This window comes from Spinacia oleracea, chromosome 6 (assembly GCF_020520425.1).
Source record: "Spinacia oleracea cultivar Varoflay chromosome 6, BTI_SOV_V1, whole genome shotgun sequence".
NCBI lineage: Eukaryota > Viridiplantae > Streptophyta > Magnoliopsida > Caryophyllales > Amaranthaceae > Spinacia > Spinacia oleracea.
This window is the reverse complement of record NC_079492.1, coordinates 53,580,175-53,724,353: the sequence shown is the minus strand read 5'-3', so window position 1 is coordinate 53,724,353 and position 144,179 is coordinate 53,580,175. Positions and strand designations below refer to the sequence as shown.

Here is a 144,179-nt window from a genome sequence, read left to right as displayed (position 1 = left end):
GAAATGAAAGGGTGATTGAGATTCGTTATTTTATAGGAGATGCGTTGTCAAGTGGAGATTTATGTTCTCATCATCAAACCTTCCCTTTCGGGAATGGGGACAAAAGTAGGTGTCTACAGTTAGCCCCCACTTTGACCGAGTCTCGAGATGAGACGATGGTCAAAGTACTAGACGGAGTGCGTCATACAAGCCATGGTGTATGTGACCTGTTTTGCGAGGGTCTAACGAGCCCCCGAGTGATAACATTTGACTTAAGGGTCATCACTTGAAGTGTTAACACATTCCTCACGCGTCATTGGAATTTGTTAACCGATAGTATAGAAACTCCCTCACTTTGTCATTGGAAGTGTCTAAAGATGTTTTTGAAATCAAAGCTATAAAGTGTAACTAGGCCTGGCCAAGCCCAATCATGAGGTAAAATGTTTTAAAGATTCTCATTTTCAAGGTTAGCTAAACGAGAAAACCCCCTTGTTTTTATAGGACGTAAAACAAAGGAAAATCCAGCACATCGCTTTTTTTTGGAAAAGCAGAAAACCAATTTTGATTTTTGGAAAAGGGAAACCATCCTTTGATTTTTGGGAAAGGGAAACCATCCTTTGATTTTTGGAAAAGGGAAACCATCCTTTGATTTTTGGAAAAGGGAAACCATCCTTTGATTTTTGGAAAAGGGAAACCAGGAAAAGTTATCGCTGCAACGACTAAGGACCTGCGTGGTTAGTGACGCAGACCCCGCCCGCTGAAGGTGGGCGAGCCTGTCCGCTGAGGGTGGACGCCCCGTCCGATAGAAGTGGACGAATCTGTTTTGATGTTTTGAAAATAAGGACCTACGCGGTTTGTGACGTAGATCCCGCCGGCTGAAGATGGCGAGCCTGTTTTTTTGTTTTTGAAGATTTTATTTTCTTGTCATTTTCGAAAACTGAGGACCTGCGCGGTTAGTGACGCAGACCCCGCCCGTTGAAGGTGGGCGAACCCTGTCCGCTAAGGGTGGACACCCCGCCTGCTGAAGGTAAGAGAACCTGAATTCGTCTTTTCGATTTGGGACTCGCGTGGTACGTGCCGCGATCTTGCCCGATTGAGGTGGGAAAGTCCCTATTTCATTTGTTCTTGTGATTTCTTTTGAGAATTTCTTTTTTATTCATTCCTGTAAGAGTGAATTCTTTCGAGGGATGCTCGGATTTAGTTGCAACCTGAATGTGGGTTGACAACGTGCTTAGACGGACCATTGTCTCGTGGTCATCATCTTTCGTGGTTTTGAGCTAGTCTTTACGGCTCAATTTTTCCACTACCTGGGTCCTTGATTAGGGGACTATGTATAAGTATCAATGGTGACCTTTGTCTTGAGGTCGTAATCCGTTTTTATCTTTTGAGATTGTCCAAACACGGGACATCGAACAACGTAGTCTGGGAATATTGCTTTTAACTTTGCATACGTATTTTCTTTCGAGCCCCCAAGCACTCGTGCTTGACGGTTATTTCTTGTCAAAGAGGTTCCTTGGGGATACACATTTTGTAATGTCCTTGATCGCGTTTGGGATCGTGCTCGTAAGTGCGAGCGATCTTTGTAGTGGTATGCTACTTTGATGAACTCGTGGAGTGCGACTTCATTTTCGGGGCGACAAAGTTTTGCTTCATTTCAATAATTAATACGCCGAGCTTACTTCGGCCCGGATTGGCCTTTTTGACAAATAAACGCTTTTTAATTTGAGAAACCAACGACTTGATTTTTTTTGTTTTTGTGTTTCGAAGAATGACCTTGAATTTTTTTATTTTTTTCTATATTGCCTTGAAAAATGTACACATATTTTTTCCTTGAGATGAGTCTAAGTTTTGACAAGTTTTAACATTTGTTTTCATATTCGGGCTCTAAAGGTGCTTCGGGCTTGATCTTGATTACAGCAGGGCCTCGTGTCTACTAACACGGTTTTAAGTCCTTTCCTACTCCGCGTTTTGAAGGATCCTGGCCTTGGTATGTATTTCCGGTGCCCCTGGCCAGGCGTTTAAAATTTCGGCGCCCAGCCTTGGGCGCTGGAAATTCTATTTTGGCAGTTCCCGGATTTCTTAACGCGTTTCCAAATGGGATCAGGATCACTTAATGCTTTCGTGTATATATGGGGGTCAAGTACGTCTTTCTTTTTCACCATTCTCAATCTTCCTCTCTTTTGCAATTTCTTAGCTTTTATTCTTCCCTGGTCTTGCCATGTCGATTCCTCCTTTCTCCCTCCAACGAGTTGTTAGGCGCTGGATAAGAGCCATTAATCCCACAGAAAAGGCTTTGTTGAAAGGATACCACTTAGAGGCATTCTTAGGCTTACAACAAATTAATATTGATTATAATTTTCTGTATGCGTCCCTAGACTTTTGGGATTCTGATCACCATGTTTTTGTCTTTCGGGGCAATGAAGTATGCCCTTTACCAGATGAATTTGCCGCGATCCTTGGTTATCCTACCAATGCTACTCCTGCTACCCCTGGCACTGTTGAAGAGCACTACGCCAGAAAATACTTTTTATAGCGCTTATATTTGCTTTTTACAGCGCTTCTTGAAGCGTTGTTGATGGCTTCGCTATTAAAAGTAAAATGTACTTTTAATAGCGCTTTTAAAAAACACTATTAAAAGTACTTTTTAGGATAATTAAAATGTTTCTTTTATAGCACATTATAAGCGCTATTAAAAGTGTGCTATTAAAGGTTTTGCCGCCAACTTTTAAATTATTTTCTAATAGCGGATGTATGAAGTGCCATTAAAGTGTATTTTTTTTATATAATTTTGTTGGCTAAAATATATTTCCTTTTACGTCATAAAATAACTACATATTTCACAATAACGCCATAAATTGAAGAGTATAGAAAATAGTTGAATATTATACTCCAAGCCTCAATGAAATTTTTTTTGCTATTATCACCCGAATAAAAACGATTACATAGATATGTTCTAAAATAAGACCACGAACATTAAATTAGACAAAATATATTAATTAATAGAGTTGTATATTGGTTGGTTCCTTCAACGTAACCTAGCTAATATGCAATTGTTGAACAACATGGCGCACCCATTGAGTTCTTCGTCTATCTGCTTTTTGTCATAACTTGGAAACTGACAATCTGAAAAGTAATGCGAAATAACAGAGTATAAGATATTCATATATGTATATATAGAAGGAAAAAGAATAAAAACAATTAGGAAGCCAATCTCCACACATTTACCTGGGCAATAGGAAAACACCTACATCACAATAATAAAAAGAAAGTAAAAGAACTGAACGAAATGCAAACTATACTAGGGAAAATAAATGATTATCACATAAATATTACCCAAGAAAAATCAAGTTCATAAATACATTTCACTCTTGAAACTACCATAATAAATGGAAAATAAAAACTCTAAAGGTAATACAAACAACTGTACCTGGGAAAATGAGTGATTAATTAGGACAAAATACTACCCCAGAAAAATCAAATTCTTGAAACGGCTAAAGCCTGAAACAACAGAGAAGTTCTTATAGGAAAAATGATAAGTACCAAGTCTACCAATAGACCTTATTTGATGTCTTTTTTGAGACTACATGAAAATAATTAAGAAAGGTTCAGTTCCGAATTCCTCCTTGCATACGTACCTGGGTAAAGTGTGGATTTGATAGCATCCAGAATAGTAGTTCCTGCTCAATCTAATAAAAATAAAGTATGTTTGAGTAAAAGAAATTTATGCCATTTTGAGCAGATAGTCACAATTCGACACTTAGGTGTACCTCTGGTGTCAATATTACCTGTAAACCACTGCCATTTAATTGTCCATCCACCACAATGATAACCCAAATTATGAGCATGTGTACCAGTTACTAGTATCGTTACTGTTGTTTTAGGAAGGGGCAACAATGGGTCATCTCCTTTTCTATTCTTCAGCAGTATAAGAGATTTTCTCACAGTCTCTCTTGCTAAGTCTTTGTGAGCATGCGAAGTTAAATATGAAACATGAATCTGAAAGGTAATTCAGAATAAAGCATGAAAATGACAAGATTATTAGGAACTATAATATGCAGTTTAACCAATATGCCCATTACCTAGCTTCCTATCTCATTAACCAGACTAAAATCATCCATAGGGTTTTGAAGAGACCTCTAATGAACTTAACATGCAGAATCCTCTTCACAGCATCATCAACACGCACCACACGCTTCATCCTAATAGAGTTGTTCTTAACCAAGTTGGTAAGAGCGTCAATGAATTCAGTAAAGTTGAAAGGGACCATAACCGGAAAATTAACAAAACAACACATTATACAATGTCAAGACTGGCGTTGTTTATGTGCAAAAGAATGGTAAGAAAGTGCTAAATGATAATTACTTTGTACTAGAACTAAAGTTATTTACCAGACTTAAAAGAAAATATTGTGATGTTTGCTTAAAAAGTCATTAACCATGTCTAATCTAGCTTGAATTTCAGCTAAGACGGGGTATGTATAGTAAGCGTGATATGGATTAGTCATCCTATCAAGTCCTTACCAATCAGAGATACTCAGTGAGTAAATTGTGATTGCCATGCATCTCTTCTCCAGCCAAGCTAGAATAGGGGATCATAATTATCGAGACCCCTTTGCTGATATAGTCAAGATATGTATATGAATTTTATACAACTCAGTGGTGTCAAATTGTCAATAACCGAATACTCTCATCCTAGTTGCAGAACTGTCCGCATATAAAATGTTAAATAACTCTTACATACGGACTATTGTCTTACTACGACTGAAACATGTGAATCGAATAATATAATACAGAAATGAGTCCCATGATTGGTTGGGCTGACATACTGCCAAAATAATCTAAAAATTAAGCTCCTAAACTAGCTTAGATACCAAAGACTAAAGCTAAAGAAACCGGTAAAATAACTCATGAAATCATATAATTCTATTTCTAAATCATCTAAACCACTTTAATTTATTGTTTGTTAAAACATCTTAATTTTGACTAATTAATCAACAAAAATGTGAGTGAGATACTTTGCATTCGCTAATGTTTTTCTGCACCTAATAATTATTTTATATAATGGATGTGCAAAAGTACGACGACACACTTATACTGATTGTTTATAGCTCACACAATTAATGACCAAATTGGGAAATTTAGCATTGAGATTGAGAAGGGACTTGCATCTTGTGCTTATGACAGGTAACTATAGACTTTTGTAAACATACATTTAACATTACTCAACCAAGTAGAAACACCAGTAGAAAGTCCCTCACTTTGCTCTTCACTAACAGGGGTTTCTCTTTTAACCACCTCCCCGTCATCATCCATTTAAAAGTACCCCATACGAGAAGATCAGGACGACTACCAACCAAAAAGGAACAACCCAACAATGCAACATTCGAGCCTAGAAAAACGAAATATCCCCAAAAATATTAATCCGTAGCTGTTTCCATGATCAATCAAATTTAACAAATGACATGAAGTGAAACCACACAATTAAACACTTGAATTGGTGTAAAAGAAAAGAGGGATTCAAGGGCAGGTAGAAAAAGACTACACTGTACAGGGAAGAACCGAAGAAGGTAACAAGAGTACATCAAAGATAATTTGCTAAACAACTGTACGCCCAACATGCTACAGCAAAAAAGGTTGAAACTGTTTTGGAGAAAACATAGAGAATAGAATTATAGAGACAAAGGGGGAGATTTGGAATTTATTTTGGCTCACCCACTGTCAATCTTATATCAAATTTTACCCAGTAAACTCCCCCCCAATGAAACTCAAACATAAATTTCAAATTCAAATTGAACCCTCAATTTATGTCAGACTACAAAATTAGGGCATAATCAATCACTCAACGAAGAAAAAACCTTGACAACCGCGACACTCAATCGACGCTTTTCAGGAGGCTCGTCATATCAACCTAATTTCAATTAATTAGTTCAAAAAATCTATAGATATTGCTTGTGAGACAGAAAAAAGAGACAAACAATACAGCTCAAACAAAACCATGTCGAGGTGGAGACCGAAACTTCTTAGAGAGTTGCCTATAAATACTTCCCGACGAAGTCCTATTGGATCCCTAATATGCTTTGTAATCTGAAACATCCACAATTCATAGCCAATCTTTAAAGAAATTGAAAGACAACCTTTGAAATTGAGAGAAAGAGAGAGAAACCTCGGGTTGTTGGCGTTGTAGTTTGTTGAAATCGTTGCTCCGATTGTAGAGTGTTGAGAAGTTGAGAGTAGAGAAAAGGGTTTTGGACTTTTGGGGGGAGCAGAGCAAAACGGAAGAAAGAGCTGCCAGTTTTTTTTTTCTTTCTAAGTTCTAATTTAATTTTAAATTTTTAATATTTAATAGGTTTTATTTGCGGGTTTTTATGGAGCCCTATAATAAGTAGGGATATGACGACGTTTATTTTATAAGCGCTATAATATGTTCTTTTTAATATCTTCAACAGCGGAAAAGGCAAAAGCGTTATTAAAAAAACGCTATAAAATGACATTTCTGTAGTAGTGGAGGGTAAAACAACCATAAGGGCTTTCCTAGGACTAGATGCTAACACGCTCGTTGAGATCGTTGTGGGTGATAAGGTTAATTTGGCAAAGTTTGTAAAACATCACTTTAGACCTAGTAAAAATATGACCGAATAGAAATTGAATGTTCGAGCACTTGTATTCTGCTTGTTGAACCATTATTTACTGTCGAATAACAATGGCGAGTTCGGTGACATAAGGTTGATCCCCTTGATCAGCCAGATGGAGAGTTGCTATTCCATTATGCCGTTGGTTGTTGCCGAGACCTTACTGAGTGCGAAGAGTTAAAAAAGGATGCCAAGTCTGAAATTTTTAAGGGGAGCCCCCTATTGCTGTAGGTAATCGATCGTTTATTCGCGCAAAGTAATACACATACTTTTTTTCTTTTTCTTTTCTTTTTTCGTTTGCCTCAACAGCCCCCTGCCTGGAGCTGATTTTCAGCGCCCAGAGCTGGGCGTCGGAATTTCTGGCGCCTGGTCCTGGGCGTTGAAAGTGCGTCCCAGGCAGGACTATTTTTTATTATTATTTTTCTGATCGTACCCGTTTTTTGCAGATTTGGCTCATGGAACGACTTAGGCTTTTAGAAGCTCCTGTCGATCCTAAACATTATCGCCCTATAGCCTTGGGTAACCGAAAGTATTTGCACCAAGGCCAGGACGAGGCCGAGTGTGCCTCCTATTTTACTCATGGCATATGCTCTATTAAGTGGGTGGTACCGTGGTGGGGTTTGACTAATAAGACGGGGGGTTCCGAGGCATTAGTTTATGTTTCTTTGTTGGGGCTATCTCGGCCCGTTTACATCTTTCCTTACCGAGTCATGCGACAGTACGGCTTAAGGCAGACTATCCCGTTTTCCGATACGGTACCACCTAAAGTAGCGGTCTTTTCCGAAGCACGGGTTCAAGCGTGGGCTAAGTATTATGGTGGCCTCCCGCGTTGGACCGTGGCTAGAGATGGTTTTGTGGGTCTTTCCGAAAACTACAAGTTGTGGATGAGTTCCGATGATAAGGCTGTGAGAACTAAGGCTCGAAATGAAGAGCCGGCTGAGCTTTTGATACCTCGAGGTAGGGCTAAGTATGAGAGTTGTGATACTGCTAATCCTCGCGACCATGGTATTAAGACTGTAAAAGCTCGTCCTGATCGAAAGCGAAAGGAAGTTCCTCCCCGTTCCAGTTCTAGGCCTAAAAAGGTGCCTAACACGAAGGGGCCTACCGTTCACAAAAGAAATGCAAGCTCTCGCAGAGATCATCGCCGGAATAATGTATGGGTTAGGAAAGTTCAGCCCCCAGTAGATCCAGTGGCTAATCCAATTGATGTTGATAATCCTTCCCCTACCATTGTTTGTGCCCTTGAGGCTGAGCGGGCTATAGCTGTTCAAACTGAAAATATTTCTGAGGCCTTGGCATCCTTGGAAGTTAGTGTCAAGGAGCCTGTTCTTATGGTGATTGATATAGGGGCAGCGCAGGGAGGTGGACCCTGCGAACATTGCCCTCTACAAAACTTTATTTGATGATCCGGAAGAACTCGAGTAGTGTAGTTCTTGTTAGGGTGTAGGTGCCCTTTATTTATTTCAGTTGTGTTTGTTTTTCATTCCTTAGCACTTTTTGTTTTCCTTCTTATTTATTTTTAAATATTAATAAAGGCGTAATTTTATTTTTCTTGTTTTCCTTTTGCTTCTCCCTTTTTTTTATTTGCTCATTTCCAACACTTATGCACATTATATTTTCATTTGATTGGACCGAATCCATAAATAGGATTGCCTACGTATCCTTGTTAAGTAACTTTAACTTAGAATCAGGTCGCGCGTAGTTCTAGCTAGAATAAATTCTAGGATGCCGAATTCGATAAGTACGTTCTGAGATGGAAACATATTATTTGAAACGGTAGAATAAGTGAAGTTTATTATTATATTAATCTGCTGCTTTGCCGTAAGCCAAAAATTTGTTTTATATTTTTTTTGAGTACATGTATTTTTTGGTGGTATGTATATCTGAATACGTGCTGTACCCTCCCAAGTGTTCGTTATTTTTCCGTGTGTGTGCGGAAAAAATGACGAGCACTTCTGGGCAAAATTTGGCAAGCAGAGAGAATCAGCGCCCAGGCTGGGGCGTTGAAGATTTCGGCGCCTAGCTTTGGGCGTTGAAAATGATTCCTGGGGAGATTTCTTGGCGCGTTGCTTCTTTTCCTTCACATGTTCTTGCATTTATTTCTTTTTCTTTGTTTCATTTTACTTTTTATTCGCCAGAAATCAATTTTGACACTATTTCGGAAGCTTTTTGGACTGTTAGTGTTAGACGCATTTTCGTCCGGATTAATTTCTTCTATTCGTAACTCGAAACGTCTTTGAAAATGGAGTTAGGATGCAGATGTTAGGTTATGATACATATGAATAAACATAAATCATGCGGAAAAACCATAAAGCCAGGAAACATATTATTCACACATAATCATTTAGCATAATTCAGATGCATGCACTTTGTAGCGTGCCCTCCCTAGCTGCGCCCGAACCGAACAAGAACAAGTCTTTAAGTGTCGTCCCTCCGTAGATAGTCCACAGCACGTCCGGATCCGCCTTAAGCTTGACCAACTAGAATCGACCTTAAGGTTCTAGGATTTTCGGCTAATATGGGTTGCAAGTGTTTGGCTGATTTTTGCTTGAAAATCTTACCTTTTGAATACTTCAAATCTCTATGTAAATATGTGACCCTAGGCACCTATTTATAGAGTTTATAGAAAGGAATTATAATCCTATTAGGATACTAATTTATTTAATTAGAATCTTATTAAAACTCTATTAAACAAATTCTATCTTTATTAGGATTAGGATTTAATCATAGAATAAATTCTAATAGCCTTAGGATTTGTATTGCACACAACCGCACACGAGCACGAGCACGAGCATAGCCCGCGCAAGCCTCGCGGCCCACGCGAGCTGCTCTTGCTCGCAGCCCATGTCGCAGCCCACGGCTGCTCCGCGCGCGCCACAGGCCTTGGCTGGGCCTGGCATTGCGTTGGGCCTGGTCGAGGCTTGGCGTGTGGTTTGTTGCGCTTGGTTTGCTGGGCGACGGCCTGGCTTCGTGCTAGGCCTTCGTCTAGCGAGCCTTGTCCGATGCTAATTCGTACGATACGCTTCCGATTAAATTCCCGATTCCAGAATTCATTTCCGATACGAACAATATTTAATATTTCCGATTCCGGAATTAATTCCCGTTTCGAACAAATATTTAATATTTCCGTTTCCGGAATTATTTTCCGATTTCGATAATATTTTCGATTTTGACAATATTTCCGTTTCCGGCAATATTTCCGATTTCGGCAATATTTCCATTTCCAATAATATTTTCCGATACGTACCATGTTTCCGTTTCCAGCAACATCTACATCTTGGATAATATTTATATTTCCGATACGATCCATATTTCCGTTTCCGGCAATATCATCGTTTCCGGAGTGTTCATTTCTTGCCTGTGACGATCTCAGCTCCCACAGAAACCAAGATCCGTCGATTCCGAATATCCATAGATGGAGTATTGAGGATTTAGTGTCTAATAATTTTAATGAAATTTACTTATGACAGATTCTCATCTCTTACAGTAAAGTTTCATAGGTCTTGTCCGATACTAATCTTCCCAAAGTAAGTATCTATGCAAATGATTATGACATTGCCATGTCCACATAGTTCAAGAAACAGAACTACTAGTCATCTTGCATTCTAATCGTCTAACGTTTTCTATGCGTCCAATTTTATAGAAAACTCCGACTAGGGACCATCTTCAACCTTTGACATTCAAGTTCACTTGATAGACATTTCTTAGTCACAGGACTGGTCCTGACAGTCTATCTTGAATATATCGTCAAATTGAAGGGACTCATCATTTAATAAACCACTAATTAAATGGAAAAATGAATTCTTTTCATTTGTTGTGAATGATTAACCAATAATGTTTTACAAAGATTTAAACTCTAAAACTTTAAAACATTAAACAGGGACATCAAAGCCATTCTCCAATATGCTTGATTCCCATAGCTGCAGTGTGCGAGTTGTGCTTCGCCTGCGACAGAGGTTTAGTTAATGGATCTGATATGTTGTCATCAGTTCCAATCTTGTTTATCTCGACTTCTTTTCTTTCAACGAACTCTCGTAGAAGGTGAAATCTACGAAGTACATGCTTGACTCTCTGGTGGTGTCTAGGCTCCTTTGCCTGTGCAATAGCTCCGTTATTATCACAATACAGGGCTATTGGTCCTTTAATGGAGGGGACTACACCAAGTTCACCTATGAACTTCCTTAGCCATATAGCTTCCTTTGTTGCTTCATGTGCAGCAATGTACTCTGCTTCAGTTGTAGAATTCGCAATGGTGCTTTGCTTAGCACTTTTCCAGCTTACTGCACCCCCGTTGAGGCAGAAGACAAACCCAGACTGTGATCTGAAATCATCTTTGTCGGTTTGGAAACTTGCGTCCGTATAGCCTTTAACAATTAATTCATCATCTCCACCATAGACCAGGAAGTCATCTTTGTGCCTTTTCAGGTACTTCAGAATATTCTTGGCAGCAGTCCAATGCGCCTCTCCTGGGTCTGACTGGTATCTGCTCGTAGCACTGAGTGCGTACGCAACATCCGGGCGTGTACATATCATAGCATACATTATTGAACCAATCAATGATGCATATGGAATCCCATTCATTCGTCTACGCTCATCAAGTGTTTTTGGGCACTGATTCTTGCTTAGAGTCATTCCATGAGACATGGGTAGGTAGCCTCGCTTGGAGTCCGCCATCTTGAACCTATCAAGCACCTTATTGATATAAGTGCTTTGACTAAGTCCAATCATCTTTTTAGATCTATCTCTGTAAATCTTGATGCCCAATATGTACTGTGCTTCTCCTAGATCTTTCATCGAAAAACATTTCCCAAGCCAAATCTTGACAGAGTTCAACATAGGAATGTCATTTCCGATAAGTAATATGTCGTCGACATACAATACTAGGAAAGCAATTTTGCTCCCACTGACCTTCTTGTATACACAAGATTCGTCTGCGTTCTTGATGAAACCAAAGTCACTGACTGCTTCATCAAAACGTATATTCCAGCTCCTGGATGCCTGCTTCAATCCGTAGATTGACTTCTTTAGCTTGCATACCTTTTTAGCATTCTTTGGATCCTCAAAACCTTCAGGCTGTGTCATAAACACAGTTTCTGTTAAAACGCCGTTTAAGAAAGCAGTTTTGACATCCATCTGCCATATTTCGTAATCGTAATATGCAGCGATTGCTAACATTATCCGAATAGACTTTAGCATTGCAACTGGTGAAAAGGTTTCATCGTAATCCACACCGTGGACTTGCCTGCAACCTTTTGCAACCAATCTAGCTTTGAAAACTTCAAGTTTCCCATCCTTGTCCTTTTTCAGTTTGAAAACCCATTTGCTTCCAATGGCTTGGTAGCCATCTGGCAAATCGACCAAATCCCATACTTGGTTTTCAGACATGGAGTCTAATTCAGATTGCATGGCTTCTTGCCATTGCTTGGAGCTAGGGCTCGTCATAGCTTGTTTGTAAGTCGCAGGTTCATCACTTTCAAGTAATAGAACGTCATAGCTCTCGTTCGTCAAAATACCTAAGTACCTTTCCGGTTTAGATCTATATCTTTGCGATCTACTCGGGGTAACATTTCTAGATTGACCATGATTCTCACCAGATTCTTCTAAAGATCTCTGAGTTTCATCCTGAATGTCATCTTGAGCATTCTCTAGAGTTTGTTGTTCGACTCGAATTTCTTCGAGGTCTACTTTTCTCCCACTTGTCATTTTGGAAATGTGATCTTTCTCCAAAAAGACACCATCTCGAGCAACAAACACCTTGTTCTCAGATGTGTTGTAGAAGTAATACCCCTTTGTTTCCTTTGGATAGCCACAAGGATACATTTGTCAGATTTTGGATGAAGTTTGTCTGAAATTAATCGTTTGACGTATACTTCACATCCCCAAATCTTAAGAAAAGACACATTTGGAGGCTTTCTAAACCATAACTCATATGGAGTCTTTTCGACAGCTTTAGACGGAGCTCTATTTATAGTGAGTGCAGCTGTATTTAGTGCATGTCCCCAAAATTCTAATGGAAGTTTGGCCTGACCCATCATTGACCTGACCATGTCTAGCAAGGTTCCGTTCCTCTGTTCCGACACACCGTTCCATTGTGGTGTTCCAGGAGGAGTCAATTCTGATAGAATTCCACATTCTTTCAGATGGTCATCAAATTCATAGCTCAGATATTCACCGCCTCTATCAGAACGCGGTGCCTTAATCTTCTTGCCTAATTGATTCTCTACTTCACTCTGAAATTCCTTGAATTTGTCAAAGGATTCAGACTTATGCTTCATTAGGTAGACATAACCATATCTACTGAAGTCATCAGTGAAAGTGATAAAGTAGCTGAAACCACCTCTAGCATTTGTACTCATTGGTCCACATACATCTGTATGGATTAAACCCAATAGTTCATTTGCTCTTTCTCCAACTTTAGAGAAAGGTTGCTTTGTTATTTTGCCAAGTAAACATGATTCGCATTTACCATAATCCTCTAAGTCAAATGGTTCTAGAATTCCTTCCTTTTGAAGTCTTTATAAGCGTTTCAAGTTTATATGGCCTAATCGACAATGCCACAGATAGGTGAGATCTGAATCATCCTTTTTGGCCTTTTTGGTATTTATGTTATATACTTGTTTGTCGTGATCTAATAAATAAAGTCCATTGACTAATCTAGCAGATCCATAAAACATCTCTTTAAAATAAAACGAACAACTATTGTCTTTTATTAAAAAAGGAAAATCCCTTAGCATCTAAGCAAGAAACTGAAATGATGTTTTTAGTAAGACTTGGAACATGGAAACACTCTTCCAGTTCCAAAACTAGCCCGGAGGGCAACGACAAATAGTAAGTTCCTACAGCTAATGCAGCAATCCGTGCTCCATTTCCCACTCGTAGGTCGACTTCACCCTTGCTTAACTTTCTACTTCTTCTTAGTCCCTGTTGATTGGAACATAAGTGTGAGCCACAACCTGTATCTAATACCCAAGAAGTTGAATTAGCAAGTATACAGTCTATAACGAAAATACCTGAAGATGGAACGACTGTTCCTTTCTTCTGATCTTCCTTTGGCTTCAAGCAATCTCTCTTCCAATGCCCCTTCTTCTTGCAGTAGAAGCATTCGGATTCAGAAGTGGGTTGACTGACCTTCCTCTTTTCAGACTTGGCGCCAGTTTGCTTAGTTGGGCTGGCCTTGTTGCCACCTTTCTTAGCATTCCTCTTCTTTCCAGATTTCTTGAACTTGCCCCCACGCACCATAAGCACATCCTGCTTATCACTTTCGAGCGTCTTTTCAGCGGTCTTCAGCATACCGTGAAGCTCAGTGAGCGTTTTGTCCAGACTATTCATAATGTAGTTCAGTTTGAACTGATCATACCCGCTATGAAGAGAATGGAGGATGGTGTCTATAGCCATTTCCTGAGAAAATTGCTGATCCAGCCGACTCATATTCTCAATGAGTCCAATCATTTTGAGAACATGTGGACTTACGGGCTCGCCTTTCTTAAGATTGGTCTCAAGAATTTGCCTATGAGTCTCGAATCTTTCGACTCGAGCCAGATCTTGGAACATGTTCTTCAACTCACTGATGATTGTGAAAGCATCTGAGTTGATGAACGTTTTCTGTAGATCCGCACTCATGGAGGCGAGCATTAGACATTTCACATCCTTGTTGGCATCAATCCAACGATTGAGGGCTGCCTGAGTGACCCCGTCGCCTGCAGCTTCGGGCATCGCCTCTTCTAGGACATACTCCTTTTCTTCCTGCATAAGAACTATTTGCAAGTTCCTTTGCCAGTCAAGGAAGTTCTTCCCGTTCAACTTCTCCTTTTCGAGAATTGATCGAATGTTGAATGAATTGTTGTTTGCCATATTTAAAACTACAATTGAAAAGAATAAACAAATAAATAACCATTCACAGTTTCTCTTAATAAACTTAAATTCTAGCATACATGCATCATTCAATGTTTATTAAGCATTTTATTCAAGTTATGTGTTCCGGCAGGTGTGAATAAAATGATTCCAAGATCCTAAAATCATTGAAGAACTAAGCACAGTTTGTCGACTTAATCCTAAAACATCTTAGGTAAGCAAAAGCCTTTTGCTAATAGTCTAGAAACAATTCTTGGTTGATAGGTACGTCTAAGAACTTATTAGGTAAACCTATCGATTTTGCCACGACATAAAAGGACTCCTTACTTATATCGTTGAGTTTCACCAAAACTAACATGTACTCACAATTATTTGTGTACCTTGCCCCTTTAGGACCAATAAGTAACACCTCGCTGAGCGAAAACTATTACTAGATTGATGTAAAAGATATCCAAGCAAGTGTATATTTTCGCATGGCACCTTTTAACTCAATTTTTAAGTTTGGAACTTAAGGCTCTTACTATGTTGGTTAGATTTTAAGTGAACTAAAATCCTTAATCATGCAACATAATCAAGCTTTTGATCTCATGCATTTTAAGACATATTTAAAAGCAATAAATAACTTAAAACATGCATAAGATAAATGTGATCTAGTATGTCCCGACTTCATCTTGAAGCTTTAACTTCAAAGTCCGTCTTGAAAATCTCCGTGGGAGGCACCATTTTCTTCAAATAGGATAAGCTATAATTAAAACTAATTACAACTATTTGATGGTACGCAGACCATATTTGAATTGAAAAACAACTTTGGTACTTTAGACCAATTACATTCAAATTAATGGTACGCAGACCATATTTTCTATCCTATTTGGGCCATACTAGTCACTTCATAACCTGCAAAACAGTACATATACAATATATACCATTCACCCATTCATTATCATGAATGGCCCACATAGCTGGTTAGTAAAACACATTATGCATCACGTAAACATTTGCAGCAATTAATCAAGGGCACCAATAATCTACCAATTATTCAGTCCTTTTTAATTCTAATCAAGTTGTTTTAACCTTAAGGATTTGTAGACCTAATCAAGAGTTTATGACTAAAAGGGCTCCCACTTAAACCAATAAATTCACATGCTTTACTAATTTTAAACATAAAAATGTATTTCTAGTCTAACCGGAAACATACAAATTTAATTAAAATTTAAAGCTCATATAAATTTATAATTGAATCCAAAAAGTTTAATTTAATTTCAGTCGTATTTAAATTAATTCATGATTTTAATTTTAGTAAAATAATTAGAATAAATAAAATTTATTATAATTACAATATTCAAAATTAAAATGCAAGAAAATAATTTAAATTATTAATTTTAAAATTAATTAAAATTACGTAAACTGAAAATTTCAAATTAAAATTTCAAAACGATCTAATCGCAAAGCAACAACCCTACGCAACGTACGCCCATGGGCCACACGCACACAGCCATCGCTGGCCATGTGCGCGCAGCCCATGCGCTGCGTCGTATCGCTGCTGCTGCTTTCCTTCGCAAGGCCTCATGCGAGCTGGTGCTCGCTGCGCGCGCGCCAGCGCTCGATGCACGCGAGCCATTGCTCGCTGCGCTCGCTCGCCAGCGCTCGCTATGCGCGCTCGCCAGCGCTCGCTGCATGCGAGCCAACGCTCGATGCACGCGAGCCATTGCTCGCTGCGCTCGCTCGCCAGCGCTCGCTATGCGCGCTCGCCAGCGCTCGCTGCATGCGAGCCAACGCTCGCTGTGCGCGCTCGCCAGCGCTCGCTGCGCGCGCTTGCCAGCGCTCGATGCTGCGAGCCATCGCTCGCTATGCGAGGCATCGACGCTGGGCGGAGCACTCGTGGCACACGAGCTTGCGCTCGCTGCGCGCGAGGCTCCGCACGCTTTGCGCGAGGCAGTGCGCGTTGTGGCGCAGCTCGCTTGCTGCCCACACGCGACTGCCGTGCCTTGCCTTCTCCCATGCCCATTCGTCCATTGCTCATAGCCCACGACACAAGGCAAGGCTGCTGCCTTGTGCTCGTGCACCATGGCCTTGCTCATTGCATTCGTGCCGCATGGGCGACGAGCTCCCTTGCTCGTCGTCACATGCCCGCACTATACAACACCCCTTAAGGGTAACACGTAGCGTCCATTGCTTTGTGCGTGCAAGTTATATGAACGAATCGCTTAAAATTTAAAAAATTTATATTTAAAATTAATGACAAATTAATAAATAATATTAATTTTATAATTTTAGGGCGAAAAATCGAAATTTTTTTTATTCAATTGATTTCCGATTAACATGGATTCAAGTCTAGGTCATAAAAATTTAAAATTTATCATAAATTTACAATTTTTATGGTGGCTTTTAATCATAGGTATCTAATTAAATTATAATTAATTATGAAAATCAAATTAATTCTAAATTATTCTAATTTTCAACAAATTAATCATAATTACAAATTAGATTGCATAATTAGCAAGGTTAGGCATTCAAACTTGTTAAACATATACAGTAGGTCAATCAAAAATTCAAGATTTATCAACAAGAATCGCAAATATTAAATTTAACATCTTAAATTTACGAAATTTTGCATTCGAAAAACTAAAACCTTCGAAAAGTCATAGTTAGGCTTCGAATTTGAGAATTCTGGGTTCGGCCGAAAATTACTATTTTTGTCAAAATTTTAGAATGCCTTTTACATGCGGAATTGACACAAAAATCACTCGATTTGGATGAGTAACGAAGAAACTGCCGAAAAACTGCGTACGTATAATTAAATAAACGCAATTTGCAATTAATTAACAATTACGAAAATTAATCACCCCTTTTAATTCTTGCAAATTTGTAATATTTAACCATGTTCATGCAATTTAGATTATGAAAATAATAAGAGGCTCTGATACATCTGTTAGGTTATGATACATATGACAATTCATAAATCATGCGGAAAAACCATAAAGCCAGGAATACATATTATTTACACATAATCATTTAGCATAGTTTAGATGCATACTCTTTGTTGCGTGCCTTCCCTAGCTGCGCCCGAACCGAACAAGAACAAGTCTTTAGGACTCCAAGTGTCGTCCCTCCGTAGATAGTCCACAGCACGTCCGGATCCGCCTTAAGATTGACCAACTAGAATCGCCCTTAAGGTACTATTATTTTCGGCACTTTTAGGCAAATGTGTGACTGAATTTTTCTCACAAAAACTCACTTTGTATACTTGAAAACTCGTCATAAATATGTGACCCTAGGCACCTATTTATAGAGTTATGGAAAAGGATTTGGAATCCTATTAGGATACTAATTTATTTAATTATAATCCTACTAGGAATCTAATTAAATAAACTAAATCTTTTAGAATTAGATTTAATCATATGACGAATCCCGGTAGCCTTAGGATTCGAGTAACACACTTCGAGTAATACGCTAGCACCGCACACAGGCCTTGCGGCCCACGCACAGCGCCAGCCCACTCGTCGCAGCCCCGCGCGCGCGCCCAAGCTTCGGCTGGGCCTGGCTTTTGCGCTGGGCCTGGTCGCATGCTTGGCGTGTGGTTGTTGCGCTTGGCTTGCTGGGCGATGGCCCGGCTTCGTGCTGGGCCTTCGTCTGGCAGGCCTCGTCCGATGCTAATTCGTACGATGCGCTTCCGATTAAATTCTCGATTCCGGAATTCATTTCCGATACGAACAATATTTAATATTTCCGATTCCGGAATTAATTTCCGTTTCGAACAAATATTTAAAATTTCCGTTTCCGGAACTATTTTCCGATTCCGATAATATTTCCGATTCTGACAATATTTCCGTTTCCGGCAATATTTCCGATTCCGGCAATATTTCCATTTCCGATAATATTTTCCGATACATACCATGTTTCCGTTTCCGGCAACATCTACGACTTGGATAATATTTATATTTCCGATACGATCCATATTTCCGTTTCCGGCAATATCATCGTTTCCGGAGTGTTCATTTCTTGCCTGTGACGATCTCAGCTCCCACTGAAACCAAGATCCGTCGATTCCGAATATCCATAGATGGAGTATTTAATGCCATTAAATACTTGATCCGTTTACGTACTATTTGTGTGACCCTACGGGTTCAGTCAAGAGTAAGCTGTGGATTAATATCATTAATTCCACTTGAACTGAAGCGGCCTCTAGCTAGGCATTCAGCTCACTTGATCTCACTGAATTATTAACTTGTTAATTAATACTGAACCGCATTTATTAGACTTAACATTGAATGCATACTTGGACCAAGGGCACTATTTCCTTCAAATATCATCGTTTCCGGAGTATTCACGGCCGAAAAGTCATAGTTAGGCTTCGAATTTGAGAATTCTGGGTTCGGCCGAAAATAACTATTTTTGTCAAAATTTTAGAATGCCTTTTACATGCGGAATTGACACAAAAATCACTCGATTTGGATGAGTAATGAAGAAACTGCCGAAAAACTGCGTACGTATAATTAAATAAACGCAATTTGCAATTAATTAACAATTACGAAAATTAATCACCCCTTTTAATTCTTGCAAATTTGTAATATTTAACCATGTTCATGCAATTTAGATGATGAAAATAATAAGAGGCTCGTGATACCACTGTTAGGTTATGATACATATGACAATTCATAAATCATGCGGAAAAAACCATAAAGCCAGGAAAGCATATTATTTACACATAATCATTTAGCATAGTTTAGATGCATACTCTTTGTTGCGTGCCTTCCCTAGCTGCGCCCGAACCGAACAAGAACAAGTCTTTAGGACTCCAAGTGTCGTCCCTCCGTAGATAGTCCACAGCACGTCCGGATCCGCCTTAAGATTGACCAACTAGAATCGCCCTTAAGGTACTACTTATTTTCGGCTAAATGGGCAAGAGTTATGGCTGATTTTTCTGCTTAAAAATCCTAGCTTTGAATACTTGAAAAACTTGTATATAAATAATGACCCTAGGCCCTTATTTATAGAGGTATGGAAAAGGAATTGTAATCCTACTAGGATGTGGATTTGTTAATTAGAACTTTATTAGGACTCTAAATAACAAAGCAATTCTAATAAGATTAGGATTTTAATCTTCGCACGAATCCTAATAGAATTAGGATTTCCCGCACACGCATCGTACAAGTCGTGCACCCGCGCAGGCCTTGCGGCCCACGACAAGCGCACAGCCCATGTGCGGTGCTGCGTGCGCGCGCTCCCTTGGCTGAGCCTGGCCTTGCGCTGGGCCTGGTCGTGGCGTGCGTTGCTGCGTGCGGCTCGCTGGGCGATGGCCTGGCTTCGTGCTGGGCCTTCGTCTAGCGGGCCTCGTCCGATGCTAATTCGTATGATACGCTTCCGATTAAATTCCCGATTCCGGAATTCATTTCCGATACGAACAACATTTAATATTTCCGATTCCGGAATTAATTTCCGTTTCGAACAAATATTTAATATTTCCGTTTCCGGAATTATTTTCCGATTCCGATAATATTTCCGATTCTGACAATATTTCCGTTTCCGGCAATATTTCCGATTCCGGCAATATTTCCATTTCCGATAATATTTTCCGATACGTACCATGTTTCCGTTTCCGGCAACATCTACGACTTGGATAATATTTATATTTCCGATACGATCCATATTTCCGTTTCCGGCAATATCATCGTTTCCGGAGTATTCATTTCTTGCCTGTGACGATCTCAGCTCCCACTGAAACCAAGATCCGTCGATTCCGAATATCCATAGATGGAGTATTTAATGCCATTAAATACTTGATTCGTTTACGTACTATTTGTGTGACCCTACGGGTTCAGTCAAGAGTAAGCTGTGGATTAATATCATTAATTCCACTTGAACTGAAGCGGCCTCTAGCTAGGCATTCAGCTCACTTGATCTCACTGAATTTTTAACTTGTTAATTAATACTGAACCGCATTTATTAGACTTAACATAGAATGCATACTTGGACCAAGGGCATTATTTCCTTCAAATATCATCGTTTCCGGAGTATTCACTTGCTTGCCTTTGACGATCTTAGCTCCCACTGAAACCAAGATCCGTCGATTCCGAATATCCATAGATGGAGTATTTAATGCCATTAAATACTTGATCCGTTTACGTACTATTTGTGTGACCCTACGGGTTCAGTCAAGAGTAAGTTGTGGATTAATATCATTAATTCCACTTGAACTAAAGCGGCCTCTAGCTAGGCATTCAGCTCACTTGATCTCACTGAATTATTAACTTGTTAATTAATACTGAACCGCATTTATAAGACTTAACATTATATGCATACTTGGACCAAGGGCATTATTTCCTTCAGTCTCCCACTTGTTCTTAGGGACAAGTGTGCATTTCCTAATTCCTTTGTCGCTTGATGCTTGCTCTTGAACATAAGGTAAGAGTTGTCATCCTTATTATGTCCAGAGGTGTTTCTCGGTTTCAGAGTTCAACTGATCAAATAAACAGATAATCATAGCCTATGATTCATCCGAGCAAGGCCATGCATTTTACAGTTTCTAGCTCTCCAAGTGGCCTTGTACAACTTTTAAGCATCTCATCCCGATTTATGGGAGGACAATCTCAATCTTGCGATCTTGAGATTAGACTTCGTTTGATAGGTGATTACCCGAGCGTTGCCTTTATAGCCTCCTTTTACGGTGCGACGGTTGGTGAACGTCAAAGTAAGCAGTTCTCAAACAAGCAATCTCAAATCACTCAGGTATTGAGGATTTAGTGTCTAATAATTTTAATGAAATTTACTTATGACAGATTTTCATCTCTTACAATAAAGTTTCATAGGTCTGTCCGATACTAGTCTTCCCAAAGTAAGTATCTATGCAAATGATTACGACATTGCCATGTCCACATAGTTCAAGAAACAGAACTACTAGTCATCTTGCATTCTAGTCGTCTAACGTTTTCTGTGCGTCCATCTTTATAGAAAACTCTGACCAGGGACCTTTTTCAAATTTTGACATTCAAGTTCACTTGATAGACATTTCTTAGTCATAGGACTTGTCCTGACAGTCTATCTTGAATATTTTGTCAAATTTGAAGGGACTTATCATTTAATACTAAACCAAGATTAAATGGAATATGAAAATACATTTCATATATGATAAATGTTCAACCCCAATGTTTTACAACCATGGGCCTCAAACCCATTTTTAAAACAGTTCATGAAATTCAAAACTATGCTTGATTTCCAGTGCTACAATGTGAGTGTTGCCTCTCACTTGTTGCATAGGTTTAGTTATCATGCTTTGCCAATCTTAATATGCTTTTCATCGAATAATATTCGAGATATGATGATAAGATCTTTTGAGTTTGTTTACTATGTGATCTAGTCTTTCTTACTTCGATAGTGGTTCTACGCATTTTTGCAATGAATAACCATTAAGTCAACAGACATGTGATCTACCCAAGTTCAGTGAAGAACTCTTTAACATAAACAACCCTGTTTTATTGCTTCTTAGGCAATAAGTACTTTTACTTCAACTGTATAGGTTGCTAGTGATGCTTTGTTTGGATTTACTTATCCAAGCAGTTCATGGATATGTGGAAGACTTTCCAGCTGTATCTTAGAACATAGAAATTATTATTTTAATTTCCCACGCAACAACTCATGGTCTCCAATCCATGTTGCCATTTCAAAACACGATGCTCTATAGCTCGTCCTTGCCAATGGTTAACTCCAAAGGAATCTTGCTTGATCCTTTGCCAGTGTTTATGCGTATAGCATCAATATTTAGCATATATTTATTTCCTTGAATCAAGAACTGTTCCTATGTACCTTTTCAAGTACCATAGGTATTCTTGATCTCCATCTAGTTGATCTTCACTTAGATCAATAGAGATTGGTATATGTTCGTCATGCCTATAGTCATACGATACGTTTTTGGCGATCCTCATATTATATCATACATGATAAATTCTTTTGCAGAATAATTCTCAATTGAATTCTATTCATGTAACTTTAGCTCATTCTAGTTTCAGTAGATACTGAATCCAGCTAAATTTGTTGACATATAATATAGGTTTAAGAATCTTACTTGGATCCTTCGATGTTTAACTTAGTAAATGCTTATACATAGTTCAAACATTCATTACTTAGATTTATTCATATGGGTCGAATATCTCCAATGGAGTCTTTCGTGTTTGATTTAGTAAAAGCCATTACTTAATCCAAAACAATATCATAAGATCTTTGTAAATAGATCTTAATACCCAGTATGTACTAAGTTTCGCATTGGTCCATCATTGATGAATAATTTCAAACCTAAGTTATTAGCATTTGAATGTTATTTCACAATAGAGAGATATGTGTGTGATACACATAGGTCCAATTAAGTTTTTATGTACTCCCACTAAACTTCTTATATATATCTATAAGAGTCATATCATTTTATGAAACTGAAATACTTATTAATTAGCTTCACCAAAATACATTTCTAATTCCCAATTGCTTGCTTAAATCCGTACTTAGATTTCATAAGCTAGCTTTCCTTTTCAAGCATTTATTTGGATCCATAAATCGTATGACATACCATGTACATAGTTTATTCCAACATTTGATTGAGGAATTGTTTTGTCATCCAATTGCCATATGTACCAATATGCAATCATTGCTTGATTTATAGACTTGAGCATTACGATTATGCATGAGGTTTCAACACAATCCACGCCGTGAATTTGCTTGTAACCTTTAGCAACTAATCTAGCTTTGTGTGTGAACACAATTTTATGTTTGATAGTTTTTATCCTTAAAACAAACTTGCAACCAATAGGTGTGAAACTATTCTTGCAAATCAACAAAATTTCAATTTTGTCATCAAAACATTGAGTATGTTTTTATGGCATATAACCAATTAAACATTAAGTCTATATATGGCCTCTAACCATTTTAGGGAATCTAGGTTTCGTCATAGCTTTCTTACAAGTCACAAACTCATTAATCTACATGATAATAGTTTGACTGCAAGTTGTAGGTTTCTTCACTATCTAATAGAAGAATCGCATAGCTTCAGTGACCTGAACTCCATGATTCTTCACTATCTTAATAGAAGAATCTCATAGTTTCAGTGACTTGAACTCTATGCCTACTTGGGTATAGAACATCGATCAAACAATAGAATATCAACTGCCACTTGAAAGTCCTTTGAATATTCTGTTCTCCTTGAAGCACTTGTAAAGTCTTCTAAGAGATGTCTATTCTTTAAAGCCACTTCTAAAGTCCTTAAGAATAAGTGTTCGGATTTTCTGAAGAACTTCGAAAAGCCTCCGGAATGTCCGTTTATGTTTGTTGTTCGCCTCGAAGACTTTCGAGGTCTATTTTCTCCCACTTGTCATTTTGGAAACGTATCTCTAAAAGGACATTATTTAGAGCAAACAAACATTATGTTCTCAAAAATTCGTGGTAGAAACAATACCCTTGTGTCTCATTTGAATAAATCACAATGAAAAAATAACTATACTTGGGCCTTAGTTTGTTGAATAACAAACACTAAGCTCCCACTGAGTTTAGGAACTCTTTAGATATATTATGAAAAGATATTCTGAAATTACTTTTCAATATCTTTGACGAATTTGGTTTAGTTTGGTAGTTGGGGATTTTGTTTTAGAAATTATAGGAAAAGTCTATATGATTCATCATTGATCGAATCAAGTACTAATTGACTTCGATCATTCCAACGTAGATATGCCATATCTTATGGAGCTAGATTGTGAAATTACAACACACAATCATAGATGATCATATTTGGTCTTAAAGTAATCATCGTCATGATCTAACCTAGATCTTTATGATTTCTTGCCAAGTGGTGATTTTATACTTCTGAATCTTTAAACTAGCCAAACAGATTCAAACTTATATCACATTTGAGTAAATAAACCTATATTCACTCAAATCCATGTGAAATAATAAAGTCATAAAATCATTCTTTAGCTTTGAACTCTATTGTCTAGGTGTTCTAACAATAGTTCATATCTTTTGTTACTTTCAACAAGTAAGACTATCTTGTCTTGAATTGATCTAGAAATCAATCAACTTTCAAAAGTCCATCAAAATAGAGCTTTAGAACGTTAACTTGTTGATATGGTCTAAAGCAACAATGCCAAAGATTAGTGGAACTCAAATCAAGGGGTTGATTTGAACCTAGTAAAGTTTTTATTGTTAAAGAATTGTTTGTTTTAATCAAGCATATTGACTCAACCCGTAAATGACCATTTCATTCAAATAAACAAACAAACAAACATTGTTTTTGTTCTTCTAAATGTGATCTTTCTGTGTTTAAAGCAGAAATTTAGGTATGCTGATTATGGAACAAAATAGCCATTAAGTTCCATCCTTGAAAGGATTTTAAACAAACTAGATGACCCTACAACTAATGTAGCATTGCCATGCTTCATTTCCCACTTGTAGGCCATTAGTGTAGCCTAGCTTCCATTATTTGAGTTATTACCGAAGTAAGAACCTCAAGCGGTATATGATACCAGGGAAGTTTGATTGCTAGGTCACTTCTCTTTAAACATAAACTTATAGGTAGAAACAGAATTGTAAATTCCTTTCATTTGTTCCTTGTTTTCCTATTTCTTGTACCCTTTCTTATAGTCTTAAGAATTGTCTTCTTTAGTGTTGACTTTTATACTTTGTTTAGACATGTCCAATGTCAATCCAACAAAGTTCTTACCATTTTATTTATGTTGAATATTTGTTTCAACTAGATGATCTTACCAGAAGCTTCTAAAGTTCTCTAAGCATCGATCTATTCGAATGTCTAGGGATTAGACTCATTCGAGCATTAAATGGACAAAGATATTAGGTTGTTAACCATTGGTAAAGATGAGCGTTTAAACTCAATGCTTTATGATCTCAAAACTACATTGTATTTTGAATTTACAAGCACCAATCGGTTCTCCATTCGACTTTGATACTCGAAAACAACCATAAAAGTCGCTAAAAGAAACGTACATTTTAAATTGCTCATTTTCTCTCATTTCTGTGAATCGTTCTTGGATTCACTACCAATTGAGGAAATTTACTGTTACCTTTTTAAAAGGATTATTGCAGTGCAAGATATTTAATTATAAACAATAATTAAAACATACATTGAAGCATGCAAAGTCTAAACATTTATCATGAGTAATAACTTGAAAGTTAAAGCAATCATGCAATTTAAACAAGTTATTAGCATTTTATTCGAATTTATTGTTCCGGCAGGTGTGAATAAAATGATTCCAAGACCCTAAAATCATTGAAGAATTAAGCACATTATGTATTTTGACTCAATTCTAAAACATTTTAGGTAAGCAAAAGCCTTTTGCTAATAGTCTAGAAACTACTCTTGGTTGATAGGTACGTCTAAGAACTTATTAGGTAAACCTATCGATTTTGCCACGACATAAAAGGACTCCTTATTTATATCGTTGAGTTTCACCAAAACTAACATGTACTCACAATTATTTGTGTACCTTACCCCTTTAGTATCGATAAGTAACACCTCGCTATGGAGGAAAACTATTACTAAGATCGATGTAAAGGATATCCAAATAAGTGTTATTTTGGCATGACACCTTTTAACTCAATTTTTAAGTTTGAAACTTAAGGCTCTTACTATGTTGGTTAGATTTTAAGTGAACTAAAATCCTTAATCATGCAACATAATCAAGCTTCGATCTCCTGCATATTTAAGACATATTTAAAAGCAATAAATAACTTAAAGCATGCATAAGATAAATGTGATCTAGTATGGCCCGACTTCATCTTGAAGCTTCAACTTCAAAGTCCGTCTTGAAAATGGATTGGAAACTTCGTCTTGAATTTCACCGTGGGAGGCGCCATTTTTTCAAATAGGATAAGCTATAATGAAACTAATTACAACTATTTGATGGTACGCAGACCATATTTGAATTGAAAAACAAATTTGGTGCTTTAGACCAATTACATTCAAATTAATGGTACGCAGACTATATTTTCTATCCTATTTGGGCCATACTAGTCACTTCATAACCTGCAAAACAGCACATATACAATATATACCATTCATCCATTCATTATCATGAATGGCCCACATAATTGGTTAGTGAAAACACATTGTATGCATCACATAAATATTTGCAGCAATTAATTAAGGGCACCAATAATCTACCAATTATATTCAGTCCTTATTAATTCTAATCAAGTTGTTTAACCTTAAAGGATTTGTAGACCTAATCAAGAGTTTATGACTAAAATTGCTCCCACTTAAACCAATAAATTCATATGCTTTACTAATCTTAAACATAAAAATGTATTTCTAGTCTAACCGGAAACATAAAAATTTAATTAAAATTTAAAGCTCATATAAATTTATAATTGAATCCACTTATTTAATTTATTTTTCAGTTGAATTTAAATTAATTCAAGGTTTTTAATTTTAGTAAAATAATTAGAATAAATTATAATTTATAATAATTATAATATTCAAAATTAAAATCTAAGAAAACAATTTAAATTATTAATTTTAAAATTAATTAAAATTACTCGAACTGAAAATCTCAAATTAAAATTTAAAACGATTTGATCGTAACACAAGGTACGCACATCACCACGCAACGCACAGCCATAGGCCACACGCACACGCAGCCATCGTTGGCCACGATGCGCGCAGCCTCTGTGCTGTGTCGCGTCTGCTGCTGCTCACCCTCGCAAGGCACCGCTCGCTGCACGCGGGCCAGCGCTCGCTGCGCGCGGCAGTGCGCGCTGTGGCGCAGCTCGCTTGCTGCCCACACGCGACTGCTCGCTTTCCTTGCCCCTCGCCCTCGCCCATCGCATAGCACACACGGCCAGCTCCTTTGCTTCGCGCGCGCCACGCTATGTTGATCGCTGCATTCGTACCGCACGGGCGACGAGCTCCCTTGCTCGTCGTCGCGTGCCCGCACTATACAACACCCGTTAAGGGTAACACGTAGCTTCCATTGCTTTGTGCGTGCAACATTCATGAGCGTTTTCATAAAAATTTAAAATTTTTAATTTAAAATTAATGACGAATTAATAAAACATATTAATTTCATAATTTTAGGGCGAAAAATCGAAAATTTATTAATCAATTAATTTCCGATTAACATGGATTCAAATCTAGGTCATAAAAATTAAAAATTTAACATAAATTACCAATTTTTATGGTGGATTTTAATCATGGGTACCTAGCTAATTAAATTATTAATTAATTATGAAAATCAAATCAATTCTAAATTATTCGAATTTCAACAAATTAATCATAATTACAAATTAGGTTGTATAATTAACAAGTCTAGGCATTCATAATTGTTAAACATATACAGTAGGTCAATAAAAAACTCAAGATTTATCAACAAGAATCGCAAATACTTAATTTAACATCTTAAATTTACAAACTTTTGCGTTCGAAAAACTAAAACCTCCGAAAAGTAATAGTTAAGCTTCCAATTTGGGAATTCTGGGTTTTGTCAAAATTTTAGAATGCCTTTTACAATGCGGAATTGACACAAAAATTACTCGATTTGGATGAGTAACGAAGAAACTGCCGAAAAACTGCGTACATATAATTAAATAAACGCAATTTGCAATTAATTAACAATTACGAAAATTAATCACCCCTTTTAATTCTTTGCAAATTTGTAAAATTTAACCATGTTCATGCAATTTAGATTATGAAAATAATAAGAGGATCGTGATACCACTGTTAGGTTATGATACATATGAATAAACATAAATCATGCGGAAAAACCAAAAAGCCAGGAAACATATTATTTACACATAACCATTTAGCATAATTCAGATGCATGCACTTTGTAGCGTGCCCTCCCTAGCTGCGAAGAACAATGTGTCTTTAGGACTCCAAGTGTCGTCCCTCCGTAGATAGTCCACAGCACGTCCGGATCCGCCTTAAGCTTGACCAACTAGAATCGCCCTTAAGGTTCTAGGATTTTCGGCTAATATGGGTTGCAAGTGTTTGGCTGATTTTTGCTTGAAAATCTTACCTTTTGAATACTTCAAATCTCTATGTAAATATGTGACCCTAGGCACCTATTTATAGAGTTTATGGAAAGGAATTATAATCCTATTAGGATACTAATTTATTTAATTAGAATCTTATTAAAACTCTATTAAACAAATTCTATCTTTATTAGGATTAGGATTTAATCATAGAACAAATTCTAATAGCCTTAGGATTTGTAATGCACACAACCGCACACGAGCACGAGCACGAGCACAGCCCGCGCAAGCCTCGCGGCCCACGCGAGCTGCTCTTGCTCGCAGCCCATGTCGCAGCCCACGGCTGCTCCGCGCGCGCCACAGGCCTTGGCTGGGCCTGGCATTGCGCTGGGCCTGGTCGAGGCTTGGCGTGTGGTTTGTTGCGCTTGGTTTGCTGGGCGACGGCCTGGCTTCGTGCTAGGCCTTCGTCTAGCGAGCCTCGTCCGATGCTAATTCGTACGATACGCTTCCGATTAAATTCCCGATTCCGTAATTCATTTCCGATACGAACAATATTTAATATTTCCGATTCCGGAATTAATTTCCGTTTCGAACAAATATTTAATATTTCCGTTTCCGGAATTATTTTCCGATTTCGATAATATTTCCGATTCTGATATTTCCGTTTCCGACAATATTTCCGATTCCGGCAATATTTCCATTTCCAATAATATTTTCCGATACGTACCATGTTTCCGTTTCCGGCAACATCTACATCTTGGATAATATTTATATTTCCGATACGATCCATATTTCCGTTTCCGGCAATATCATCGTTTCCGGAGTATTCACTTGCTTGCCTTTGACGATCTTAGCTCCCACTGAAACCAAGATCCGTCGATTCCGAATATCCATAGATGGTGTATTTAATGCCATTAAATACTTGATCCGTTTACGTACTATTTGTGGGACCCTACGGGTTCAGTCAAGAGTAAGCTGTGGATTAATATCATTAATTCCACTTGAACTAAAGCGACCTCTAGCTAGGCATTCAGCTCACTTGATCTCACTGAATTATTAACTTGTTAATTAATACTGAACCGCATTTATAAGACTTAACATTATATGCATACTTGGACCAAGGGAATTATTTCCTTCAGCAGAAGATATGAAGATCTTTGCGTAGGTTTTTTGGGTGGGTTGAGGTGCGTGTTGTTAATGATGGGGATGATGGGTTCATGTTTTATGATTTTTTTTTTTTGAGCAACATTTGCATTGTTTGATTTTTTTTGGTTTCTTTGGGTTGCACGGGTTTAACCTTTATGTCTTGGGAATATGAAGGGGATGGTGTGGTTTATTTTGTGGATTTTCGGGAATTGGTTTCGATGTCACGATTCAAGACCGAGTGGGCCTTGCTATTGGGCCTAAAGTGGGCCGCTTCCTTACATTTTTTTATTATGTTTGCAAGTATGATTAGTGCTTATTTAGTGTTAGAATAATATTTTAGGAGAAATTTTACGCCTTTATTAATTTGGAAAGTAAGGAAAACACACTGAAATTAATCAATATTCTAAGGGTTCTTAGGACCATATCTAGAGCTTTATTCTTTCTATCATCTAAAGAACTACTAGGCGTTTGCTAAAGTGCTCTCTACGGCTCAAGCCTTGGGTTTAGTCTTGTAGAACCTTGGTCCTTCGCCTGTACTCATCTTGAACTCTATTCCCTTTGCGTTGACCCACTGACATGTCTTCACCCATCCATTCTCGGCCTCTTCTAGTGTTGATGTAGGAGTGATTAACCGAGTTGGATCGAAACCTTCATCTTGTAGAGCTAGGGTAGTTATCACAGTCTCGTCCTCCATAGGCCTCGATTCGTTAAACAATGTCCATAGAGCTTGGTTGTCCAATATTTCAGCTGTTTCAGTCTTGGTGAGGTGGGGTGCCTCATCCAAAGTTTGACAATCACGGAAAATTTCAAATCCGGGTTTTAGCAGGCCATCCTTAACGAAGGGTTCAGGGAAGTCACAGCATGGGTGTTCTTCTCCTTCCCGGACAAACATACCGTTAAGGGTTCTTTGATATGGGGGAAGAAGGGTGGTTTGTTTTGTCTTAGCTAGCTTAAGGCGTAGCCTAGACAAGTGGTCAGCAATATCTTCCTCCGTTGGCTGATAGCCTAGGCCAAAGGGAGTAGATGTGTTGGGTAGGGGATGGAACATGTAGTTCTTCTTCCTTATGCCCAATGGAGTTCCCGGGAAATAGCCTTGAGCTAGCAATATTTTAGGGATGACCCGAGATGCACGCGGATCTAGAAATGCTAAATTATAGTCCTCAATGACTTGGATGGCTTCATCGACTTGAAAACCGTAAAGGTCTTCTGCAGTTTCGGCCGTTCCAACCATAGTACAACTGACGTCGAGAGGAGGGGCGCGTATTTCCAGAATTACCCCGTTATGGTTAAGTTTAACCATTTGGTGCAAGGTAGAAGCCACACCTCCTAAGTCGTGGAGCCAAGGGCGTCCTAAGAGGAGGTTGAAAGTGGGCTTGATGTCGATTATTTGAAACTCCGTGGTACGTGCCACGGGCCCGGTTTGTATTGTGAGGTTTATTTTTCTTAACACAGGCCTTCGAGAGTTATCATAAGCTTGTACCCCTTGCGTGGAGGTTTGGAAGTCATCGCTTCCTAGCCCCAAGCAGTGGGCAGTTCGCAATGGGCAAACATTTACCGCTGAACCGTTATCTACGAGTGCTAGGGGGATGTTTTTTCCTTAGCATCCAACCACTAGATAGAGGGCCTTATTGTGGCCGCCTCCTTCTTTAGGTAAGTCTTTGTCAGTAAAAACTATTGCTTTTTCCTCAACATCTCTTGTGACGTGGTTAACCAACGAGTCAGTTGTGATATCCGTAGGGACTGAGATGAGGTCAAGTGAGCGAATAAGTTTTTCACGATGTTCCTTTGAAGTGCACATGAGATCCCAGATGGTAATCTCGGCTTTAGTTCTTTTTAGTTGCTTCAAGAGAGGATTTTTGATGACTTCTGCGACGGTGGTGTGCCGTATGTTTTCAGGAGTCTGTCTGACCGGGATGTCGTCCCCAGGAGGTGGGCGAATATCCTGTTGTTTATAAGCTGGTTCTAGGTTGTCAATGAATTTTTGGACCAATTCAGTTTCAGGAGGCCTATTGATTAGTTGGGCCGCTTGGTCTCTCCATCTAGCAAAATTGGTCGTGAAACCTTCATTTTTCTTTTGGAAGAGGACTTCCAACTCGCGCATGGTGACTTGAAAATCCATGTTTGACGAGTATTGCTTGACGAAGACATTGACAAAGTCCTCCCAAGTGGGGAAGAGCTTAGGGTCCTGATGGTAGTACCATTTGGCACAGGTTCCAAGGACAAAGGAAAGGCGGGAAAATACATGGACTTGTCCACACCTTTCAAGTTCATGGCATTCACAAAGCTCAAGAGATGATCACGGGGATTGTCCGTGGCTTTGAACTTTGGTAAGTCAGATGAACTGTACTTTTCCGGTAGTTTGCCAGGAAAAGGTTTAGGACCGAGGGAGAAATACTTGCTCCCAATGGTTTGCTGCAGAATCATTTTTTCGATCTTCTTCTCGTTATCGAGGTCATTTTTGGCTTGCGCAGCTGCTAAGGATTCGTTTTCCATTTTCAATTGATTCATAAGTTGGGTCATTTGGACCATTTAGTCTCGTAATTCTTCCATGGACGTGTTTGAGGGTGCGAATCGAGGTTGGAGAAGCGGAGATCCTTGAAAGGGGGAATGACGGATGGAGCTTGGAGTTACTAGACCTTGTGTTGGTGATGTAGCTTCGAGACGCACTAACCTTTGATTTTCAGATCGACGCCAAGTGGCAGAACCAGCCCTATGCATAAGACAAGCTAAAGTTTAGGCCCAAAGTTAAGCATTACTTAGTCTAGACTTCTGACTCTTTTTATTGGTTTTCTATTCTCGCTTTTGTTGGTACACTTTTGGCTCTTCTTTTGGTCATTCTTTGGATTTTCGAAACATTCGCCCGTGTGACATTCAAAGTTATTTTAATTAGCATGCACGGTTTTGGTGCCGAACATTGTCGTCATAAGAGGCCTAATGATGATACAAGGGATTGTTTATTTTATAAGTCGTTCTTAGAATCGAGTGCCTTTTTTCATACGTCCTCGTAGAAAATTTGTTACAATTTTTTTTTATTGCTACGTATACTTTATGCGCGGGTACCGAGGCTGTTGTGCCTGACCAAAAGGCCAGGCAGCAACTTCGGCGCCCAGGCTGGGCGTGGAAAATGATAGGCTTCTATGGGTAATATTTGCGCCGGCTTGGTACCTCTTCTATCGTCGATCCAACACATGCCCCGGTCGAGGTAGTGCATTCACGAGCGAATTTCGTCCCAACAGGCCAATCACGATGTAAGCCAAGGGGGCATGCACCAATGAGAGGGACCTAGTGGGCGAGAGATTGGGTTTGGGATAGGTGTACTACTAGCGAAAGTGACGAGTGGATAACATTCGAAGCGTATGCACCCCCCGGGTGGCGATGGGTATGCTTATTCCCAACTCCCGAGATGAAACATGCCAAGGGAGCCAAGATTCGTTATGCGGTTCTGTCCGTTCACATTAATATGCTGATTTTCAGGTCGTCCCAACTTGATAGGGAAATAAATGCGGGGTAGGATCGTTTCACCCTTCGGCTATTTTGATTACCTACGAGCACGAGTATTTCATTAACATCCCCAGTGGAGTCGCCACTGTGAGGGGGTCGAAAAAGCACGAGGCTAATGCATGACCTCGTCCCTCGTGGGCGTGACGTCGTCAGATCAAGTATAATTGGATTTCCTGTGAGTTTACAACCAATCGACTAGTCATATAGGAGTCGCCATTAAGTTTTTAACGACAATGAGAAAAACTGACAAAACCCGGTTACCGTGACATAAAGGGAGTGCAATTATGTTCGACCACGACGGCCATAGGTTCCCTTGTGATCCCTGGTGTGGGGATCGCTCAACGTACACCCGCAGGGCAGAGATTGAGAGTTCGGGGGACTGTATCTACCGAGAGGAGTGCTCATCGATAATACTCCAAAGGAAGGTTATCCTTACTAGCTCAGCATAAATAATTGAAGGGACATGCGTTAAACTATTAAACTATTCTGAATTGATTTTAGCAATATGCAACACATAATACTAAATCGATCGTGATTATCTTATTTAGATTGATTTAAGGTACCTAGCATGATAATTCAATTGTCCAAGGTATTATCTTATTAGGCGTGATAGATCAATCAAATTAATAGTTTGACAATTTTATAAAAGGGTGATGAAAGCGATTAAATCATACGAGGGACACATTACAACGCACCCTTGAGAGGTGCGTTGTGGTTCTCAGAAAACTAACCACTTGGCTTTGCTATTTCTCCTTTTATTTAACGAATCTCGGGTTTCTAAGCAATGTTCCAGTATTTAGGCTTAATTCATCAAGCTACAAGGGGCAGGACGCGCTCTGTTCGACTTTTGGGTCGATTGCGACAGAACGCCGGATCAATTTCGCATCGTGAGGCTTAGGCTTAAGGCTAGAGTCAATACTCAGGTTATGGAATTGTTTGTTCTTTTCACGTCGGTTTTAGGCTGTATTTATAGGAAAAGAGTGTGTGGAAAGATAGATGTTAAGATACGAATCCAAAAAGAATCCGGAAATAAAACGGCCCCAGGCATTTTCAGCGCCCAGGGCTGGGCGCCGAAGATTTCGGCACCCATATCCAGGCGTTGAAAATGAGATCTGGGCCGAGTTCTTTGTCAGATTTGGACTCTTAGAACACGGAGCTTTTGAGATTTATCCGAGTCTTTTAGTGCGTATTAACTTATGACGGAATGCGTCTGGGCCCATTACGAACTCTAGGTTCGTTAGGAATTTAATTAATACGTAACTCTTATTTTCGAATCATACCAGGAATGCAAATTCTATCTCTTTTAGGATTTATGTTGGAGTGCAACACCTAATTCTGACAGGTTTCTATCTTTTATGACTTTGCCACTTTTAACAACTACCTTTTACGGCAGTTACTATTCTTAGCAGGTTTCTATAAATAGTAGCCTTGGCTGAAATGAAAGGGAGATTGAGATTCGTTATTTTATAGGAGATGCGTTGCCAAGTGGAGATTTATGTTCTCATCATCGAACCTTCCCTTTCGGGAATGGGGACAAAAGTAGGTGTCTACACTTCCCCCTTCAGACGTCGCTGCATTATCTAACCGAGCAGGGAGCTGCTTATGGGGCGTCTTTGAACTTGGGCTCTGAATACAAGTTCTGCATGCCAGCCGGCATGGATTGCACCAGCTTTGGTTTGGTGGAAGGGGAGTTCGCCGTGTGTAGACGCCTACTTTTGTCCCCATTCCCGAAAGGGAAAGGTTCGATGATGAAAGCATAAATCTCCACTTGACAACGCATCTCCTATAAAATAAACGAATCTTAATTCCCCTTTTCATTTCACCTGAAACCTGATATTTATAGAACACTGCTATTTATGGAAACCTGCTAAAAATAGTAACTGCCGTAAAAGGCAGCTTCTAAAAGTGGCAAATCATAAAGGATAGAAACCTGTCAGAATTAGGTGTTGTATCCCAACATAAATCCTAAATGAGATAGAAAACTGCGAGAATCCTATTCCTAATATGATTCGGAAATAAGAGTTACGTATTAATTAAAATCCTAACGAGCCTAGAGTTCGTAACGGGCCCAGACGCATTCCGTCATGAAATTGATACGCACTAAAAGACTCGATTAAGTCTCAAACACTACGGATTTCAGGAATCCGAATCTGACTAAGAAAACAGCCCAGACCCTATTTTCAACGCCTGGCTCTGGGCGCCGAAATCTTCGGCGCCCAGGCCTGGGCGCTGAAAATACCTGGGTACGTGTTTTTTCCTAATTCTTTGTGGATTAGAACTCTGCAATTCTATCTTTCCACGAACTCTTCCCTATAAATACAGCCCCAAATTCGACGTGAAAAGAACACACAACACAACATACAATTATATTCTGAGTATTGACTCCAACCCTTAGCCTAAGCCTCACGCTACGAAACTGTTCACGCGTTCTGTCGCAATCGATCCATAAATCGAACAGAACGTATCCTGTCCTATAATTGAGATTGGTTAAATAAAAAGGAGAAATAGCAAAGTCAAAGTGGTTAGTTTTCTGAGAACCGTGACGCACCTCTCAAGGGTGCGTCGTAATGTGCCCCTTCTCGATGATTTAATTGCTTTCCTCGCCCTTTTTATGAACTGTTAAACTAACTAAATCTGATTGTTCTATCACGCCTAACAAATATAATATTTTCGGGAAATCGGATTATCATGATAGGTCCCTTAATACTATTTAAATCAGATAATCACGATCGATCTAGTATTATATGTTGCATATTGCTAAAATCAACTCAGATTAGTTTAATAGTTAACGCATGTCCCTTCAATTATTTATGCTGAGCTAGTAAGGATATCCTGCCTCTGGAGTTATCGACGAGCGAAGTACTCCTCTCGGTAGTTACAGTCCCCCGAACCCTCAATATCTACCTTGCTGGTGTATGTTGAGAGATCCCCACACCAGGGATCACAAGGGAACCTACGGCCGTCGTGGTCAAACATAATTGCACTCCCTTTATGTCACGATAACCGGGTTTTGTCAGTTTTTCTCATTGTCGTTAAAAACTGAATGGCGACTCCTATATTACTAGTCAATTGGGTGTAAACTCACAGGAAATCCAATTACACTTGATTGAATAAAAAGAATCGTCACACCCACGAGGGACGAGGTCACGCATTAGCCTCGCGCTTTTTCGACCCCCTCACAGTGGCGACTTTACTGGGGATAGTGAAGGAAATACTCGTGCTTGTAGGTAATCAAAATAGCCGAAGGGTGAAACGATCCTACCCCGCGTTTATTTCCCCATCAAGTTGGGACGACCTGAAAATCAACATATTAATGTGAACGGCAGAACCGCATAACGAATCTCGGATCCCTCGGGAGTTGGGACTAAGGATACCTTTTTCCGCCAATAGGGGGGTGCATACGCCGCGCATGTTGCCCACTCGGTACTTGTGCAGGTAGTACATCTATCCCGAACCCAATCGCTCGCTCAATAGGTCCCTCTCGCCTGCATGCCCCCTTGGCTTGCACTTGCGGGCTGGCCTCTTGGGCGAAATTCGTCTGTTGAAGACACTACCTCGACCAGGGCATGTGTTGGATCTACGATAGAAGCGGTACCAAGCCAGGCGCAAATAACTACCCATAGAAGCCTATCATAAACTACGTGACATATTTAATTTTCAAATCCATGTTGGTAATGTAGTTATGTGTAGCGAACTGTGTGACTATGTTATGATTGTGCGTACGAATAATGCTAGACAAATTATGCTAGAAAACCAACGACCTTAAAATAAATTTGCCCAAACATTCATGAACCAATTGGCCAAAGAGTTATACCGAAATAGGTGTTTCGCAAACCCGAACGATCGCCACAAAAATAAGCGACGCTCGGGATGGCCTGTAACGAATCCCACAAACGTTGCACAACGCGTAAGGACGTTATTAGGCAAGCACGCTAAATCGAAGTCGCATAAACAAAAAGTAGACGCAAACAGAAAACGAGAACCAGCCAGGGACGCATTTTCAACGCCCCTGGCTGGGCGCAAAAATTTCTCACGCCCACTGCTGGGCGCTGAAGTTGCTGCCTGGCCTTTTGGTCAGGCACAGCAGCCTCGGTGCCCGCGCATGAAATAAAATACGTAGCAAAAAAAAAACCTTTTCGTAAAAATTGCTACAAGGGCGTATGAAAAGGCACTCGACTCTAAAAGCAACTAAAAAATAATAAATAAATAACTCTTTGTGTCGTTGTTAGGCCTCCTACGACGACAATGCTCGGCACCAAAACCGAGCATGCTAATTAAACGACCTTGAATGTCACATGGGCAAAATATTCAAAAAAATGATGTTCGAATAAAGTCTTCAAGAAAAAAATAAATGTTCAAATAAATCCGAGTCTAGACTAGGCTATGCCAAAGTACAATCCAAATCCTAAGTCTTAGTTGTCTTATCCATAGAATCGGTCCTAATGCTTGGTGTCGTTCTGCAAGTTAAAAGGTTAAAGCATATTGAGTCTCCCCTCCTAACATTTAAATCAATAAGCACCCATATGTAATTGTCATCCCTTGCTAAGAGTCTACGGCCTCAATACTCTCTCTCACCAATAAAAAGGATATATTATAGTATTTGCAAAATGGAAACAGTCACATTCTGAAAATCATTCCCCCATAGTCGCACAACCCCCAAAGTGAACCTAAGGTGTCAATACCATTAGCAAAAATTAATGGCCTCAAGGCTTATGATCACATTGGGTCACGACTATCATAGTCCTCTCGAGCCACTCGCTCCTTGAAATACTCCTAAGTACGGACTAAAAGATTTTCCATGAATGCAACATGACCAACCATGAAAATACCCAAATCGGCATACCACAAAGCTACCATTGGGGTAAAGCAATACACACTAAGAGAGAAGCCGCACTAATGATTCTAGCCTTGTGAAAATGGAAATTCGATCTCCCCAATTAACTACCTTGCCAACATTAAGCAAAATGGCGCATGACAAATGAACACCCAAGGGGTTAAAATCTAAAGTGTCAACCAACGAAAGTTATGGTCCAATTAGCCTAAGTCTGAGAGTCGCTTGGTCAAGTATTATAGGCTTATGCCACGTCATTATTTTGAGTCTAGGCCACCTCCTTATATTCCTACACGGGTTATAATCAGAAAGATTAATGAAAGTTCGAGTCTAAATCACAACTTCCAATTAAATCCCAGAAACTGGAATCTGAAAAGAAGCAAAAAAAAAAAGTTATTTTCGATGCAATTCTTTCGTTAAATTTCAATAAGGTAAAAACAAAATTTTGAATCAACGCTATTTGCACATTTTAAGAAACGACTAAATACGCTTGCAAAGTAAGACGATTTAAAGGTCCACCATAGGCCTGCTAGAATTAAAGGTCCACCCTAGGCCCTACTAAAATTAAAGGTCCACTATAGGCCTACCAGACGAGGCTCACTCAGTCTCGCCTCGTGACTCAAAGACCACAACCATCCACCTTTTAGCCCAAATAAAAGGGGAGAGCGAAAAGAGCCATGAAATACTTAAAGAAAAAAAGAATTGAGCGAAAAGAGCCATGAAATACTTAAAGAGAAAGAAAAAAGGGGAGAGCGAAAAGAGCGAGCCATGAAATACTTAGCCCGTACCTCCCAAAGTGCGAAATTTACCGAAGGGAAAGAATTGAGTCAACCAATCCAAATCATGCCACAAAGCTACATAAAGTTCTACGATGTCTACCCTTTCCAGTCCTTATGTTCTTATACGCCTTCGCTCTGGGGTCCCTGTTCAGCTCATTTAACCCATCCATGTTCTCACCGCCATAACCCAAGAAACCATTACCTCAACTCTTGTTTTTGAGCTTGTTATCAACCGCAAACCACGCACGGCCATTGACACGTGCGTCATGCCCATCATTTCCAAAGTCCAAACCTGCTCTTACACCACCATTAGCATAATGACCATATAACTTATTTGGATACATCCTGTTGATATACCCTTGAGCTGTCCCTATGCTACTCATTGGCCTTGGTTGATGTAAACTCATGACACTAGCTTGAGGCTGCAAATTGTGAGTCCTAGCAGATATAATCCTCATGATTGACTAATACTTATACAAATTATCCTATCTTATCCGACCCGTCTTTCAAACCGTCTTGAGTCACGAATAAAAAAGAAGACAAAAGAAAAGTACAAAAAAAAACACGGTAAATAATAAAAAAAGAAAACTTTGCAAAGCACCTCTAAAGTTAGTCTAAAAAGAAAAAGAAGCATCTAGCGCACCAAAAAAGATCCGCCCAGAAGTCATTTTCAGCGCCCAGAGCTGGGCGCCGAAATCATTAGCGCCCCAGCCTGGGCGCTTATTCTTTCTTCTTGCCAAATCTTGTCCAGAAGTGCTCGTCATTTTATCCGCACATGCACGGAAAAATAACGAACACTTGGAGGGGTACAGCATGTATACGTACCACCAAAAAATACATGTACTCAAAAAAAAATATAAAACAAATTTTTGGCAGCAGATTTAAATAATAATAAACTTCACTTATTCTACCATTTCAAATAATATGTTTCCACCTCGGAACGTACTTGTTTAAAATCGGCATTCTAAGAAACCATTTTCTAGGCTAAGAACTACGCAAGACCTGATTCCAAATTAAATCTATTTAAGGCGGATACGTAGGCAATCCATGATTCGGTCCAACCAATTTACAAAAATATTAAAGCCTATAGAGAAACAAGAATTAAAATAGAAGTCCCTTATTGAAATTTAATTACTTGCAATCCAAGTCGAAAGAAAAATTGAAAGCACGAAGAAGAATCCAAGTCATCAAGATGCCAAAATGAGCACACATCGAAAAATAATAAGGGCACGTACCCTTGCCAGAAAGAGCACTCACACTCCTAGGCACTTAGCCAAGACTCAAAAAGACCGCTTTGCCTCAATTGAATGGGGGCTAGCGCAAGCGTCCATGACCTCTAAAGTACTCGACTTGACCCTCCCTAAAGCACACTAACTCACTTAAAGACCTTCTTTCACCACTAGACGTAGCCATTCGCTTAAAAACCTTCTTTCACCACTAGACACAGTCATGATCGCCAACGAGTAGTAAAGGCAGTAAGCTTGCAATAAAGAGGATTGTTCTACGGCATCACCCCATCGTTCCTTCGAACCCAGGGCACCCGTTCATGGTAATTCGAATGCTTGCTAATCCCCTTTTAAAAAAAAAATCAGACATTGTCAATAGGACTTGGCACTTAACCAAGGCTCACCCTACTTAGACATATGACACGGGCATCTAAAATCGAAATCTAAAAGCATCATTAATGGGAAGACATAACAGCAACTAGGGGCTAAAAATTGAAATGAAAGAGCTAGGGAAAGAACTAAGTATACCTTGACCTTTTGTACAGACATACACCAAGTAAATCTAAGTCAATTTGAAAATGGTTTATATTCCCGCAATTCTGGAAAAAATGGCCTTAAAAGCCTAAAGCATATGCCAAACGAGCACAAGTATATCTTGACGCCTGCACCATGGCTTCCAGCAAATACTTAGACAGCATTCCAAAAATCGTAACAGTATTTTGATTCACTCATATAACCCTGTACGAACCCTTCTATAAGTCAACCTACTTAGCACACCTCGGATTGTACACAGTACGATTCGGATTTTAAATAATTTTCAAATAATTTTCAAAGATTTTTTCGAACATAATAAAGTGTCGTTGGTTTAAGCTAAGTATGCATTTATCTCAATGTTGCAAGTGAGTCAAAAGATTTCCAAATATGATTATGGGTAAAGAAAGGCACCTAGCTTTTGGTCAAGGCACACTTCAACATGTGACTACCTTGACCATGGCAATGTCGCACAAAACGACATCTACAAGAGAAGTAGCAAATCACTACTCGAACATACCTCGCACTAAACGAGTCTGGTTCAAACTATTCATGATCCATGTCACCATGAATGCATAAAGACGTATGCAAAGCATTATAGCACCAAGCCAATCATGTAGCTACAATTGGGGGCTTGAGAAAAACACTCTAAAAATGCTCGAAATGACGATTTTATCGCAAATTCTCGACGCTAATGCTATACATACATCATAGGGGCACAATCCTAAGCATTAATTGTGAAAAACAAACCTTAGAATGGCTACAACCCCTCCCAAATTCTAAGCACTACTTAGAATATATAAAGTCACCCCACTAACAAGGGTAACGGAAAATCGCGAGTCACCAAAACTCCGATCAAACTACTGCACATAACGCTCGCCCTACAAGCACCCGTTACACAGTCTACCTCGTTCCAAGGCAAAAGCGAAAGAAAAAAAATCAAGGATAAGAACTGTCAAAATATACCCAGAAATCAATTTCAACGCCCAGAGCTGGGCGCCAATATCTTTAACGCCCCAGCCTGGGCGCTGAATCTTTCTGCTAGTCAAATTTTGCCCAGATATAAAAAAGAAAAAGAAACACCTATGAATCCTCGCATCGAACGAAGTAATAAGCCGTGCAAACCCACGCAGAAGGTGCTACACTTGTTCGAGTACCTGAACGAGGCGTGATGAAGTACTCCAATGCAAAAAATAATAATGATACCCTAATGCCTGGAGAAATGTTCTAATACACGCCGTTAGGCCACACAAGCCTAAGTCACGCCATAAGTTCAACCATCCCACGGTACAAGTCTAAAAAAGAGTAAGGCATATTGCACTAATGCGGGCACGACCAAAGAGCATGTGTAAAAGAGGCAAAGACTACTTATCGCCTAAATTCAAAATGCAAGCCACACGACTTCTACATTAAGGATTAAAGGTAGCAAAACATTACCTACCACGGAAGGGATAGCTCGCACCTACACGAGCGGAACCCCAAGGCATCTTTCTCAAAAGAACCTACCAAAAATCGTAAGCCAAAAGGAAGCATCCCAACATGCATACTTGGGGGCTCCAAGCTACGAAACAACCATAGCAAAATAAAAAAAAATCTCGAAGCAAATGTTCGAACAATCGAAAGGGCACGATGTTTGAGCCCACTTCATGAATGGGCCTAAACCCTATCAAGCTTCTAAGCAAACTTTTCAATATCAGTCATCGCTCAAAAAAAAAAAGAGATGATTCAAGCGAACTGATTAATGGACCGCACGCAACGACCATTTTATGAACGCTCGTTTGCACATACATATCATCATTCACGAACGCATTCAAAAGAAAAAAAAATATACAAGAGCGATCAAAGTCTTACGCCTCAAGGTATGTTTCTCGGGCCATATAGACTCGCCCAACTGTTGCGATAACTGTACGCCTTAAAGAGCAACAGTTCCTTAAAATAATCGCCCCAAAGCGACAAGCACCGTAGTCCACCAATAGGCTACGGCTTCTCAGGAAAATCATCACGTTCTAAAAATAAAAAATAAAAGAGAAGAGAATACATAGAACTTCCAAGAGAAATAAACGAATGAACAAGAGGCCAACTGTGTCATCAAAAGACCAGCCCAAACAACACTTGCAGCACCCCACCTGGGCGCGAATTATTTCAACGCCCAAGCCTGGGCGCCAAAAATGAACCCAGGCTCAAAAAAGGCCCTAACTTCTATTGGGCCCTGCCGCATCCATTTGACTCGAAAATTGCCAATTTCCTTACTGAAAGTTGCGCCTCACAACTTTGTCAAGAGTAGCACACCACTACGAAGATCGCTCGCACTTACGAGCACGATCCCAAACACAATCAAGGACATTACAAAATGCGTATCCCCAAAGAACCTCTTTGACAAGAACTGACCGCCAAGCACGAGTGCTTGGTGGCTCGAAAGAAAATATATATTTCAAAAGAAAGTGTGCAACGTTAATATTCCCAGACTACACTATACGAAGTCCCGTGTTTGGATAACCTCAAAAGATAAAACCGGATTACGACCTCAAGACAAAGGTCGCCGTTGATACTTAAACATAGTCCCCTAATCAAGGACCCAGGTAATGGAAAAATTGAGCCATAAAGACTAGCTCAAAACCATGAAAGATGATGACCACAAGACAATGGTCCGTCTAAGCACGTTGTCAGCCCACGTTCAGGTTACAACTAAATTCGAGCATCCCTCGAAAGAATTCGCTCTTGCAAGAATGAATAAAAAGAAATTCTCAAAAGAAATCACAAAGAACCAAAGAAATAGGAACTTGCCCATCTTCAGTTGGCAAGATCGCGTCACAAACCGCGCGAGTTCCCAAATCGAAAAAACGAATTCAGGGACGTCTACCCTTAGCGGATAGGGCTCACCCACCTTCAGCGGGCGGGGTCTGCGTCACTAGCCGCGAAGGTCCTCAGTTTTCGAAAAATAAAGTCTTCAAGTTCAAAATAGGCTCGCCATCTTCAGCCGGTGGGGTCTACGTCACAAACCACGTAGGTCCTTATTTTCAAAAAACACAAAAAAAAATTCAAAATAGATTCGTTCACTTCTATCGGACGGGGTGTCCACCCTTAGCGGACAGGATCGCCACCTTTAGCCGGCGGGGTCTACGTCGCAAACCGCGTAGGTCCTTATTTTCAAAATTCAAAAACAGATTCGTCCACTTCTATCGGACGGGGTGTCCACCCTTAGCGGACAGGCTCGCCATCTTTAGCCGGCGGGGTCTGCATCACTAACCGTGCAGGTCCTTAGTCGCTGCAACGATAACTTTTTCTGGTTTTCCCTTTTCCAAAAATTAAAAGGATTGGTTTTCCGTTTTTTCCCAAAAAAAGAGCGATGTGCTGGATTTTCCTTCGTTTTACGTCCCATAAAAACAAGGGGATTTTCTCGTTTAGCTAGCCCTGAAAATGAGAATCTTTAAAAACACTTTTACCTCGTGGTTGGGCTTGGCCAGGCCCAATTACACTTTACAACTTTAATTTCGAAAACATCTGTAGCTACTCCCAATGACAAAGTGAGGGAGTTTCTACGCACCTTTAGATCCTTCCAATGACAAAGTGAGGAAGTTTCTATACTATCAGTTGACAAATCCCAATGACACGTGGGGGATATGTCGACACTTCAAGTGATGACCCTTAAGTCAAATGTTATCACTCGGGGGCTCGTGAGACCCTCGCCAAACAGGTCACATACACCATGGCTTGTGTGACGCACTCCGTCTAATACTTTGACCATCGTCTTATTCCAAGACTCAATCAAAGTGGGGGCTAACTGTAGACGCCTACTTTTGTCCCCATTCCCGAAAGGGAAAGGTTCGATGATGAAAGCATAAATCTCCACTTGACAACGCATCTCCTATAAAATAAACGAATCTCAATTCCCCTTTTCATTTCACCCGAAACCTGATATTTATAGAAAACTGCTATTTATGGAAACCTGCTAAAAATAGTAACTGTCGTAAAAGGCAGCTTCTAAAAGTGGCAAATCATAAAGGATAGAAACCTGTCAGAATTAGGTGTTGTATCCCAACATAAATCCTAAATGAGATAGAAAACTGCGAGAATCCTATTCCTAATATGATTCGGAAATAAGAGTTACGTATTAATTAAAATCCTAACGAGCCTAGAGTTCGTAACGGGCCCAGACGCATTCCGTCATGAAATTGATACGCACTAAAAGACTCGATTAAGTCTCAAACACTAAGGATTTCAGGAATCCGAATCTGACTAAGAAAACAGCCCAGACCCTATTTTCAACGCCTGGCTCTGGGCGCCGAAATCTTCGGCGCCCAGGCCTGGGCGCTGAAATTACCTGGGTACGTGTTTTTTCCTAATTCTTTATGGATTAGAACTCTGCAATTCTATCTTTCCACGAACTCTTCCCTATAAATTCAGCCCCAAATTCAACGTGAAAAGAACATACAACACAACATACAATTATATTCTAAGTATTGACTCCAACCCTTAGCCTAAGCCTCACGCTGCGAAACTGTTCACGCGTTCTGTCGCAATCGATCCGTAAATCGAACAGAACGTATCCTGTCCCATAATTGAGATTCGTTAAATAAAAAGGAGAAATAGCAAAGTCAAAGTGGTTAGTTTTCTGAGAACCGTGGCGCACCTCTCAAGGGTGCGTCGTAATGTGCCCCTTCTCGATGATTTAATTGCTTTCCTCGCCCTTTTTATGAACTGTTAAACTAACTAAATCTGATTGTTCTATCACGCCTAACAAATATAATATTTTCGGGAAATTGGATTATCATGCTAGGTCCCTTAATACTATTTAAATCAGATAATCACGATCGATCTAGTATTATATGTTGCATATTGCTAAAATCAACTCAGATTAGTTTAATAGTTAACGCATGTCCCTTCAATTATTTATGCTGAGCTAGTAAGGATATCCTGCCTCTGGAGTTATCGACGAGCGAAGTACTCCTCTCGGTAGTTACAGTCCCCCGAACCCTCAATATCTACCTTGCGGGTGTATGTTGAGAGATCCCCACACCAGGGATCACAAGGAAACCTACGGCCGTCGTGGTCAAACATAATTGCACTCCCTTTATGTCACGATAACCGGGTTTTGTCAGTTTTTCTCATTGTCGTTAAAAACTGAATGGCGACTCCTATATTACTAGTCAATTGGGTGTAAACTCACAGGAAATCCAATTACACTTGATTGAATAAAAAGAATCGTCACACCCACGAGGGATGAGGTCACGCATTAGCCTCGCGCTTTTTCGACCCCCTCACACCGTGTACAGCTCCATTTTAAAACTGGGCATGAGGTTTCCTCCTCACCCGTTTGTGGTGGAGGTACTGGACGGCTTCAACATAGGGTTGAACCAGATGTCTCCCAACTCCTGGGCCGGCGTGTTTGGATACATTGCCAGGTGTGAACTTGAGGGCATCACCCCTTCTTAACCAGCGTTTCTCAGAATAGCTTCAATGTCCAAAGTTCCTCAAGCCGCCGAGGGTTGGCTAGCCCTTAGTTATAAGGGAGCATACAGGACGGTCATGGGCAGGGCGTCCAAATGGCACCACTGGCGAAAGAAGTGGGCAGTTATCAGGACTACTGATCTGGAGATGTGTAGCCGAATGAGGCGGTGGACTCTTCAACCCTACTTTGTTGGAAGAAGTGGTTCCTTTCCTCCGATTTCTGCCGCCCTTTGGAAACGGATTTCGTCCCTTTTCAAGGCCAAGCCGCTCACAGTAGGAACCAAGACGGCCTATATACTTGAGGGGTGGTTGCCCAATTTGGATCAGTTGGACGATCCTACCTTCCTCTCGGCTGTGGGCTTGTGTCTGTATATGCCGAGGGGTAATACTTTGTAACCTGAGTCTTTCGTTATCTTGTCCTTTTTTATGTTTTCCTGACGTCTTCCTCTTTTTTCAGACGAGGCCATGGAGAAGCTGGACGACGCAGCCAAGGGCCGAGTGGACATGCCGCTGGCTGGCTGAGGTGCTTGATGCAAGTACCTTTAGGCTCTGCAACGTCAGAAGGCCGCTGAGCATGCCAACCCGGAGCAGGCCGTCCAGCAGCCTGATCCTCCAGCGGAGGAAAAGAAGGTATTACTTATGCCTTCTAAAATATGTGATCTCCTTCAGTGTTTGCGACTGACGTTGTTTTATCTTCCAAGGGTTCGAGGAAGGCTGCCACGACCGCGGCGCCGTCCTCCAAGTGCAAAGCTGGTGGCACCGGAAAACCTTCCTTCAAGCCGGCAGTATCTAAGGCGTCTTCGTCAGCGAAGGCGTCCCAACGCATCAAAGGGTGTTTTCCCAAGACACTCCCAGGGCTGGGGAGTTTGCCTCTCCTAGTTCCCAGAAAGCTAAGAAGGCGATTGATCCGCTTGGGGGAATTCCGGAAGAGGTCCGCCAAAAAATTCCTCCGAAGACGGCGGAGAGGGCTAGGAATTCTATTCCGACATCGTAACCACTTGCCGTTCTTCGTCAGGCAGTTCTATAGTCTCTCCCAGAGATTCTAAGGCTGTTGTTTTTCCAATAGAAATACCCGACCCTCAGAAAGCCATTGATGCTGAGTTGGATTAGATCCCTTCTTCAGGCCTGTTTACTTCTCGGGACCGCGTCAAGATAATGAACCAAATGCGCAGTGCTATTCCTCCGAAGTACGCTGAGACTCTTCCCGAGGCGGCCGAGACTCAGCTCGCTGCCATGCAGTCCTCTATTCTGGATGTAGGTTTTATTGTCCTTGTCTTTAGGAAAATGTTTTCTTTTTGTTTCGAAATTTACACTTTCCGCTTTGCAGATGTTTATTCTGCTGGACTCGCTGAAGAAGTGGCGCACTTCCCTGGTGCATGAAGAGGATAGACACCGCCTTCTTGCTAGTCAATGCGGCGATCAGCATTTTGCTGGGCTAGAGGAGCTTCGTCTCAACAGGAAGGAGGAGATCAATGCGCTGACCAAGTCCCTGGTTTCTCAACGTGCTGAAAACAAGCAGCGTCTTGAATAGATTGACCGGAACTTCCAAGAGATAAATGATCTATCTGAGAAGACAAAAGAGAAAGAGGCTGAGCTTTCTCGTCTTGACGCCAAGTTTAAGGAATTGGAGTCACAGCTGGAGGCGGCTCGTAAGGAAGTGGCTAAGTCCAAGGAGGTGCGTAGCTAGTCTGTCGTGCTGGGCGAGAGGTCGATCCGAGGAGGCATTGAACTGGCTTGGAATTCAGAGTTCGCTAGTATGCGCCCCTTCAGCTGGTTCGAGAAGTTCATAGATTATCAGGTGGAGGTGGAGAAAGCCCTGAAAGAAGGACGTCCTCCTCCTGAATTTGTTCCCGGCGATGATGATGAATGAGGCATTATAGGGGCCTTGTATTTATTTTGGGATTTTTTTTTTCTGCGACGCCTCGCTTAATGGCGCTATGTGCATAATTTGTAATTATGACTAACTTATTGGAATGACTAGGCGTCTTTGAACGTTTTTATTCTTTGTTTTATATTATTTGTCGTTCCTGTTTATTATTATGATGTTGGTCAGTTTAACATTTATAGCCGTCTCCCCTAAATAGGGATGGAAATTATTTTCCTTGGTCTTTATTGCCAAGGTCTTTAGCTACTTCATATAGCTGCTGAAAAATGTGTATCCCTTGTGTTCTAGGTGATCAGCCTAGTGAGGGTGCTAATCTGGGCCACTTCTTAGGCCTTTAAACGACTAGTCTTTAATTCTTAAGAGAATGTTATTGTCTGGGCCTTTTTAGGAGATTGGATAACGTATTTGACAAAAATAAAGATTTCCTAGCAAGGCCGGCTTGCAGGGAGATTTTTCATTTAAAATTCATTAAGTCGTGCTACATGATGCGTCTATAGTGTGGACGTCTTCATTCTTACAAAATGTTCATTCATTAAGAAAGAAAACATAGATGTCAATTTTAGAAAAAGTATTTCTTCAAGTTGTCCGCATTCCAGGTACGTAAAATGGGACGCCCCTGCATGTCTTGGATCTGGTAGGTTCCGTCACGAACTTCCTCATAGATCTCGTATGTACCTTCCCAGGTAGGGGTGAGTTTCCCTTATTCATTAGCACGTCCAACGACTTCCATCTTCCTTAGCACAAAATCTCCAACCTTTAAGATTCTTCTGGAGACCCTTTTGTTGTACTCTCTAGTCATTCGGAGTTTGTATAGTTGCTGACGTAGAGCTGCGTTCCCTCTGGTTTCTGGTAGGAAATCCAAGGCCGCCTTCATCATTTCCCAATTGGCATTTTCATCAAATAACATGACGCGTAGAGTTGGTTCACACATTTCTATTGGTAGGACGGCTTCAGCTCCATATGCTAATAAGAATGGTGTTTCTCCTGTGGAGTTTTTTGCCGTTGTCCGTATAGACCATAAAACATTGGGTAACTCGTCGGCCCACAACCCTTTTGCTTCATCAAGCTTCTTTTTCATCCCTTCAGAGATGATTTTGTTGAATGCTTCCACCTGTCCGTTTGATTGAGGGCGGCCAACTGATGCAAAGAATGTCGTGATGCCATGATCAGCTAACCAGCTTTTCAACTTGGGTGTCTTGAATTGTGGCCCACTATCAAAGACAATAGATTGAGGCACACCGAATCTTGTAATAATGTTTTTCCAAATGAAGGCTCTCACGTCCTGTGCCTTTTTGTTTTTCATAGCTTCAGCTTCTACCCATTTGGTGAAATAGTCGACAGCAACTATCACATAGCGCACTCCTCCTGGGGTCGTCGTGTAAGGACCTAGTAAGTCCTGATGGGTTATGATACATATGACAAAACATAAATCATGCGGAAAAACCATAAAGCCAGGAAAGCATATTATTTACACATAATCATTTAGCATAGTTTATATGCATACACTTTGTTGCGTGCCCTCCCTAGCTGCGCCCGAACCGAACAAGAACAAGTCTTTAGGACTCCATGTTTCGTCCCTCCGTAGATAGTCCACAGCACGTCCGGATCCGCCTTAAGCTTGACCAACTAGAATCACCCTTAAGGTAGTATAGATTTCGGCTGATTAGGGGCAAGAGAGTGGCTGATTTTTTCTTCAAAATCTTACCTTTAGAATACTTCAATTGTATCTATAAATTATGACCCTAGGCTCCTATTTATAGAGGTATGGAAAAGGAATCATAATCCTATTAGGATACTAATTAGTTTAATTAAAATCCTGCTAGGACTCTATTAAATAAACTTTATCTAATAGGTTTAGGATTTAATCTTTTATCGAATCCCGATAGCTTTAGGATTCGCACACGAGCATCGCACGAGCACCGTACACCCGCGCAGGCCTTGCGGCCCACGCTGAGCGCACATCGCCTCGGCCCATGCCCGCTGCCTGTGTCCGCGCGCGCGCCCAAGGCCTTGGCTGGGCCTGGCTTGCGCTGGGCCTGGTTGAGGCTTGGCGTGTGTTGGTGATGCGTGTGGCTTGCTGGGCGACGGCCTGGCTTCGTGCTGGGCCTTCGTCTAGCGATCCTCGTCCAATGCTAATTCATACGATACGCTTCCGATTAAATTCCCGATTCCGGAATTCATTTCTGATACGAACAATATTTAATATTTCCGATTCCGGGATTAATTTCCGTTTCGAACAAATATTTAATATTTCCGTTTCCGGAATTATTTTCCGATTCTGACAATATTTCCGTTTCCGGCAATATTTCTGATACGATCCATATTTCCGTTTCCGGCAATATCATCGTTTCCGGAGTATTCATTTCTTGCTTGTGACGATCTCAGCTCCCACTGAAACCAAGATCCGTCGATTCCGAATATCCATAGATGGAGTATTTAATACCATTAAATAGATTGAGGCACACCGAATCTTGTAATGATGTTTTTCCAGATGAAGGCTCTCACGTCCTGTGCCTTTGTGTTTTTCAGAGCTTCAGCTTCTACCCATTTGGTGAAATAGTCGACAGCAACTATCACATAGCGCACTCCTCCTGGGGTCGTCGTGTAAGGACCTAGTAAGTCCATCCCCCATTTGGCAAATGGTATGGGGCTTGTGATGGGTGTTAGCTTCTGAGCTAGTCGTCGAATTAGATGAGCAAACCGTTGACATTTATCACATCTCTTAACCAAGTCAAGGGCGTCTTCTTTGAGAGTGGGCCAATAATACCCAGTTCTTAGAGCTTTCTCTGCCAAGGCCCTCCCCCCCTATGTGAGAGCTGCATAGTCCCTGATGCAGATCTTCCAGTACTTCGTGCCCCTTTTCTGGGGTTACGCAACGGAGAAGAGGTCGTGAGATTTGTATAAAGTCCCATTCCATATCTCAAACCAGATGCATTTCTTTTGCAATCTTTCTGCCTGCTTGGGATCTTCAGGGAGTACTCCATTCATTTTAAAATTGACTATATCGTCCATCCAGGTGGTCGTCCGGTCTAGGATGGCCGTCCTCGCGACATCAATGCTCTTGGTCTGCTTCACCTCCCAAAATACATGACGCGGGGTGTCGCAAGACGCAGAGCTGGGCGTCTGCCTTGCTGTTTTTAGACCGCGGTATATGTTGTATTTCGAAGCTAGTCAGCTGTTGTATTTCTTGGCGGACTTTTTCCATATCTCATCATGGTGTCGTCCTTTGCTTCGTATTCTCCCTTTACTTGGCTGACAATTAGCTGTGAGTCAGATAGGACCAAGACTTCTTCTGCTCCTGCTGCTTTGCCCATTTAAATTCCACATAGTAAAGCCTCGTACTCAGCTTCATTGTTTGACGCCTGAAAGTTGAAGCGCATTGCATACTCATAGACATCCCCCTCTGGTGATTCGCAAATGATGCCGGCTCCACATCCATTTTGGGTGGCGGACCCGTCCACACGGACTACCCATTGTGTCTTGTCATTTTTCAAGTGGGCTGGCCTAGTCATTTCCACAATAAAGTCAGCAAAGGCCTGCCCCTTTATTGCCTTCCGAGGTTCATATGAAATGTCGAATGCATTGAGTTCGATTGCCCAATTGAGCATTCTCCCGGACGCCTCCAGATTGGTAAATGGCCGTTTCAGAGGTTGATCTGTGTACACTATCAGCCGATGGGCCAAGAAGTAAGGGTGAAGCTTCTTGCTAGCCAAGAACAGGGCTAACCCAAATTTTTCAATAGTTGGGTACTTAAGCTCGGCGTTCTGTAGCATGTGGCTGATGAAGTAGACGGGTAACTGTACTCCATCCCTCTCTGTAAGTAAGACAGCGCTTAGAGCGTAGTCTGAGATGGCAAGATAGAGGCATAGAACCTCCCCTTGGAGAGGGCTGACTAGGCGCGGCAGAGTGTGCAGATGCTCCTTCAAACGAAGGAAAGCGGCTTCTGCCCGTGGCGTCCATTCGAACTGGGTCCCCTTTTTTATGGTGCTGAAGAAGTAATGACACTTATCTCCAGCTCTGGACAAAAATCGTCCTAAGGCGGCAAGACAACCAGTCAGGCGTTGCACCTCTTTAACTGTCTTTGGGGACGTCATAGTGATGACTGCTTGTACTTTGTCAGGATTGGCCTCAATGCCCCTTCGTCAATTAGAAAACCGAGAAACTTGCCAGAAGTGACTCAGAAAATGCATTTCTTTGGATTGAGCCTCATTTGGTATGCCCTAAGGGTCTCGAAGGTCTCCCGCAAGTCGCCGAGGTGGTCAGTCCATTGTCTGCTTTTTACAATCATGTCATCAATATAGGCTTCTATGTTCCTTCCAAGCTGTTTTGCAAAAATTGTGTTCACTAAGCGTTGGAAGGTGGCTGGTGCATTTTTTAGGCCGAACGGCATCACCTTGTAACAGTAAAGACCCTGCTCTGTGACAAACGATGTCTTCTCCTGATCTTCAGGCCATAAGGGAATCTGATGAAATCCAGAGTAGGCGTCCATAAAGCTCATCATAGCATGCCCTGCCGTTGAATCGACGAGGCGATCTATCTTTGGTAATGCAAAGCTCTTTGGGGCAGGCTTTGTTTAAATCTGTATAATCGACGCACATTCTCCACGTCCCGTTGGGCTTGGGCACTAGTACTACATTGGCCACCCAATTCGGGTACTGACATGGGCGTATAAAGCCCGCGTCCATCAATTTTTGCACCTCGGCGGCGGCTAAGTTTCTTGCCTCCCCATGATTCCTTTTCTTCTGTCGTACTGGTTTCATGGCACTATCTACATTCAATTTGTGCACGTCTACTGCTGGATCAATGCCTGGCATTTCTTCTACTGTGAAGGCGAATATTTCTTTGTATTCTCTTAGCAGTTGCACCAGTGCTGCTGCCATGGGATCGTCAGGCGGGATTCCAATAGGAACAGTTCGAGATAGATCCTTTAGGTCCAGGACTATATCATAGTGTGCTCCCACTGGCTCAGGTCGCCTGTTCGCACTATGAGCCATATGTGTTTCTTTGAGTTTTCGCTTGCTTTTCAGTGGTTTCAACTGTTCGCTCTTCTTCGGAGAAGCTCCCCAGACTGCCGGTTCCAACGTAGATAGGTAGCAATCTCTGGCCAGTTGTTGGTTTCCGTAGAGGGCTCCAATGCGACCATTGCTTCCCACAAATTTAACTAGCAGTAAATGGGGGACAATTACTGCTTTTAGGTCATTGGGTGCTGGACGGCCAAGTATGATATTGAAAGAGGTGAGGCTTGCTACAATCGTAAATCGGACGACACCTTCTTTAGTTACTGGAGGGGTGCCAATGGAGACGGGAAGCAGGATGGAGCCAATGGGGCGGACGACACTTCCCCCAAAACCTACAAGGGGCCTAAACACTTTTTCTATCGTTTCAGGGTCATGCTTCAATTTCTTTAGGCATTGCAAACTGATTATGTCGGACGAGCTCCCTGTGTCTACCAGCACTCTTTTCACCCTGAGATTGGCCACTCTAATTTCCAGAACCAAAGGATCATCATCATATGGTGCTGTTGTCTCGCGGTAATCGTCTTTGGAAATTTCCACAGGGGATAAATCCATTTTCTTAGTGCAGAGATGAGACGAACTTGTTTTCCGTCCTTCTCTAGACGGTGCTCCTGCCGCCATCCCTCCTGATATCACTGCTACGAACCCTTCGTCTGAATAACTGCTGTTGTTGTCAGAGATGGGGGAGGCACCCGACTCCTCGCTTGTTTTCTTGTTGGCTTCATTTGCACCCATCAAACAGAGGTACTGACGTAGGTATCCTTTAGCCACGTAGCCAACCAATATCTTTCTCAGCATCCAACAGCTTTGGGTGTCGTGCCCCTCCTCTTTGTGAAAGGAACAGAATGGGGCCTTCTGTTTCGATGCAGTCGGCCGTTTGGGGGACCACTGTTCTATTCCCAGATTCTATCCCTTGGCTAGGAGAATGTCTTCAAGAGCCGTGTTGTATACAAACAGGTTTCCCGTTGACGGCTTCTTCCGTTTCCTTCTTACTTCATTGCCTCGGCCAATATCTTTCCGGGTGAGGTTTGCGTGCCGCCTTCTAGGGGTTATGATGGAGGGCCTACTTGTGAAATGACGATCTTGAGGCTTGCAAGTTGGCCGTCGTGGTGGTAGGCTGGTCCGCCATCCCGGACGCTCTTCTCTTACATGGAGACTTTCTTCCTTCAGAGGCCGTCTTTCCCTGGGTGGGCCGCGACCATTTGCTACTGGCTCCACCGCTCTGCCGCTTCCCTGCACTGGGTTGGCTTCGCCGAAGGATCTGGTGATTTCTTCTTGGAGGACGTGCTGAAATCCTTCTTGCCATTCATCAGTGATGTTCTGATGGAGACCATTCAACAGGTGCCTCAGGGATCTCGCGGAAGCTGGACGGCTAATTGAGGCGTCAAAATGCATGTTACCCTTGCTTCTAACAGGAGCTGCCCATTGTTGATAGCAGACCGTGCTCCTTCCGCGCTTTCCTCAGATTGTTGTTCGTCCATGATACTATACCTCCCCACAGACGGCACCAAATATTGTGGGATCTTTTACGGTGATGACGTGTCACGCGTTCCTCGGAGGTATCAAGTATGAGCCGGCACGAATCTCTGGCAACCTGCAAAACAATAATATTCCCGTAGGAATATTCCCTCCGATGCCTAAGTAAGTATAGGCTAGAGAGAGAATTAATTTTACAGAGAAGGCAGAGCAAAGATAGTTTAAAGTTGGTGGGAATGAATTGATTGCCCCCCTTACCTTGGGATCTGAGCTATTCATAGGGCTTGGGTTTCTTGGGAATTGATCCCACAACGCTAGCTGCAAGATGTGTTGCCTACTTGGGATTTAAGACACGTGCCCAGGGGTAAAAATGGATGGACCCTTTGCAATTTGGGCATGGCCACAAAGAAAATAGGCTTTTGATAAAGACATTGTTCTTTTATTGTTTAAGTATGTAGGCTTGAGCCATCTTCCAGGCCTTGGACCCATGGGTCACCTGGAGGTGGGATGTACTCACCATTCAGCCCTTGGGCCTTGTTGTGGAGATATCCAAGCCCACATCAAAAAGAAATTAGCAGTGTTTGATTTTGGATAGAAAATAGGATTTATTAATGATCGATCTTATGGATTACTAAAAAGAACTTTAACTAAAAGATAAATTAGAATTAAAAATCATAAAATCTTTTTAAAAACACAATTGTCTACTACTATTGATACTATCCAATGGGTTGTAATGACTCTTATCTTGGTAGTTGAATTCATTCCATAAATCACTAAAAGTATTAATGCGTATTGGTATGGTATCGAAGTACTTTGTATAAGATACTCTGTATCCATTAATTAAATTAGGCCTTCACTAACTCCTGTATGAATTTTATTCCTTCTCAATACCTTTGGTTGCAAAATTGCAGTTAAATAACTTTGGTACTTATCTCGGGCATAGGTAATTGAGTATGTATCTTGGTGTGAGACTCGAGTATTCTCATCATCTGATCTTTTGCCTAAATTCAGAATACAGTTTGACCATCCAATTTTGACAATGTATAGTAATCAAATTAATAATTTCAACATGTATGAGTTAATATCTCAAGTCACACTCCGTATTAGATATTGAGGTGTTTATATATTTGAATATGATCTGAATCCAATCAAAAAATTTATTAGTAAAATCATATAATACAACACAATATAAATTAACCCGTGCATTGCACGGGCTTAAATTACGTTAGTAGTATCATATGAAAATAATAATCTATCTAATATATTTTATGTCCCATGTTAAACAAATAATTTCAGAACTATCCCTCACCCCCCTCCACTCTAAAATGACATGGTGCCCACTTGTTTTACTTATTAAAATATCTACCCCAATCCCACTTGTTTTATTACTTCATTTCATACAATTCTTCTTCTTAATACCCGTGCCCGGCCAAGTGTATCCCTTAAATAAATACGGAGGGAGTATCAAAATTTTGTTTTTGATGGCTGTTATCGGAGTGCGTATTAAATTATTATTATTGCTTTAAAAAAATATGATAAGAGACCTGTTATCTGTAAAAATAGATCTCTTCCTTTTTTGTATGAAAAAAGTATAAAAATGTGAAAGAGACCCCCTTTATTTAATATGGGGTCTGAATTGATTTAACAAAGAAATCAAGAGACCCAATTTCTTTAATGATGAATCTCTTTATCTATTAAATTATTTTTTGAGTTACTATTTCTCTAATAAATGTCTCTTCTTTATTTATAAGAAACCTCCTCTAATAAGGGGGTCTCTTTATCAAAGAGACATTTGAGATAGAGACTTGTCCAGAGGAGGTCTCTTAGGCATATTTGGACGGGTCTCTTTGCCTATTTTTGTAGTAGTGAGGCGCTGGGAATCAATACAGAAATTCCAATAACAGTAATAGAAACAATCTATTTTGTGGGGCATTGCAAGATGAAGAATAATACTATTGACAAATGTTGGAAACTACATGGTTATCCGGAGGATTTCAAAGGAAAGGGTAAGAGAATAGCAGCAGCAGCTCGGTTGGATGAGTACACTCCTAAAGAAACTCAAGAAGAAGATGGATCTGGTGTTGTTCATGCCCCTTTCACTGAGGGACAGTATAGTCAATTAATGAAATGTTTTCACACTCAACAAGTTGCTAACCAAGCAGAAAACTCTGGCTCACACTCTCTTGGACTAGCAACCAGCTACCAACCTCAAGGTACATTATGTCTTATGTCTAGTATTAACAACAAATGGATCCTAGATAGTGGAGCAAGTGACCATATGTGTTCAAATTTGTCTTTGTTCAAAACCTTTGAACTTGTAAATGATGGCAAACACACCATTACTATATCTGATGGCACTGACTACAAGTAAAACATAAAGGTCTTATAAATCTGGATGGAGGAATTATACTCAAGAATGTACTTCATTTTTCCGGGGTTTAAGTTCAATCTGGTTTCTATCTCCAAGTTGTGTTGTGATGCAAATTGCTCAATTTCATTTACAAATGGTGAGTGTTTTATTCAGGATCATTCCGGGAACAAGCATATTTTGCTTGGTAAGCTGGAGAAAGGCTTATACAGTCTAGATGAAGGATTTTTGAGTTCAAATATCAATCTAGGATCCAATAAGTATGCTATGTCTACCACTAGCTCAACTGTAGTTCAAGAAGCCAAATTATGGCCTTTAAGACTATGACACATGTCATTTGGTAAAGTAAAGAACCTACAAGGTGTAGATGTACAAGGTTGTCTAGCTGAATCTTTTTGTCAGATATGTCCCTTAGCCAAACAGACTAGATTCCCTTTTCCAACTAGTTGTATTAAGACAACTAAGTCTTTCGAATTGTTACATTATTGATGTATGGGGACCATATTCTGTATTGGACTCATCTAAGTGTAATCAGTTCCTTACTATTGCTGATGATTACACTCGAATGACTTGGACACGTTTTTATGAGAAATAAAACACATTCGGCGACAATCATGACTCAATTTCTTATCTATGTTAAATCTCTGTTTGAACTGTCATTCAAGAGTGTTAGATCAGACAATGCTCCTGATCTCAAAGAGGGAGCAATGAAGGAACTATTCATTAATAAAAGAATTTTGAACCAGAAGACTTGCAGCCACACACCTCCACAAAATGGTGTGGTGGAAAGAAAACACAGGTATCTTCTTGAAACTGACAGGGCGCTGGCTTTTCAATCTAAACTGCCTGAAAAATATTGGAGTCATTGTGTTCTTATTGCCACATATTTGATTAACAGAATGCCATTGAAAATCATTAACTTCAGCACTCCCTATGAAAGGCTATTTAAAAATAAACCTGACCTTTCTCATTTAAGGAATTTTGGATGCTTGTGCTACATTACAACCTCAAAAGTTCACTGATCCAAGTTTGATCCAAGGGAATATCCTTGTGTTTTCCTTGGTTATCCACCTAACCAAAAGCCTTAAAAAATGCTAAACCTAGACACCAACAAATTGATTGTTTCCAGAGATGTCATTTGTTATGAATAACACTTTCCTTTTCATTATTCTCCTATCCCAAAATCAACATATTCTACTCAATTTTTCCTTACCATCACATCTTTTCCAGATTCCTCATCCATTCCTCTTTTTCTAAATACCTCTAACTCACACAATCTTTCTGAATATCCATCTGAAACTTCTGACTCCCCATCTGTTACATCAAGCCACATTACTACCTCAGTTTCCCCTAATTCATTGCCTCCTACTTTTTCTTCTATTCTCTCTACACCTCTTACACACCCTACACCAGAATCTCCTCCTGTTTTAACTATAGTACCTACTGCAACTCTTCACAGAAGATCAACTAGGCTATCTAAACCTCATCCCCACCTCAATGACTTTGTTTGTGCTAATCATGTCATACATAGGTGCAATCTAGTCTCCTATAACAGCCTTTCTGAGCACCAAAAGGTCCTTATTTCTGCTCATATGGACCACAATGAACCAACTTCTTACAAAGAAGCTGATAGGGACAACAATTGGCTAGTTGTTATGGAAAAAGAGATTACAGCTTTGAATAACAATCATACCTGAGATTACAGCGTTGAATAACAATCATGGTTGCAAATGAGTTTTTAGGATTAAAAAGAATGCTGATGGATCTATAGAACGATATAAAGCCATATTAGTTTCCAAGGATTTCACACAGAAATATGGTATTGACTACCATGAAACTTTCTCTTCTGTTGTAAAAATGTCAATTGTTGGATGTCTTAAAAAATATCTCTTGCTGCCAGTAGGAACTGAAAATTGTTCCAATTGGACATTAATAAATATTTTTCTACATGGGAACCTAGATGAAGAAGTTTATATGAAGGTCCCTGAGGGTGTTGATGCTCCTGCTGGTCATGTTTGCAAACTCACTAAGTCCTTATATGGCCTCAAACATGCATCTAGGCAATGGTTTGCTCGACTTCTGGATAAGCTGAAATCCCAAGGCTACAAACAATAAAAGAATGACTATTCTTTGTTCATTAAGCATGAATCTTCTGACATCATTGTGGTTGTTGTGTATGTTGATGACATTATAATCACAGGTTCTAATGAGGAAACAATTCATGCTTTAAAGGCTCATCTACGTCGAACTTTCAGCATTAAAGATCTAGGTCTTCTCAACTATTTCCTTGGCATTGAAGTCAGTCACACCACTGAAGGGATCATATATACTCACTCAGAGAAAATACACTAAGGAAATGCTCCATGATTGTGAGCTTGATATTTCCAAACCTGATGTCATCCCATTTCCCTTAAATTTGAAACTCCCTACTGAAGGAGAAGCTTGTTCCAATCCCGACCTCTATAGATGCTATGTTGGAAAGCTCAATTTCCTTACTCACACAGGACCTGACCTAGCATTTGGTGTTCATTCCCTCGGTCAGTTCATGCACTCTCCAAAACTCTCTCACATTGCTGCTCGTACTCATACTCTTAGATATGTTAATCATACAACTGGTCAAGGTATATTATTAAAGGCAACATATCAACTCTCCTTACAAGATTTTTCAGACTCTGACTGGGCTGCTTGTCCTTCAACAAGAAGATCTGTCACTGGTTAAATTCTTCTTCTTTGTAACTCTCCCATCAGCTGGAAGTCTAAGAAACAATCTACCATTTCCCGAAGTTCCTCTGAGGCAGAATACAGGGAATTTTCACAGGCTCCTAGTGAAGTTACTTGGATTTTTAGACTACTTGAAGAATTGGGGATAAAAGGTCTTCAACCTGTCCAGCTTCACTGTAACAACCAATCTTCTCTACACATTGCTAAGAACCCCATTTTTCATGAACGCACTAAGCATATTGAAGTTGAATGCCATTTCACTAGAGTTAAGGTTCTAGAAGGCCTCCTTCAACTAAGTTATCTACCTACAAAGCATCAACTGGATGACCTCTTCACTAAGGTTCTCCCTAGTCAACAACACATGATTCTCTCTTCCAAACTTGGTATGATCAATGTTTTCCCCATTCCAAGTTTGGGGGGGGTATTAGTGTACACTCTCCTATCACTACTGCCAATCTCATTCTTTCTTCTGTCTTACACAACAACAACATAGCAATGCGCAGCAGTGTCCTTTACTCATCCTAAACCACCAGCATTGCAAACTTCTTGAAGCTTTCATAATGATCAGCTTCAACCAACTCCTACAGCTCTAACAACCTCCCTTAAATCTACGAAATCAGTTAGCCATTCAGTTAAGTTGCATTCTTGTAATAAGGTTCACCTAGTTGTTGATGTGTACATATAGAGTAATCTCATTAAATAAAACACATCATCACTAGAATATATATATATATATATATATATATATATATATATATATATATATATATATATATATATATATATATATATATATATACATGCTGTTATGATTCATTATTCAGTTCAATAATAAAATCTTTATTTGTTTCAGTTCATTGAACCCTCTATATTTCTCTCAAAGCTTATTGAGATTCAGTTTAAGCAAAGGAAATCATCCTATTTCTAATACCATCAACTATAAGTTACTAACAACATTTAGAAATAAACTTAACAAGAGTATTTTATGATTATGAATTTAAGACTCCCTGCCGCTATACTCAAACTACTAATCATCAAAACAGTGTACCTAATACCAGAAAAGTTGTTGAAACATATGCACATAAACAGAAGCTTAACAAAAGAATTCACAAGCAATCACATGTAAAATTAAAAGACAGTTTATGTATCTGAAAATCACATACTCAAATTATCCCATGCAAATGCTGCTTTTTAGACTAATAAGTGCATTTTTGTATAAAAATATGCAGATACCTATTCAAGAAGAATATGACTATGCATGCATAAAAGCAGTTTCATACTAGCTCCGTTTCATAAAATTCTTTACGTTTTGAAAAATGTGCCCAAAAAACCAAAATTTTGACCCTAAATTCTCACTATTATATCTATAAAAAATTATCATAAGATATCTTGTTAGATTTGTCTCAAAATGTATTTTACAAATATCAAATTTTTATAATTTTTTGCCATACAAAATATGATATATTAACGGTCAAACATTGCACCGGAGTCCGTGCAAATAGTAAGTGTCTTTTTGAAACGGAGTTAGTACTTCTTAAAAAAAATTAAAAAAAATCAATTTTTTTTCAAATTCAAAACCTATCTTAAAATTTTGAGCTGAAAATGTATGCTTATGTGGCAAACTAGTCAAAGAGTAAGGTATTCAAGGCCCACATACCTGGAAGTTTGCCATCTATATCACGTGCAATACACATAGAAGTTTGCCAAAGATAAATTGGTCAGCTTGGTTTATCTGCAACACATAATAATACTCGTATGTGCAAGGCTGCAACTTTGTCTGTGCAGCTTGAAGCAATCACTGCACTCACTCATTAATACAATGTATAATTTTCCCCTAACAATGGAAGCGTCTTTGACACAAGTGTAACAGATTTGAGTGTTTCTTCATCTACTTTGATTACAAGTGTTTACAATGTTGGTGTTTTCCTCCATTTAATTGCCAAGTTTCAATTATGTTTTTACTATGATTTCAGAACTTATGCTTCCCAATTCCCATGCAATATTGATCTTGCATCATCAACCCTTACATATGTACATAAATTTGTTGTCCGGTCAACATTATAATTAACATTCCTTTAAATTCGTGTATGAAAAGCTACGATGGTCAAGTGTCTACTTATCATCTACTAGGCGCTAATTTACTGGTTCAATTCCTGAAAACAACCTTTCATCATTATCATTATCATTACCCCATTGTCTCAAAGAGGCTCCCGCAAGAAGCGGGGTAAGGGGGGTCGGTTGTACGCAACCTTACCCCTATAATTGCCGAGAGGTTGTTTCCAATTGACCCAAAAGAGATAACGGGAAGACCATATTCTACTTCATGGAAAGGAAGCGAAGAGGTTTTAAGAGCCATTTTGATTTAGTCCATTACATCCCACAGACAAAATAACAAATGAATCTTTGACTTAATCGGAAATGGACATTGAAAACAACCTTTATACAAAAATAAAGATCAGCCTGCGTATATTTAAACATTTCTCCAAAATCATGAGCTAAATAGCGGAAGCCTTATGCAATGTATACGTACGAGCTTTTATTATGACTTTTCTTGGTTTCCACGTACTCAACCATGCACTTGAAAGTTTTCTTTTCCATCTGATTCTAGGCTATATATATATATATATATATATATATATATATATATATATATATATATATAAATATCATGTTTTGGTAGTTTAGGATCTCCTTTATATATGATATATCAATCCCCAAGCTAAATTGTCTAGCTAGCTACATTTCTCCTTATCCAAAAAAGTTGTTTTAGTTAAAGATGATATCCTTGAAAGATTTGTATAATGTGCTAGTACAAGTAGTGCCTCTCTATGTAGCAATGATTGTTGCATATGGTTCAATAAAATGGTGGAAAATATTTTCACCAGATCAATGTTCAGGGATCAATAGATTTGTTGCTCTTTTTGCAGTCCCACTTCTTTCTTTCCATTTCATCTCAAACAACAACCCTTATACTATGAACTACCGCTTCATTGCAGCAGATACTCTCCAAAAACTCGTCGTCTTATTCGGCCTCTTCCTCTGGTCGTCTGTAGGTGGTTATGGCCGTGGCTTTGGCGGCTCGCTCGAGTTGTCTATAACCTTATTTTCTCTTTCAACCCTTCCAAACACTCTTGTTATGGGGATCCCTTTATTAAAAGGAATGTATGGAGATTCTTCAGCAAGTTTAATGGTGCAGATTGTTGTGTTACAATGCATTATTTGGTACACCCTATTGTTGTGTTTATTCGAATTTAGGGGTGCTAGAGTACTAATCTTAGAAAACTTTCCTAAGAATTCTGATTTAATTACATCATTTAAGGTGGATTCTGATGTAGTATCACTAGATGGGAGAGAAGTTTTGGAGACTGAAGCTCAAGTTGGAGAAGATGGGAAACTTCATGTAAAAGTTCGAAAATCAACGAGTTCAAGATCAGATGTTTTCTCTGATCAAACTCCTAGACCTTCTAATTTGACTAATGTAGAGATTTATTCAGTTAATTCTTCTAAGAGAGTGTCTAGTTTTAATGAGTGTGATACTTTTTACTCTTTTGTGAATGGTAGTAGAAAAGGTGGTAGTTTTAGGGCTTCAAGTTTTAGGAATTTGCATGGGTTTGATGAGGAGAAAGCTAGTGGTGCATGTGGTGTTGGTAGGGTTCCTTCATTTGGGTCAAGTAGGTTTAGTGGTGTCCAAGGTGGTGGTTACCCGAACCCGACAACGGCCGGGATTTTCATGCTGGCCGAAGAGCCTACGCCGGTTACGATGATGATGAATGATAAGGGTGATAATAGTGGTGGAAAAAGTTTGCATGCGTTTAGAGGAAGTGTTGAGTATGATCATGAACATGGAGGGAATGCTAACCCTAAAGGTTTGCTTTTATTCTTTTAATTTTAAAAAAGAATTTATTATTAAATAGGAATTAATTGCATGTACTTTAATTATTTAATTAGCTAGCATACTCAACGTTTCAAAAAACTTGTTTGTGTTTTTATAGCATAACTAATAAATTGGCTAAATAGTACATTAAACTTATATGTTAATAGTACATTAAACTTATATGTTAATCGTAGTCGCTTTCTTTAGTTTTTTTGTACATGTAATTTTTGCACGGTTTATATTAAGGCTATGTTTGGCAAGCACTTTCAATCAACTTAAATAATTAGGTGCTAATAAATAATATAAGTCCACCTTAAACAATTATGAGTGTTTGGTAGAAAGTTGAAATAAAATATAAGATGAACAAAGTGACTGATATTGAAACGTTTGAGTTTCAGCTTCTAAAATATATATTTTATTTACAAAAAATTGTTAATCTTTTAAGTCCTAAGTAATTGAAATCTCTAATACAACGTTTTATCTCTTTCTCTTTGGGGGGTGTGTGAGTGTGGCCGTGTGGGTGTGGGGGGTGGGGGGGGGGGGGGGGGGCAATATATATAAACTCCTTTGTCGACAGAAGATCAAAAGTATTATAGGTATGTGACAGTTTCTTCCATCTACTTAATTTTCCTTGCTTGTAAGCTGTGCTTTGCATGTCAAGTACGTGCAAAACAAAATTGGATATCATACGATGAATTCTTGTAAATTTTACTCCTTTTGGTTTTTACGTTCTCTTTTTGTTACTACGTACATACGTAGTATATAGTATATCAATCTGGATGGTTTTTTGGGAGTTTTGGGTGTTTTTTTTTTTTTTGGGTAGGGGGTTATAATGAAAATCTGATATTTTCAACAAAAGGTCTTGCATGCACTAGGTGTACAATAAATTTATTGTACACCAATATAACTTTTATCCAGTTTTCTCTAACTTTTACCCAATTTTCTCTAACTTTTATATTATTAAAAAATAAGTTGATAGATAAATATTTTAAATGGCTAAATGATAAATTTTATACATTATTAGTGATTTTGAAGAAATATTTTTTATTAAAATAAAAAAAATTATCAGTAAAAAATAGATAACTTTTACGTATATAAGAGTAACTTTTAAGCATTTTACATTAACTTTAACTTCGGTGTACAATATTTATCGTACAACCCGTGTAATCACAAATTCTTATTTACAAAGGGTGTACAATAAATATTATACACTGGAGTAAAAGTTAACTCAAATTGTTTAAAAGTTAAGATTATATATGTAAAAGTTATCTATTTTTTAGTGATGAATTTTTTCATTTTAGTAAAAACATATTTCTTCAAAACCACTAATAATGTATAAAATTAATCATTTAATCATTTCTATCAACTTTTTTTACTAATATAAAAGTTAATCAAAACTAGGTTAAAGTTACGAAAAAATGGTAAAAGTTATCTTGGTGTACAATAAATTTATTGTACAACTTGTGCGCGCAAGACCTTTTGGTAATCACAATTTTAATTTCAGTTTTTGTAGCAGCATATTGAGAAAATAATGTGTGGACTAGGAGTATATATAATATATATAACAAATTAACAATCGACTACTCTACTAGGAGAACTACGTACTATATGAGAACCAAGTAAAGTTATTTTCGGAGTACTGCTTGCTGAAGATGGCTGTGGGTGGGGCCGGTCCGAAGCCTGACTCGACCCGGCACGAAAAGCCCGGCCCGAGCACGAAAAAGTCCTACCCGACACGGGTACGAACCCGTGGGCCGGGCCTGGCCCTTAATTTTTTGGAAAAAGTACGACAAGGCACGGCACGACTCGACCCGTCACGACAAAGGACGCTAAATTTTGTAAAATTAGCCTTAGGTACGACGGGTCGGCCCCGCCTAGCATGAAATCCCGTGGGCTCGTGCCGGGCCTGGGCCTTGTTTTGAACTTTTCGGCTCGACCCGGTACGACACAATGTGGGCCTAGATTGGGCCCGGCCCGGTTAGGCCTACGGCTCGTGGGCTAGGCCCACGGCCATCTTTAGTGCCTGCTAGATAAATTGCTCATGATATTTAAGGACTAAGAACTATGAGTTGCATCTAGTTAGTCAATCAACTACTTTAACACTATAGTCATTAGAGAAATTCTTCAAGTAAATACAATAGGATAGGGAATGTTGACATCAATAGAAATAAGTTGTTGCTCTTCTTGTGAGAGTTCACGACCATATGTAAATTTGATTATATTTTCATAATACACGAATCTTATATGTTAATAATACACGAATCTTATATGTCAATGATACTTGCTTGTACATGCAATTTGAGAGAGATAACAATCGATACTAAACAACATTCTTTTATCTTTTTACTAGCTTCGATATCATGTTAATTTGATTTCTCATGATGTAGATTATGAAGATTATGGAAAGGACGGACTCGATCTTGGAAACAAACCCGGTAAAAACGGGCCAGAAGTCGAAGGCCCAATGTTGTCAAAACTATGTTCAATATCAACCGCCAAGGTCCAACCCAATATTAGTGATCAGCCTGAATCCAAGCCCACAGCTATGCCCCCAGCTACTGTAATGACAAAGTTGATTTTGGTCATGGTTTCGAGGAAACTCATAAGGAATCCTAACACTTACTCTAGTCTTATTGGCCTTGTTTGGTCCTTAATCTCATTCAGGTGTGTAATATTGATTTCGTACTAGTTGGTACTCCCTTCTTCCCATATTAGTTTTGACACTTATCAAACCACAAAGTTTTAGGAGATAAGTTGTTGCTTGATTATCAAATATTATTTTATTAAAAAAAAGTAGATATGAAAAGAGATAATGAGTTGTTATTTGATAGAAAATAATGGAGTATTTTTTTTAATCGAATGTGAGAGAGAGTGATACCTTAACTTTTTGGTTTTGGGAAGAGATGTATTAAAATAGTTGTGGGATTTTTCGCAAAATACAAGTGTAAAAGGCCTAATCTGGGATGAATTAAAATAGAAAGTGTAAATACCTCAATGTTATGAGAAGTATATAGTTTATGTGAAGACGGTGAAGTGAAAAGCTTAATATAGTGTTTGTTTTGGGGGAAATTTTGCAGGTGGCATGTTGAAATGCCTGTAATTGTGGCGAATTCGATCAAAATTCTTTCTAATACAGGGCTTGGGATGGCTATGTTTAGTCTTGGTAAGAAATTTTGCTTCTTCTCCTTTATAAAGTAGTACTTTGAGGAATTAAGTCATTTTTTATACATTTACTCTGTAAAACTGATCCATAACCACATCTGAATTGCATGTAAAGAGGCAGATGAAGACAAATTTAACCGATCCGAACTGAGTATAAAATAAATATTGACAATTTATCATAATAATTAAATTATCAAAAATATATGACCTAACCTAAATTGACTTTAATCAAGTCAAGTTAACTTGAACATGATTTGAATGACTTATTTGCCGCCTCAAGTTCAAAATGGAGTGCCAATTTAATCAAGTCCATCTATTATGATAGGCAAATTCTTCACACATGTGTCAATTGCCAAGCTTACTTGAAATCAAAAGAAAAAGAAAAATATTATAAATACACGCATGGACTATTTGGCATGAATGTTGGAAAAGGAGTTGAATGAAAATAAATAAGGGAAAATGATAAGGTTAGCTATTACCATTACCGTTTCGAAATAATTGAGACACTTTGACTTTTGATACTATTCACAATTTCAATTTGACTATCATTTGTGATTTATGGCTAAAGAAAAAATATAGTCATGTGGGGTCTTATTTGATTCGCCTGGATATGTAATTTCGGAATATCAACTACTATTTTTTTATAATTTTTACAAATACAAAAAAAGAGATATTAATGTCCAAACATTTACGATGGCAATCGTGAAAAACTAAAATGTCCATATTATTTCGAAAACAGAGGGAGTATATCCTAGAAAAGCAATTGCTTATGCACTTTTTCCTTACTTGATGTTTAGTGAGTAATAAGGAAAAAAATCTGCTTATGCACTTTTTCCTTGATGTTTAGTGAGTAATAAGGAAAGAAATCTCTTATGTATTGTACAAACATCCCCTATATATGTACAACATGAAATACGAAACCTAGTATAAAACCATTAATCCGTATAACATAACATAAAAAATAAAATACGGAGTATCATAAAAATAAAAATAAAATACCATCGGAAATTAGCAGTTATAACTTACAAGCAACAATAGCAGAGGACAGATATTAGCAGTATGTATTACAAGGCTAAATCAGTAATTAAATAAACTAATTACAAAATATATATACAATAATATGTATCAGACAACACCTCCGTAGCAGTCTGGGTAGGAAATCAAGCAGGTGACTAAACTCCAAGTTTACAAAATTACTTAAATAAAGCTAAGCTTGTGTGGGACTAGAACATATAGCTTCATCAAGTTGTGTGGGACTTGATAAAATGTACGAAGCTTGTGTTCTTTGGCCATGAGAATATTTGCAACTTCCAAAGTTTCAGAAGGAGAAATTTCATCTAACTTCATAACTTCTTCCAACACCTTATTCACTTTATCGTTCATTTTTGCTCCTTTTCTTCAGCTTTGAACCATGCATTTGCCATATAACCCCAGCCCTTTGCTTTTTTGTGAGACTACAATATAATCAAAACAAGAGACAAGAGCATCGTTAGCATCAATGAAAACTAACAGAATATTGTGCTTACATATGAACATGTACCAGCCTTTTGATTTTCTGTTAAACTGAAGAAATGAAAGATACTCTGTTTTGACGATAAATAAGAAATTCACATGATTAGTTAGGTTATAAAGTATAACTAAATCATCAGAGTACATCAGTTTATATCAACTACGAGATCCTGGATGAAACTAGAGTTGATGAAGTAGAAGGGTTCATTATGAGGACACCATAGGCAAGAAAACTAATGAAACTTAAAGACAGCTACTGTATAATAAAGCTTCAGTAGGCTTGATCACCATAAATTTACACTAGAAATCACCATAAATTTAATCACAAAAAAGTAAAAATTTTAAAAAAATTCCCAAACAAAGAAAAGGAAAAAAGGAGTAAAATTGTTCATAATAGTTAAATAGTTTGCAACTGTAATGGTAGGTTTCTTAAATCATGACTATAACCACAGTAAACATTTGGCAACGGATTTTCGATAAATAGAGTGGCCACTGTACGCTTAACTCGAATAGGTCAACATCTAACATACAACACCTCTAATATACTCCAGGGATATATTAGATACTGCCACCTCTAATATACTCCAAGGATATATTAGATACTGCCACACTACAACAAGATCTGTCATCAGTTCTAACAACCATCAATGAGCTAGAATTTATCATCTGTATGTAATTTCTATCACTAACCATAGTAACTAGACTAACTACTGATGCTAATTATCGACATTTACTACTCTGTAGCAGATGCATGTAATTTTCTGTCAGACAATACACAGAGTTGAATGCTGTTTTTCCAGGATACATTTGTACTTGCAGTAAGACATCAAAGAATGTATACTTGGAATAAGCATGATATGGGTATGCTTAAAATTTAAATTGCTTATGTACAAATAGAAAGGAACATACACCAGACTCTCAGAAAACTAAAACCAAGTAAGAATTACCTATTACTCCCTCCGTCTCTTTTTGTATTTTTCACGCGTTTTAACGAATAATTAATTTGCATTGAAATCCCTCAATTTTTTTATTTAAACGAGATAAATTACGTTTATTTATAATGTTTTCACTTTCATCAAAATTCTGATATTGGGAAATGAGAAAAAATTTAATGTCCCAATGAAAAAGTGTGAGAGATTAAATGACCCAATGAATTTGATTGGTTAAAATAATAATTGGACACAAATTTTGATAGAATACTAAGTTATTTATGTGATAATATAAAAGGAAATGTAAAGTACATTTTGAAATACCCAAAAAGGAAAACGTAAAAAACAAAAATAGACGGAGGGAGTATCTGATTTAGTCAAACAAAACAAATATGGCAGACAGTTGCTTCTGTATTAATTTTGTAAAGAAAAGGAAAGTAAGTTTACCTTCTCCCATTCATCGAACACAACTTTCTCTGCCTGTAACATTTTCTTTTCCGCATCCCACTCAAAACCAGAAAGAGACAGCATCTCTGACATTACAGAGTACTTCTCCGACCAATGCTTAATCCTTGACTCAATGTGCGGATCAGCTCTCAAGCCCCAATTAGGTAGGACACTTTTGAAGTTGATTTTCCCTTCCTTTCTTTCTTATACGTGCCATTTCAAGAACCTAGAAGCGAAGCAATAATAATAAGCATATGACTACAATACACGAACAATTACCAACCACAACAACAATAACCAAAGACAACCCATGAATTACTGTAATCTGATATTGCAAGATTTGCAACCCAACGACATAACATGATTTCCCAAAGTAGGATGGATGGTGATAACTGAATAATCAATATTTTTCAGGGAAAAAGGAGAATTATTCCAAAAAAACAGTTAAAATCAGCTTTTCAAAGCAAAAAGTGACGAGAACCTGCTTAATTCAAAGTAATTCCAATATAAAGCAATAAAATTCATCGGAAACAACTAAGAAGCAGATCTATTACAAGAATCTAGATAAAAAATCACATAATCAGAGATCAAATTCAACTCTTTTTCATCTTAACCCTAGAACACATAATTCCATTGAAGTTTGCATCTTAACCCTAAAATCCTAAATTATAGCACACATTCGCCAATTTAAGCAGAAATTTGTCAATCTAAAACATAAATTCGAAAAAATATAAAGCATAAACTCGACAATATTAAGCATAAAATCGAAAATAATTACGAAAGATGAGAAAACTTACACTAATGAATCGCCTGCAACTTGTGAGAGACACGGAAATTCACTTGAAAACGAACCAAAATCGTAGGAAAAAGAGAGGAGTTGTGCGGCTATGTTAAAAGGGAACTGTTACCTCTAGGGTTTGACCAATAACAAAGGGGACGAATAGGTTACTCTCGGGTAATGGTAATTGTTACTTCATACCTCTAACCAAACATCCAGTAATGGAAAAGGTTACTTGAATCCGTTTCCAGCCCCAAAAAAAGTCATACCAAACATCCCCACAATGTTTGGCTAGATCACTTCAATTAGAAGGAAAATTTAACTCCAAAAACTTATCGTTAAATGTCAAATTTGCAGGTTTGTTCATGGCATTGCAGCCAAGGATAATTGCTAGTGGGAATGCAATGGCTGCCTATGCGGCAGCCGTAAGGTTCATCGTAGGCCCTGCTATCATGGCAGCCGCTTCAGCTGCTGTTGGGTTGAGAGGGGTCCTGTTAAAAGTCGCTATTGTACAGGTAATATTAGATAAACCAAATAAATTAGAGAGACAGTTCAAAAACTATGGATTTTTTGGTTCGATTTAGTTAATCTGACAATTCTTTTTGGTAATTTTATTCTCAGGCTACTCTACCACAGGGAATTGTCCCCTTTGTCTTTGCAAAAGAATACAATGTTCATCCTGAAATTCTTAGTACAGCGTACTCACTCTTTCTCTTGTTCCTATTATAACACGCACACTACATACTACTCCCTCCGTTTCTTAATTATGTACTAAGTTACATTTAATATGATTTGGATGTGCATTTAAAAAACTGAGATAAAGTACCATAATTATCGTTTACAACACATATACATATCATCAAGGGTAATATGGAAAAGGTAAGAGTATTATGGAACGGCCTAAATTAAAACGAGATTAACATTTTAAAACCTTGTCAGATTTTAATGTTGCTAATAACATGTTCTGAATATTTTGGATGCAGGGTTATATTCGGAATGTTGATAGCATTACCAATTACACTGGTTTATTACATCTTGCTGGGCCTAATAAAATGAGGGAACTAGCAGTCACGCAGCAAGAAAAGCTAGCAAAGATATGACCTAAAAAGCCAATGGAATACGTAGGAATGCTTTATTAGTACTTAGATCTTTACCCCTTTTTTGCCTTTTGGATGGTTTAATAAGATCACTCTTAGTTCTGAATAACAGGCATAAAGTCAGTCAAACAAAATACTTAACCCAACGTACATACGTCGGTTAATTTTCGTATCTAAGAGCTACTGTAAAAGAAGACTACTTGTAACAAAAAGTTGAAGCAAGAACTAGAGTCGAGCTTTATTCCCTCTATTATACATTTATACCTACTGTCAAAGGTGAGAAGCTCCCTGCAAATCTCTAAGACTTCTTTCCCTCCATAACTAACAACTACAAAAATTTACTCTAAGGCGTATTGCAGATGCATGCATAACGTTGAATAAGCTCGATCTAGGTTTCGTAGGAGAATTTTCTTACCTTCAAAAAAAGTTCCTTGGAAACTCTATGAATCTGTACTATACTTACAGAACCCATACTATATCCATTGTATTGTTGAATAGTTGTTGAACCCATACTATAACCATTCTCTGTTGGAATAAAGAATTGAATACTTATGAACCTTTAATAAAAGGTTAGGTGAAGGAAAAAGTAACTTTCTAATTAAGGGTTAAAACTTAGAAGGCGCAACTACATGTCCTTAAAATTCAAAGCTCTTTGTATTAGCATTCATTTGGCATCTGCTTGTGTCATTAGTGCAGACCTCTCAAGACAACTGCATAATGACAAATTGACGATTGAGTTTTCGAACTGATTTTTCGATTTCTCCTAAGTTTTAGTTTCTTTTTCATCGCTTACATATTTACATGTAGGACGTGTTACTCGAACTCACGTAAATGTGTCACACAAGGACATGGGTGTGCGTTCAAGTGTCGTACTTGGATATTTGTGGTACTAAGAAGAACAAATTATGTGTATAGGCTTTTCTAGCTTTATCAAGTGCTCTTCCTGTACATCTGTACTTGACATAAAAAGAAAGCCTCGGCACATGGAAGTGTCAGGACTTTGTGGGTGGGGGCGGGAGGCCAAGGGGTGGAGGTAAAGAGAAGATCGTGTACCATATTTGAACTAACAATTAAATTCATGCTACAAAATAGTATCCATTTGTAATGGTCTTTTCCTAAGTGTTTAACAGCAATAGTAATCTCTCAAATTAGTAATAATCTACCATGCCAAATACTCAGCATAATGGCATTATAAAAATAGTACCGTGATGCCGTGAAGATGAGCTTTGACAGGACGTGCATTCCAGGATGAAAAGACGTTAGGTGCCTTTAACAGAATAGCCAACCGTACGTACACCCAGAATTATTAGGCACAGAAGAGAGTGCATGAGAACCTCCACTACGAACAATTCCTCACCTTGGAGCTTAGCTAGATTAAGCTTTAATAGTAATAACCTGCCATTGCCAAGAATCATGCATAATAAAAACAAGTTTCTGGTCATTTATTCAAACTAGCTACCCTGAAACTAGAACTAGAGTGATTTTCTCCGGTAACCAAAACAAGCAGCTCCGAATCCAATTTCTAATTTCTGTTGTGAACTCTCCAGAATAATGTAAGACTAGCAATGGGTTAAATTCTTGGTCACATTGACAGTTAGAGCTCTTTGAAAATCTTCCTCGGGTTTTAGCTCATGTTTATAGGCATCTGCAACATTCAGCCAAGAGAAATATAAAAGTCTTTTGACAGGAAATATGTAATACAGCCGTAGTGCAAAATTCAGCCCTTTCAAAAGAACAGAAAACGTAAACAAAGCCTTTTATTTATACAGTAGTACATAAGGAAAGGACAAACTCACTCATACCTATTGCACTCCGGTAATGTCTACGGTAATGTCTTTTCACAGCGCTTTTTGGACATTAAAGAAGAAGGAATTTTCGTACAGTTGGCAATCAATATTTGGCACATGCCAATCAATGAAAGAAGTAAAATTACTAATTACTTGTTCATTTCACTCTAGTCAAATAGACTTGTTATTGATCTAGTTTGATACTTATTATCTTGGTATATTAACAATTTTTAGATCAAAATTCACCTGAGTGACCTTGGTTGGCATGATAAGTCACCCAAATCAAATTGTATGTTGATAAAAACTTGAATTAGTGTGATAGAAATCCTGATCAACCTGTAAGTCTTTATTGTTAGTTTCTAGAAAGACCAAAAGCGTGGGGGTTTGATGGAGCAAAGGAGAAGAAATAGCTTTCAGAGAAATGTTGTGATGGCAATCGTATGGAGTAATTTGGCTGGAGAGCAATTGCCGAATCTTGGTGTTAGGCTTTGTTTGGTAGAAAGGAATCGGAAGGAAAAGAAGAGAAAGGAAAAAAAATATGGGTTCATGTGTTTGGTTGCAAAAATTAAATTGAATTTGATTGGAAGGGAAGGGAAGGGAAGGGAATAGGAAGGAAAACATCATTAATAAATCTTCCATTTCCTTTCCTCCCATAAGTGGGGGAATTCGGGAGGAAAGAGAAAAATAAAAGCTGTCAAATGATTTTCCTTTATTTTCCCCTCACTTCCTTCCATCAAACCAAATAACAGAAAATAAATTCAGTTTCCTTTCTCTTCTTTTCCTTTCTCTTCCCTTCTTTTCCCTTCCCTTCTCTTCCTTTACTAATGTTGTACCAAACGAAGCCTTACTGTTCCCCATGAAATAAGTGTGGAATAGAATAAATTTGTTTGTGTCTTTATTGGCTAAGGAGGAGGCCTGGGCATTCTAAAAATCTAAAGCTATAGAATAGGAAGTTTCAAAGAACTAGGCTAATTTGCAAATATGTTTAGTGTTTATTTGTGTGGACCTGTACTCTTGTTGTTAATTCCTTATTTTAATGGCTTAATAAGGTATTCTATCTTATTTAATAAAATAAATAAAGGCCGAAATTGACTTGTTTGGTTGACCCAAAATAAATCTGACATCTGAGCAACCCTTCGAGTTGACCCGGCTCAGTTGTTTGAAAAATCCAAAATTGTCTAAATGTGTAATTAACTAATTACCCGGTCTGAACTTGATAATGATACGATTTGACCTTAACCCGTGAGAATCTGAATCAACTCAAATGGATGAACTGAACCAAAATAACCCAAACCAGGCATAACCTAATGGCCGTGGTTACCCACGTGTGGTGATTGGCTGCTGGGTAGCAAGGTACAGTTTTAGATATGTGATTGTAAAAGGCACACCTATCTGAAGCATAGGATGGTAATGGTTGATCGTTTTTATTGGGCTAGGCAACGCAATTTCAAAGAGGCATAGAAGAATTATCGAAGATTTGAAGATACTAAGTGGTTGGAAAGTTTATTGACAGATTTGTGTATATCATGTGATATCCTGAAACAATTTTTTTTTTTTAAATCTCGCAAGAGTAGCTTCATCTTGCTTGCTTGAATTTGAAGTGCTGCCTTGCCCAAACCTTTAAGAGTATTAAGCTACCTCCTCAATTCCGTACATGATATGTTTCCCCTCAAAAAAACACCTTTTCCAGCGGTTTCTTCTTTCACTCTCGCAACAAGATCTTCAGTATTAGGCAATAGCAATAAGAGGTTTGTCAAGAGGTTTGTGTTGCATTTTAGAGGTTTGTAGATAAACTTCACTATTGTTGAAAAAAGTTACAAAACCAAAGGTTACTAAAGAGTAAAGGTTTGTTTTTGCCATGTATGCAAAACATTTTAATTTTAATTTTGTTTTGTTTTGTTTTAAATGAGATGAATGATATTGGGTCCCACACATAAACCTTTGTATAGGTTTCTCTATTGTTGGTAGAGGGTTCATTACAATCAAGGTTTGTAAAATGATGATGTGGCATGGAAACAAACCTCATGGAAACACACATCAGCTCCAATATCTTTACAATATGTCAACTTTTCTTCAGTACCTAGATAAGAGAGCAAATAACAGATTGTCAGGCTTATTACTTTATTTTAACCAATTTGAACTCCAGAAAAGCAACTTAAATCTGCCAACCTGCTGTCACAAGTTGTATGGACTTTAATTCCATATAAGACTTTGCAAAGCATATTAATTAGTACTCCCTCCGTCCCTTAATACTCGCACCGCTTTCCTTTTCGGGTCGTCCTTAATACTTGCACCGGTTCTATAAATGAAATTTTTTTAGCAATATTATATTATTCTCACACTTACTTACTAACCCGCCTACACCCTAACCCCACAAAAAATCATTTAAAAATTTACACCTCCTACTCCCCACCCCTTACACATTTCCCACTAACTATATTAAAAAAAAATACCCCACTATCAACTAAGACTCATTAAATTAATAAGTTAATTCAAGTGTCTTAAACTCCGCACCGGTCAAACCAGTGCGAGTATTAAGGGACGGAGGGAGTAGTAGTTAAGTTTCAATGCAAAATTCTGATAATAGCCTTAACCATTTTCATGGTGGCAGTAATGCATTGGTAATTTCTTTTATTTATTAAAGAAAATAGTTTTAAAAAGAAAGAAATTATTAGGATGTTACAGGTTGGATACAGTCGGGTTACGGATTTCCCGTTTTAACAACATTTCGGGTCTCGGGTCGGGTCCGGGTCCTTAAGAATACAAGTTGGTTCAGGTTGGTTTCTCGGATCGGGTGAGTTTTTGACAGCTCTACACCAACATGGTAGTTGTGTACTTGAACATTCTAGTTAATGAAGCATTGAAAGGAAATAACCAGTGACCATCTCAATAGTGTCTGGATTTTTTATTTTTTTATTGACTGTAGATCTTTTCCAAAACAAACATATTCAACATCCATCAGTGTACAACGGAGTATGGCTGGAACTATCAGCCATTTTGGCCCATTTAGGTTGTTCTAGTGGTATATTTGCCTCAATTGTAAGAACTGAGTCGACCGACAGGCCTCAATGGCCAAAGCATCTCATTTATCATGGAAGAAGCAATATTTTGCCTATATGCTTGTTACTTTCCATAAGCTGGTGAGCTTCAGCTGCCTGTGACAGAGGAAAGTACTTGTGAACACAGGCTTCACCTTCTTCCCTATGATTGCAGGCCACACATTCTTCTCCACTTCCTTCACGATAACTGCTTTGTTCTCCGGAGTTTTATTCCTCAAGCCAGCAGATAAAAACAGTATAGAACAAAATATGCAACAGTTGATCAAGTGTCTGAATTATCTTATCATGTACTCCGTACCAACTACTAACACAATGTCAATTGCAGTGGCCAAAAATGAATCAAAAAAAGGAAATGGTGAAAGGGTTTAATAGTGGTACAAGATGATGTTTGTTATTTTTCCTTAGGTTGGGTTGTGGTCTTGTAGACCCTTTACTGAACTAGGCCTGCTCCACGCTGGCCAACCGGTTAAACAGGCTCATCATACGCGGGAAAGCATCATAATCCTCGGCCACTAGGGTGTCTCCAAAGGGATATGACTCTATGAGGTTGTTAATACTTGTCCCATATGTTACTCCGACTCTACATTTTACAACAAGTACCCATGTCGGGTAGTCGACATTCAGATACGGGTCAGACACTTAAACACTTCATGTTAGACCAAAATCATGCAATTTTTTCAAGAGATAGTCATGTGATCATGTCTGGCACTTCTAGCCATGTTTGAGTAACATAGCTTTTCTGTGGCTTCTAGGTGGACATGTCAGATTAGAATGTTGTTACAAAAATCAATGTTGCGATGAAATGAAATTCCTACAAAACTTTCTTTGCAATAGAATGCCAGCTTTGGGTTGAAAAAAATATGCATACCTTGCACCGTGAGTCTCTTTGCTGCTAAACTTGCAAGGCTAATTTGTGAAGTAGCTCCACCTTGATAGACAATGATAAAAAGCCGGCCATCTAAATTCAAGTTGTCAATGTTACGCTGCAAGTAACTTCCTCCCATGTTGTCCAATATAACATCAACACCTGTTTGTTTAATACAAACAATTATGCTTACAGCTTACTAAGATGGCAAGCAAAATGGGAAACAGTTTGCTGCGCCAAAAAAGTTCTCACTTCTCTGTAGAACTCATTAATTGAGTGATTGCGTTGTTAGAAGAATGTTTCTATCATAAGAAAGCGTCCAATCATTTGTAACATCACAAAATCGAAGTGAGACAATTAATTTGTGACAAAGCAGATCTTAGACAACAAAAGAGAACGAGAATTCCACAATACTCCGTACATGATCTGTTTCCCCTCAAAACAATACCTTTTCCAGCTGTTTCTTCTTTAACTCTCGTAACAAAATCTTCAGTCTTGTAATTGATACACACATGACACATCAGCTCCAATATCTTTACAATATGCCAACTTCTCTTCAGTACCTAGATAAGAGAGAAAATAACAGACTGTCAGGTTTATTACTTAAATAACAGACTGTCAGGTTTATTACTCCAGAAAAACAACTTAAATAACCTGCTGTCACAGATACTTTTTGAAGGAAATAATGCCCTTGGTCCAAGTATGCATTCTATGTTAAGTCTAATAAGTGCGGTTCAGTATTAATTAAACAAGTTAATAATTCAGTGAGATCAAGTGAGCTGAATGTCTAGCTAGAGGCCGCTTCAGTTCAAGTGGAATTAATGATATTAATCCACAGCTTACTCTTGACTGAACCCGTAGGGTCACACAAATAGTACGTAAATGGATCAAGTATTTAATGGCATTAAATACTCCATCTATGGATATTCGGAATCGACGGATCTTGGTTTCAGTGGGAGCTGAGATCGTCACAGGCAAGAAATGAATGCTCCGGAAACGATGATATTGCCGGAAACGGAAATATGGATCGTATCGGAAATATAAATATTATCCAAGTCGTAGATGTTGCCGGAAACGGAAACATGGTACGTATCGGAAAATATTATCGGAAATAGAAATATTGCCGGAATCGGAAATATTGCCGGAAACGGAAATATTGTCAGAATCGGAAATATTACCGGAATCGGAAAATAATTCCGGAAACGGAAATATTAAATATTTGTTCGAAACGGAAATTAATTCCGGAATCAGAAATATTAAATATTGTTCGTATCGGAAATGAATTCCGGAATCGGGAAATTAATCGGAAGCGTATCGTACGAATTAGCATCGGACGAGGCCTGCCAGACGAAGGCCCAGCACGAAGTCGGGCCATCGCCCAGCAAGCCAGCGCGCCACAACGCACCAGCCAAGGCTGCGCCAGGCCCACCGCAAGGCAGGCCCAGCGCGCGCCAACGCTGCGGCAGCGTGTGGGCCTCGTGGCAATGGGATGCGAGCTCGCGGGCTGCGCGCGCGCGCATGGCGCCCCTCGTGGGCTGCTGTGCGTGCGTGTGTGTGTTTGTGAGCTATACGAATCCTAAAGTTATCAGGTTTCGACATATGATTAAATTCATAAACCTAAAAGGATGAATTAATTAAATAAGAATTCTATTAGGATTCTAGTTTAATTAATTCGTATCCTAATAGGATAACGATTTCCTTTCCATACCTCTATAAATAAAGGCCTAGGGTCATTATTTTGTATAGAGTATTCAAGTATTCAAAGTGATTTTTGAGAGCAAAAATTCAGTCATACAATTGCCTATACTAGCCGAAAATTCTAAGTACCTTAAGGGCGATCCTAGTTGGTCAAGCTTAAGGCGGATCCGGACGTGCTGTGGACTATCTACGGAGGGACGACACTTGGAGTCCTAAAGACTTGTTCTTGTTCGGTTCGGGCGCAGCTAGGGAAGGCACGCAACAAAGTGTATGCATCTAAACTATGCTAAATGATTATGTGTAAATAATATGCTTTCCTGGCTTTATGGTTTTTCCGCATGATTTATGAATTGTCATATGTATCATAACCTAACAGTGGTATCACGAGCCTCTTATTATTTTCATAATCTAAATTGCATGAACATGGTTAGATATTACAAATTTGCAAGAATTAAAAGGGGTGATTAATTTTCGTAATTGTTAATTAATTGCAAATTGCGTTTATTTAATTATACGTACGCAGTTTTTCGGCAGTTTCTTCGTTACTCATCCAAATCGAGTGATTTTTGTGTCAATTCCGCATGTAAAAGGCATTCTAAAATTTTGACAAAAATAGTAATTTTCGGCCGAACCCAGAATTCTCAAATTCGAAGCCTAACTATGACTTTTCGGAGGTTTTAGTTTTTCGAATGCAAAATTTCGTAAATTTAAGATGTTAAATTAAATATTTGCGATTCTTGTTGATAAATCTTGAATTTTTGATTGACCTACTGTATATGTTTAACAAGTTTGAATTCCTAGCCTTGTTAATTATGCAATCTAATTTGTAATTATGATTAATTTGTTGAAAATTGGAATAATTTAGAATTCATTTGATTTTCATAATTAGTTATAATTTAATTAGATACCTATGATTAAAAACCACCATAAAAATTGTAAATTTATGTTAAATTTTAAATTTTTATGACCTAGACTTGAATCCATGTTAATCGGAAATCAATTAAATAATAAATTTTCGATTTTTCGCCCTAAAATTATGAAATTAATATTATTTATTAATTTGTCATTAATTTTGAATATAAATTTTAAATTTTTATGCGATTCGCTCATATAACTTGCACGCACAAAGCAATGGACGCTACGTGTTACCCTTAAGGGGTGTTGTATAGTGCGGGCATGTGACGACGAGCAAGGGAGCTCGTCGCCCATGCGGTACGAATGCAATGAGCAAGGCCATGGTGCACGAGCACAAGGCAGCAGCCCTGCCTTGTGTCGTGGGCTGTGTGCGATGGGCGAATGGGCGAGGGCGAGAGCAAGGCACGAGCAGTCGCGTGTGGGCAGCAAGCGAGCTGCGCCACAGCGCGCACTGCCTCGCGCAAGCGTGCGGAGCCTCGCGCGCAGCGAGCGCAAGCTCGTGTGCCACGAGTGCTACGCCCAGCATCGATCGCTCGCGCGCAGCGAGCGCTATTGTGCGTGCGACGAGCGCTGCGCCCAGCGATGGCGTGCAGCGTGCTTGTTGCGACGTGCGACGAGCGCTGCGCCCAGCGATGGCAAGCAGCTTGCTTGTTGCGACGTGCGACGAGCGCTGCGCCCAGCGATGGGCTGCGGCAGCATGCTTGTTGCGTCGAGCGCTGGCGCGCGCAGCGAGCACCAGCTCGCGTGATGCCTTGCGATGGTAAGCAGCAGCGATGCGACGCAGCGCATGGGCTGCGCGCACATGGCCAGCGATGGCTGTGTGCGTGTGGCCCATGAGCGTGCGTTGCGTAGGATTGTTGCGTTGCGATTAAATCGTTTTGAAATTTTAATTTGAAATTTTCAGTTTACGTAATTTTAATTAATTTTAAAATTAATAATTTAAATTATTTTCTTGGATTTTAATTTTGAATATTGTAATTATAATAAATTTTATTTATTCTAATTATTTTACTAAAATTAAAATCATGAATTAATTTAAATACGACTGAAATTAAATTAAACTTTTTGGATTCAATTATAAATTTATATGAGCTTTAAATTTTAATTAAATTTGTATGTTTCCGGTTAGACTAGAAATACATTTTTATGTTTAAAATTAGTAAAGCATATGAATTTATTGGTTTAAGTGGGAGCCCTTTTTAGTCATAAACTCTTGATTAGGTCTACAAATCCTTAAGGTTAAAACAACTTGATTAGAATTAATAAGGACTGAATAATTGGTAGATTATTGGTGCCCTTGATTAATTGCTAACCAGCTATGTGGGCCATTCATGATAATGAATGGGTGAATGGTATATATTGTATATGTACTGTTTTGCAGGTTATGAAGTGACTAGTATGGCCCAAATAGGATAGAAAATATGGTCTGCGTACCATTAATTTGAATGTAATTGGTCTAAAGTACCAAAGTTGTTTTTCAATTCAAATATGGTCTGCGTACCATTAATTTGAATGTAATTGGTCTAAAGTACCAAAGTTGTTTTTCAATTCAAATATGGTCTGCGTACCATCAAATAGTTGTAATTAGTTTTAATTGTAGCTTATCCTATTTGAAGAAAATGGTGCCTCCCACGGAGATTTTCAAGACGGACTTTGAAGTTAAAGCTTCAAGATGAAGTCGGGCCATACTAGATCACATTTATCTTATGCATGTTTTAAGTTATTTATTGCTTTTAAATATGTCTTAAAATGCATGAGATCAAAGCTTGATTATGTTGCATGATTAAGGATTTTAGTTCACCTAAAATCTAACCAACATAGTAAGAGCCTTAAGTTCCAAACTTAAAAATTGAGTTAAAAGGTGCCATGCCAAAATATACACTTGCTTGGATATCCTTTACATCAATCTAGTAATAGTTTTCGCTCAGCGAGGTGTTACTTATTGGTCCTAAAGGGGCAAGGTACACAAAAAAATGTGAGTACATGTTAGTTTTGGTGAAACTCAACGATATAAGTAAGGAGTCTTTTTATGTCGTGGCAAAATCGATAGGTTTACCTAATAAGTTCTTAGACGTACCTATCAACCAAGAATAGTTTCTAGACTATTAGCAAAAGGCTTTTGCTTACCTAAGATGTTTTAGGATTAAGTCGACAAACTGTGCTTAGTTCTTCAATGATTTTAGGATCTTGGAATCATTTTATTCACACCTGCCGGAACACATAACTTGAATAAAATGCTTAATAAACATTGAATTATGCATGTATGCTAGAATTTAAGTTTATTAAGAGAAACTGTGAATGGTTATTTATTTGTTTATTCTTTTCAATTGTAGTTTTTAATATGGCAAACAACAATTCATTCAACATTCGATCAATTCTCGAAAAGGAGAAGTTGAACGGGAAAAACTTCCTTGACTGGCAAAGGAACTTGCAAATAGTTCTTATGCAGGAAGAAAAGGAATATGTCCTAGAAGAGGCGATGCCCGAAGCCGCAGGCGACGGGGTCACTCAGGCAGCCCTCAATCGTTGGATTGATGCCAACAAGGATGTGAAATGTCTAATGCTCGCCACCATGAGTGCAGATCTGCAGAAAACGTTCATCAACTCAGATGCTTTCACAATCATCAGTGAGTTGAAGAACATGTTCCAAGATCTGGCTCGAGTCGAAAGATTCGAGACTCATAGGAAAATTCTTGAGACCAAGCTTAAGAAAGGCGAGCCCGTAAGTCCACATGTTCTCAAAATGATTGGACTCATTGAGAATATGAGTCGGCTGGATCAGCAATTTTCTCAGGAAATGGCTATAGACACCATCCTCCATTCTCTTCATAGCGGGTATGATCAGTTCATACTGAACTACAATATGAATAGTCTGGACAAAACGCTCACTGAGCTTCACGGTATGCTGAAGACCGCTGAAAAGACGCTCAAAAGTGATAAGCAGGATGTGCTTATGGTGCGTGGGGGCAAGTTCAAGAAATCTGGAAAGAAGAGGAATGCTAAGAAAGGTGGCAACAAGGCCAGCCCAACTAAGCAAACTGGCGCCAAATCTGTAAAGAGGAAGGTCAGTCAACCCACTTCTGAATCCGAATGCTTCTACTGCAAGAAGAAGGGGCATTGGAAGAGAGATTGCTTGAAGCTAAAGGAAGATCAGAAGAACGGAACAGTCGTTCCATCTTCAGGTATTTTCGTTATAGACTGTATACTTGCTAATTCAACTTCTTGGGTATTAGATACAGGTTGTGGCTCACACTTATGTTCCAATCCACAGGGACTAAGAAGAAGTAGAAAGTTAAGCAAGGGAGAAGTCGACCTACGAGTGGGAAATGGAGCACGGATTGCTGCATTAGCTGTAGGAACTTATTATTTGTCGTTGCCCTCCGGGCTAGTTTTGGAACTGGAAGAGTGTTTCCATGTTCCAAGTCTTACTAAAAACATCATTTCAGTTTCTTGCTTAGATGCTAAGGGATTTTCCTTTTTAATAAAAGACAATAGTTGTTCGTTTTATTTTAAAGAGATGTTTTATGGATCTGCTAGATTAGTCAATGGACTTTATTTATTAGATCACGACAAACAAGTTTATAACATAAATACCAAAAAGGCCAAAAAGGATGATTCAGATCTCACCTATCTGTGGCATTGTCGATTAGGCCATATAAACTTGAAACGCTTAGAAAGACTTCAAAAGGAAGGAATTCTAGAACCATTTGACTTAGAGGATTATGGTAAATGCGAATCATGTTTACTTGGCAAAATGACAAAGCAACCTTTCTCTAAAGTTGGAGAAAGAGCAAATGAACTATTGGGTTTAATCCATACAGATGTATGTGGACCAATGAGTACAAATGCTAGAGGTGGTTTCAGCTACTTTATCACTTTCACTGATGACTTCAGTAGATATGGTTATGTCTACCTAATGAAGCATAAGTCTGAATCCTTTGACAAATTCAAGGAATTTCAGAGTGAAGTAGAGAATCAATTAGGCAAGAAGATTAAGGCACTGCGGTCTGACAGAGGCGGTGAATATCTGAGCTATGAATTTGATGACCATCTGAAAGAATGTGGAATTCTATCAGAATTGACTCCTCCTGGAACACCACAATGGAACGGTGTATCGGAACGGAGGAACAGAACCTTGCTAGACATGGTCAGGTCAATGATGGGTCAGGCCAAACTTCCATTAGAATTTTGGGGACATGCACTAAATACAGCTGCACTCACTATAAATAGAGCTCCGTCTAAAGCTGTCGAAAAGACTCCATATGAGTTATGGTTTGGAAAGCCTCTAAATGTGTCTTTTCTTAAGATTTGGGGATGTGAAGTATACGTCAAACGATTAATTTCAGACAAACTTCATCCAAAATCTGACAAATGTATCCTTGTGGGCTATCCAAAGGAAACAAAGGGGTATTACTTCTACAATACATCTGAGAACAAGGTGTTTGTTGCTCGAGATGGTGTCTTTTTGGAGAAAGATCACATTTCCAAAATGACAAGTGGGAGAAAAGTAGACCTCGAAGAAATTCGAGTCGAACAACAAACTCTAGAGAGTGCTCAAGATGACATTCAGGATGAAACTCAGAGATCTTTAGAAGAATCTGGTGAGAATCATGGTCAATCTAGAAATGTTACCCCGCGTAGATCGCAAAGATATAGATCTCAACCGGAAAGGTACTTAGGTATTTTGACGAACGAGAGCTATGACGTTCTATTACTTGAAAGTGATGAACCTGCGACTTACAAACAAGCTATGACGAGCCCTAGCTCCAAGCAATGGCAAGAAGCCATGCAATCTGAATTAGACTCCATGTCTGAAAACCAAGTATGGGATTTGGTCGATTTGCCAGATGGCTACCAAGCCATTGGAAGCAAATGGGTTTTCAAACTGAAAAAAGGACAAGGATGGGAAACTTGAAGTTTTCAAAGCTAGATTGGTTGCAAAAGGTTACAGGCAAGTCCACGGTGTGGATTACGATGAAACCTTTTCACCAGTTGCAATGCTAAAGTCTATTCGGATAATGTTAGCAATCGCTGCATATTACGATTACGAAATATTGCAGATGGATGTCAAAACTGCTTTCTTAAACGGCATTTTAACAGAAACTGTGTTTATGACACAGCCTGAAGGTTTTGAGGATCCAAAGAATGCTAAAAAGGTATGCAAGCTAAAGAAGTCAATCTACGGATTAAAGCAGGCATCCAGGAGCTGGAATATACGTTTCGATGAAGCAGTCAGTGACTTTGGTTTCATCAAGAACGCAGACGAATCTTGTGTATACAAGAAGGTCAGTGGGAGCAAAATTTCTTTCCTAGTATTATATGTCGACAACATATTACTTATCGGAAATGACATTCCTATGTTGAACTCTGTCAAGATTTGGCTTGGGAAATGTTTTTCGATGAAAGATCTAGGAGAAGCACAGTACATATTGGGCATCAAGATTTACAGAGATAGATCTAAAAAGATGATTGGACTTAGTCAAAGCACTTATATCAATAAGGTGCTTGATAGGTTCAAAATGGCAGACTCCAAGCGAGGCTACCTACCCATGTCTCATGGAATAACTCTAAGCAAGACTCAGTGCCCAAAAACACTTGACGAGCGTAGACGAATGAATGGGATTCCATATGCATCATTGATTGGTTCAATAATGTATGCTATGATATGTACACGCCTGGATGTTGCGTACGCACTCAGTGCTACGAGCAGATACCAGTCAGACCCAGGAGAGGCGCATTGGACTGCTGCCAAGAATATTCTGAAGTACCTGAAAAGGCACAAAGATGACTTCCTGGTCTATGATGGAGATGATGAATTAATTGTTAAAGGCTATACAGACGCAAGTTTCCAAACCGACAAAGATGATTTTAGATCACAGTCTGGGTTTGTCTTCTGCCTCAACGGAGGTGCAGTAAGCTGGAAAAGTGCTAAGCAAAGCACCATTGCGGATTCTACAACTGAAGCGGAGTACATTGCTGCACATGAAGCAGCAAAGGAAGCTATATGGCTAAGGAAGTTCATAGGTGAACTTGGTGTAGTCCCCTCCATTAAAGGACCAATAGCCCTGTATTGTGATAATAACGGAGCTATTGCACAGGCAAAGGAGCCTAAACACCACCAGAGAGTCAAGCATGTACTTCGTAGATTTCACCTTCTACGAGAGTTCGTTGAAAGAAAAGAAGTCGAGATAAACAAGATTGGAACTGATGACAACATATCAGATCCATTGACTAAACCTCTGCCGCAGGCGAAGCACAACTCGCACACTGCAGCTATGGGAATCAAGCATATTGGAGAATGGCTTTGATATCCCTGTTTAATGTTTTAAAGTTTTAGAGTTTAAATCTTTGTAAAACGTTATTGGTTAATCATTCACAACAAATGAAAAGAATTCATTTTTCCATTTAATTTGTGGTTTATTAAATGATGAGTCCCTTCAATTTGACGATATATTCAAGATAGACTGTCAGGACCAGTCCTGTGACTAAGAAATGTCTATCAAGTGAACTTGGATGTCAAAGGTTGAAAATGGTCCCAAGTCGGAGTTTTCTATAAAACTGGACGCATAGAAAACGTTAGACGATTAGAATGCAAGATGACTAGTAGTTCTGTTTCTTGAATTATGTGGACATGGCAATGTCATAATCATTTACATAGATACTTACTTTGGGAAGACTAGTATCGGACAAGACCTATGAAACTTTACTGTAAGAGATGAAAATCTGTCATAAGTAAATTTCATTAAAATTATTAGACACTAAATCCTCAATACCTGAGTGATTTGAGATTACTTGTTTGAGAACTGGTTGCTTTGACGTTGACCAACCGTCGCACCGTAAAAGGAGGCTATAAAGGCAACGCTCAGGTAATCACCTATCAAACGAAGTCTAATCTCAAGATCGCAAGATTGGGATTGTCCTCCCATAAATCGGGATGAGATGCTTAAAAGTTGTACAAGGCCACTCGGAGAGCTAGAAACTGTGAAATGCATGGCCGTGCTCGGATGAATCATAGGCTATGATTATCTGTCTATTTGATCAGTTGAACTCTGAAACCGAGGAACACCTCTGGACATAATAAGGATGACAACTCTTACCTTATGTTCAAGAGCAAGCATCGAGCGACAAAGGAATTAGGAAATGCACACTTGTCCCTAAGGACAAGTGGGAGACTGAAGGAAATAATGCCCTTGGTCCAAGTATGCATTCTATGTTAAGTCTAATAAGTGCGGTTCAGTATTAATTAAACAAGTTAATAATTCAGTGAGATCAAGTGAGCTGAATGCCTAGCTAGAGGCCGCTTCAGTTCAAGTGGAATTAATGATATTAATCCACAGCTTACTCTTGACTGAACCCGTAGGGTCACACAAATAGTACGTAAACGGATCAAGTATTTAATGGAATTAAATACTCCATCTATGGATATTCGGAATCGACGGATCTTGGTTTCAGTGGGAGCTGAGATCGTCACAGGCAAGAAATGAATGCTCCGGAAACGATGATATTGTCGGAAACGGAAATATGGATCGTATCGGAAATATAAATATTATCCAAGTCGTAGATGTTGCCGGAAACGGAAACATGGTACGTATCGGAAAATATTATCGGAAATAGAAATATTGCCGGAATCGGAAATATTGCCGGAAACGGAAATATTGTCAGAATCGGAAATATTATCGGAATCGGAAAATAATTCCGGAAACGGAAATATTAAATATTTGTTCGAAACGGAAATTAATTCCGGAATCGGAAATATTAAATATTGTTCGTATCGGAAATGAATTCCGGAATCGGGAAATTAATCGGAAGCGTATCGTACGAATTAGCATCGGACGAGGCCTGCCAGACGAAGGCCCAGCACGAAGCCGGGCCATCGCCCAGCAAGCTAGCGCGCCACAACGCACCAGCCAAGGCTGCGCCAGGCCCATCGTAAGGCAGGCCCAGCGCGCGCCAACGCTGCGGCAGCGTGTGGGCCTCGTGGCAATGGGCTGCGAGCTCGCTGGCTGCGCGCGCGCGCATGGCGCCCCTCGTGGGCTGCTGTGCGTGCGTGTGTGTGTTTGTGAGCTATACGAATCCTAAAGTAATCAGGTTTCGACATATGATTAAATTCCTAAACCTAAAAGGATGAATTAATTAAATAAGAATTCTATTAGGATTCTAGTTTAATTAATTCGTATCCTAATAGGATAACGATTCCCTTTCCATACCTCTATAAATAAAGGCCTAGGGTCATTATTTTGTATAGAGTATTCAAGTATTCAAAGTGATTTTTGAGAGCAAAAATTCAGTCATACAATTGCCTATACTAGCCGAAAATTCTAAGTACCTTAAGGGCGATCCTAGTTGGTCAAGCTTAAGGCGGATCCGGACGTGCTATGGACTATCTACGGAGGGACGACACTTGGAGTCCTAAAGACTTGTTCTTGTTCGGTTCGAGCGCAGCTAGGGAAGGCACGCAAAAAGTGTATGCATCTAAACTATGCTAAATGATTATGTGTAAATAATATGCTTTCCTGGCTTTATGGTTTTTCCGCATGATTTATGAATTGTCATATGTATCATAACCTAACACTTTTGCTCCACAGTATTTAGCTATCTGAATAGCGAAAGTGCCAATGCCACTAGAGCCCCCATGAACCTGAAAGAGATTGTTGACTACAGAGAAAAATCAAATTGACAGAATAGTTTAAGCCACTTTCAAAGAATGATAGGTTACGGACATCATTGAATGAGATAGCATTCTTTGACATAAACAGATGGCAGAAGGCGATATTTTGACAAAGAACTCATAACATCTCTCAGGTACTTCTATAAACCCTTTGTCAAACGAATTTAAGGTTCTCTCATATGAACATCTACCAGAGCCAATTCAGCACGAAACTGAAATAACCATTGAACAATATTCATCAAGCTTAAGGGGTAAGAAGTCTTGATGATTGTAAGAAGACTATGGAGGGTGGTAGGAGATTGCAATTAAATCTATGGAAGTACCTATTGAGATTCCAGTTTTATTCATGTCATGTAGGAATAACTGAAGCATAGCCCAACACCCTAGGAGCAGAATCAAAGATACAGAAGAAGAGTAGCCTTGCTAGTTACCAAAAATGTCTCTCCCGCTGAAAGTTGACTCGTCATAAAAACAGTTGACCAAACCGTGCATGCTACCTCTGGGAAACTTGCAGCATCCTTGAGTGAAACACCAGATGGAACAGGAAGAACATGTCCCGCAGGAACAACAACTGTCTCAGCATAGCCTGATGATAGTTCATATGAGAAGATACACAAAACTCCATGAAAATTATATACCTGATGATAGTTCAGAACCTCTGCATTAGAACGAGCAACGACAGTTTCAACTGGATCTCTTTTGTAGTATGTGCAGGATTTGCTCAAGAAATCACAAGCTTCCTCCACTATATGCCCTGCTACATGCTGCTGATGATTTCCAATAACATTGTTGGATTTCTCTGAAACTCTTGCTTTTGGTATGTTATCGTTGCTTTCAGTATGCATGTTGCAGATGCTTCCTGCAATCTCACAGCAGCTCTTGAGGTTCTGAGCCAAAGGTGAACACGTAACGGAATCTGGATGCAGTGGTGCTTCCAAAAATAGTCTCTCATGAATCTCCCACGAGGCAGTAGCGTCTTCAATAGATTCACGAGAGATTATTTTTGGAAGCACCGTTGCATCCAGATTCCGTTAGGTGTTCACCTTTGGCTCAGAACCTCAAGAGTTGCTGTGAGATTGAAGGAAGCATCTGCAACATGCATACCGAAAGCAACGACAACATACCAAAAGCAAGAGTTTCGGAGAAATCCAACAATGTTATTGGAAATCATCAGCAGCATGTAGCAGGGCATATAGTGGAGGAAGCTTGTGATTCGTTGAGCAAATCCTGCACATACTACAAAGGAGATCCAGTTGAAACTGTCGCTGCTCGTTCTAATGCAGAGGCTCTGAACTATCATCAGGCATATAATTTTCATGGAGTTTTGTATATCTTTCATGGAGTTTTGTGTATCGTTCCAGCAGGCTCCACCAAGAAGTGCACACACCTACATACAACAAATATCATACATAATCAATATAGCTTTAAAAGCATATGATCTAAAATTAAACAATTCTGGTCATTTAAAAGCATGACAGATTACCTCTGTTAGACTGTTACTCAAACCCCACTCCAATCCAAAGTACTAAGTTCTTAGTATTGGGTATGATATATTGATATGGCACTTAAACAATTCAAAGGAAAGAAAAGGCATATGAAATCTAACATTGTATAGCACTAAAGTAACATCCAATCCATGCACTTCTGAAAGGGGCTAGTCAAAAAAATTGACACATCTGTCAGGTGATCAAACTACTACTCCAGAATTCAGAAATCATGTTTGCTACTTTAATTAATTGATGTAACATTTCTATGTAAGTTGAAGTCCTGGGTGGCTTTCCAGAACATCTTGGATAAATGTTCTAAGTTCTCAATAGTTGATACTGTAACGCTAATACAAGTGGATTAAATCCCATAATAATCCATCAGAAAACATCAAATGGTAATAGTTCTTAAAAATCATCACAAGAGGCAATCCACCCAATTCAACAACAATACCAAAACCTTACTCCGAGAAGGATGGGATTGGCTGCATGAACCAAGAATTATCTCATGTAGAGTCTACAACGATCTTTTTTTCTCCAATTTGTTCAACAACAGACTACTATCTTTACTAATCGACATGCCTACTAAGATAGACCAGTATCTCCCTCAATTTGATCCAATAATCACCATAATGATCAAACTTAAGGGACTTTTGGGTTGGTTTTCAGGTTAGATCACCCACCTCCACCCCACCGCCAACACCCTGCATTATTGGCTATTGGAGGAGTAGCTCGCCAAGCTTACAAGTTGGTTATTATCACCCTTCTACTCCGATGTGGGACAACTCTACATGCACGTATTTTCATATGGGGTCTCAACACCCCTCTCACATGTGAGTTGCCCTTAAGCCCAGACCACTTTTCAATGACCCAACCGGGTTCTAATAACATGATGACTTTTCGTCATGGCCTGGTCCGTGCACAACAAGGTGTGGAGTTATCCACTTTGAGCTAAACCAATTGGCTATGGAGGAGTAGCTCGTCAAGCTTATAAGTTGGTTATTATCACCCTTCTACTCCGACGTGGAACAACTCTACATGTGCATAATTTCATATGATTCTAGTTGATCAGGTTAAGCCAGTTTTCGGGTCTACATTATTCAAAATTAAAACTTTCAGGGGAGATTTTTGGTCAGCTTGAAACGCAATCATCCCTAGCATTACTGAACACTCTGCTACATCAAATTTACAACAAGTTCAAAACTAAAGCGGTAGTTTTCCTTCACTTCCATCAATCAACAAATTTTTAAACCAAAGATTATCCCATCACTTCCACATAAACCCCAATTAAATACAAAGACAAAACGCACAAATTTATATAAAAAATTACTCAATTCAACCACAAACCATAAAGGAAATTACCAGTCAATCACACCCACAATAACAAATTGAGAAGATTACAACTTCCTGAGAAAATTACAAAAAAAAAACCCAATTCCCCAAATTTCATAGAGCAGTAAACAGGAGTGAAAAATGAAACTGCAGAAGAAGTAAAAGAATAAAAGAAAGGTAACCTGATCACCAACTTTCCAGCGATAGACATCGTTGCCAACTTGAAGGATGACTCCAGAACATTCCAAACCAGGGTAAGGACTACCCCCAGGTGGGGGAGGGTAGGAACCCTTCCTCTGAATGGTATCAGCTCGGTTAAGGGCAGTTGCTTCAACGCTGATCAAAACTTCAACGTCTTTGACTTGGGGGTCTTCTACTTCTTGCAGTTGCAGCACTTCTGGTCCAATTTTGTGGGTTTTGTGGGAAAATAGGAAATGAAATTGGAAAACTGGGCACAAGTGATTCAAATACAACTATTTTAAGTACCAACACATAATATGTCAGTATCAAAATGTAAAATTGTTTAAAAGTACCACCAATACAAGTCATATTGTGTTATTGGTATTCACATAATTTATATTGGTACTAACATATTCTGTATTGGTACTCCAGATTCTGTATTGGTACTCACTTGTGTCCATATGGACACAAATCACTTGTGACAAAGACTTCCTCGATTTGCTTTGAGCCTTATGACTAGGGGTGCAAATGAGCCAAGCCGGTCAATAAACTACTCGGGCTCGGGATCGGGCTCGTTTAAAGCTCGTTCATGTTTGTTCATTTACTAAACGAGCCGGGCTTGAATAACTTTTCAAGCTCGCTTAATAAACGAGCTTGAACATGAACATAGGTATGCTCGTTCATTTAAGTTCATGAACAACTCGTTCATTTATGTTCATGAATAACTCGTTCATTTATGTTCGTGAACAACTTCGTCTAGTTATGTTATGTATCATATTTTACCATATATACGTTTTTCAAATATAAATAAAAATCATGTTTTTGACTTTTGAAATCTATAATAGAATAAAAATATTTTGAAATAAAATTTTAATTGCTAAATTAGTGCTCTTTGAATCTTTCTAAATTATTATTTTGTTTATCAAATAAAGTAATGTACTTTAATCTTTATTATTAGATATGATTATAATTTGTTAGATTTTCAAGTGGTTATACTCTAAAGCTCGTTTAAGAAAGCTCGTTCTTGAAAAAAGCTCGTTTATAAACTCGGCTCGATTAAATAAATGAGTCGTTCACGAACAGTTCGCGAACCCAAAATCTTTTAAACGAACCGAGCTTGAATTTTTTTTTGAGCTGGGTTAAAAGCTCGGGATCGGGCTCGAGCTCGCATAAATTAAATGAACATGAACATGAACAGGGTAAAGCTCGGCTCGGCTCGGCTCGTTTTCACCCCTATTAATGACGTGTTTCCTTTGGAATTTTGGACCTATAATGGATGTCTAAACCGATATACTACACGACAGGGTTTAAGTCCCTCCAAGGCTCCAACCGTATTAGCACCACGCCACCAGGCATACCACGAGGGCACGAGGGGTGTTTTTTTTCGGGTACCTGTATATGCGGAATCAGCTGTTAGGTGACTTGGATCCAGTTCAGTTCACCTTATAAATTACCCTTCCGTCCATAATTGCTAGCATTTCTCTTCAAGTTTTTCTCGTGATAATGTTTAGCAGCCAAGGGAGTGAGGTGGAGTGTGGACGGGAGTACAGAGTACTTTGTACGAAGTATATGAATAATGTAGCACCATGGCAATATTTCAGGCCCACCACCTAGCGCGTCTGTGCGTCTAAGCCATGGCGAGTGTATTACGTATTAGGTCATGTGATTGACCTTACAAACTATGATGCATGGGCAAAATATGACTCTAACCGTTTTTAGCATGTGTCGGATACGCGAAACTCGAATACGGAAAAATATGACTCTAATTGTTTTCAACAATGTGTATAAAATTGTTGAGGAAAAGTGTATAAACTTGTGGAAATAAGATAATTCCTTAATTTTAGCTTGTTTGTTAATTTAAATGGAAAAATGAGGAAATTGAAATGTGTAGAAATGTGTGGAAATCAACTAGTTATATTATGCATGTTTTATTTTCCCACGCTTTTCCTCTCAAAAGTGATGGGAAAACTGTGGAAATCTGTGGAAAACAAAAGTAAAAAAGTGAAAAATATGTGATATTTCAATTTCCGTAGTTTTTCGTAATAACTGACCAAACAAATTAAAATTTAGAGATTTCTACATATTTCTTCAGATTTACTTTTCTATAGATTTCCATAGTTTTACTTTTCCTCGCATTTTCAAGTTAACTTGATTCCCAAACACAGTGTAACTGTTTCCAAAACGTGTTGGACACACGATACTCGAACACGGCGAAACTCGTTTCCGGGCTTATCACCCATTCACCCTATGATACTAACATTTGATTCCCGTTTTGTCTGATCCTCGTATCCGTGCAACCTAGCTTACAAAGGTGATGTTTTGTTGACGTGAAAAACTTTGGACTTCCTAGGATGTGGGAAATTTTAGTATTGTTTTGTTAACAAAAACATGGGAAATCACACTTCCTACAAAATGGAGGAAGTTGTTTATCTAAAGTTTCCCTAAGTAAGTGGACCTTCTCATGGGAATTTACTTCCTACATTTAACCAAACAACATCACCCACTAGCTTCCTAGGAAATGCTTATACATGGAGAAAACTTCTTCCTAGAAAGATCTACTTCATACAATCAACCAAACCACCTCAAAATATACAGAGTAGTAAAAATAAAGTGTATCACTCGGTGGCTTGGTAGGAAACTCACCTTGTGACTTGAATGTCAAAAGTTTAAAAGGTACAAATTTGTAGGGTTGGCTATTTGAGGAAGGCGGGTGGGTCTTATAGGCGTAAAATTGTTTTTTTTTTATGCATAAGAGGAAAGAATTCCAAAAGAAAGAAAATTACAAACAAATTAAAAGAACCTAATGTGGAATAAGGCCGCGTGGAAAGGCCACCCCTCTAATGTCCTCGTCTAAATTTCTAGTGAAGGTTATGGGAATATCCTTTAGGACCATGATCCGTTGAGGTTGAGTCACTCCTTGGTTAGCTAGCCAATCCGCCGCACGGTTTCCTTCCCCAGTAGATATGTTACACCCTTACTTTCCAACTAGCATCACTAAGCATGGACCGACAATGATTTAATAAGTGGACACATTCACCTCTGTAAGTAGACTCGTTCCTCAGTGATTGCACGCAAGATAGCCTATCAAGTTGGATTAAGAGCTTGGAAATTTGAAGTTCCCGGGCAAGCTCAAGGCCATGGACAAGGGCCATTACTTTTGCACGGTAGGCACATCAGCTGGCAAGGTTAATTGACATAGATGAGACAAGGGTTCCTTGGTTGTCGCGGATCGCAACCCCTCCACCTACTACACCTGGGGCACCCTTAGCAGCACCGTCTGAATTCAGTACATACACCCTGCAGGTGGAGCTTTCCAGTTAACAAACACATCCTTTGAATTTGAAGGCTTATTACCCCCATATAACGATTTCTTGTCTCATCGAAACGAACTTGTAGGAAAGCCCATGTGTCAATTGGAACTTCATGACTTCGATCAAACACAAAGTAGTTGCGCGATCTCCAAATCTACCACATATAGCAATGCAAAAGTAAGTTAGCCATATTACTTCATTTATAGCATTTGTATATTCAAGGTTATTCGTCATCGAATGCTTAAGGTCGCCTTGAAAGAAACTCACCTTAGTAGAAGGACCCCCAAGCTTCTTCTATATGCACCTGGCTGCTACACAATCAAGCACAATATGTAACGTTGACTCCTCCAACTTGCCACAAACGTAGCATTTTTGGGTCATCCGTGAGTTTGCGTTTGTATCTGTTGGCATTGCCTGAGATGCGATCATGATATGTCAACCATAAAAAGGCACGGGTCCTATGTTGCACAGGAGCTGAACAAATCAGGTTCCAAGCTTCATCTTCAAAATCGCTTTTGTCTTTGCGAATTAATTGAGCCGTTGAGAGAATTGAAAACTTCCCCTTTCTTGAGTTACCCTAATACAAAAGATCTCCAATTTCAGTGGTCTCCTTCAGTTCTTGGGCCTGGATTAACCTAAGAGCGTCTTGGTTTAAAACACAGGAATTACCAAGATATTACCGCCACCGTGATAACGGCTAAGGCTATTTACCAGAATTACGCAGCGGAATTAACTAACTTTCAAACACATTAAATAAATAGTTAATGGTTATTAAAACAAGTTGGAACCGTTGAGACCCAATCCAAAATAAACCATTTGAAATCCATTAACTGAAAATAGTAGTCATGACTTTAAAATAAAATAAAGAGTTTATAAATTACGGAAGAATAAAACTCTCAACTCGAATCCCATGATAACTTCTCCCGCAAGTTATCTCAACGAACCTGCTTTATTGAAAATCTACTCCCCAACAACGCAAATGCAATTGATGGATCATCATAGGTGAAGGAAATAATGCCCTTGGTCCAAGTATGCATTTAATGTTAAGTGTGATAAATGCGGTTCAGTATTAATTAACAAGTTAATAATTCAGTGAGATCAAGTGAGCTGAATGCCTAGCTAGAGGCCGCTTCAGTTCAAGAGGAATTAATGATATTAATCCACAGCTTACTCTTGACTGAACCCGTAGGGTCACACAAATAGTACGTAAACGGATCAAGTATTTAATGGCATTAAATACCCATCTATGGATATTCGGAATCGACGATCTTGGTTTCAGTGGGAGCTGAGATCGTAAAAAGCAAGAAATGAATACTCCGGAAACGATGATATTGCCGGAAAAGGAAATATGGATCGTATCGGAAATATAAATATTATCTAAGTCGTAGATGTTGCCGGAAACGGAAACATGGTACGTATCGGAAAATATTATCGGAAATGGAAATATTGCCGGAATCGGAAATATTTCCGGAAACGGAAATATTGTCAGAATCGGAAATATTATCGAAATCGGAAAATAATTCCGGAAACGGAAATATTAAATATTTGTTCGAAACGGAAATTAATTCCGGAATCGGAAATATTAAATATTGTTCGTATTGGAAATGAATTCCGGAATCGGGAATTTAATCAGAAGCGTATCGTACGAATTAGAATCAGACGAGGCTTGCTAGACGAAGACCCAGCACGAAGTCAGGCTGTCGCCCAGCAAGCCAAGCGCAACAAACCACACGCCAAGCCTCGACCAGGCCCAGCCAAGGCTTGGGCGCGCGCACGGATCAGGCAGGCATCGGGCAGTGGGCCTCAGCGATGTGCGCTCGGCGTGGGCCGCAAGGCTTGCGCGCGGGCGTGCGATGCTTGTGCACTGCTCGTGTGCGTGTTACACGAATCCTAAAGCTATCCGGATTCGTCATATGATTAAATCCTAATCCTAATAGATAAAGTTTATTTAATAGAGTCCTAGCAGGATTCTAATTAAACTAAATTAGTATTCTAATAGGATTATAAGTCCTTTTCCATAACTCTATAAATAGGTGCCTAGGGTCACAAATTTATACAGAACATTGAAGTATTCAAAGGTAAGATTTTGAAGCAAAAATCAGCCAAACACTTGCAACCATTTTAGCCGAAAATTCCTAAGAACCTTAAGGGCGATTCTAGTTGGTCAAGCTTAAGGCGGATTCGGACGTGCTGTGGACTATCTACGGAGGGACGACACTTGGAGTCCTAAACACTTGTTCTTGTTCGGTTCGGGCGCAGCTAGGGAAGGCACGCTACAAAGTGTATGCATCTAAATCATGCTAAATGATTATGTGTAAATAATATGTTTCCTGGCATTAAGGTTTTTCGCATGATTTATGTTTTGTCATATGTATCATAACCTAACAATAGGGTCATTAAGGCAAAGGCCATGACCAGAAGACATGAAGCACGAAGTCAGCGAAAGCTGAGTACGAACAAGCTAGAATAACATTCTATCCTAACATGCTTCACTCGATAGTTTAAATAATCAATCACAAAAGCCATATAATAAACAATTAAACATGGAGACAAGACTCGACACATGACACGACTCTTGACTCACAGTTTAATAAAAAGTAGCTTCGAACGGGTAAAGTAAAGTATCCTCAAAAGGAAAGAAAAGGGTGATGGGAGCCCACCATGCACCACATAATAATAAGTCGGACTCCTACCGACAGTCGGATCCTACCAACGGAATTCCAATGCACAACGGCCTAAAAAGAAAGAATGAAACAACGTCTTGTATCATTCGAGGAGTACAAGTTTTCCGGCAAGTCTCCCCCCATTGTTCATACTCAAGGTATATACGTTCCAAGAGTTTTGAAGCTCTTTTGGGTTACACTTTACGTTAATTAATATGTTATGTTCAAGGCGACTCAAGACACAATATACAAACAATTAAACAATTCAACAATTCAACAATGACTCTTCAATATTTTACTTCTTTAAGACTTGTGATCAAACATAGACTCAAGTGATATTACTCCCATTGTTCCTTCTCAAAAACACTGTTTGAGATAACCCGACATTGCCTATTAACAAGCGGGGTGTGCCCTTAGCACGAATTGTCCTTAATTCAATTCACATAGACTCTTCAACATATTCTACCCCTTGGTAGAATATATGTTGCTCACTGGCAACATTCGATTGGCTCAATAATTATGCTAGACATCCTGTACTATAGCATAATAATAATAACAACTTGCATGCGCACTACTCATACATGCAAACTAACTTGAACAACATGCTTGACATAATTCAACGATTATAAAAGTCCATAACATGATAGTTCAACAGAATCTATAAAGCATAATTCAATTCATAACATGCTCGTTCACATAGATTCAACAATAATAACAATATGCTTGTTCTCAACATTAAACATGAATTCACAATAACATAATCATTCCCAATCATCAACATGAATTCATAACAACGTGTAAGTTCACATGATTCGCATTCAATACACTTCACAAAGTCCTCAAGGGATGGGTGGTCACCCTAGTCTTGTACGTACCTGGAATACCTAAGTACGGGGGCCACTGTGCGAATCACGACTCACTAGAAATCAACTCCTATAAACAAAACAAGAGAACTAAATTATTATCCATGTTTACTAAATTTCCAGCAACTATTTAAGAAACTAAAACCCTTAGTTTAATTAGAAATCATTCATTAATTGGTAATTTAATAGTCTCAAATAGTCAACTCAAGTCCTAACATAAAAACATTGACTTTTTCGCTTTAAAACCCTTAAAAACCAACTTTTTAAAGCTTTAAACATTCTAAAAATTTAAGTTGATTCTTATAATTTAAATTGTCATTAAATTATGTGAATCAATCGCTCAATCAATTTGAAACCAAAACCCTAACAATGGTTTAATCCGAAAACATGTTTTGACTTCAAAAATCAACACTTTATAAACTTATTAAAGCTGAAAATTATAAACTCAATCATCAAAATCAATTTCTTTAATTAAAACATACTACTAACCCAATACGGTGTTCATAACCGTTTTAATTAATCTAAACAATCCAATAATTAAATTTAATCACAATAATTAAATCAATTTAAAAGACTGAAAATTAATATTTTTGAAAACATAATTTTATTAAACCATTGATCAACACACACACACACACACAACAATTAATTAATCGTGTGTGTGTGTGCCGACCAACACACACGACAACAACAAAGCAACAGCAGTAGCGCAACGCACCACAAGGGCACGCGGGGAACTCGACACACGAGCACGAGGCTCAACGCGCGGGACACCGGGACTGCGGGGCGGGACGCGGCACACGCGACACAGCAGCAGCAATGGTGCTGCGTTGCGGGGGCGCGAGGCACGAAGAGAGGGGCAGCGAGGCTTGGGCACACGGGGCTGGGCACACACGCAAGGTACAACTCGTGCCTTGGGCTGCAAGAAACTCGGACGAGAGAGGGGTGTGGAGGAGGTGCCATAAGAGAGAGAAAGAGAGGAGAGAGAGGGAGTGTTGAAATTTTTGTGAGGGTTTAATGAGAGGGTCTATTTATAGTTTTTCTCTCCCATGTGAGCTAGGTTATGGTAGTTTGAGTTGGGCTTATTAACGGGCTCAATTCATTAAATTCCTTGCAAGCTTTGTTGGGTTTAATTAAAACAAAACGACCGGGCTTTAAGTTTATTAAATTCGTTTTTGAAATACGACCCAACAATTCCCGATTAAATAAATTCCTTGAATTTATTTAATAAAATCCGGTTTTCGAAATAATTAATATTTAAATTAATTAAAATAAAAGCGCATTTAATTCTCATTAAATGAAAATAATTTATAAAAATACACGAAATGGTTTATAAATATAATAAAATATATTTATAATTATAGAAAAATACGAGGTATTACAATCAGCCTCGAAAGCCTCCACCTCGTGAGTGATATCCTCGACTATCACTCCTAAAGAGGGAAACGGCTTCAGCGGAGAAGGAATGGGAGTCTCCTTGACCAAAGTTTGGTCCACTGGTTCGCTTCCCACCAATACCGCCACGCTTTTCAGCTTCTGGCCGGGAAAGGGCAGGAGATTGCAAAGGCTCGGTGGTGGACCCATTTCTCGCTCCCGTTGCTCTGCAAGATAACTCTCACCCGCTTTGGAAAGACGTGGATCTTCACCAATAACCTCTCGAATGCGCTCCTCAGTAAGATGAGGACGACGACTTAAAAATTTGAGAACTTCGGGACGAGGAGTTACCTTCCCTGAAGATGAAGAAGTCTTCCTCTTCGATTTCGAAGGAGATTTCTCCTTAGAAACCTTCTTCCTTTTTGGAGAAGACCTCTCCTCTAAAGTCTTTCTCTTCCTCGACTTCTTCCTCTCCTAAAAGCCACCAAAAAAAGCAGAGCATCAGAATGGGTCAACGAAAAGACAAATTTAAAACAAAAATGAAACACTGCTTACTTCGGGCACAGCGAGAGAAGGAGGAGATGAAGCAGACGAGACAATAGGAGAAATAGTTGTTGCCTCAGGCCCCTGAAAGGTAGAGAGGGTAAAAATGAGACTCAAACCGCGACAACGGAAGACACGGATCCGAAAACAAAGAATTCAATCAAATATTGTTATCGGATCAGAGGTACTTGTTAGGTTATGATACATATGACAATTCATAAATCATGCGGAAAAACGATAAAGCCAGGAAAACATATTATTTACACATAATCATTTAGCATAGTTTAGATGCATACTCTTTGTTGCGTGCCCTCCCTAGCTGCGCCCGAACCGAACAATAACAAGTCTTTAGAACTCCAAGTGTCGTCCCTCCGTAGATAGTCCACAGCACGTCCGGATCCGCCTTAAGATTGACCAACTAGAATCGCCCTTAAGGTACTTAGAATTTTCGGCACTTTATAGGCAATTGTATGATTGAATTTTGCTCTCAAAAACTCACTTTGAATACTTGAATGCTCGATGTAAATATGTGACCCTAGGCACCTATTTATAGAGTTATGGAAAAGGATTTGGAATCCTATTAGGATACTAATTTATTTAATTATAATCCTACTAGGACTCTAATTAAATAAACTAAATCTTTTAGGATTAGATTTAATCATATGACAAATCCCGGTAGCTTTAGGATTCGAGTAGCACACAAACACACACGCACGCACAGCAGCCCACGAGGGGCGCCATGCGCGCGCGCGCAGCCCGCGAGCTCGCAGCCCACTGCCGCAAGCCCACACGCTGCCGTAGCCTTGGCGCGCGCTGGGCCTGCCTTGCGGTGGGCCTGGCGCAGCCTTGGCTGGTGCGTTTGTGGCGCGCTGGCTTGCTGGGCGATGGCCGGGCTTCGTGTTGGGCCTTCGTCTGGCAGGCCTCGTCCGATGCTAATTCGTACGATACGCTTCCGATTAATTTCCCGATTCCGGAATTCATTTCCGATACGAACAATATTCAATATTTCCGATTCCGGAATCAATTTCCGTTTCGAACAAATATTTAATATTTCCGTTTCCGGAATTATTTTCCGATTCCGATAATATTTCCGATTCTGACAATATTTCCGTTTCCGGCAATATTTCCGATTCCGGCAATATTTCCATTTCCGATAATATTTTCCGATACGTACCATGTTTCCGTTTCCGGCAATATCTACGACTTGGATAATATTTATATTTCCGATACGATCCATATTTCCGTTTCCGGCAATATCATCGTTTCCGGAGTATTCATTTCTTGCCTGTGACGATCTCAGCTCCCACTGAAACCAAGATCCGTCGATTCCGAATATCCATAGATGGAGTATTTAATGCCATTAAATACTTGATCCGTTTACGTACTATTTGTGTGACCCTACGGGTTCAGTCAAGAGTAAGCTGTGGATTAATATCATTAATTCCACTTGAACTGAAGCGGCCTCTAGCTAGGCATTCAGCTCACTTGATCTCACTGAATTATTAACTTGTTAATTAATACTGAACCGCATTTATTAGACTTAACATTGAATGCATACTTGGACCAAGGGCATTATTTCCTTCAGTCTCCCACTTGTCCTTAGGGACAAGTGTGCATTTCCTAATTCCTTTGTCGCTCGATGCTTGCTCTTGAACATAAGGTAAGAGTTGTCATCCTTATTATGTCCAGAGGTGTTTCTCGGTTTCAGAGTTCAACTGATCAAATAAACAGATAATCATAGCCTATGATTCATCCGAGCACGGCCATGCATTTCACAGTTTCTAGCTCTCCGAGTGGCCTTGTACAACTTTTAAGCATCTCATCCTGAATTATGGGAGGACAATCCCAATCTTGCGATCTTGAGATTAGACTTCGTTTGATAGGTGATTACCTGAGCGTTGCCTTTATAGCCTCCTTTTACGGTGCGACGGTTGGTCAACGTCAAAGCAACCAGTTCTCAAACAAGTAATCTCAAATCACTCAGGTATTGAGGATTTAGTGTCTAATAACTTTAATGAAATTTACTTATGACAGATTTTCATCTCTTACAGTAAAGTTTCATAGGTCTTGTCCGATACTAGTCTTCCCAAAGTAAGTATCTATGCAAATGATTATGACATTGCCATGTCCACATAGTTCAAGAAACAGAACTACTAGTCATCTTGCATTCTAGTCGTCTAACGTTTTCTATGCGTCCAATTTTATAGAAAACTCCGACTAGGGACCATTTTCAACCTTTGACATTCAAGTTCACTTGATAGACATTTCTTAGTCACAGGACTGGTCCTGACAGTCTATCTTGAATATATCGTCAAATTGAAGGGACTCATCATTTAATACTAAACCAAGATTAAATGGAATATGAAAATACATTTCATATATGATAAATGTTCAACCCCAATGTTTTACAACCATGGGCCTCAAACCCATCTTCTAAACAGTTCATGGAATTTCAAAGCTATGCTTGATTTCCAGTGCTACAATGTAAGTGTTGCTTCTCACTTGTTGCATAGGTTTAGTTATCATGCTTTGCCAATCTTAATATCCTTTTCATCGAATGTTCTTCGAGATATGATGATAAGATCTTTTGAGTATGTTTATTTTGTGATCTAGTCTTTCTTGCTACATTAGTGGTACTACGCATTTTGCAATGAAGAACCATTAAGTCAACAGACATGTGATCTTCCCAAGTTCAATGAAGAACTCATTAATATAAACAACTCTGTTTTATTGCTTCTTAGGCAATAAGTACTTTTACTTCAACTGTATAGGTTGCTAGTGATGCTTTGTTTGGATCTACTTATCCAAGCAGTTCACAAATATGTGGAAGACTCTCCAACTATATCTTAGAACATAGAAATTATTATTTTAATTTCCCACGCAACAACTCATGGTCTTCAATCCATGTTGCCATTTCAAAACACGATGCTCTTTAGCTCGTCCTTGTCAATGGTTAACTCCAAAGGGTCTTGCTTGATCCTTTGCCAGTGTTTATGCGTGTAGCATCAATATTTAGCATATCTTTATTTCCTTGAATCAAGAACTATTCCTATGTACCTTTTCAAGTACCATAAGTGTTCTTGATCTCAATCTAGTTGATCTTCACTTAGATCAATAGAGATTGGTATATGTTCGTCATGCCTAAAGTCATACGATACGTTTTTGGCGATCCTCATATTATATTATATACATGATAAATTCTTTTGCAGAATAATTCCCAATTGAATTCTATTCATGTAACTTTAGCTCATTCAGTTACAGTAGATACTGAATCCAACTAAATTCTTTGACATATAATATAGGTGAAGAATCTCATTAGATTCTTTGATGTTTAACTTAGTAAATGCTTATACATAGTTCAAACATTCATTACTTAGATTTATTCATATGGATCGAATATCTCCAATGGAGTCTTTCGTGTTTGATTTAGTAAATGCCATTACTAAACAATATCATAAGATCTTTGTAAATAGATCTTAATACCCAGTATGTACTAAGTTTCGCCTTGGTCCATCATTGATGAATAATTTCAAACCTAAGTCATTAGCATTTGAATGTTATTTCACAATAGAGAGATATGTGTGATACACATAGGACCAAATAAGTTTTACGTACTCCCACTAAACTTCTTATATATCTATAAGAATCATGTATATTTTATGAAACTAAAATGCTTATTAGCTTCACTAAAATACAGTTCCAATTCCCAATTGCTTGCTTAAATCTGTACTTAGATTTCATAAGTTAGCATTCCTTTTCAAGCATTTATTTGGATCCACAAATCCTATGACATATCATGTACATAGTTTATTCCAACATTTGATTGAGGAATACGTTTTGTCATCCAATTGCTATATGTACCAATATGCAATCATTTCTTGAATTATAGACTTGAGCATTACGATTATGCATGAGGTTTCAACACAATCCACACCGTGAATTTGCTTGTAACCTTTTAGCAACTAATCTAGCTTTGTGTTGTGAACACAATTTCATGTTTGATGGTTTTTATCCTTAAAACAAACTTGCAACCAATAGGTGTGAACCTATTCTTGCAAATCAACAAAATTTCAATTTTGTCATCAAAACATTGAGTATGTTTTATGGCCTCTAACCATTTAAAACATTTGAGTCTATATATGGCCTCTAACCATTTTAGGGAATCTAGGTTTCGTCATAGCTTTCTTACAAGTCACAAACTCATTAATCTACATGATAATAGTTTGACTGCAAGTTGTAGGTTTCTTCACTATCTAATAGAAGAATCTCATAGTTTCATTGACCAGAACTCTATGTTTCTTTACTATCTAAAAGAAGAATCTCATAGTTTCAGTGATTTGAACTCTATGCCTACTTGGGTATAGAACATCAAACAATAGAATATCAATAGCCACTTGAAAGTCCTTTGAATATTCTGTTCTCCTTGAAGCACTTGTAAAGTCTTCTAAGAGATGTCTATTCTTTAAAGCCACTTCTAAAGTCCTTAAAGAATAAGTTCGGAATTTCTGAAGCACTTCGAAAAGCCTCCGGAATGTCCGTTTATGTTTGTTGTTCGCCTCGAAGACTTTCGAGGTATATTTTCTCCCACTTGTCATTTTGGAAACGAATCTCCAAAAGGACATTATTTCGAGCAAACAAACATTATGTTCTCAAAAATTCGTGGTAGAAACAATACCCTTGTGTCTCATTTGAATAAATCACAATGAAACATATATCTAGACTTGGGCCTTAGTTTGTTGAATAACAAACACTAAGCTCCCACTGAGTTTAGCAACTCTTTAGATATATATAATTGAAAAGATATCCTGAAATTACTTTTCAATAGCTTTGACGAATTTGGTTTAGTTTGGTGGTAGTTGAGCATTTTGTTTTAGAAATTATAGGAAAAGTCTTTATGATTCATCATTAATCGAATCAAGTACTAATTGACTTCGATTATTCCAACTAAGATATTCCATATCTTATGGACCTAGATTGTGAAATTACAACACATAATCATTGATGATCATATTTGGTCTCAAGTAATCATCAACATGATCTAACCTAGATCTTTATGATTTCTTGCCAAGTGGATTTTATACTTCTGAATCTTTGAACTAGCCAAACAGATTCAACTTATATCACATTTGAGTAAATAAACCTATATTCACTCAAATCCATGTGAAATAATAAAGTCATAAAATCTTTCTTTAGCTTTGAACTCTATTGTCTAGGCGTTCTAACAATAGTTCATATCTTTTGTTACTTTCAACAAGTAAGACTAGTCGTCTTAAATTGATCTAGAAATCAATGAACTTTCAAAAGTCCATCAAAATAGAGCTTTTGAATGTTAACTTGTTGATATGGTCTAAGCAACAATGCCAAAGATTAGTGGAACTCAAATCAAGGGGTTGATTTGAACCTAGTAAAGTTTTTATTGTTAAAGAGTTGTTTGTTTTAATCAAGCATATTGACTCAACCCGTAATTGACCATTTCACTCAAATAAACAAACAAACATTGTTTTTGTTTTTCTTGAATGTGAGTCTTTCTGTGTTTGAAAAACAGAAATTTAGGTATGCTGATTATGGAACAAAATAGCCATTAAGTTCCAGCCTTTGAAAGGACTTAAAACAAACTAGATGACCCTACAACTAATGTAGCATTGCCATGCTTCATTTCCCACTTGTAGGTCATTAGTGTATCCTAGCTTCCATTATTTGAGTTATTACCGAAGTAAGAACCTCAAGCGGTATATGATACCAAGGAAGTTTGATTCCTAGGTCACTTCTCTTTAAACATAAACTTATAGGTAGAAACGGAATTATAAATTCCTTTCATTTGTTCCTTTGTTTTCCTATTTCTTGTACCCTTTTTTATAGTCTTAAGAATTGAATTCTTTAGTGTTGACTAGACATGTCCAATGTCACCAACAAGGTTCTTTACCATTTTAATTTATGTTGAATATTTTGTTTCAACTAGATGATCTTACCAGAAGCTTCTAAAGTTCTCTAAGTATCGATCTATTCGAATGTCTAGGGACTAGACTCATTCGAGAATTAAATGGACAAAGATATTAGGTTGTTAACCATTGGTAAAGCTGAGCGTTTAAACTCAATGCTTTATGATCTCAAAACTACATTGTATTTTGAATTCAGAAGCACCAATCGGTTTGCCATTCGACTTTGATATTCGAAAACAACCATAAAAGTCGATATAAGAAACGTACATTTTAAATTGCTCACTTTCTCTCATTTCCGTGAATCGTTCTTGGATTCACTACCAATGGAGGAAATTTACTGTTACCTTTCTAAAAGAATTTATTGCAGTGCAAGATATTTAATTATAAAAGATAATTAAAACATACATTGAAGCATGCAAAGTCTAAACATTTATCATGAATAATAACTTGAAATTAAAGCAATCATGCAATTTAAACAAGTCATTAGCATTTTATTCGAATTATGTGTTCCGGCAGGTGTGAATAAAATGATTCCAAGACCCTAAAACCATTGAAGAATTAAGCACAGTTTGTCGACTCAATTCTAAAACATTTTAGGTAAGCAAAAGCCTTTTGCTAATAGTCTAGAAACTACTCTTGGTTGATAGGTACGTCTAAGAACTTATTAGGTAAACCTATCGATTTTGCCACGACATAAAAGGACTCCTTACTTATATCGTTGAGTTTCACCAAAACTAACGTGTACTCACAATTATTTGTGTATCTTGCCCCTTTAGGACCAATAAGTAACACCTCGCTGAGCGAAAACTATTACTAGATTGATGTAAAGGATATCCAAGCAAGTGTATATTTTGGCATGGCACCTTTTAACTCAATTTTTAAGTTTGGAACTTAAGGCTCTTACTATGTTGGTTAGATTTTAAGTGAACTAAAATCCTTAATCATGCAACATAATCAAGCCGCGCCCTCATGCATTTTAAGACATATTTAAAAGCAATAAATAACTTAAAACATGCATAAGATAAATGTGATCTAGTATGGCCCGACTTCATCTTGAAGCTTTAACTTCAAAGTCCGTCTTGAAAATCTCCGTGGGAGGCACCATTTTCTTCAAATAGGATAAGCTATAATTAAAGCTAATTACAACTATTTGATGGTACGCAGACCATATTTGAATTGAAAAACAACTTTGGTACTTTAGACCAATTACATTCAAATTAATGGTACGCAGACCATATTTTCTATCCTATTTGGGCCATACTAGTCACTTCATAACCTGCAAAACAGTACATATACAATATATACCATTCACCCATTCATTATCATGAATGGCCCACATAGCTGGTTAGTAAAACACATTATGCATCACGTAAACATTTGCAGCAATTAATCAAGGGCACCAATAATCTACCAATTATTCGGTCCTTATGAATTCTAATCAAGTTGTTTTAACCTTAAGGATTTGTAGACCTAATCAAGAGTTTATGACTAAAAGGGCTCCCACTTAAACCAATAAATTCATATGCTTTACTAATTTTAAACATAAAAATGTATTTCTAGTCTAACCGGAAACATACAAATTTAATTAAAATTTAAAGCTCATATAAATTTATAATTGAATCCATAAATTTAATTTAATTTCAGTCGTATTAAAATTAATTCATGATTTTAATTTTGGTAAAATAATTAGAATAAATAAAATTTATTATAATTACAATATTCAAAATTAAAATCCAAGAAAATAATTTAAATTATTAATTTTAAAATTAATTAAAATTACGTAAACTGAAAATTTCAAATTAAAATTTCAAAATGATCTAATCGCAACGCAACAACCCCACGCAACGCACGCCCATGGGCCACACGCACACAGCCATCGCTGGCCATGTGCGCGCAGCCCATGCGCTGCGTCGCATCGCTGCTGCTGCTCTCCTTCGCAAGGCATCACGCGAGCTGGTGCTCGCTGCGCGCGCCAGCACTTGATGCACGCAAGCCATCGCTCGCTGCGCTCGCTCGCCAGCGCTCGATCCATGCGAGCCATCGCTCGCTGCGCGCGCTCGCCAGCGCTCGATCCATGCGAGCCATCGCTCGCTGCGCGCCTGCCTTTCCCGCACGCGAGCTTGTGCTCATCGCACGAGGCAGCAGTATGCTAGCTGGCGCTCGCTGCGCGCGAGGCATCGACGCTGGGCGTAGCACTCGTGGCACGCGAGCTTACGCTCGCTGCGCGCGAGGCTCCCCACGCTTGCGCGAGGCAGTGCGCGCTGTGGCGCAGCTCGCTTGCTGCCCACACGCGACTGCTCGGCCTTGCTCTCGCCCTCGCCCATTCGCCCATTGCACACAGCCCACGACACAAGGCAGGGCTGCTGCCTTGTGCTCGTGCACCATGGCCTTGCTCATTGCATTCGTACCGCATGGGCGACGAGCTCCCTTGCTCGTCGTCACATGCCCGCACTATACAACACCCCTTAAGGTTAACACGTAGCGTCCATTGCTTTGTGCGTGCAAGTTATATGAGCGAATCGCATAAAATTTAAAATTTATATTTAAAATTAATGACAAATTAATAAATAATAATAATTTCATAATTTTAGGGCGAAAAATCGAAAATTTATTATTCAATTGATTTCCGATTAACATGGATTCAAGTCTAGGTCATAAAAATTTAAAATTTAACATAAATTTACAATTTTTATGGTGGTTTTTAATCATAGGTATCTAATTAAATTATAATTAATTATGAAAATCAAATTAATTCTAAATTATTCTAATTTTCAACAAATTAATCATAATTACAAATTAGATTGCATAATTAACAAGGCTAGGCATTCAAACTTGTTAAACATATACAGTAGGTCAATCAAAAATTCAAGATTTATCAACAAGAATCGCAAATATTTAATTTAACATCTTAAATTTACGAAATTTTGCATTCGAAAAACTAAAACCTCCAAAAAGTCATAGTTAGGCTTCGAATTTTAGAATGCCTTTTACATGCGGAATTGACACAAAAATCACTCGATTTGGATGAGTAACGAAGAAACTGCCGAAAAATTGCGTACGTATAATTAAATAAACGCAATTTGCAATTAATTAACAATTACGAAAATTAATCACCCCTTTTAATTCTTGCAAATTTGTAATATTTAACCATGTTCATGCAATTTTAGATTATGAAAATAATAAGAGACTCTGATACCACTGTTAGGTTATGATACATATGACAATTCATAAACCATGCGGAAAAACCATAAAGCCAGGAAAACATATTATTTACACATAATCATTTAGCATAGTTTAGATGCATACTCTTTGTTGCGTGCCCTCCCTAGCTGCGCCCGAACCGAACAAGAACAAGTCTTTAGGACTCCAAGTGTCGTCCCTCCGTAGATAGTCCACAACACGTCCGGATCCGCCTTAAGATTGACCAACTAGAATCGCCCTTAAGGTACTTAGAATTTTCGGCACTTTATAGGCAATTGTATGATTGAATTTTGCTCTCAAAAACTCACTTTGAATACTTGAATGCTCGATGTAAATATGTGACCCTAGGCACCTATTTATAGAGTTATGGAAAAGGATTTGGAATCCTATTAGGATACTAATTTATTTAATTATAATCCTACTAGGACTCTAATTAAATAAACTAAATCTTTTAGGATTAGATTTAATCATATGACAAATCCCGGTAGCTTTAGGATTCGAGTAGCACACAAACACACACGCACACACAGCAGCCCACGAGGGGCGCCATGCGCGCGCGCGCAGCCCGCTAGCTCGCAGCCCACTGCCGCAAGCCCACACGCTGTCGTAGCCTTGGCGCGCGCTGGGGCTGCCTTGCGGTGGGCCTGGCGCAGCCTTGGCTGGTGCGTTTGTGGCGCGCTGGCTTGCTGGGCGATGGCCCGGCTTCGTGCTGGGCCTTCGTCTGGCAGGCCTCGTCCGATGCTAATTCGTACGATACGCTTCCGATTAATTTCCCGATTCCGGAATTCATTTCCGATACGAACAATATTCAATATTTCCGATTCTGGAATCAATTTCCGTTTCGAACAAATATTTAATATTTCCGTTTCCGGAATTATTTTCTGATTCCGATAATATTTCCGATTCTGATAATATTTCCGTTTCCGGCAATATTTCCGATTCCGGCAATATTTCCATTTACGATAATATTTTCCGATACGTACCATGTTTCCGTTTCCGGCAACATCTACGACTTGGATAATATTTATATTTCCGATACGATCCATATTTCCGTTTCCGGCAATATCATCGTTTCCGGAGTATTCATTTCTTGCCTGTGACGATCTCAGCTCCCACTGAAACCAAGATCCGTCGATTCCGAATATCCATAGATGGAGTATTTAATGCCATTAAATACTTGATCCGTTTACGTACTATTTGTGTGACCCTACGGGTTCAGTCAAGAGTAAGCTGTGGATTAATATCATTAATTCCACTTGAACTGAAGCGGCCTCTAGCTAGGCATTCAGCTCACTTGATCTCACTGAATTATTAACTTGTTAATTAATACTGAACCGCATTTATTAGACTTAACATTGAATGCATACTTGGACCAAGGGCATTATTTCCTTCAGTACTTACTAATTCAGGAAGAACGGTCCGCCTCGGAACCGCCTCTCCAGGATTCCTAGAATCCCAAGGATCAGCCCGAACGTCGCTAAGATGCGCGAGAGCGTGAGCCGAGAAATGGTGATCCTCTGGCTTCGGTTGCCGAGGATTTTGCTTCTTAAAGTTGTACGGCGGGCAACGAAAAAGGACCTCGCCACCGTCAGACTTATAGCCCAGCACCTCGGGAACGATAGCTCTTTCACCTTGCTCTACACGAAAAAGAAAAACAAAAGATTAGATCTAAAAGCACCAAAAATAGGGAGGCAAACACCTCAACTGAAGCACGATCTCAGCATAAAAAATCTCACCCCTGTCATAGATCCTACTGAGACCGACAGCAGCGAGGATGGCCTCCTGAGTGGTGTAATGCAAGTTCGGGAGCCAATACTCAGGCTCCCGAGATGTCTTCGCCTTGAACCACTCCAACTGCACAGTGTGATCCGTATTCCTCGGATCGATAAGTCCGACCCTCGACATCGACGGATCCACCCTCACGAACCACTTCGGAGGCGAATAGTAGTTAGGGTGCTTCGGATCCGCAGGCACTCGAACCAAGAGCCACTACTTCTTCCACTCATGGACCGAGGAAACGTACGGATACGAGGTCATGTATAGGGTCTCGCCTTTCCGTTTATTTTTGTTGTTTATAGCCCACCAACCAGCTTTAGCGTTCGAGTTCCTCACGAGCTCATGCATCTCTTTGTAAACTTCAATAGATGGCTCGTAGCCGAGGAAGTCACACATCCAACGGTACCCTATAATGTAACGCATGGACTTCGGCGTCAACTGAGCCAATGAAATGTTGTACTCCTCCAGCACGCGAGCGATGAACGGATCCATGGGGAACCGAAGTCCGTAGTCAAAGTGATGGAGGTATACAGCAATATGACCAGGAGGAGGACGCACCCTCGCATTCTTTTGGGTCTGAAGCTCGCACCAGTAACCCAAGGCATACTGAATACCGTACAGATCTTCGGCCAGCCGATGGTAATACCCTTTCCTCGTATTTACCAACCATTTTCCGTCAACTGTCGTACCATTCGGACCAGCGATCTCGGTTTTATCATCGAAGAGAGCCGCAAGCCTCCCCAAAGGATCAACCTCCTCCCATCGCCTCGGAAAGAGAGGGCGAACTGCAAAACGGCCAGTAACACCAGCCCCACGGCTCGATCCAGCACGAGCTTCCTCCCCCGAGCGCTCTTCAGCATCAACCTCGGGAGAAGCTTCCGTCGGCCTCCCCAAGGAAACCCTGTTTTCTTCTTCTTCACTAGAAGAAGACACCACGCCATACTTCTTTTTCCATCTTCCCCCAGCCATGGAGAAACTGCAAAGTCTAGAGCGCCGAAGAGCAAAGAAATGGGCAATGAGAAAAAAAGAAGAGAGAACTGGAAACAAATTACCTTTCCTGAAGCAGAAGTCGCCGATAAAACGAACAGAGTAAGGTCCCGAAGCAGATTCTCAGTGAATTTGCAAAGATCTGAAGAAAACTTGCAAGGAAATCGCCGAAATTCTTTGAAAGCTTTGAGAGATTTTGAGTGAATAAAGTTTGAAACGCTGAAATGGGTCCGGTATTTATGGGCCACGATCCCAAAAACCGCCCAACTTCCACTTTATTCCAACACACTCGATCAAAAACACTTCCAAAGATCTTTTCGACACATGTCCCACAAAAACACGGATTCAAATTTTCCTTTTTGAAAAAAGAGAGGGAACTTTTGGACTTCTGATACTTGGAAACCCACCCATTTAATTCTAAATCGATCGGGTCTGGGGGGGGCATGTTGTTTGGGCTCCCAATTGGACACAAATTGGGCCAGCAGTCCAAAGCCCAATGGCTCTATACAACAACATCAACCCATTCTAACCTACTTGGCTTGTCAACCACCAACAAGGCCCAAGGCCCAATGGCAATAAATGACCTATGGGCACATTTATTACACAAACACTATAAATAAGCCTCCAAGGCTCACACCTCAAGGTACGTCCAATTTATTGCCTTAAGACTACTCTCTAGAGAACTCTCTCTAGAATCCAAGCATCGTTCTTACTTAGGCATCGGAGGGGCTTTCCTCGGAAACACCCCCGAGGCTAGTAACATTGTCATTGTGCAGGTAAATTCGGACACAACTCATTCAAGCAAGCAAGATCTTCCATACTAGCGTAAAGGGCCTTAATACGAAGCCCATTGTTTCAACACCGGAACACTTTGTATTCAATTCGCTTTAGGAATTATGAATCAGGTGGAGCAATGTTTTTGTTGGTGAGAAGGATTCAGGAGAAACATACACATGAAGTATTTGTCAACAAATTATCAATTCACACTCTAAAAACACAGAAAATAATTTTCAAATCGGGTATTCCTTCCAGAAAAACAAAAAAAAAATTGATCAAACAATAGGGTAAAAGTACTAAAAGGAACGAGCTAGTTATTAATAAAAAAAGGGGCCTTAATACGAAGCCCATTGTTTCAACACCGGAACACTTTGTATTCAATTCGCTTTAGGAATTATGAATCAGGTGGAGCAATGTTTTTGTTGGTGAGAAGGAGTCAGGAGAAACATACACATGAAGTATTTGTCAACAAATTATCAATTCACACTCTAAAATACAGAAAACAATTTTCAAATCGGGTATTCCTTCTAAAAAAACAAAAAAAATTGATCAAATCAATAGGGTAAAAGTACTAAAAGGAAAGAGCTAGTTATTAATAAAAAAAGAGGGTGCAGGAAGCTTTTCTCATTATCAGAGCCAGGTTTCGATCCTGGGACCTGTGGGTTATGGGCCCACCACGCTTCCGCTGCGCCACTCTGATTTGGTGATAACAATCTGCACTTGTTTGTATAAGTCTTGTAATTCAATCACCTGAACGTCTGTCACTGCTAAGTCTTTTATACATGTTTTAATTTTAAAAGGCTTCCTCTCACAGATATAAGTGAAATATTTTAATATTCTATTCTTTAGATACTATTACGCGCTACGTATTAATTTAGGATGTGGATAATAATAATACGGAGTATGATATTACAAATGTGAAACTTTCTGGTTTCTCGTTAAATTGAACATCGTTCATGTTTATCAGAACATGAAAACCTTGCTACTCTATGTTCATGTTTGTGTTCAATCTAGCACTTGTTCCTTTACATTTGTGAAAATCTACAGGGTGTCATAGACATAGGTAGAAATCTGTCCTCCGATTAAAAGCAGATCCACTCGTAGCTACATTGAGATATTTTCATTTCCCTTTTCAGCCTCTCCCTTCCTCTATTTGTAGCGGTGAGAGATGTTCGCCATAAGGGAAATTTTTGCTTTCAAACCCAAAATAAAATGTACAAAAAATATTCTTGTGTATATACAGCTTTATACAAGATATGTTTAAAATATCTCAAGTAAAAAAAATTCTTGTGTATATACAGCATTATACAAGATATGTTTAAAATATCTCAAGTAACCTCATTTATAATCGTTAATCGGGAAGATTTAAACAAAAAATCAAATTTTTTAGATCCTTAGACTTCTGAAGCTGATAAGCATCCTACAACTACATTGTTGTTCCTTTTTGCAGCTACTAGCTGACTGAAGCTGATCTCCTCTTGTGAAAGTTACTGCTGTTCAGTACTTGCATCCGCTTGTGTGTTAGGTTCTTCATTCTCTCCATCATCAAATGCCATTTTGTTCACTGCACTCTGTAAAGTGTAAAATGGAACAAATAGTTGTTCATCAATTGAGCTCTTAAATATTAGGCAACTCATTTATCTTGCATCAGAATTCTACAGAACAACTGAAAATCCCGCAATAAAGAAGGGAAAGAAGAGGGGATTTTACTATGTTAGAGAACCATATAGCAAGTAGCAAGAGGGATTGCAGCAACTCCAGTATTTCTATGACTATGCGACCAATGATAAAAAAAATATGTGCTGAATTTAAGGAAAGTGAACATATTAACACCACTTATAGTATACAAGTGTATATCCAGACAGATTGTGAAAGCACCTAAACCCCAGGACCAGGGGTGATGAGTCTACATTCTAATGGAGCTGTAGAGTAGCAAATTTGCTTCGCACAAAGACAACAATTGCAGAATAACAGGCAAGGTTATACAGTTATCTTATCTACTGACCATTTTCCAAGACAGTATCAGGAAGCAAGGCCTAATTTCATCCAAAAACCTGACACAGATATCAACAGCATTTGATACACAGTGATAATTCGAAAGTAAATGCAAAATCCAGTGCACTTAAGAAGTTAAGAAATGAGGAGTTAAAAGAATGGAATTTACAGTGGCATAAAGGTACTCTTAGAGTCTTAGAGAGTCAGAGCATAATCGGCATACTGTTTTAAGTGGTGAAAATGGAATCAACTAAATGTTTCCATTACCTATTGTTTTGAACTAGAGGTGGGGTAATGCACTCTATTTCCCAAGAGTAACCATTAACGGCCACATTACCCTGCCCAACTCTATTGTAACAAAAATGTTTCCCTCCTCGATCCCTAATTTGATACGACTACTCATACGAGGGTTTATTTTCCTTGGGTATCTCCTCAATACCTAATTTGAAACAAGGGATTATTTTCCTTGGGGCATACCAAATAACTAATCATGGTAACATGCAACATTACCCTTTCTCCCTTATTAAGTGTTAACATTACATTTTTACTAGATTCATACCAAACATGAACCAAGTAAAAACACTTAAACATGCTCGTAAAAGTAAAAGAGAGTCACATACTCACATGAAGTGGAACAACCTATACACTAATCAACAGATTTTGAACCAACCGCATATCATACGTATTTAACATCAAGATGTAAACAACTAAAAACGTAAAGGAAAACCATAAAACATTAATATGTAAGAATGTACCTTTTTATTCAGGCCCAAAGCAGATGTGAGCTCAAAGAACTTACGCATTAGCATTTCTTCTTCTACCTGTAAATCCAATGAAATCGTTATCATCAAGATCATGCTTAATTGCTTAAACTTATCCAAAAAGGAAAGAAATCACTACGGTGTACTACATTATAAGTTCCAAAATCCAACATTAAACATAAAGATTGAAAATTAAAATAGTAAAGAGACCTGCAGCCTATGCAATTCATGAGACATTTTCTTATAAGCATCGTCCAGCAACTCATTCTGCTTCTCAAAATGCCTACAAAGGAAGCCCAATAAATAAAAAATAAAAGGATTTTAAAGAAAGTTAATTAAAAATAAAAGATTGAAGAATAGAGAATTGGAAATTAAAAGAAAAAACATACTTCAACATCTCTGCAGCGTTTTTGGGATCCATGAGGTTTTCTAAGAAAATAGACAAAGTAAAATAATTAGCACAATCTAAAGGAGTTTGAGGGAGAAAGAAGATAATCCTAAATAATTGACATTGTTAAGAAGCCTAAACCCCCCAAACAACCCACTCCAACCCTCAACCCTCTTTCACCACAGCGCATCTCCACCAAGATTGAATCAAGCAAGAAAGAAGAAAAAAGAATAGATCTAAAACCTAATGTATTACGGAATATTTACCTTGGTCAAGGTTTATTCGTTGTTGGAGGCAACGGAAGTGATAGGGATTTTTATTTTTTTGGTGCGAATGAACCACAAGGGCAATATAAGTTACAAATTGGGGTGGGGGAATGAACATGTGACCTATTGTACACAAACCCTCAGTCTTAACCACAAGGCCAAGACCTCATTGGGAACGGAAGTGATAGGTGATACACAAATATAATCACACAAAACACGAGGCTGTCGGTTGCCTGTGAGAATTTTCTATTAATCAAACAAAGTAACTTTTTAACCACACATAAATTGGACCAAATTGATTATAATTGGTTGGCTGCATTCACGTACAGACAGGAAAAACAGTGGTGACAACAATTCACCAGCCATCAAGCAGACTATTTTCCAAATTCGACAAGCTTATACTAATCGGTAAAGGGAGCTCTCTATACTTTGGAAAAGCATCGAAAGCAATGATGTAGTTCTCATCGATGGGTTGCTCACCACTTAGACCTATGAATACGGCTGAGTTTCTTCTTGATCTTGCAAACGGAAACATGAATGACAAATCAATTTCTTTGATTTTGGAAGACAAATTCTCACCCACAAATTCAAGAGAAAGACCATCATCACTTGAAGCCCATGAGGTAATTAAGTCCTTGAAAAAACCTTTTGAACATTTTCTGCACAAACTTCTATCTATGTAAACATTAAGCAGTATTTTGTGGAGGCCTAGAATCAAGATCTTCTAAGATAGAAAGTCAAAACTGTCAATGTAATCGAGTTAATCAAAGGAGCTGGGAGCAAGTTGGTGGGATCAATTTCGCATTCTTCTAAGCAGAGGGATTAAGGAAAAACGACAAGAATATTTCAGTAGCTTTCGCGTAAAGCAAGTTATTTCAACTGCTATGAGTATGGACTGATTTGGTTGCATCCCAATCATTCACATTCTGTAGACCTCCAAAATCAGGCAATTAATACAAAAATTTCATGTAACATACTTAAAAGTAACAACTTTAAAAGATGAACTACTAATTAACCTGTGTTGTTTTCTGCATTCTGCAGGCAGGATTGCTGTTCTTCATTTCTGTTTTTTAGGGCTTTTTTCCCAATTTCACAACAAACTCCACTTCATAACATATTAGTGCTTAATAACGGTGCATTAAAAGAAATGGCACATTAGTGCCACGAAGTATGGATATTCTTAACACAGCTCATGATTTCATGAAATCAATATACTCGAAAAAATTGAGACGTTTAAAATCATAAAAAGGAAAGATGAACAATTAATTGTAGAATTACTGAATTAGAGCTTCTAGCGTTTTTTTTAATGGTGATGATGGAATGAGATGAAAATCGTCATCTTGCTCTGCTTCCTTCAACAAAACAGAGTAATTTAATCAAAACAACCCCTGTTTACCTTGTTCCTTAACCCTAAATTTTATGAAAATTAAGGTCTAAAAACAAATTGATTTTATGAGGAATTAGGGTACCTAATTATGGGCATCGCGGTTCAAATGACATTCTCTTCTTCCTTCAATCAAAACATATTGGAGCAAGAAAGGGAACCCAGGTTCAAGATACAAAAAAGACACAAATAATCCAAGTATAATAAAAAAACTAAAGTTCCAAATTTGAAGAGAAACAGAAGTTGCAGAAGATTAGGGTTAATACCGTTTAATTCAGGCGAGTATCGGCAACGAATAGGGCATAATGTGTGGTTGTGCAACGGCTTGCTGCTGCGTTCGTCCGGTCGCCGGTGTGGGGAGGCTGAGACAAAGGGTGTCTATGTGCGATTGATGGTTATCGTTGTAAGTCAAAGACAACGGGCATTTTTCTTTCCTTGTTTTTTTCGACTTTTACATAACAGTAAAATATGTTTGAAGTCGAGGGTTTCTCAGCCCATAATCACTTGCGTCCAAAATGGACACAAGTACCATTATAAAAATATAAACTGGTTAAATTTAAAAGGAGAAGTGTCCAAAATGAGCTGGAATAGTACTTTTGCACCGTAACGGGGAACGGGATGTTCTGAAATTTGAGGGGGGAAAACAGGGTGGGAAAATTTCGCCAATTTGCAGGAAAGATTTTCGCGAAAAGTTGGAGGGAAATATTTCCACGAAATTCCTTCGAAGGCAAGCGTTCCTCTGTTGCTTCAACAGGAGAGAGAAAGAAACCAGAACAAAATCAGAGAGAAAGATAAGGGGAGATGGAGATAAGGGATGGTACCAACTTATAGAGAACCCCAATACTCCCAATTTTCAACTGATTGAAAATGTATTTGAAGTTTGGTTCTTCATTGAAATTAAAGTCGAAATTCAAAGAGTATTAACTTGAAGATGAAAATGTATTCATAAATGGAAATGTATCGATTTATGAAAGACAAAATATACTACATTTGGACTTAACAAGTACCATTGATTAACTGGTAAAAAAGAGAATATACTGTATGTGTACCAATATAGATATTGGTACTATATATGTACCATACTTTAGATATGTAACAAAGAAGTTAACATATGATACTAAATTTCAAATTTAGTACACTAGAAATACGTTTAAACTTAGGTTGGTACTTCAGTTGTACCATTCCGTACCCGTTTTGAGGGAACGGTATGATATATGTACCAAATTTACGACCCGACATAAATTCAGGTATTTTATTTATACCAAATGTGACATGAACTATATTTGGTATTAAAATAATACTATATTCAAAAAAAATTATATTTGGTACGTATTATGTACCATAATAATTTTACGAAGAAAGTCAATAAGATAATACCAAATCTTGAGAATATTTTTTACCTTTTCAAGGTCCTATTTGTCAGAGGAGATTGGTTCCCCTTATTCCGACACGTTATTGGCCTGCCAAAATATCCCAAAAAAAGGGGGGAAATTATGGAAATAGAAGGGCGGGAAAATAGAAAGTACAGTATAAAACGAATTTTAGGGGTTTATTGTTTTAGGAGAGATAAAGAAAGCATAGTTGAATTTGGTATTCCTACAAAAATCAACAGTTGGTCGCACATCATTGAGCAAGTTTAAGGTATGTGCTTGTCTTAATTATGTAAATCAATATATGAATTTTGCATATTCAATTAATGAATTAGGGTAATCAGTTATTGATAAATTGCAATTAAGTTTTGTACTTGAGCAAAACAAATTATGAGCAAAACAAATTATTGGTAATTTGTAAGAATTGAGGCATGATTATGAATTAAGTGTGAATTAAAATAATCTGTATTGATAATTAAATAAGTGGGAATGTATAAGCCTTGAGAATGGATAATGATTTTTAGGTATTGAAATCTTTGTTAGGGTTAGGGTTTTGAAAGGGGTTTTTACTTAATTGAAATGTAAAATGTTGCAGAAATATGGTTGAATTTGTTGGGAATGATAATGAGGATGTAATTGAGGATGTAATTGAGGAAGTACACATTACGGATGATGAAGAAGAAAATGGAGCCGATGATGATGTAGTGAGTCCTCCATTTGTTGGGATGGTATTCCAGAGTTGGGAAGAAGTGGATACGTACTACAAAAGGTATGGGAGACAACAAGGATTTGGCATACTCCGTGCTGCAAGGTCGTATGTGCAAAAGGGGGGGGGCAAAATCTAAGGAACTGAGGGGATACTTGTGGAAGTGTGAATGTTATGGTCGTGCAGTGTATAGGCGTCGGGTTGAGGGGAAAAGGGTTTACTCAACTAGGGATGAGCTTGGAACCAAAAGGTCAAAGAAATGTGATTGCCCTGTTCTAATGTATTGCAACAGGACCAAGGATGGGGAATGGGTGGTTAAAAGGGCAGTTAATGAGCATAAGAACCATTGTCCAACACCGAGGAAATCTAGGTATGTTCCTAGGTATCGACAGGAAGACATCACCTCTCTTGTAAAGAGGAAGTTGTTTAATGACTACAACTCGGGTGCTAACGTTCCTCAGATGTTTAACTGTCTAGCTAGCGAGAGGAATGGAGTTGAGAACGTGACATTCACCAAAAAAGATCTTCAAAACATCATTGCTAGGGATAAGGCAGAAAAGATGAAGGAGGGAGATTGGAATGCAATGTGGAAGTACTTTAAAGCGATGTCTACTGACAATGAAAATTTCTTTCACAAGCATAGGGTGGGTGAGGATAACATATTAAAGGATGTGATGTGAGTAGATGCTAGGAGTAGAGCTGCTTACGAAGAGTTTGGAGATGTTGTAGTGTTTGACTCCACCTACTTAACAAACGAGTATGACTTGCCATTTTCTAACTTTGTTGGGGTTAATCACCATGGTCAAACCATTCTGCTTGGGTGTGCATTGTTATCCCATGAAGATTCAGAGACCTTTGAATGGTTATTTACCGAGTGGTTGTCATGTATGTCTAACAAAAAACCCATTGGTTTTCTTACTGACCAAGACGCTGCCATGAGGAAGGCCCTACGAGAAGTAATGCCTGATGTCCGACATCGATGGTGCTTGTGGCACATACTTACCAAGTTCAGTCACAAACTTGGAAAATACAATGACTATGAGCTGTTCAAAGTTGAGCTTCATAATGTGATTTACAACAGCCTTACCAAGAATGAATTTGAAGTGCAATGGACTGATGTAATCAAGAAGTATAAACTGGAGGGTGAGATTTGGCTTGCAGGTAATTCCATAATTATATTTTTCATTATTTCATATATGGTACATTAATTAAAAAACCATATGGTACATTTTCATGTAGACACACATTTTCCTGCAGAAAAAATAGACCTTAAGATGTTCAAGACTTGTTTATGTTGATTTCCTTTTGCTACTATTTCAGGATTATACCATGGAAGGGAAATGTGGGTGCCTGCATTTATGAACGGGATGTTTTGGGCTGGAATGAAGAGCACTCAAAGATCCGAAAGCATAAACAGGTTCTTTGATGGGTTCGTTGATAAGCACACTCGATTGTTTGAGTTTGCTCCATTTTATATTAAAGCAGTGGAATCTAGAGCTAACGATGAGCAACAGGCTGATGCAGCTGACCAAAGGGCAGTTCGCCCGTTGGCCACCCAATTTAGTGTTGAGAGAGCCTTTAGAAAGGTGTACACAGATGCAAAATTCCTCGAGGTTCAAGAGCAGTGCAATCGTGTACTGTACCTTACTTCTCTTGAGACTACTATGGTGTCAGCTGAAGTTGCACATCATAAGCTGGAGGACAGAGTGTGGGTGTTGTGTAAGGAAACCCGCAAGGAATTTTCAACAAAGTACAGGCGGAATTATATCGTGCAGATAAATTTGGAGACTAAATTGGCGGAGTGCGAATGCAAGCTGTTTGAAAGTGACGGTATACTTTGCAGGCACATTATAAAAGTGTATGACATGCATGACATTCAAGATGTCCCAGATGTTTATATTCTTCGTAGATGGAGGAAAGATGTGTCAAGGAAGCACTCGCGCGTGAAGGTGGTGTACCATGATCCAAGTAAGACCGAAGATGTCATGAAGCATGATAAATTAATGCTAGCATACGAGCCAATCAGTTTGAAGGCGTCAACGAATCCCGAGTGCATTAAAATCGTGATGGATACATTGAAGGTGTTGGAGAAGCGGTTGGATCAACAGTTGATTGGTGTGGAAGATATGGATGCTGATGAGACACAGGATGATGTTGGTACTCCTGGTTTGTCTCAAACCAACAAGAAGAGGGCAACTACTCCAAAATCTGTTACCAATGGGTGCAGTCAAACCAAAAACAAGAGGACCACCAAAAGTACCCCTAAGTCTGTGAACAAACGAAACAAATGTGCAACACCTCCTGATAACGTCATGGTGAATGATCCTGTGGCAAGAAACAAACCACATAGGACACCAAGTTGTAGGCACCGTTCTTGTGTTGAGCCAAAAAAGAAAACACCCATAAGGAGAAGGAGAAGCAAAAAAATGATGTTGCTGGTTGCTCACAGGAACCTCCCACGCAGGTATTACAAATGTATTTATAGTACTTGTTACGTTGCAGTTCATATTGTTAGGTTATGATACATATGACATTACATAGATCATGCGGAAACAACCATTAACCCAGGAAACATATTATTTACACATAATCATTTAGCATAGTTTAGATGCATACTCTTTGTTGCGTGCCTTCCCTAGCTGCGCCCGAACCGAACAAGAACAAGTCTTTTAGGACTCCAAGTGTCGTCCCTCCGTAGAAAGTCCACAGCACGTCCGGATCCGCCTTAAGATTGACCAACTAGAATCGCCCTTAAGGTACTCAGAAAATTCGGCACTTTTGGGGCAAGATGGGTGTTTGAATTTTCTCTCAAAAACTCACTTTTGAATACTTTGAAACTTGTATATAAATTATGACCCCTAGGCCTTTATTTATAGAGTTATGGAAAAGGAATCGTAATCCTAGTAGGATGCGAATTAATTGGAATTAGAATTCTACATGAATTCTACTTAATCAATTTATCCAATAGGAATAGACATTTAATCATACACTGACTCTTGCAGATTCAGGAATCTCGCATGAGCTCAAACTCACACACACACGGCAGCCACAAGGGCTGCCCACGCATGCGAGCAGCAGCCCACGCAGCGCGGCCCACGCATGCGCGGCCTTGTGCGCGCTGGGCTGTGGCGTGCGTGCTTGCTGGGCGATGGCCTGGCTTCGTGCTGGGCCTTCGTCCGGCAGGCCTCGTCCGATGCTAATTCGTACGATACGCTTCCGATTAAATTTCCATTTCCGGAATCTATTTCCGATACGAACAATATTTAATATTTCCGATTCCGGAATTAATTTCCGTTTCGAACAAATATTTAATATTTCCGTTTCCGGAATTATTTTCCGATTCCGGTAATATTTCCGATTCTGACAATATTTCCGTTTCCGGCAATATTTCCGATTCTGGTAATATTTCCATTTCCAACAATATTTTCCGATACGTACCATGTTTCCGTTTCCGGCAACATCTACGACTTGGATAATATTCATATTTCCGATACGATCCATATTTCCGTTTCCGGCAATATCATCGTTTCCGGAGTATTCATTTCTTGCCTGTGACGATCTTAGCTCCCACTGAAACCAAGATCCGTCGGTTCCGAATATTCATAGATGGAGTATTTAATGCCATTAAATACTTGATCCGTTTACGTACTATTTGTGTGACCCTACGGGTTCAGTCAAGAGTAAGCTGTGGATTAATATCATTAATTCCACTTGAACTGAAGCGGCCTCTAGCTAGGCATTCAGCTCACTTGATCTCACTGAATTATTAACTTGTTAATTAATACTGAACCGTATTTATTAGACTTAACATAGAATGCATACTTGGACCAAGGGCATTATTTCCTTCAGTCTCCCACTTGTCCTTAGGGACAAGTGTGCATTTCCTAATTCCTTTGTCGCTCGATGCTTGCTCTTGAACATAAGGTAAGAGTTGTCATCCTTATTATGTCCAGAGGTGTTCCTCGGTTTCAGAGTTCAACTGATCAAATAAACAGATAATCATAGCCTATGATTCATCCGAGCACGGCCATGCATTTCACAGTTTCTAGCTCTCCGAGTGGCCTTGTACAACTTTTAAGCATCTCATCCCGATTTATGGGAGGACAATCCCAATCTTGCGATCTTGAGATTAGACTTCGTTTGATAGGTGATTACCTGAGCGTTGCCTTTATAGCCTCCTTTTACGGTGCGACGGTTGGTCAACGTCAAAGCAACCAGTTCTCAAACAAGTAATCTCAAATCACTCAGGTATTGAGGATTTAGTGTCTAATAATTTAATGAAATTTACTTATGACAGACTTTCATCTCTTACAGTAAAGTTTCATAGGTCTTGTCCGATACTAGTCTTCCCAAAGTAAGTATCTATGCAAATGATTATGACATTGCCATGTCCACATAGTTCAAGAAACAGAACTACTAGTCATCTTGCATTCTAATCGTCTAACGTTTTCTATGCGTCCAATTTTATAGAAAACTCCGACTAGGGACCATTTTCAACCTTTGACATTCAAGTTCACTTGATAGACATTTCTTAGTCACAGGACTGGTCCTGACAGTCTATCTTGAATATATCGTCAAGTTGAAGGGACTCATCATTTAATAAACCACAAATTAAATGGAAAAATGAATTCCTTTCATTTATTGTGAATGATTAACCAATAATGTTTTACAAAGATTTAAACTCTAAAACTTTAAAACATTAAACAGAGACATCAAAGCCATTCTCCAATATGCTTGATTCCCATAGCTGCAGTGTGCGAGTTGTGCTTCGCTTGCGGCAGAGGTTTAGTTAATGGATCTGATATGTTGTCATCAGTTCCAATTTTGCTTATCTCGACTTCTTTTCTTTCAACGAACTCTCGTAGAAGGTGAAATCTACGAAGTACATGCTTGACTCTCTGGTGGTGTCTAGGCTCTTTTGCCTGTGCAATAGCTCCGTTATTATCACAATACAGGGCTATTGGTCCTTTAATGGAGGGGACTACACCAAGTTCTCCTATGAACTTCCTTAGCCATATAGCTTCCTTTGCTGCTTCATGTGCAGCAATGTACTCCGCTTCAGTTGTAGAATCCGCAATGGTGCTTTGCTTAGCACTTTTCCAGCTTACTGCTCCTCCGTTGAGGCAGAAGACAAACCCAGACTGTGATCTGAAATCATCTTTGTCGGTTTGGAAACTTGCGTCCGTATAGCCTTTAACAATTAATTCATCATCTCCACCATAGACCAGGAAGTCATCTTTGTGCCTTTTCAGGTACTTCAGAATATTCTTGGCAGCAGTCCAATGCGCCTCTCCTGGGTCTGACTGGTATCTGCTCGTAGCACTGAGTGCGTACGCAACATCCGGGCGTGTACATATCATAGCATACATTATTGAACCAATCAATGATGCATATGGAATCCCATTCATTCGTCTACGCTCATCAAGTGTTTTTGGGCACTGAGTCTTGCTTAGAGTCATTCCATGAGACATGGGTAGGTAGCCTCGCTTGGAGTCCGCCATCTTGAACCTATCAAGCACCTTATTGATATAAGTGCTTTGACTAAGTCCAATCATCTTTTTAGATCTATCTCTGTAAATCTTGATGCCCAATATGTACTGTGCTTCTCCTAGATCCTTCATCGAAAAACATTTCCCAAGCCAAATCTTGACAGAGTTCAACATAGGAATGTCATTTCCGATAAGCAATATGTCGTCGACATATAATACTAGGAAAGCAATTTTGCTCCCACTGACCTTCTTGTATACACAAGATTCGTCCGCGTTCTTGATGAAACCAAAGTCACTGACTGCTTCATCAAAACGTATATTCCAGCTCCTGGATGCCTGCTTCAATCCGTAGATTGACTTCTTTAGCTTGCATACCTTTTTAGCATTCTTTGGATCCTCAAAACCTTCAGGCTGTGTCATAAACACAGTTTCTGTTAAAACGCCGTTTAAGAAAGCAGTTTTGACATCCATCTGCCATATTTCGTAATTGTAATATGCAGCGATTGCTAATATTATTCGAATAGACTTTAGCATTGCAACTGGTGAAAAGGTTTCATCGTAATCCACACCGTGGACTTGCCTGTAACCTTTCGCAACCAATCTAGCTTTGAAAACTTCAAGTTTCCCATCCTTGTCCTTTTTCAGTTTGAAAACCCATTTGCTTCCAATGGCTTGGTAGCCATCTGGCAAATCGACCAAATCCCATACTTGGTTTTCAGACATGGAGTCTAATTCAGATTGCATGGCTTCTTGCCACTGCTTGGAGCTAGGGCTCGTCATAGCTTGCTTGTAAGTCGCAGGTTCATCACTTTCAAGTAATAGAACGTCATAGCTCTCGTTCGTCAAAATACCTAAGTACCTTTCCGGTTGAGATCTATATCTTTGCGATCTACGCGGGGTAACATTTCTAGATTGACCATGATTCTCACCAGATTCTTCTAAAGATCTCTGAGTTTCATCCTGAATGTCATCTTGAGCATTCTCTAGAGTTTGTTGTTCGACTCGAATTTCTTCGAGGTCTACTTTTCTCCCACTTGTCATTTTGGAAATGTGATCTTTCTCCAAAAAGACACCATCTCGAGCAACAAACACTTTGTTCTCAGATGTATTGTAGAAGTAATACCCCTTTGTTTCCTTTGGATAGCCCACAAGGATACATTTGTCAGATTTTGGATGAAGTTTGTCTGAAATTAATCGTTTGACGTATACTTCACATCCCCAAATCTTAAGAAAAGACACATTTGGAGGCTTTCCAAACCATAATTCGTATGGAGTCTTTTCGACAGCTTTAGACGGAGCTCTATTTATAGTGAGTGCAGCTGTATTTAGTGCATGTCCCCAAAATTCTAATGGAAGTTCGGCCTGACCCATCATTGACCTGACCATGTCTAGCAAGGTTCTGTTCCTCCGTTCTGACACACCGTTCCATTGTGGTGTTCCAGGAGGAGTCAATTCTGATAGAATTCCACATTCTTTCAGATGGTCATCAAATTCATAGCTCAGATATTCACCGCCTCTATCAGACCGCAGTGCCTTGATCTTCTTGCCTAATTGATTCTCTACTTCACTCTGAAATTCCTTGAATTTGTCAAAGGATTCAGACTTATGCTTCATTAGGTAGACATAACCATACCTACTGAAGTCATCAGTGAAAGTGATAAAGTAGCTGAAACCACCTCTAGCATTTGTACTCATTGGTCCACATACATCTGTATGGATTAAACCCAATAGTTCATTTGCTCTTTCTCCAACTTTAGAGAAAGGTTGCTTTGTCATTTTGCCAAGTAAACATGATTCGCATTTACCATAATCCTCTAAGTCAAATGGTTCTAGAATTCCTTCCCTTTGAAGTCTTTCTAAGCGTTTCAAGTTTATATGGCCTAATCGACAATGCCACAGATAGGTGAGATCTGAATCATCCTTTTTGGCCTTTTTGGTATTTATGTTATATACTTGTTTGTCGTGATCTAATAAATAAAGTCCATTGACTAATCTAGCAGATCCATAAAACATCTCTTTAAAATAAAACGAACAACTATTGTCTTTTATTATAAAGGAAAATCCCTTAGCATCTAAGCAAGAAACTGAAATGATGTTTTTAGTAAGACTTGGAACATGGAAACATTCTTCCAGTTCCAAAACTAGCCCGGAGGGCAACGACAAATAGTAAGTTCCTACGGCTAATGCAGCAATCCGTGCTCCATTTCCCACTCGTAGGTCGACTTCTCCCTTGCTTAACTTTCTACTTCTTCTTAGTCCCTGTGGATTGGAACATAAGTGTGAGCCACAACCTGTATCTAATACCCAAGAAGTTGAATTAGCAAGTATACAGTCTATAACGAAAATACCTGAAGATGGAACGACTGTTCCGTTCTTCTGATCTTCCTTTAGCTTCAAGCAATCTCTCTTCCAATGCCCCTTCTTCTTGCAGTAGAAGCATTCGGATTCAGAAGTGGGTTGACTGACCTTCCTCTTTGCAGATTTGGCGCCAGTATGCTTAGTTGGGCTGGCCTTGTTGCCACCTTTCTTAGCATTCCTCTTCTTTCCAGATTTCTTGAACTTGCCCCCACGCACCATAAGCACATCCTGCTTATCACTTTTGAGCGTCTTTTCAGCGGTCTTCAGCATACCGTGAAGCTCAGTGAGCGTTTTGTCCAGACTATTCATACTGTAGTTCAGTTTGAACTGATCATACCCGCTATGAAGAGAATGGAGGATGGTGTCTATAGCCATTTCCTGAGAAAATTGCTGATCCAGCCGACTCATATTCTCAATGAGTCCAATCATTTTGAGAACATGTGGACTTACGGGCTCGCCTCTCTTTAAGCTTGGTCTCAAGAATTTGCCTATGAGTCTCGAATCTTTCGACTCGAGCCAGATCTTGGAACATGTTCTTCAACTCACTGATGATTGTGAAAGCATCTGAGTTGATGAACGTTTTCTGCAGATCCGCACTCATGGTGGCGAGCATTAGACATTTCACATCCTTGTTGGCATCAATCCAACGATTGAGGGCTGCCTGAGTGATCCCGTCGCCTGGAGCTTCGGGCATCGCCTCATCTAGGACATACTCCTTTTCTTCCTGCATAAGAACTATTTGCAAGTTCCTTTGCCAGTCAAGGAAGTTTTTCCCGTTCAACTTCTCCTTTTCGAGAATTGATCGAATGTTGAATGAATTGTTGTTTGCCATATTAAAAACTACAATTGAAAAGAATAAACAAATAAATAACCATTCACAGTTTCTCTTAATAAACTTAAATTCTAGCATTCATGCATAATTCAATGTTTATTAAGCATTTTATTCAAGTTATGTGTTCCGGCAGGTGTGAATAAAATGATTCCAAGATCCTAAAATCATTGAAGAACTAAGCACAGTTTGTCGACTTAATCCTAGAACATCTTAGGTAAGCAAAAGCCTTTTGCTAATAGTCTAGAAACTATTCTTGGTTGATAGGTACGTCTAAGAACTTATTAGGTAAACCTATCGAATTTGCCACGACATAAAAGGACTCCTTACTTATATCGTTGAGTTTCACCAAAACTAACATGTACTCACAATTATTTGTGTACCTTGCCCCTTTAGGACCAATAAGTAACACCTCGCTGAGCGAAAACTATTACTAGATTGATGTAAAGGATATCCAAGCAAGTGTATATTTTGGCATGGCACCTTTTAACTCAATTTTTAAGTTTGGAACTTAAGGCTCTTACTATGTTGGTTAGATTTTAAGTGAACTAAAATCCTTAATCATGCAACATAATCAAGCTTTTGATCTCATGCATTTTAAGACATATTTAAAGCAATAAATAACTTAAAACATGCATAAGATATTTGTGATCTAGTATGGCCCGACTTCATCTTGAAGCTTTGACTTCAAAGTCCGTCTTGAAAATCTCCGTGGGAGGCACCATTTTCTTCAAATAGGATAAGTTATAACTAATTACAACTATTTGATGGTACGCAGACCATATTTGAATTGAAAAATAACTTTGGTGCTTTAGACCAATTACATTCAAATTAATGGTACGCAGACCATATTTTCTATCCTATTTGGGCCATACTAGTCACTTCATAACCTGCAAAACAGTACATATACAATATATACCATTCACCCATTCATTATCATGAATGGCCCACATAGCTGGTTAGTTAAAACACATTATGCATCACGTAAACATTTGCAGCAATTAATCAAGGTCACCAATAATCTACCAATTATTCAGTCCTTATTAATTCTAATCGAGTTGTTTTAACCTTAAGGATTTGTAGACCTAATCAAGAGTTTATGACTAAAAGCACTCCCACTCAAACCAATAAATTCATATGCTTTACTAATTTTAAACATAAAATTGTATTTCTAGTCTAACCGGAAACATACAAATTTAATTAAAATTTAAAGCTCATATAAATTTATAATTGAATCCAAAAATTTAATTTTAATTTCAGTCACATTTAAATTAATTTATGAATTAATTTAAAAGAAAATCTCCGTTGAAAGAAAAGAAGTCCGTCTTGAAAATCCGTCTTGAAAAGAAAAGAAGTGGCATTAAATACTCCATCTATGAATATTCGGAACCGACGGATCTTGGTTTCAGTGGGAGCTAAGATCGTCACAGGCAAGAAATGAATACTCCGGAAACGATGATATTGCCGGAAACGGAAATATGGATCGTATCGGAAATATGAATATTATCCAAGTCGTAGATGTTGCCGGAAACGGAAACATGGTACGTATCGGAAAATATTGTTGGAAATGGAAATATTACCAGAATCGGAAATATTGCCGGAAACGGAAATATTGTCAGAATCGGAAATATTACCGGAATCGGAAAATAATTCCGGAAACGGAAATATTAAATATTTGTTCGAAACGGAAATTAATTCCGGAATCGGAAATATTAAATATTGTTCGTATCGGAAATAGATTCCGGAAATGGAAATTTAATCGGAAGCGTATCGTACGAATTAGCATCGGACGAGGCCTGCCGGACGAAGGCCCAGCACGAAGCCAGGCCATCGCCCAGCAAGCACGCACGCCACAGCCCAGCGCGCACAAGGCCGCGCATGCGTGGGCCGCGCTGCGTGGGCTGCTGCTCGCATGCGTGGGCAGCCCTTGTGGCTGCCGTGTGTGTGTGAGTTTGAGCTCATGCGAGATTCCTGAATCTGCAAGAGTCAGTGTATGATTAAATGTCTATTCCTATTGGATAAATTGATTAAGTAGAATTCATGTAGAATTCTAATTCCAATTAATTCGCATCCTACTAGGATTACGATTCCTTTTCCATAACTCTATAAATAAAGGCCTAGGGGTCATAATTTATATACAAGTTTCAAAGTATTCAAAAGTGAGTTTTTTGAGAGAAAATTAAAACCCATCTTGCCCCAAAAGTGCCGAATTTTCTGAGTACCTTAAGGGCGATTCTAGTTGGTCAATCTTAAGGCGGATCCGGACGTGCTGTGGACTTTCTACGGAGGGACGACACTTGGAGTCCTAAAAGACTTGTTCTTGTTCGGTTCGGGCGCAGCTAGGGAAGGCACGCAACAAAGAGTATGCATCTAAACTATGCTAAATGATTATGTGTAAATAATATGTTTCCTGGGTTAATGGTTGTTTCCGCATGATTTATGTAAATGTCATATGTATCATAACCTAACAGTGGTATCACGAGCCCCTTATTATTTTCATAATCTAAATTGCATGAACATGGTTAAATATTACAAATTTGCAAGAATTAAAAGGGGTGATTAATTTTCGTAATTGTTAATTAATTGCAAATTGCGTTTATTTAATTATATGTACGCAGTTTTTCGGCAGTTTCTTCATTACTCATCCGAATTGAGTGATTTTTGTGTCAATTCCGCATGTAAAAGGCATTCTAAAATTTTGACAAAAATAGTATTTTTCTGCCGAACCCAGAATTCTCAAATTCGAAGCCTAACTATGACTTTTCGAAGGTTTTAGTTTTTCGGATGCAAAATTTCGTAAATTTAAGATGTTAAATTAAATATTTGCGATTCTTGTTGATAAATCTTGAATTTTTGATTGACCTACTGCATATGTTTAACAAGTTTGAATGCCTAGTCTTGTTAATTATGCAATCTAATTTGTAATTATGATTAATTTGTTGAAAATTAGAATAATTTAGAATTAATTTGATTTTCATAATTAATTGTAATTTAATTAGAAACCTATGATTAAAAACCACCATAAAAATTGTAAATTTACGATAAATTTTAAATTTTTATGACCTAGACTTGAATCCATATCAATCGGAAATCAATTGGATAATAAATTTTCGATTTTTCGCCCTAAAATTATGAAATTAATATTATTTATTAATTTGTCATTAATTTTAAATATAAATTTTAAATTTTTATGCGATTCGTTCAAATAACTTGCACGCACGAAGCAATGGACGCTTCGTGTTACCCTTAAGGGGTGTTGTATAATGCGGGTATGCGACGACGAGCAAGGGAGCTCGTCGCCCGTGCGGCACGAATGCAATGAGCAAAGGCGTAGTGCACGAGCGCAAGGCAGCAGCCCTGCCTTGTGTCGTGTGCCACGAGCAATGAACGGATGGGCATGGGCGAGGGGCGAGCCAAGGCAGTCGCGTGTGGGCAGCAAGCGAGCTGCGCCACAGCGCGCGCTGCCTCGCACAACAGCGCGCAACCTCGTGCGCAGCGAGCGCAAGCTCGCGTGCCACGAGCGCTGCGCACAGCATCACTCGCGCGCACAGCGCGCGACGTCGCCCGCCCAGCGAGCGATGTCGCGCACCAGCGAGCGATGGCTCGCGCGCGCGCAGCGAGCGATCTCGCGCGCCAGCGAGCGATGGCTCGCGCGCACCAGTGAGCGATGCAGCGCCCCAGCGAGCGATGGCTCGCGCGCACCAGCGAGCGATCTCGCGCACCAGCGAGCGCGGTAACGCGCGCGCGCTGCGAGCGATAGCTCGCGTGCGGTGGGCGCTGTGCGGAGGCTTGCGTATGGGACAGCAGCAGCTATGCAACGAGCGCATGGGCTGCGCGCACATGGCCAGCAATGGCTGTGTGCGTACAGCCCATGGGCGTGCAACGCATAGGATGTTTGCGTTTCGATTAGATCGTTTTTGAATGTTTAATTTGAAAATTTCAGTTCACGTAATTTTAATTGATTTTAAAATTAATAATTTGAATTAATTTCTTGGATTTTAATTTTGAATATTATAATTATAATAAATGGCATTTATTCTAATTATTTTACTAAAATTAAAATCATAAATTAATTTAAATGTGACTGAAATTAAAATTAAATTTTTGGATTCAATTATAAATTTATATGAGCTTTAAATTTTAATTAAATTTGTATGTTTCCGGTTAGACTAGAAATACAATTTTATGTTTAAAATTAGTAAAGCATATGAATTTATTGGTTTGAGTGGGAGTGCTTTTAGTCATAAACTCTTGATTAGGTCTACAAATCCTTAAGGTTAAAACAACTCGATTAGAATTAATAAGGACTGAATAATTGGTAGATTATTGGTGACCTTGATTAATTGCTGCAAATGTTTACGTGATGCATAATGTGTTTTAACTAACCAGCTATGTGGGCCATTCATGATAATGAATGGGTGAATGGTATATATTGTATATGTACTGTTTTGCAGGTTATGAAGTGACTAGTATGGCCCAAATAGGATAGAAAATATGGTCTGCGTACCATTAATTTGAATGTAATTGGTCTAAAGCACCAAAGTTATTTTTCAATTCAAATATGGTCTGCGTACCATCAAATAGTTGTAATTAGTTATAACTTATCCTATTTGAAGAAAATGGTGCCTCCCACGGAGATTTTCAAGACGGACTTTGAAGTCAAAGCTTCAAGATGAAGTCGGGCCATACTAGATCACAAATATCTTATGCATGTTTTAAGTTATTTATTGCTTTAAATATGTCTTAAAATGCATGAGATCAAAAGCTTGATTATGTTGCATGATTAAGGATTTTAGTTCACTTAAAATCTAACCAACATAGTAAGAGCCTTAAGTTCCAAACTTAAAAATTGAGTTAAAAGGTGCCATGCCAAAATATACACTTGCTTGGATATCCTTTACATCAATCTAGTAATAGTTTTCGCTCAGCGAGGTGTTACTTATTGGTCCTAAAGGGGCAAGGTACACAAATAATTGTGAGTACATGTTAGTTTTGGTGAAACTCAACGATATAAGTAAGGAGTCCTTTTATGTCGTGGCAAATTCGATAGGTTTACCTAATAAGTTCTTAGACGTACCTATCAACCAAGAATAGTTTCTAGACTATTAGCAAAAGGCTTTTGCTTACCTAAGATGTTCTAGGATTAAGTCGACAAACTGTGCTTAGTTCTTCAATGATTTTAGGATCTTGGAATCATTTTATTCACACCTGCCGGAACACATAACTTGAATAAAATGCTTAATAAACATTGAATTATGCATGAATGCTAGAATTTAAGTTTATTAAGAGAAACTGTGAATGGTTATTTATTTGTTTATTCTTTTCAATTGTAGTTTTTAATATGGCAAACAACAATTCATTCAACATTCGATCAATTCTCGAAAAGGAGAAGTTGAACGGGAAAAACTTCCTTGACTGGCAAAGGAACTTGCAAATAGTTCTTATGCAGGAAGAAAAGGAGTATGTCCTAGATGAGGCGATGCCCGAAGCTCCAGGCGACGGGATCACTCAGGCAGCCCTCAATCGTTGGATTGATGCCAACAAGGATGTGAAATGTCTAATGCTCGCCACCATGAGTGCGGATCTGCAGAAAACGTTCATCAACTCAGATGCTTTCACAATCATCAGTGAGTTGAAGAACATGTTCCAAGATCTGGCTCGAGTCGAAAGATTCGAGACTCATAGGCAAATTCTTGAGACCAAGCTTAAGAGAGGCGAGCCCGTAAGTCCACATGTTCTCAAAATGATTGGACTCATTGAGAATATGAGTCGGCTGGATCAGCAATTTTCTCAGGAAATGGCTATAGACACCATCCTCCATTCTCTTCATAGCGGGTATGATCAGTTCAAACTGAACTACAGTATGAATAGTCTGGACAAAACGCTCACTGAGCTTCACGGTATGCTGAAGACCGCTGAAAAGACGCTCAAAAGTGATAAGCAGGATGTGCTTATGGTGCGTGGGGGCAAGTTCAAGAAATCTGGAAAGAAGAGGAATGCTAAGAAAGGTGGCAACAAGGCCAGCCCAACTAAGCATACTGGCGCCAAATCTGCAAAGAGGAAGGTCAGTCAACCCACTTCTGAATCCGAATGCTTCTACTGCAAGAAGAAGGGGCATTGGAAGAGAGATTGCTTGAAGCTAAAGGAAGATCAGAAGAACGGAACAGTCGTTCCATCTTCAGGTATTTTCGTTATAGACTGTATACTTGCTAATTCAACTTCTTGGGTATTAGATACAGGTTGTGGCTCACACTTATGTTCCAATCCACAGGGACTAAGAAGAAGTAGAAAGTTAAGCAAGGGAGAAGTCGACCTACGAGTGGGAAATGGAGCACGGATTGCTGCATTAGCCGTAGGAACTTACTATTTGTCGTTGCCCTCCGGGCTAGTTTTGGAACTGGAAGAATGTTTCCATGTTCCAAGTCTTACTAAAAACATCATTTCAGTTTCCTGCTTAGATGCTAAGGGATTTTCCTTTATAATAAAAGACAATAGTTGTTCGTTTTATTTTAAAGAGATGTTTTATGGATCTGCTAGATTAGTCAATGGACTTTAGATCACGACAAACAAGTATATAACATAAATACCAAAAAGGCCAAAAAGGATGATTCAGATCTCACCTATCTGTGGCATTGTCGATTAGGCCATATAAACTTGAAACGCTTAGAAAGACTTCAAAGGGAAGGAATTCTAGAACCATTTGACTTAGAGGATTATGGTAAATGCGAATCATGTTTACTTGGCAAAATGACAAAGCAACCTTTCTCTAAAGTTGGGGAAAGAGCAAATGAACTATTGGGTTTAATCCATACAGATGTATGTGGACCAATGAGTACAAATGCTAGAGGTGGTTTCAGCTACTTTATCACTTTCACTGATGACTTCAGTAGGTATGGTTATGTCTACCTAATGAAGCATAAGTCTGAATCCTTTGACAAATTCAAGGAATTTCAGAGTGAAGTAGAGAATCAATTAGGCAAGAAGATCAAGGCACTGCGGTCTGATAGAGGCGGTGAATATCTGAGCTATGAATTTGATGACCATCTGAAAGAATGTGGAATTCTATCAGAATTGACTCCTCCTGGAACACCACAATGGAACGGTGTGTCAGAACGGAGGAACAGAACCTTGCTAGACATGGTCAGGTCAATGATGGGTCAGGCCGAACTTCCATTAGAATTTTGGGGACATGCACTAAATACAGCTGCACTCACTATAAATAGAGCTCCGTCTAAAGCTGTCGAAAAGACTCCATACGAATTATGGTTTGGAAAGCCTCCAAATGTGTCTTTTCTTAAGATTTGGGGATGTGAAGTATACGTCAAACGATTAATTTCAGACAAACTTCATCCAAAATCTGACAAATGTATCCTTGTGGGCTATCCAAAGGAAACAAAGGGGTATTACTTCTACAATACATCTGAGAACAAAGTGTTTGTTGCTCGAGATGGTGTCTTTTTGGAGAAAGATCACATTTCCAAAATGACAAGTGGGAGAAAAGTAGACCTCGAAGAAATTCGAGTCGAACAACAAACTCTAGAGAATACTCAAGATGACATTCAGGATGAAACTCAGAGATCTTTAGAAGAATCTGGTGAGAATCATGGTCAATCTAGAAATGTTACCCCGCGTAGATCGCAAAGATATAGATCTCAACCGGAAAGGTACTTAGGTATTTTGACGAACGAGAGCTATGACGTTCTATTACTTGAAAGTGATGAACCTGCGACTTACAAGCAAGCTATGACGAACCCTAGCTCCAAGCAGTGGCAAGAAGCCATGCAATCTGAATTAGACTCCATGTCTGAAAACCAAGTATGGGATTTGGTCGATTTGCCAGATGGCTACCAAGCCATTGGAAGCAAATGGGTTTTCAAACTGAAAAAGGACAAGGATGGGAAACTTGAAGTTTTCAAAGCTAGATTGGTTGCGAAAGGTTACAGGCAAGTCCACGGTGTGGATTACGATGAAACCTTTTCACCAGTTGCAATGCTAAAGTCTATTCGAATAATATTAGCAATCGCTGCATATTACGATTACGAAATATGGCAGATGGATGTCAAAACTGCTTTCTTAAACGGCGTTTTAACAGAAACTGTGTTTATGACACAGCCTGAAGGTTTTGAGGATCCAAAGAATGCTAAAAAGGTATGCAAGCTAAAGAAGTCAATCTACGGATTGAAGCAGGCATCCAGGAGCTGGAATATACGTTTTGATGAAGCAGTCAGTGACTTTGGTTTCATCAAGAACGCGGACGAATCTTGTGTATACAAGAAGGTCAGTGGGAGCAAAATTGCTTTCCTAGTATTATATGTCGACGACATATTGCTTATCGGAAATGACATTCCTATGTTGAACTCTGTCAAGATTTGGCTTGGGAAATGTTTTTCGATGAAGGATCTAGGAGAAGCACAGTACATATTGGGCATCAAGATTTACAGAGATAGATCTAAAAAGATGATTGGACTTAGTCAAAGCACTTATATCAATAAGGTGCTTGATAGGTTCAAGATGGCGGACTCCAAGCGAGGCTACCTACCCATGTCTCATGGAATGACTCTAAGCAAGACTCAGTGCCCAAAAACACTTGATGAGCGTAGACGAATGAATGGGATTCCATATGCATCATTGATTGGTTCAATAATGTATGCTATGATATGTACACGCCCGGATGTTGCGTACGCACTCAGTGCTACGAGCAGATACCAGTCAGACCCAGGAGAGGCGCATTGGACTGCTGCCAAGAATATTCTGAAGTACCTGAAAAGGCACAAAGATGACTTCCTGGTCTATGGTGGAGATGATGAATTAATTGTTAAAGGCTATACGGACGCAAGTTTCCAAACCGACAAAGATGATTTCAGATCACAGTCTGGGTTTGTCTTCTGCCTCAACGGAGGAGCAGTAAGCTGGAAAAGTGCTAAGCAAAGCACCATTGCGGATTCTACAACTGAAGCGGAGTACATTGCTGCACATGAAGCAGCAAAGGAAGCTATATGGCTAAGGAAGTTCATAGGAGAACTTGGTGTAGTCCCCTCCATTAAAGGACCAATAGCCCTGTATTGTGATAATAATGGAGCTATTGCACAGGCAAAAGAGCCTAGACACCACCAGAGAGTCAAGCATGTACTTCGTAGATTTCACCTTCTACGAGAGTTCGTTGAAAGAAAAGAAGTCGAGATAAGCAAAATTGGAACTGATGACAACATATCAGATCCATTAACTAAACCTCTGCCGCAAGCGAAGCACAACTCGCACACTGCAGCTATGGGAATCAAGCATATTGGAGAATGGCTTTGATGTCTCTGTTTAATGTTTTAAAGTTTTAGAGTTTAAATCTTTGTAAAACATTATTGGTTAATCATTCACAATAAATGAAAGGAATTCATTTTTCCATTTAATTTGTGGTTTATTAAATGATGAGTCCCTTCAACTTGACGATATATTCAAGATAGACTGTCAGGACCAGTCCTGTGACTAAGAAATGTCTATCAAGTGAACTTGAATGTCAAAGGTTGAAAATGGTCCCTAGTCGGAGTTTTCTATTAGATCGTTTTTGAATGTTTAATTTGAAAATTTCAGTTCACGTAATTTTAATTGATTTTAAAATTAATAATTTGAATTAATTTCTTGGATTTTAATTTTGAATAAAATAATTAGAATAAATGCCATTTATTATAATTATAATATTCAAAATTAAAATCCAAGAAATTAATTCAAATTATTAATTTTAAAATCAATTAAAATTACGTGAACTGAAATTTTCAAATTAAACATTCAAAAACGATCTAATCGAAACGCAAACATCCTATGCGTTGCACGCCCATGGGCTGTACGCACACAGCCATTGCTGGCCATGTGCGCGCAGCCCATGCGCTCGTTGCATAGCTGCTGCTGTCCCATACGCAAGCCTCCGCACAGCGCCCACCGCACGCGAGCTATCGCTCGCAGCGCGCGCGCGTTACCGAGCTCGCTGGTGCGCGAGATCGCTCGCTGGTGCGCGCGAGCCATCGCTCGCTGGGGCGCTGCATCGCTCGCTGGTGCGCGCGAGCCATCGCTCGCTGGCGCGCGAGATCGCTCGCTGCGCGCGCGCGAGCCATCGCTCGCTGGTGCGCGACATCGCTCGCTGGGCGGGCGACGTCGCGCGCTGTGCGCGCGAGTGATGCTGTGCGCAGCGCTCGTGGCACGCGAGCTTGCGCTCGCTGCGCACGAGGTTGCGCGCTGTTGTGCGAGGCAGCGCGCGCTGTGGCGCAGCTCGCTTGCTGCCCACACGCGACTGCCTTGGCTCGCCCCTCGCCCATGCCCATCCGTTCATTGCTCGTGGCACACGACACAAGGCAGGGCTGCTGCCTTGCGCTCGTGCACTACGCCCTTGCTCATTGCATTCGTGCCGCACGGGCGACGAGCTCCCTTGCTCGTCGTCGCATGCCCGCATTATACAACACCCCTTAAGGGTAACACGAAGCGTCCATTGCTTCGTGCGTGCAAGTTATTTGAACGAATCGCATAAAAATTTAAAATTTATATTTAAAATTAATGACAAATTAATAAATAATATTAATTTCATAATTTTAGGGCGAAAAATCGAAAATTTATTATCCAATTGATTTCCGATTGATATGGATTCAAGTCTAGGTCATAAAAATTTAAAATTTATCGTAAATTTACAATTTTTATGGTGGTTTTTAATCATAGGTTTCTAATTAAATTACAATTAATTATGAAAATCAAATTAATTCTAAATTATTCTAATTTTCAACAAATTAATCATAATTACAAATTAGATTGCATAATTAACAAGACTAGGCATTCAAACTTGTTAAACATATGCAGTAGGTCAATCAAAAATTCAAGATTTATCAACAAGAATCGCAAATATTTAATTTAACATCTTAAATTTACGAAATTTTGCATCCGAAAAACTAAAACCTTCGAAAAGTCATAGTTAGGCTTCGAATTTGAGAATTCTGGGTTCGGCAGAAAAATACTATTTTTGTCAAAATTTTAGAATGCCTTTTACATGCGGAATTGACACAAAAATCACTCAATTCGGATGAGTAATGAAGAAACTGCCGAAAAACTGCGTACATATAATTAAATAAACGCAATTTGCAATTAATTAACAATTACGAAAATTAATCACCCCTTTTAATTCTTGCAAATTTGTAATATTTAACCATGTTCATGCAATTTAGATTATGAAAATAATAAGGGGCTCGTGATACCACTGTTAGGTTATGATACATATGACATTTACATAAATCATGCGGAAACAACCATTAACCCAGGAAACATATTATTTACACATAATCATTTAGCATAGTTTAGATGCATACTCTTTGTTGCGTGCCTTCCCTAGCTGCGCCCGAACCGAACAAGAACAAGTCTTTTAGGACTCCAAGTGTCGTCCCTCCGTAGAAAGTCCACAGCACGTCCGGATCCGCCTTAAGATTGACCAACTAGAATCGCCCTTAAGGTACTCAGAAAATTCGGCACTTTTGGGGCAAGATGGGTGTTTGAATTTTCTCTCAAAAACTCACTTTTGAATACTTTGAAACTTGTATATAAATTATGACCCCTAGGCCTTTATTTATAGAGTTATGGAAAAGGAATCGTAATCCTAGTAGGATGCGAATTAATTGGAATTAGAATTCTACATGAATTCTACTTAATCAATTTATCCAATAGGAATAGACATTTAATCATACACTGACTCTTGCAGATTCAGGAATCTCGCATGAGCTCAAACTCACACACACACGGCAGCCACAAGGGCTGCCCACGCATGCGAGCAGCAGCCCACGCAGCGCGGCCCACGCATGCGCGGCCTTGTGCGCGCTGGGCTGTGGCGTGCGTGCTTGCTGGGCGATGGCCTGGCTTCGTGCTGGGCCTTCGTCCGGCAGGCCTCGTCCGATGCTAATTCGTACGATACGCTTCCGATTAAATTTCCATTTCCGGAATCTATTTCCGATACGAACAATATTTAATATTTCCGATTCCGGAATTAATTTCCGTTTCGAACAAATATTTAATATTTCCGTTTCCGGAATTATTTTCCGATTCCGGTAATATTTCCGATTCTGGCAATATTTCCGTTTCCGGCAATATTTCCGATTCTGGTAATATTTCCATTTCCAACAATATTTTCCGATACGTACCATGTTTCCGTTTCCGGCAACATCTACGACTTGGATAATATTCATATTTCCGATACGATCCATATTTCCGTTTCCGGCAATATCATCGTTTCCGGAGTATTCATTTCTTGCCTGTGACGATCTTAGCTCCCACTGAAACCAAGATCCGTCGGTTCCGAATATTCATAGATGGAGTATTTAATGCCATTAAATACTTGATCCGTTTACGTACTATTTGTGTGACCCTACGGGTTCAGTCAAGAGTAAGCTGTGGATTAATATCATTAATTCCACTTGAACTGAAGCGGCCTCTAGCTAGGCATTCAGCTCACTTGATCTCACTGAATTATTAACTTGTTAATTAATACTGAACCGTATTTATTAGACTTAACATAGAATGCATACTTGGACCAAGGGCATTATTTCCTTCACATATGTCCAAACCATTAACTTTGATTTGACTTATTCTTATTCAGGGCGCTGATGAAGTTGAGTTGACACACACTTCTGCTGGGGGTATTGAGATGTTATCTCAAGATGGGTCAGTTGGGTATTTCACCAGCATAGTTGGAGGAGATGATGGACTTGACATTGTTGGTGATGTTGGTGATGTTGGTGATGATGGACTTGGACTTGACAATGTTGATGATCTTTTATGCAGAAATTTTCTTGGGTGGGATAAGTGATTTTCGAAGTCAATACTATGAAGAGGAAAATAGGTTTAACAATGAAATTGTTTATGTGTTGTTGTTCATTTCAGATATTTGAATGATCTATATGTATGTGTTTCTGTGTATGTGTTTGAATGGGATAGAATCTATATTTATGTGTTGTTATTACCACAACTTTGCGATCCTTACTGTCATTCTTCAAGACTTAAAATGTACTAATAAACCTAATTTGGTACAAATACTGTACCAAATACAGCACACATAACCCAATTTGGTACAAAAATTCCAAAATCTTTAACAAAGATACCCTAATTTGGTACAACAAATGTAACAAATTCAACATGCGTGGGCTGTATTTGAATAACTAGGGTACCAATTTTTAAAAGTCCCTAATCCATACTTAATTTTTAAAAGTCCCTAATTAGTGTCCAGTAATCCATACTTAATTTTGTTGTATTAAATCTATGCCCTTCCATTTTTTTGAACCTGTTTTTGAAAAAATACGTTTAATGTGTAGAACCGACATGTACAAATGAAATACCTAACCCTAACCCTAAACCCTCAAACCCTAAAGTAATTACCTATAACCGATATGTACAAATGACAACGGATCTATATCGATTTTCTTTTGTAAGCAATTCGGTTGGTGATGCGGGAATTCATTTCCGATTGGGAGAATATTTAATAATTCCCAATTCATTTCCGTTTTCGAACAAAATTGTAATGTATCCGATTTTGACAATATATTTCTATTTCTGAAAATATTTCAATTTCCGGAAATATTTCCGAGGACTCCGGCAATATTTCAATTTTCGAAAATATTTTCTGATACGTACCATGTTTCCGTTTCCGGCAACATCTACTTCTTTGATAGGATACGATCCATATTTCCGTTTCCTGGAATACAACCGGCCTCTAGCTAGGCATACGGTTCACCAATACTTATTAGACTACTTAACCTTAAATGGATACTTGGGCATTATTTCCTTCACATTGACCCTTAACCCTTAGTAGTTTCGAAGCATTAGGGTGTGTTATGTTCAACTTATTTGACCTGAACTTATCTGAACTTATCTGAACTTACACGTTTCCCACTTTTCCACACCATTTTCGCACTTTTCTATAAATCATTAATTAAGGTTCAAATAGTAAATAATAAGTAATAATAAATTAATGGAAAATTTGGTAATATTAATCCAACCTTTGACCGATTTTCTTTTATTAAGCCCACCTACGACATATTTTTTAATAATCCCACCTTTATTACCCAACAACTTTTATTGGGCCCAACAGGTCATAAAACTGTTGTAAGCGGCATTATTTCTCTATATGGCAGTACTCTCTCTCGATATATTCAGTCATCATCATCAATTCATCACCATCTCGTTGACTTTTTCACCGATTACCGGCCACTTAAACCCAATAAAAGTCGTCGGGTAGTAAAGGTGGGATTATTAAAAAATATGTCGTAGGTGGGATTAATAAAAGAAAATCGGCCAAAGGTTGGATTAATATTACCAAATTTTCCTAAATTAATAATATTTAATAATTAATAATTAATAAATAATAAATAAGTCATTGAATATTGAATAAATAAGTCGTGCAAATAGTAAGCGTAAAGAACATTAAAGAATGTAGGTAGTAATAAATAATTATTAATACATAATAAATAATAAATAATAAATAATGAATAATAAATAATAAATAATACATAATAAATAATAATACATAATAAAAATAAAATTTAAATAATTAATGTCTATTAATTACTTAATAATTATAAGTTAATAATTAATATTTAATAATTATGTAGTGAATAATTGTTATTAATTATTAATTATTAATTATTAATTATTAATTATTACTTATTAATTAGTAATTATTAAGTAATTAATAATTACTAATTAATAATTAATACTTATTTATTAATAATTAATAATTAATTGGAACTAATTGGAATTTATCTGAAGTTATTGGAACTTATTGAAACATATTGAAACTTATCTGAATTTATCTGAACGAACTTATTGGACTTGAAACTTATTTTTATAAGGTACCCTTAGTGAACATCTATGTACTGTTCTCTATGTCCTTTTTTGTAATGGTACCTAGCGTTTGTATAGTTTTGTTAGATACTATCGTCATTTGGTACTTATACTTTTATAAATATGATAGATACTAGTGAATTTGGTACGTTAAATTTTACAAATATGTCAAGTTCGTACTTTGTCCTTAAAAAATGATTCAACCATTGGGGCTTAAAATTTTCCTTATAGTGTTTTTTTTTATGGGCGGGATATTTGACTAACACTTAAATTTCAAAAAAGTTATTATTCAAAACAAAGACACTTGTCGATTCCACAGTACAAATAACTTAATATTAAACCCATATTTTAATTTAAAAATAAAATTATTATAGGAAAATCCTTTCTCTCTCCTGTCATTTCTACTTGTGTATTTTCTCTCTCCTGAAGTGTCGCAGTTCTTCGACTTCCCCACTCCGACTTGCCTTGTCGACGGCGTTCACCAAATCCACCACCCAGGTATCAAAGTCGAAATTTTCTTTACAATTTCAGTATTTCAATTTGAATCACTACTTGTTCCCAATTCAATTGTTCCCAATTTCCATTTAGGGTTCCCTAAATGGAATTAACAAATCCATATTGAATTTTGTATGAGTTTTTGTCGTTGGTTGTATGGTGATTTGACAGTAGTACATAGTAATTGTAGTAAAGTTTATGAGAAGACCCAATTCAAAAGATGTCGTTTATAAATTAGGGTTCCTAAATTAGGGTTCTTACAAATTGAGTAATGTATGGTTAGTTTTTGCGTTCTTTGTTGGGGAATTGACATCAGTATTGAGTAGTTGTACTCAACTATTTCTAAAGGCCCAGTTGTACATTTCTCGTTTCTAAATTGGGTTTGGTAAAACTGAAGTGCTGTAGTCAAATTGATTACTGTATGGTACTTTTTGTGTCCGTTGTTGGTGATTTGAGATGCATATAAAGTAATTGTAGTTAACCATTTTGCGTAATGTTTGGTTTTTTTGTGTGTTTGTTGTTGGTAATTTGAGATGAGTATAAGTATTTGATTTTGTGTCCCTATTTATTATTTTCACAGTGTCATGAGGAAGGGACTAGTTCATAGTCATACGAAGAGAAAAATGGGGAATAATGTCATTGAATATGAGGGAACTTCAAAGTCCAAATACAAAAAACATAAATCCTTCGAGGACTTTGGGGATGATGAACTGTGTAAGT

General features: G+C 38.8%; 4 protein-coding genes, 2 long non-coding RNA genes, 1 other non-coding gene and 1 pseudogene across 9 annotated transcripts; 2 read left to right on the top strand and 6 right to left on the bottom strand.

The window, feature by feature from the left end:
- Positions 1-2,875: 2,875 nt before the first annotated feature.
- Positions 2,876-6,298, bottom strand: LOC110782626 (uncharacterized). Of its 3 annotated transcripts, XR_002531958.2 has the most exons (7): positions 6,142-6,297; positions 4,059-6,062; positions 3,765-3,975; positions 3,615-3,665; positions 3,407-3,477; positions 3,205-3,223; positions 2,876-3,102 (listed from the first exon to the last, which is right to left on the bottom strand). It is a non-coding gene; the product is annotated as an uncharacterized lncRNA (long non-coding RNA). The 3 variants fall into 3 exon arrangements; XR_002531959.2 differs by having other exon boundaries at positions 4,114-6,298; XR_008922982.1 differs by having other exon boundaries at positions 4,059-6,297.
- Positions 6,299-48,467: 42,169 nt separating this feature from the next.
- LOC130463155 (uncharacterized) lies at positions 48,468-48,845 on the bottom strand. The gene has a single exon (XM_056832202.1). The coding sequence runs from the start codon at positions 48,843-48,845 to the stop codon at positions 48,468-48,470; it is 378 nt and encodes a 125-aa protein (XP_056688180.1).
- A 3,099-nt stretch (positions 48,846-51,944) lies between these two features.
- Positions 51,945-53,580, bottom strand: LOC130463154 (uncharacterized). Its single transcript, XM_056832201.1, has 2 exons — positions 52,402-53,580; positions 51,945-52,229 (listed from the first exon to the last, which is right to left on the bottom strand). Exons 1-2 carry the CDS (start codon positions 53,578-53,580, stop codon positions 51,945-51,947), a joined length of 1,464 nt encoding a protein of 487 aa, XP_056688179.1.
- Positions 53,581-62,084: 8,504 nt separating this feature from the next.
- Positions 62,085-71,251, top strand: LOC110797572 (probable auxin efflux carrier component 1b). Its single transcript, XM_056833178.1, has 6 exons — positions 62,085-63,213; positions 65,609-65,885; positions 66,299-66,384; positions 70,404-70,561; positions 70,668-70,744; positions 71,030-71,251. The coding sequence occupies exons 1-6, from the start codon at positions 62,124-62,126 to the stop codon at positions 71,100-71,102; spliced, it is 1,761 nt and encodes a 586-aa protein (XP_056689156.1). The 5' UTR covers positions 62,085-62,123; the 3' UTR covers positions 71,103-71,251.
- LOC110797573 (uncharacterized) lies at positions 67,339-70,532 on the bottom strand. Its single transcript, XR_002535870.2, has 3 exons — positions 70,066-70,532; positions 69,269-69,494; positions 67,339-67,837 (listed from the first exon to the last, which is right to left on the bottom strand). It is a non-coding gene; the product is annotated as an uncharacterized lncRNA (long non-coding RNA).
- A 4,643-nt stretch (positions 71,252-75,894) lies between the features above and the next one.
- On the bottom strand, positions 75,895-94,283 carry LOC130463153 (uncharacterized; annotated as a pseudogene).
- An 18,910-nt stretch (positions 94,284-113,193) lies between these two features.
- Positions 113,194-113,265, bottom strand: TRNAM-CAU (transfer RNA methionine (anticodon CAU)). Its single transcript has one exon. It is a non-coding gene; the product is annotated as a tRNA-Met (tRNA).
- Positions 113,266-116,442: 3,177 nt separating this feature from the next.
- LOC110797574 (protein FAR1-RELATED SEQUENCE 5) lies at positions 116,443-140,934 on the top strand. Its single transcript, XM_056832200.1, has 7 exons — positions 116,443-116,598; positions 117,017-117,027; positions 119,325-119,498; positions 119,629-120,027; positions 120,127-120,596; positions 120,756-121,765; positions 140,725-140,934. Exons 1-7 carry the CDS (start codon positions 116,443-116,445, stop codon positions 140,932-140,934), a joined length of 2,430 nt encoding a protein of 809 aa, XP_056688178.1.
- Positions 140,935-144,179: the final 3,245 nt, after the last annotated feature.

What these genes read in the sequence shown, in the direction of transcription:
- LOC130463155 (XM_056832202.1), bottom strand. Translation starts at nt 48,845, where the DNA reads ATGAAAAAGAAGCTTGATGAAGCAAAAGGGTTGTGGGCCGACGAGTTA.
- LOC130463154 (XM_056832201.1), bottom strand. Translation starts at nt 53,580, where the DNA reads ATGCTGAGAAAGATATTGGTTGGCTACGTGGCTAAAGGATACCTACGT. An exon ending in ACCCGAATTGGGTGGCCAAT is followed by an intron (nt 52,230 to 52,401) that starts GTAGTACTAGTG and finishes GGATTTCATCAG; the next exon opens with ATTCCCTTATGGCCTGAAGA.
- LOC110797572 (XM_056833178.1), top strand. Translation starts at nt 62,124, where the DNA reads ATGATATCCTTGAAAGATTTGTATAATGTGCTAGTACAAGTAGTGCCT. An exon ending in TGGTCCTTAATCTCATTCAG is followed by an intron (nt 65,886 to 66,298) that starts GTGTGTAATATT and finishes GAAATTTTGCAG; the next exon opens with GTGGCATGTTGAAATGCCTG. An exon ending in CCTGAAATTCTTAGTACAGC is followed by an intron (nt 70,745 to 71,029) that starts GTACTCACTCTT and finishes TTTTGGATGCAG; the next exon opens with GGTTATATTCGGAATGTTGA.
- LOC110797574 (XM_056832200.1), top strand. Translation starts at nt 116,443, where the DNA reads ATGGGTTGCTCACCACTTAGACCTATGAATACGGCTGAGTTTCTTCTT. An exon ending in GTGGATACGTACTACAAAAG is followed by an intron (nt 119,499 to 119,628) that starts GTATGGGAGACA and finishes TGCAGTGTATAG; the next exon opens with GCGTCGGGTTGAGGGGAAAA. An exon ending in TCATGGTGAATGATCCTGTG is followed by an intron (nt 121,766 to 140,724) that starts GCAAGAAACAAA and finishes ATTCTTATTCAG; the next exon opens with GGCGCTGATGAAGTTGAGTT.